At 44.0% G+C, this 110,229-nt stretch overlaps 3 protein-coding genes across 3 annotated transcripts; 1 reads left to right on the plus strand and 2 right to left on the minus strand.

Annotated features, from left to right (window-relative positions):
* Window positions 1-4,817: 4,817 nt before the first annotated feature.
* Window positions 4,818-18,058, plus strand: LOC112250663 (SUN domain-containing protein 2). The gene is made up of 14 exons (XM_024421004.2): window positions 4,818-5,101; window positions 7,093-7,195; window positions 7,318-7,442; window positions 7,721-8,002; window positions 8,190-8,258; window positions 8,587-8,702; window positions 8,842-8,895; window positions 8,984-9,037; window positions 13,149-13,216; window positions 15,176-15,308; window positions 15,545-15,877; window positions 16,031-16,201; window positions 16,356-16,445; window positions 16,591-18,058. Exons 2-14 carry the CDS (start codon window positions 7,095-7,097, stop codon window positions 16,726-16,728), a joined length of 1,734 nt encoding a protein of 577 aa, XP_024276772.1. The 5' UTR covers window positions 4,818-5,101; window positions 7,093-7,094; the 3' UTR covers window positions 16,729-18,058.
* A 9,900-nt stretch (window positions 18,059-27,958) lies between these two features.
* Window positions 27,959-47,778, minus strand: si:ch211-221n20.8 (latent-transforming growth factor beta-binding protein 4). The gene is made up of 22 exons (XM_024421005.2): window positions 47,537-47,778; window positions 42,070-42,210; window positions 41,607-41,673; window positions 41,236-41,427; window positions 40,897-41,022; window positions 40,671-40,811; window positions 40,255-40,380; window positions 36,305-36,427; window positions 36,006-36,128; window positions 35,594-35,716; window positions 34,376-34,498; window positions 33,959-34,081; window positions 33,506-33,631; window positions 33,186-33,314; window positions 32,560-32,652; window positions 31,751-31,846; window positions 30,921-31,016; window positions 29,287-29,382; window positions 29,085-29,186; window positions 28,828-28,933; window positions 28,568-28,684; window positions 27,959-28,390 (listed from the first exon to the last, which is right to left on the minus strand). Exons 2-22 carry the CDS (start codon window positions 42,196-42,198, stop codon window positions 28,312-28,314), a joined length of 2,436 nt encoding a protein of 811 aa, XP_024276773.2. The 5' UTR covers window positions 42,199-42,210; window positions 47,537-47,778; the 3' UTR covers window positions 27,959-28,311.
* A 2,894-nt stretch (window positions 47,779-50,672) lies between these two features.
* LOC112251539 (growth hormone-releasing hormone receptor) lies at window positions 50,673-92,824 on the minus strand. Its single transcript, XM_042322702.1, has 15 exons — window positions 92,593-92,824; window positions 92,381-92,504; window positions 88,764-88,894; window positions 84,172-84,186; window positions 81,443-81,550; window positions 81,072-81,169; window positions 78,126-78,223; window positions 67,715-67,847; window positions 66,726-66,879; window positions 65,685-65,745; window positions 65,306-65,375; window positions 64,620-64,711; window positions 58,217-58,346; window positions 55,751-55,792; window positions 50,673-50,938 (listed from the first exon to the last, which is right to left on the minus strand). Exons 1-15 carry the CDS (start codon window positions 92,822-92,824, stop codon window positions 50,837-50,839), a joined length of 1,590 nt encoding a protein of 529 aa, XP_042178636.1. The 3' UTR covers window positions 50,673-50,836.
* Between the last annotated feature and the right edge of the window lie 17,405 nt (window positions 92,825-110,229).

Consider the following 110,229-nt stretch of genomic DNA (forward strand, 5'->3'; position numbering starts at 1 on the left):
GGAATTGTGAAAAACTGAGTTTAAATGTATTTGGCTAAGGTGTATGTAAACTTCCGACATCAACTATATAAATACTCAGCAAAAAAAGAGACATCCCTTTTTCAGAACCCTGTCTTTCATATATAATTTGTAAAAATCCAAATAACTTCACAGATCTTCATTGAAAAGGGTTTTAACACTGTTTCCCATGCTTGTTCAATGAATCATAAACAATTAATGAACATGCACCTGTCGAATGGTCGTTAAGACACTAACAGGTTTCAGACGGTAGGCAATTAAGGTCACAGTTATGAAAACTTAGGACACTAAAGAGGCCTTTCTACTGACTCTGAAAAACACTAAAAGAAAGATGCCCAGGGTTCCTGATCATATGCGTGAATGTGCCTTTGGCATGCTGCAATCTCAACGCTGTGACTGTCCGCACAGGCTGAAGACATCCTCCTCCCTCATGTGGTACCCTTCCTGCAGGCTCATCCTGACATGACCCTCCAGCATGACAATGCCCCCAGCCATACTGCTCGTTCTGTGCATGATTTCCTGCAAGACAGGAATGTCAGTGTTAGTGCCATGGCCAGCGAAGAGCCCGGATCTCAATCCCATTGAGCACATGTTAATTTGCTGAAAATATACGCAGTTGACAGTGAGAAGATGTTTCTTTTTTTGCCGAGTTTAGTTAAGCAGTTAGATTAAACAACTCCTTTGTAAGATAGATGTTTTACAATGAAACATGTATGAAAACATCTGAATTAACACTCCTATGTTAGCAGGCTCAAGCAAGCTAAAACCAACATGGTAGCAAAAACTAACTAGCAGAAACTGTTAACAAGTTAGAAATGATTTAAATACACTTTGCTGTAGGCAACTATTTACTATTTACAAAATCATGTATGTCATATGAAATATATTCACTCCAGCCAGTATTGCAATCACAACTTACCAGAAAGCATGTAGTTATTGGCTCAGATAGAGCCCACACTACTACACTATAGCATCTCATTAGTGTGCAAGATCTTGAATATCAGATGTACATGTGATGGAAGAGTGCACCGCACACGTGATGGATGAATGTACTGCAGAGGGTTGCAATTCCATTGAAATGGGGATAGTTTAACCAAAATATGCTACAAGACCTAGAATTGCCTTATGTGTATCCCACAAAAAAAAACAGTTCACGTTATAAGCTAACTTTTTTGATGAATTTAAGCAAAATTCCCCAAATTCCATGGCTTAACTTCCCATGGAACATTTCCCGGAAAAATTCCTGAAATTTACCGGAACGTTTCAGACCCTTTGCAACCCTAGCTGTGACTTCCAATTTAAATACGTAAACAGGTTAAAGGTGGTTAATGGTTTGCGGAAAACATTGCAGGAGTACAATATGTCACCAATGCTTGCAGTGAAAACAAAACACACCACCTATAGAAATAATGCAGTCCACAAAATTCCACATTACAAAAAGCTGGAGTAACCTACAGTATATGTGATTGCTGGGGGTGTTGATTGAGTTGTGCATTACCTTTTCCACGTATGAGTGGAACACAGCTTCTGGAGTTAGTGTTCCGCCCTTCAGTTGTTTGTACAGCTCCGCCAGTGACAGTGAGAGGATGAGAGAGGTGTCCGTTTCAGGGTCCTGACATGGGAGTCAAAGAGGGAAGAGTATTTTGACCCCACCACCCCCCCTTGTTCAGGGACACATTATTCCATTTCTGTTAGTCACATGTCTGTGGAACTTGTTTAGTTTATGTCTCAGTTGTTGAATCTTGTTAAGTTCTTACAAATATTAACACGTTAAGTTTGCTGAAAATAAACGCAGTTGACAGTGAGAAGACGTTTCTTTTTTGCTGAGTTTATATATATATATATATATATATACTGCCATTCAAAAGTTTGGGGTCAATTAGAAATGTCCTTGTTTTTGAAAGAAATATAAAAAAAATTGTCCATAAAAACGTTAAAAAACATCAAATTGATCAGAAATACAGTGTAGACATTGTTAGTGTTGTAAATGACTTGTAGCTGGAAACGGCAGATTTTTTCTATTCTGGTTAGTGCCATTGGAACACAGGAGTGATGGTTGCTGATAATGGGCCTCTGTACACCTATGTAGATATTCCATAAAAAATCTGCCATTTCCAGCCACAATAGTCATTTACAACATTAACAACATCTCCACTCTTTCTGATCAATTTGATGTTATTTAAATGGAGAAAAAAGTAGCTTTTCTTTCAAAAACAAGGAAAGTTCTAAGTGACCCCAAACTTTTGAACGGTAGTATATATATATATATATATTAATCAGTTACCCAATCAAGGAAGGGCCCCCCAGTTACCCATATGAGCCCCCTACCTCCTCTCCTCCCAATCTGACGATTAGCAGAGCGGCAGCAGGCTGTCTACAATCATTGAGAGCGGGCTCCTGAATCCTCCTGTGGTTGGCGGTTGCAGAAATATATATATATATATATATAAAGTAACATAATGTGGAAAAAGGGAAGGGGTCTGAATATACTCCGAAATGCACTATATATATATATATATATATATACTGCATACATCCTAATATATACGGTGCATTTCAGAAAGTATTCAGACCCCTTCCCTTTTTCCACATTTTGTTACTTTACAGCCTTGTTCTAAAATGGATTACATGTTTTTTTTATATAATCCTCATCAATCAACACACAATACCCTATAATGACAAAGTGACAACTGGGAGAGAAAAAATAAGAAAAAGAAAAAACAGAAATACCTTATTTAGAGAAGTATTCAGACCCTTTGCAATGAGAATCGAAATTGAGCTCAGGTGCGTCCTGTTTCCATTAATCATCCTTGAGATGTTTCTACAACCTGATTTGGAAAGGCACACACCTGTCTACATAAGGTCCCACTGTTGACAGTGCATGTCAGAGCAAAAACCAAGACATGAGTTCGAAGGAATTGTCCGTAGAGCTCCGAAACAGGATTGTATCGACGCATAGATCTGGGGAAAGGTACCAAAAAATGTGTGCAGCATTGAAGGTCCTCAAGAACACAATGCCCTCCATCATTCTTAAATGGAAGAAGTTTAGAACCACCAAGACTCTTTCTAGAGCTGGCCGTACGGCCAAGCTGAGCAATCTGGGGAGAAGGGCCTTGGTCAGGGAGGTGACCAAGAACCTGATGTTCACTCTGACAGAGCTCTAGAGTTCCTCTGTGGAGATGGAACTCTTGGCCTAAATGCCAAACATCACTTCTGGAGGAAACCTAGCACCATCCTTACAGTGAAGCATGGTGGTGGCAGCATCATGCTGTGGGGATGTTTTTCAGTGGCAGGGACTGGGTGAATAGTCAGGATCAGGGGAAAGATGAATGGAGCAAAGTAAGAGAGGTCCTTGACGAAAACCAGCTCCAAAGTGCTCAGGACCCCGAAAAGCCTTTTTGAAATCTGACATGTTGGCTGGATTCACAACGAGTGTAGCTTTAATTTGTTATCTTGCAAGTGTGATTTAATGAAAGTTAGAATTTTATAGTATTTTATTTGAATCTGGCGCTCTGCATTTTCCCTGGCAATTGGCCAAGTGGGACATTTGTGTGTCCCCCTATCCCAGAGGTTTTAAGGTTTCCATTCCAACATGACAATGGCCGTAAGCCCACAGCCAAGACAAGACGTGAGTGGCTTTGGGAACACGTCTCTGAATGTCCTTGAGTGGCCCAGCCAGAGCCCGGACTTGAACATCTCTGGAGGGGCCAGGAAATAGCTTTGCAGAGATGCTCCCCATCCAACATGACAGAGCTTGAGAGGATCAGCAGGGAATAATGGGAGAAATACCCCAAATACAGGTGTGCCAAGCTTGTAGCGTCATGCCCAAGAAGACTCGAGGCTGTAACCGCTGCCAAATGTGATATTTCAGTTGTTTATTTTTAATACATTTGCTATGTCATTATGGAGTATTGTGTGTAGATTGATGGGGGGGTACAATGTAATCTTTTTTATACATTCCGAATGCACTGTGTGTGTGTTTATATATATATATATGTGTGTATGTGTGTAAATTTTTAACATAAAATCGTATTTTTATATATTTTAGTCCCTATATTTTAGTCCCTTTATATATTTTAGTCCCTGGGTTTATTGTCCCTGTAAACCCCTGCATTAATCCGGCCCCACACACACAGCAGAGTTTACATTTCAGAGTAGTTCCCGACTAGCACATGAACACTGCATACATCCTAACGAAGTAGCCTACTCCCTTCTGGATGTTACATCCTCAATAGGTCTACTGTAGGAATACTGGGTATTTTGAAAATGAGCTAGTCAAGGCTATGTCTGACAATCACTTTCTCCAAAAGGCCTATTCCCGTATAAAATAATTCGGTTTTCCTAAAAACGGATTTATAATTTAGAAATAAATTCACAAACTATTCATTGTGTGTATTTCTGCCTAGGCCTGTGGACAAACGCCTGACGTCATAATCAACTGATTATGACTTCAAGCCTCACACTGAATTGCGGGAATTTATTTTAAAAAACATAACATACATGTAACACAACACAATATCAAGTTAAGTATGGATATCGTTGGTGCAACAACCCAAGTCAGGTATCTGCTTGATTGAGGAGATTGTACAAGATTACGGTAATATTTTCTAAATGTGATGTCCCTGATTTTACATGGGCATGTCTCACACTTTTGATGAATTAATTTTAACTGTCAAGATTCAGTGGAAAATTGCCACGATGATTAATCTATCAAGAGAAATTTGGAAAACTGTTGCTGACACGATATTGCCACAGGGTGGCGCACATTGTCGTGTTTTCTGTTCGAAACGATGAGAAGCCGACAGGCAAGCGACTTCTGGCCCGCCGGCTCCTCCTCTTCCAAGCTGTCAAGTACAGCAACCTTCACGTAGCTGTCCATGTAGTAACTGTATCAGATTGTAAAAGTGTTACGAAGAGCAAAAACAAAGTGGTTGGCTCATTTATTACCCCGTTCTGCCGATAGGTTAGTGGTTGGAAATGTATTGGGCTGCATGGTTGCAACTGGCCAAGTTATCTTTCAAATTGGAAGTGGTTTGACAGCTCGCTGCCTATGCCTTGCCCACGAAGGCGCCCCAACAACGGAGTAAGTCAGGACAAATATCTCCGTTATTTTACACCAACTTTGTTTATGCACTTTTAATTGTACTACATTAGCTGTGAACTCGTAATGTGCTGTCAGCTTGCTAGTTAGCAAGCAGATGAATGACTTTTCCCCCCCTCTTTTGTTGATGATGCGTTTGTTTATGTCCGGACAGACAGCGTCCGATAAGGTCCAGCAGCAGTTTGTTGATCAAATGTAGCTAACTAACTTTAGCTGTTTTTTTAGCTGGGTATGTTGCTGGCTAGAACGAAGCTAGAATTTAAATATTTCCACTTGTCAAGAGGACTTGTGGGGGTAATGACCATCTTGCAAGCTGCTATAGCCGATCTAAGCATTGTTTTGTAAAATGAGCCATGCGATCTTATTAGATTTTGTACACAGAACCATATATCTAAAAAGTTTGCCAAAATATGTACACGCGATGCTTCATGGATGTTGTTTCTCAGTATGTGTGTCTTTATATGTGCATTGCTGTGCACACTGTCTGTCTAAGTGTGTGGTGGTCTCATTTACCTGGCTTTATGCCAGTAGTCATCCTATCTATTCCTTCAATGGCTTCCCCGTTCTACCCCACCCTGAACACAGAGCCCTCACTTTCCAACCCTCACTCTCTCCGCTGTAGTTCACATAGGAGGAACGTCATGCAATGTACTTATTAGGATCAGCTTCAAGTTGTTGTGGCAACACATTCACGTGTTTGCTCGTGTCTTTTTGTGTCTTTAGTATCAGTGTCCTTTTCAGTGGAATAGAGGAGGTTTGAGAGAATTACAGTATAATATGTTCCACTCTCGGTGAAGATAAAAGTTATTACATACCCAGAGGAAGGTAATAGGGCTGGGAATTACAAAGGGACCTCACAATAAGCTTTTTGTTATTTCAAATGGTCACCCATATTGATCAGGCCATACCTGGCCTGTCGGGCCAGGCCACACCCAACAAACTGGAGCAAAAAGGCTACCACAAGGATTGTTGAAGAACAGGGTGCACTGTTTTGGAGAAACGTGTCCTTCAGTACAAACTGTCACACAATGTAGGCTAGTAAAACGTTTTAACTTTAATGAACTGAATGCACACCCGGCTGGTTATTATTTTCCAGAGCGTGGTGTTGGCTCTATCCCACTTGGTCACTAGTCCGACCAGTGGCTGTTTGTCTGTCAGTAACCATGGAAACTAACATGCACTGTATCCGGCCTACTAGCGGCCTAAGCAACCTAAACTTGTTACTGTAGTTGTTAAACCTGGTGATTAGTGTGAGTCAACTTCCTTTTCGCTGTCAACTCTGTCCTCTAAATGTGCATATCAGTCACACAGATACACGCTCTAGCTTCCTGTCTCAGTGAACACACATCACATCATCTCACTCCGCACGTGCCTTTCCCCGTATTTGAGCTTCTCCGCAGTACTTGTCTGCTAATTCTAATCAGTGTTTGGAAGTTGAAGTTCATTCCCAAACAGCCTGGCTTTGTATGCTGTCTGAGTAAAATGGATTTGGTAGCTCTAGCCTTTTCATATGACTATACCAATTCTACCTGTGTTGTATTCAGTCCTTACACAAGATCTACTGAGAAACCTTTTTTATTGCACACTCAAACACACACTCACACCCATTGTACCATGCCCAGAGCGTGTGTGAGAGAGAGAAAGCAGTGTGAGGTGCTCGGGAGTAACTGGATTAGAGATTATACAGGAGAGCATCTGCCAGAGAGCTCTCCTACCACTAGCTCTAGGCTACCCTTACACTACCGAGGCTATTTATTGGAAACCTTTAAAAAAAAATGTAACTCTTGTGTTAACAACTTTTATTTGACCGTTACTGTAAATAAAGTCCTACGTGTGAAGACCTGTAAACCAAGTGAATGTTACAACGTGTGCTATTATTGATAGGTGTGTGAGTGATTCCTCCAATTTAAATTGGCTTGTCACGCAGTAGCCTATAAGTGCCATTGACACTTCTCTATTTCTCTCTCTGTCAGACATGTCGCGACGGAGTATGAGGCTGGTTTTAGGGGGATACTACAACCAATCCTCCGAGGATGACGAATCCTCCTCAGTTTCCTACAGGGAGAGCCCTGTGAGGTGTGTGTCTTCCATGTTGTACAGTATAACCGTATACAGTAGGCCTAATACTTTCTTTAACACCATGTCAAACTCTCCCTCTCTCTTCTCATCAACCTCCTCTCTCTTTCTCTCTCTATCAGGGTCTTTACCAAGAGGAAGAGAGGGGGTCATAAAGTGGCCTCCACTCGTACCTCCAGCCGGGCCAACAGCGTGGCTAGCACCACTAGCACGATGGAGCCACTCAGTAATGCTGAGGACAACATTGGTACGGTTCACCCCACTTTCTGCATCCACGGTCCCAATGACACTCCCTCAGTTACTTTCACCGTCTACTGTGCACTCAGTACTGTATGCGTTGTATTACAGTGAGCTAGGTAGGTTAGCTTTGAATTGTAGTTACATAGCTAGGGTAGCTGCTTTTTTGTTGTTGTTAGTTAGCTAGCTGGCAAGCCTTTTCTGTCTGTGGTTATAGTTATCTATTATGGCTATTCAAAACGGACCATCTGACCCTCTCTCTTTCTCCCTGCAACCCTTGCCCCTCAGGGGTCTCAAGTTTGGTTCAGAGGAGGAAGACCTTCCAAGAGCCTCCCAGTGTGGCTCCAGCACCAGCCCCCAGCCTGAATCTGGCTCCTAGCCCCAGGGGCTTTCCCTCCTGCCAGACCAGCCTTAACCAGGCCCAGAGCCAGAGCAGCACCATGGACAGCTCTGGTTACTCCTCTTCAGAGGCAAGACGTTTCAAAGGATACTCTGGATACACCTCTTTGTACGGACAAAGGGCTAGCGCCAGCCAGAGCTCTGGCGCCAGCAGGAAAAGCGCCAGCTGGAGTGAGTAATGTGTGGGTGTGTGCTTGTTTGTTAGCATTAGCATAGCGTTAGCTTGTCTAAATGCTTGAAGCTTGTTTGTTAGCATTAGCTTGTTTCTATGCTTGTAGTCTGTTTGTTAGCATTAGCTTGTCTCAATAATTGTAGCTTGTTTTTTTAGCATCGGCTTTAACTCTGTCTCCTCCTGTAGCCCCTCCGTTTGTCCCTGCCGGTGTGGGGAAGGCCATTCTAACTGCCTTCCTCCTCCTCTTGACTTTTGGTGAGTGGCATCACACCCCATAATCATACAGTCTATAGTTATATAGAACTGCCATGAAAAGAACCAACAGCAAGCTGTGTATACTTGCACTTTTACTTTATTGGTGCTAGATGTAAATTGTCCACAAATGACATCCCTAACCATAGTACTTACTGGCGATTTAATTCACTGAGGGAACGTATAAAATGGCACTAACAGAAGTACAACACATACTATACGAGCAATAATGTAGACACAATAATGTTCACACATCTAAATGTTGTCTGTGAAACCTGTACGATACGGTGCCCCTTGGCGTATTCAGGTCTATTCTGCCTCTCTCTGCTAGGCTGCTGGCACCTTGCCCCCTTAGTATGGTCCACCCCAACTCCGACTATGACCCTGAACCGACCAGTCATCACCCCGACTCCACCCCCTGTCTTCAGTCTGCCTCCCAAGGCTATGGTAGGATCTGATAGGACCACATACCCGCCAGTCATCTCTCTATCATCTTTCTCTTGATTTGAAAGGATGCTGCATTGACGCACTACATATGTAACCTACTCCTGGATTGTACAATAAGGTTTGTCAACTCCTTCTGCAGGATGAAGCGTCGGTATTCAATTCTGCTTTGGAAGCCAAGATGAACACCATCCTGGTAAGAGAGACAGAGAGAGAATACAAACTATAGTTCATTTGGGTGTATTCATTTTTGCTGAACTGAGTTGTGCGTTTTTCTCCCGCAGACAGAAATAGAAACACTTAAGAAGAAAGACCACCAGCAGAAATTTGTTACCGAGGTGAGTACTCTACAGCGGTGGTTCCCAAACTTTTTATAGTCCCGTACTCCTTCAGACATTCAACCTCCAGCTGCGCACCCCCTCCTCTAGCACCAGGGTCAGCGCACTCTCAAATGTTGTTTTTTTGCCATCATTGTAAGCCTGCCACACACTATACGATACATTTATTTAACATAAGAATGAGTGTGAGTTTTTGTCACAACCCGGCTTGTGGGAAAGAGCTAGGACCAGGGCACAAATAATAATATTATAATAATTAATCATTTTGCTCTTTATTTAGCCATCTTACATATAAAACTTTATTTGTTCATAAAAAATTGTGAATAACTCACTACAGGTTAATGAGAAGGGTGTGCTTGAAAGGATGCACATAGCTCTGCAATATTGGGTTGTATTGGAGAGAGTCTCAGTCTTTAATCATTTTCTACACACAGTCTGTGCCTGTATTTAGTTTTCATGCTAGTGAGGGCCGAGAATCCACTCTCACATAGGTATGTGGTTGCAAAGGGCATCAGTGTCTTAACAGCACGATTTGCCAAGGCAGGATACTCAGCACAGCCCAATCCAGAAATCTGGCAGTGGCTTCTGATTAAATTACATTTTCACAGAACCGCTTGTTGCAATTTTGATGATGCTCTCCTGTTCAGATATCGGTAAGTGGACTGGAGGCAGGGCATGAAAGGGTTAACGAATCCAGTTATTTGTGTCGTTCGTTTCGGGAAAGTTTCTGTGTAATTGCGCACCCAACTCACTCGGGTGCTTCGCTATATCACATTTGACATTGTCCGTAAGCTTGAGTTCATTTGCACACCAAAAAAATCATACAATGATGGAAAGACCTGTGTGTTCTCCTCTGTCTGCATTAACAAGAAGAGCGCCAACTTCTTAATCATAGCCTCAATTCTGTCCCACGCGTTGAATAAAGTTGCGGAGAGTCCCTGTAATCGGCAAGTAGCCTAGTGGTTAGAGCGTTGGTCCAGTAACCAAAAGGTTGCTGGATCGAATCCTCGAGCTGACAAGGTAAAAATCGGTCATTTTGCTAACCCACTGTTCCCCGGTAGGCCGTCATTGTAAATATGAATTTGTTCTTAACTGACTTGCCTAGTTAAATATTTTTTTTAAATCCTAGATTCAGATCATTCGTCATCATGCAAGCAGTCAGACAAGTGAAAATTATGGTCAGTAAAAGAACTTTAAACTAGTCTCTCAAAAAAAAAAAAAAAACGTGTCAATACTTTGCCCCTTGATAACCAGCGCACTTCTGTATGTTGTAAAAGTGTTACATGGTCACTGCCCATGACATTGCATAGTGAAGAAAATACACGAGAGTTCAGGGCCCTTGCATTAACATAGTTAACCATTTTCACTGTAGCGTCCAAAACGTCTTTCAAGCTGTCAGGCATTCCCTTGGCAACAAGAGCATCTCGGTGGATGCTGCAGTATACGCAAGTGGCGTCGGGAGCAACTGCTTGCACGCGCCTTACCACTCCACTATGTCTCCCTGTCATGGCTTTTGCACCATCAGTACAGATACCAACACATCTTGACCACCAAAGTCCATTTGATGTCACAAAGCTGTCCAGTACTTTAAAAATATTATCTCCTGTTGTCCTGGTTTCCAGTGGTTTGCAGAAGAGGACGTCTTCCTTAATTGATCCCCCAGAAACGTAACAGACATACCAGGAGCTGTGCCAGGCCCGCCATGTCTGTTGACCAATCCAGCTGTAACGCATAGAATTCACTGGCTTGTATGCGAAGCAGTAATTGTTTCAAAACCTCTCCTGCCATGTCACTGATGCGTCGTGAAACCGTGTTGTTTGATGGAGATATTGTCTGTATAGTTTTTTGGGCCTTTTCCCCCAGCATTGTACCAGCCATATCCGCAGCAGCAGGAACAATTAAGTCCTCCACAATAGTATGGGGCTTGCCTGTCATCGCCACTCGGTAGCTCACCATATAAGGTGCTTCTAGCCCCTTCTTATTAATGGTATCTGTCGCTTTTATACAGTTGAAGTCGGAAGTTTACATTAAAACTCAGTTTTTCACAATTCCTGACCTTTGATCCTAGTAAAAATTCCCTGTCTTAGGTCAGTTAGAATCACCACTTTGTTTTAAGAATGTGATATGTCAGAATAATAGTAGAGAGAGATTTATTTCAGCTTTTATTTCTTTCATCACATTGACAGTGGGTCAGATGTTTACATACACTCAATTAGTATTTGGTAGCATTGCCTTTAAATTGTTTCACTTGGGTCAAACGTTTCGGGTAGCCTTCCACAAGCTTCCCACAATAAGTTGGGTGAATTTTGGCCCATTCCTCCTGACAGAGCTGGTGTAACTGATTCAGGTTTGTAGGCCTCCTTGCTCGCACGCTTTTTCAGGTCTGCCCACAAATTTTCTATATGATTGAGGTCAGTCCTTTGTGATGGCACTCCAATACCTTGACTTTGTTGTCCTTAAGCCATTTTGCCACAACTTTGGAAGTATGCTTGGGGTCATTGTCCATTTGGAAGACCCATTTGCAACCAAGCTTTAATTTCCTGACTGATGTCTTGAGATGTTGCTTCAATATATCCACATAATTGTCCTGCCTCATGATGCCATCTATTTTGTGAAATGCACCAGTCCCTGCTGCAGCAAAGCCCCCCCCCACAACATGATGCTGCCTCCCCCGTGCTTCACGGTTGGGATGGTGTTCTTTGGCTTGCAAGCCTCCCCCTTTTTCCTCCAAACATAATGATGGTCATTATGACCAAACAGTTATATTTTTGTTTCATCAGACCAGAGGACATTTCTCCAAAAAGTACGATCTTTGTCCCCATGTGCAGTTGCAAACCGTAGTCTGGCTTTTTATGGTGGGTTTGGAGCAGTGGCTTCTTCCTTGCTGAGCGGCCTTTCAGGTCATGTCGATATAGGACTCGTTTTACTGTGCATATAGATACTTTTGTACCTGTTTCCTCCAGCATCTTCACAAGGTCCTTTGCTGTTGTCCTGGGATTGGTTTGCCAATCCAAATGACATCATTTTCTGGAATTTTCCAAGCTGTTTTAAGGCACAGTCAACTTAGTGTATGTAAACTTCTGACCCACTGGAATTGTGATACAGTGAATTAATCTGTCTGTAAACAATTGTTGGGAAAATTACTTTTGTCATGCACAAAGTAGATGTCCGAACTGACTTGCCAAAACTATAGTTTCTTAACAAGAAATTTGTGGAGTGTTTGAAAAATTAGTTTTAATGACTTCAACCTAAGTGTGTGTAAACTTCCGACTTCAACTGTACATGTTTTACTACTCTAACGTCGTCTTAATTCTCACTCAAACTCCCGTGGCTTATTTTTCAAATTGGCATGTTTCGTTTCTAAATGTCTACGCAAGAGTGAAGGTTTCGTTGAGTTGTGAGATAGTACTTTTGCATATATTTATTTTCATTTATTTGACCTTTTATTTAACTGGGCAAGTCAGTTAAGAACAAATTCTTATTTTCAATGACTGTGTGTATCTAACCTAACCTAAAAAAAGTGTATAATGTCCAGAGGTCTGTTTATAATAACGAGATGCTCATGTCTCTGCTCTGACATTGGGAGTCGTTGTCTCAAATGAGGGAAGGCAGGCGACAAGCTGAGGTCCAAAATAAGCCCATAGAAATGCATTGGGCTTATTTTGGACAGATTCTGTCGAGAGTGAAACCTTTCACTTCGCCTCTTCCTCTCTGATTTGTCTGAGGTGGAAAAAAACTGGTGCAGTGGGTTATGGACATTGAGGTTAATTACCACATTTCTGCGCTGAACTAGGTTGAATATTTGCTTAATGAAAATGACAACTCCCTTCAGCCCAGCGTCCCACATAGTTCTTGACTTGATTTCTTTCGTGAATGATTTGATTTCTGTCTACAGAAACGGGGCGTTGGGCTCAGAAAAAAAAAGAACTAAACGGAATTCAAGTACTTGAACCGATGTCGGTTAATTAGTTGTTTAATTAATAACCGAAAAAAAATGTCATGTTGGTTAATCGCTCAGCACCAGTTTCATTTCCAGGGTTTTATACTATAGCAGTGCTGTTATTTACATACAGGGTTGAGATGTGGTTTTTGTGCTTATCTATCCCAACAGATGGTAGAGAGACTACAGACAGACTTGACAGACGTGAGGACAGACATGAGGAATGTGAGAGTGGACAGGTGAGTGTTTATTTTATTTAGTTATTTAACGTATATTTAACTAGGCAAGTCAGTTAAGAACAAATTCTTATTTTACAATGACGCCGTGGGCCAATTGTGTGCCGCCCTATGGGACTCTCGATCACGGCCGGTTGTGATTGCAGCCTGGAATCGAACCAGGGTCTGTAGTGACGCCTCTAGCACTGAGATTGCTGCACCACTCGGGAGCCGGCCCCATTCAGAAACTACCCCTAGCTCCTTACCCATGCTCCCTATGCAAATTTGAAAGGATTTAAGACATTGGTGAATAGGAAAAGTATGAGACAATCTAACATCCCAAACTAGCCAGCAGCATACCACCCTCCATACCACCCTGCATCCCACTGCTGGCTTGCTTCTGGTTGGTTCCTAGATGGGAGACCAGATTCTGCTGGAAGTGGTGTTGGAGGGCCAGGAGGAAGCACTCTTTCCTCAGGTCAAAAAAAGATATATCCCAATGCCCCAGGGCAGTGATTGGGGATACTGCCCTGTGTAGGGTGCTGTCTTTTGGATGGGATGTTAAACGGGTGTCCTGACTCTCTGTGGTCACTAAAGATCCCATGGTACTTATTGTAAGAGTAGGGGTGTTAACCCTGGTGTCCTGGCTAAATTCCCAGCTGTCCCTCATACCATCAGTCACAGTCAAACATATTTTTCTCACTAAATAGACGTTACAATTAAAGTCACAGTTATGAAAACTTAGGACACTAAAGAGGCCTTTCTGCTGACTCTGAAAAACACCAAAAGAAAGATGCCCAGGGTCCCTGCTCATCTGCCCGAACATGCCTTTGGCATGCTGCAAGGAGGCATGAGGACTGCAGATGTGGCCAGGGCAATAAATTGCAATGTCCTTACTGTGGGACGCCTAAGACAGCACTGCAGGGAGACAGGACGGACAGCTGATCGTCCTCATAGTGGCAAGACACGTGTAACAACACCTGCACAGGATCGGTACATCTGAACAGCACACCTGCAGGACAGGTACAGGATGGCAACAACAACTGCCCGAGTTACACCAGGAATGCACAATCCCTCCATCAGTGCTCAGACTGTCCGCAATAGGCTGAGAGAGGCAGGACTGAGGGCTTGTAGGCCTGTTGTAAGGCAGGTCCTCACCAGACTTAACCGGCAACAACGTCGCCTATGAGCACAAACCCACCGTCGCTGGACCAGACAGGACTGGCAAAAAGTGTTCTTCACTGACGAGTCGTGTTTTTTTTCTCACCAGTGGTGATGGTCGGATTCACGTTTATCGTAGAAGGAATGAGCGTTACACCAAGGTCTGTACTCTGGAGCGGGATCGATTTGGAGGTGGAGGGTCCATTATGGTCTGGGGTGGTGTGTCACAACATCATCGGACTGAGCTTGTTGTCATTGCAGGCAATCTCAACGCTGTGCGTTACAGGGAAGACATCCTCCTCCCTCATGTGGTACCCTCCCTGCAGGCTCATCCTGACATGACCCTCCAGCATGACAATGCCACCAGCCATACTGCTCGTTCTGTGCGGGATTTCCTGCAAGACAGGAATGTCAGTGTTCTGCCATGGCCAGCGAAGAGCCTGGTTCTCAATCCCATTGAGCACGTCTGCGACCTGTTGGATCGGAGGGTGAGGGCTAGGGCCATTCCCCCCCCAGAAATGTCTGGGAACTTGCAGGTGCCTTGGTGGAAGAGTGGGGTAACATCTCACAGCAAGAACTGGCACATCTGGTGCAGTCCATGAGGTGGAGATGCACTGCAGTACTTAATGCAGCTGGTGGCCACACCAGATACTGACTGTTATATTTGATTTTTACCCCCCCTTTGTTCAGGGACACATTATTCCATTTCTGTTAGTCACATGTCTGTGTAACTTGTTCAGTTTATGTCTCGGTTGTTGAATCTTATTATATTCATACAAATAGTTACACATGTTTATTTTAATTGATTCTATTCTATTGTAGTGTGGATCCTTTGGATTGGGAACGTCGTTTGAGCCAGCAGACAGCCGGCTTCTCCAGTCAGGTAGACGACCTCAAGGAGCAACACACACACGTCAGGGGGAGAGTCGCTGCCCTGGAGGACCAGACTGCCACGGTAATGTACACACACACAAACAGGTACACAAACCCGGTCAAATTTGTAGCACCAGAGCCACGTATGTGTGCTGAATAACTGAAATATGAATGGCTGAGTCCAAAATGGCACCCTATTCCCTATGTAGTGCCCTGGTCAAAAGTACTGCACTTATAGGGAATGGGTGCCATTTTTGGACTCCGACAACATGAATGATGAGCCTTCCTAACCTAATGGATTTGGTGTCTATTGTGTAGCTGCAGCAACAGGTCTACTCTGTCCAGAACCAGCCTCCCCCAGAGCCCAGCCCCACCAAAGCCAACGCACACCTGACCACCGAGCTCAAAGAGGCCATGGCCAAATGGCTGCATGAGAATGTGCCCCAGAATGAGCCACGGATAGTGAAAGAGATTGTGAAGGACTGCAGTCCTCCATTGGCCGACAGGATGCCGGACTTTGCCTTAGAGTCCCAAGGTGCCAGCATTGTGAGCACTCGGTGTTCCGAGACGTACCGCACCCGCTCGGCATGTGTGACCTTCCTGGGCATACCTCTGTGGTACTCCTCTGAGAGCCCCCGCACAGTTATCCAGGTACCTCTTTCTAGCTGTTTTTATATCCTTTCTTTGTTGTTTGTTGCCACCATGTCAATAGGAATCTCCACTCTCCTTTTCTCTCTGTCTCCTTTTCTTTTTTGCATTTTCTAATCTAACTTAACGTGAACCTCACCTGTCCCCGCCCCTCAGGGCCAGCCTGCGCAGGCTGGGAAGTGTTGGGCGTTCCACGGTGCGCAGGGCACCTTAGTCATCGCCCTGTCTCATCCCGCGCGCATCACCCACGTCACCCTGGAACACCTGCCTGTATCCACCGCCCCCACCGGACGCATCGACAGCGCCCCCAAGGCCTTCTCTGTCTATGTGAGTCACCTCTGACACCTGAACTAACTGTGATACCCCCTATTCCATGTAGAATCTTCTGTCGGACATTTCCCACCGAGATGTCTGGAGCAGTACGCTAAGGACTGGTTTCTCCCTTAAAAGATCTCACTCGTCTATTTCTCTCTCTGTACAGGGTATGTCCACCGAGACAGAAGACGGCACCTGCCTGGGAACCTTCACTTATGACCAGCATGGAGAGCCAATCCAAACCTTCCAACTGCCCGTGAGTCGCGTCATTCAAACTTAGTCAGGGTTAGGCTAGCTAGGTTTAACTTTTGGAGCTTGCTACAGCTGAAATCTGCCACACTCGGTTGAGTTTCTCATGCTAACTCTTTATCCTTCCTGTTCTCTCCCTCTCTTTCTCTCAGAACCCTACCACTCAGAACCCTACCACAGCCATCCATCGCTATGTGGAGCTGCGCATTCTGAGTAACTGGGGTCACCTAAAGTACACGTGCGTGTACCGCTTCCGTGTTCACGGACACATGGCCCCATCCTCCACATGAGAAGGGCTCACCGTCCACCATCGACCCCATCCGCAGACCTCAGAGTGGCTACGCTTTCATGTTCCGTCAACATCATGACAGAACAGTCTAAATAAATCCCTCTATTTTGCAGAATCAGGGTGGTTTCATATACTGGCTTCTGTCTAGTGCGAGGTTAGAGGTCGTGAGGTTAAAGATCTATAGTGATTTTTTTTTTTTTGTGCTGACCTGGTGGGAGTAAGGGGATGGGTTTTTCTGAGATTGAAGTTTGTGTGCGTGTGCTTTTGAGCATAGATTGTTTGTTTGTTTGCATTTTGTCTGGCCACAGCAGGCAGACATTTCAGATTGTACCTTGAAGGTGTGTGTATAACAGTCCTGCCTGTGTTACTGGACTCTTACTCAGTTATTTTGTTTGCTTTTATTTGTATCTTATACAACAGTTGAATTATGTTGAGAAAGAACGTTGTTGTGGATGTATATTTTGCAAGTATCAAGATGTATTGTTAATATATTTTATTGCGATTAGGATGTAATGTGGTTGCAAATGATTATTTTCTGTTGCTCTGAATGACTATAAAAGTTTTTGAAGTACCTTGCCAATAGGCATCCTATTGAAGGATGTATGATATGATTTGAGATGCTTGATATACAGGCGTTTCCGTTTCCTTACACAATAATACCGAATAGAAAGAAATAGGCAGGCACACTCCATGAGTATTGTCTTTACTCAAAAACGCATCTTAGTTTTACATGGCTTGTCACATTTATTTATTTAAAGTTACTCTTTTAACATTTAGCCTTCCTTTTTTTTAAACAATTCAAATAATTTTGATAGTAGTGAAAGCACATCCAGGCAACTTCCCAGATGCAAGGTACAAATCATAGAAAATAAATACATATTTATTTTGTCTTGAATAACTCTTTCCTCTCAAAAGCAATGAGGCCATTTCAGTGTCAGTGAGTCCAAATGTCAGGGTTTCTACTTCCAAACGGTACAAAAGTAACCTACTCATTGCTATTGTATGATGTAAATCATCAGAATGTTTTTAGGAGTCATATATGTAACTTTTTTTTGTACATTTACAGTATTATTGATTTAAACATTTTGCAGTAGTGGTACAGACTAACAAAAGACTGATTGTAAGAAAATACTAATATGAGAAAATAATCATAAAGTGCTATTGAGAGCAAATCATGAGGTATTTGTTCTGATCTGAAGTTACAACAACAATTCCGGGTCAATTTCTGTTTACTTATTTTCTGTTGAATTGGACAAAGAATGCTTCTGTTAGGAATGCAATTTAAATTCCTGAAATGACTGGCAATATATAAATAATGAATGTGTATGACATCTTTTTCTACTCTTTTTAAAATACCCTTTGTTTTGTGTTACTTTCATGCAATAGTTATTTGAAAGCGAGGCATCTTCGAGGTATTTCAGATGTTTAGAATTGGGTTTTCAAAAAAAATACTTTTAGTTAGGTGTGTGTTCAATTGGCACAAAACAGAATCTTTATTTTTTTTTAAACAGTAGGATTAAAAAAATGTTGGTAGTAGCTGAACTTGTTCCATAAAAAAATGCTCAATTATTTTGTTGCAAAACATTTTTGCTACATTGTGCTCAACAGAACACGGCCCAGGTGAACTTAATAGTCATATTTATTTAATTAGGGTCATTGTATTTACAAAAAAAACTTTAATCAGTGGTCCAACTTATTTATTTGATTTGTTATTGATGATGCATCAATATTGTAGCATGTAATTAATGCAGGCTAATATAATGAGACAGCAGAAGTCTTCCCTTTGACTGTTATAGCCGGGGTGCTGGCCTGTGGTAGAATAAGGTTAAGAGTGACATTGAGGTGACTAATGAAACGTAACTTCTGCTTTTACCTCCTGATTATTTTCACTGCAATCGCTCAGCAATTCGATGCATTCATTGATTTTACATATAAAGATTTTGAAAAGATTCTATTTTATTTTGTTAAAGTATAGCTAAGTACTATGGTGCTTAGGTTTTATACACACCATAGCCTTAAATCACAGGGATTCACATGGATTTGTGTCACTATACTCTCTGAAATGTGCACTTGTTCACTTTCTATCAGGGTCATCTGGAATTGTTGCATCCATTTTTGGACTTGATGAACTAGATGGTCCAGCTAACCATAATGATAGATGTGTGTCACTGATGGTGTTGTCCATGTGCTTGTGTGTCGTTATTTTTAATAAATTTGCAAAATGTTCTAAACACCAGTTTTTGCTGTGTCATTATGAGGTATTGTGTGTAGGTTGATGAGGGGAAAAAACTATTTCATACATTTTAGAATAAGGCTGTAACAAAATGTGGAAAAAGTCAAGGGGTCTGAATAATTACCTAATGCACTGTATTCATAGTTAAGTTGAATAGGAAATACATCATATTTAATATTTTGTACCATATTTGTACTGTGTACTTGCTTGTGTCCTTGAAAGTGACTACACCTCAGCAATTTATAACTATAAAGTTAAGATTTTAACCAGCATTACTAGTTATTGTTTATGGCCTGCTCATGATAAATAATTAGTTTGGGGATTACTTTGATTACATTTAGTTACATTTAATATGAAGTGAAAGCCCTGTAAATTTATTGGACCCTGATTCAGTAATTGATAGGAGTGATGACCAATGAGGCTGAGTTTTCACCAATAACATTACCAGGGTGGCTATATGGATACAGTTTCTCTGTGAAGTTGCAGCCAATGAAAGAGTAGATATCAGACCTGGCCTCCACATTATAGATTGACCCTCCTCATGATCCACAAACACCCCCAATTTCTGAGGCTTCTCATCCAGAAAGAGGTGAGTAACGGGAGTGGTAAAGGCCTCATATTTATCCCTATTTCTCAGTCCCACATTCCAGTATCCATCCTTAGGTCACCTCAACACAACCCCCCCCCAGCTTACTGTAAACACTGATCTCATACCAGCCCTTGGTAAGTTACTTCCGGCGCCGACAGAGATGGCCGCCTCGCTTCGCGTTCTAGGAAACTATGCAGTTTTTTGTTTTTTTTACGTGTTATTTCTTACACTAGTACCCCAGGTCATCTTAGGTTTCATTACATACAGCCGAGAAGAACTACTGAATATAAGATCAGCGTCAACTCACCATCAGTACGACCAAGAATATGTTTTTCGCGATGCGGATCCTGTGTTCTGCCTTACAACCAGTGTAACGGAGTGGATTACATGCAGCGACCCGAAAAAACGACTCAGAAAAAGAGGGAAACGAGCGGTCTTCTGGTCAGACTCCGGAGACGGGCACATCGTGCACCTCTCCCTAGCATTCTTCTCGCCAATGTCCAGTCTCGTTGATGAAATCCGAGCAAGGGTAGCATTCAGAGGGACATCAGAGACTGCAACGTTCTCTGCTTCACGGAAACATGGCTAACTGGAGAGACGCAATCCGAAGCGGTGCAGCCAGCGGGTTTCTCCACGCATTGCGCCGACAGAAACAAACATCTTTCTGGTAAGAAGAGGGGCGGGGGCGTATGCCTTATGACTAACGTGACATGGTGTGATGAAAGAAACATACAGGAACTCAAATCCTTCTGTTCACCTGATTTAGAATTCCTCACAATCAAATGTAGACCGCATTATCTACCAAGAGAATTCTCTTCGATTATAATCACAGCCGTATATATCCCCCCCAAGCAGACACATCGATGGCTCTGAACGAACTTTATTTAACTCTCTGCAAACTGGAAACGATTTATCCGGAGGCTGCATTCATTGTAGCTGGGGATTTTAACAAGGCTAATCTGAAAACAAGACTCCCTAAATTTTATCAGCATATCGATTGCGCAACCAGGGGTGGAAAGACCTTGGATCATTGTTACTCTAACTTCCGCGACGCATATAAGGCCCTGCACCGCCCCCTTTCGGAAAAGCTGACCACGACTCCATTTTGTTGATCCCTGCCTACAGACAGAAACTAAAACAAGAAGCTCCCACGCTGAGGTCTGTCCAACGCTGGTCCGACCAAGCTGACTCCACACTCCAAGACTGCTTCCATCACGTGGACTGGGAGATGTTTCGTATTGCGTCAGACAACAACATTGACGAATACGCTGATTCGGTGTGCGAGTTCATTAGAACGTGCGTTGAAGATGTCGTTCCCATAGCAACGATTAAAACATTCCCTAACCAGAAACCTTGGATTGATGGCAGCATTCGTGTGAAACTGAAGGCACGAACCACTGCTTTTAATCAGGGCAAGGTGTCTGGTAACATGGCTGAATACAAACAGTGCAGCTATTCCCTCCGCAAGGCTATCAAACAAGCTAAGTGCCAGTACAGAGACAAAGTAGAATCTCAATTCAACGGCTCAGACACAAGAGGCATGTGGCAGGGTCTACAGTCAATCACAGACTACAGGAAGAAACCCAGCCCAGTCACGGACCAGGATGTCTTGCTCCCAGGCAGACTAAATAACTTTTTTGCCCGCTTTGAGGACAATACAGTGCCACTGACACGGCCTGCAACGAAAACATGCGGTCTCTCCTTCACTGCAGCCGAAGTGAGTAAGACATTTAAACGTGTTAACCCTCGCAAGGCTGCAGGCCCAGACGGCATCCTGCTGTTCCCACATGCTTCAAGAGGGCCACCATTGTTCCTGTTCCCAAGAAAGCTAAGGTAACTGAGCTAAACGACTACCGCCCCGTAGCACTCACATCCGTCATCATGAAGTGCTTTGAGAGACTAGTCAAGGACCATATCACCTCCACCCTACCTGACACCCTAGACCCACTCCAATTTGCCGGGCCGCCCCCAGGTGGTGAGGGTAGGCAACAACATCTCCTCCCCCCGCTGATCCTCAACACTGGGGCCCCACAAGGGTGCGTTCTGAGCCCTCTCCTGTACTCCCTGTTCACCCACGACTGCGTGGCCATGCACGCCTCCAACTCAATCATCAAGTTTGCGGACGACACAACAGTGGTAGGCTTGATTACCAACAACGACGAGACGGCCTACAGGGAGGAGGTGAGGGCCCTCGGAGTGTGGTGTCAGGAAAATAACCTCACACTCAACGTCAACAAAACTAAGGAGATGATTGTGGACTTCAGGAAACAGCAGAGGGAACACCCCCATCCACATCGATGGAACAGTAGTGGAGAGGGTAGCAAGTTTTAAGTTCCTCGGCATACACATCACAGACAAACTGAATTGGTCCACTCACACAGACAGCATCGTGAGGAAGGCGCAGCAGCGCCTCTTCAACCTCAGGAGGCTGAAGAAATTCGGCTTGTCACCAAAAGCACTCACAAACTTCTACAGATGCACAATCGAGAGCATCCTGGCGGGCTGTATCACCGCCTGGTATGGCAACTGCACCGCCCTCAACCGTAAGGCTCTCCAGAGGGTAGTGAGGTCTGCACAACGCATCACCGGGGGCAAACTACCTGCCCTCCAGGACACCTACACCACCTGATGCTACAGGAAGGCCATAAAGATCATCAAGGACATCAACCACCCGAGCCACTGCCTGTTCACCCCGCTGTCATCCAGAAGGCGAGGTCAGTACAGGTGCATCAAAGCTGGGACCGAGAGACTGAAAAACAGCTTCTATCTCAAGGCCATCAGACTGTTAAACAGCCACCACTAACATTGAGTGGCTACTGCCAACACACTGTCAATGACACTGACTCTACTCCAGCCACTTTAATAATGGGAATTGATGGGAAATGATGTAAATATATCACTAGCCACTTTAAACAATGCTACCTTATATAATGTTACTTACCCTACATTATTCATCTCATATGCATACGTAGATACTGTACTCTATATCATTGACTGCATCCTTATGTAATACATGTATCACTAGCCACTTTAACTATGCCATTTGGTTTACATACTCATCTCATATGTATATACTGTACTCGATATCATCTACCGTATCTTGCCTATGCTGCTCTGTACCATCACTCATTCATATATCCTTATGTACATATTCTTTATCCCCTTACACTGTGTATAAGACAGTAGTTTTTTTTTTGGAATTGTTAGTTAGATTACTTGTTCGTTATTACTGCATTGTCGGAACTAGAAGCACAAGCATTTCGCTACACTCGCATTAACATCTGCTAACCATGTGTATGTGACAAATAAAATTTGATTTGATTTGATTTAAGTGTAGGGAGGTACAGGGATAGGGAGATTTGGTGGAGGTGGTCATCAGTATGTGAGAGCTGCTTCAGGTCAGTGTGTCTCCTACATAGATCAGTGATTCCCTGCTCCAGCTCTTTAATCAGCCCTAAATCCAGTTTCTCGGCTGCTCCTGCTTCTCCTGAACAACGTCAATGAATTCAGCCCGGGTTCTCTCAGTGGAGAGGGCCAGAGCAGTGAAGACCTGCAAGCTGTCTGCTATCACTCGCTCTGCATCTTTCTTGCTGAGCTCTACTGAGTGTTTGGTCTCCTGAACCTTCTGTAGTCACTCCTGGATCATCTGCGGTTCTTGTCCCTCCTTCATCCCCAACGTAGCCTTCCTCTCTACTAACTATTTTTTAGAGTAGGATTCCCCGACAGGAGGCCAACAAGGAAAATTCTATTTTTTTTTTTTAGAATTTTCCTTGTTGAACATAAAAGACTGTAAAATTACCAGGAAATCCACTTCAAGTGATTTACATTTTGTAAATCTGTTCCCAAGTATTCCCACACATAATAGAGACACGTGATTAGGGGTGTTACGGTGACAGTATTACCGCCACACCTGCAGTCACCAGTCATGACAGCAGTCAAATTCCACACTGCCTAGTCACGGCAATTAGCTCTAATGCTGCTGATGTTCAGTAGTATCCTACCAAATTTGCCTGGTACTCAGCATTCTATTGTTCCTCTAATCACTCTGACATCAATGCAAATGTAATCAAAAATCTAATCAAACACTTCATGAGAGCCCATCACAACTAAAGTGGCCAAATAACTTCTTAAAATTAAGCACATTAAATCAGCTTTACAACTGGTGTAGAGCATAACTGGCATACATACACCAAGCAGCAACTGAGTTTCAAGTTTGGGGAAAACTATTTTCTCCATAAATATGCACCTTTATAATAAAAGCATTACATGCATATTCGCATTTGCGGTCACTTTTGAGAACGGCGTTCTCCCGCTAATTTATTGCATTTTGGAACATTTGCGTTTATAGCCTCCTGCGGTGTGCGCATTGCTGCGCTGATGATGTGAAGAAATAGCCTACTAGTTTATAAACATTTTAAGCTAAACGTTCTGATCTGTTGCGTCAGCCTCATTGCTTAAAAAAGTTTGTTTGATGCTAGAGGTTGTATTAATTCCACAACTGCCCAAATCAAATCAAATTGTATTGGTCACATACACATAGCAGATGTTAATACGAGTGTAGCGAAATGCTTGTGCTTCTAGTTCCGAAAATGCAGTAATATCTAACAAGTAATCGAACAATTTCACAACTGCCTAATACACACAAATGTAAAGGGATGGAATAAGAATATATACATATAAATATATGTACACACTGGCATGTGTCCTAGACTATGTTTGGAATATTTATTTCTCTCACAGAATAGGTCAGCTTTTGTACTATGGGAGCCTATGTCAATCCCCATAGCACAAAAATTGATAGGCAAATACTTCTGCTGTTTGTTAGGCCTACTCATCTTGTTGGCTGGCGAAAAATACATGTGGACCATTCAATCAATATCTTCAATATGCGCCTCAGAGAGGGGGGGGGGCTTCTGGATGGTCAACAGTTCACACCTTGTTGTAAATTACAGTAGAATGAGACTTTCTTTCCCCCTCCCGTATTTAACCCAAGGAATGTTCTTTGTTAACAGACATTTTCCTGACGAAACTCAAACACAGTCAAACGTGAATACTGGAACACTAATTCTAACATAGGAATGTGGGAATGGTCAGTTGGGAGCTATAGACAACTAATTTCATATTGATTTTTATTTTGTGATGTCATAAAAAATTGTATGGGTGAAATACTGAAACTTGGTAAGTATATCTCCTTTATCAGTCAAGCTTCCATCCAATACGTTGTGCTTATAATGTAAAAAAGTATGAAATTATTTTTGTTAGAAATGTGATTTTAGGAGTCATAGGAGATAACCTGCAATCATATCCTTCGTACAGTAAGTAGTCAGGTCCCGAATGAGGTCATAAGAGCGTGTCAGCCCAATGGAACTTTCCCTTTTGAACAGAGTGCTTAAAAAGACTAGTTAAGAATGAACATTTCAGACCAGAACATTGCCAGGTTGCAGCTGTGCATGTAATGTGGTCTGAATCCTGAACCTTGAATAATCAACACGATGTGTAGGCGAGAAGCTCACCTCCAAGACAATCACTGATACGGCTTATTAGCTGTCCTAAGTCAGATATCGAGAAAAGCAAATCTAAGCGGGACCATCATACTACTCTTCAAACCATCCCATCCTACTATGAGTCTCAAATCACCGGATTCTCCTACCATCATCACCAATGGGAAACGTCGACACAGCTGGCTATCTTCCAGAGTGAACAACAGTAGAAAAGACGGGGCCAGACCCTTTAGGACAATCAGAGCCTTACAAGCGTGCCACTGAAAGGCCAACCCACATCCTTCCTAAGAAGGACTGGTTCCGACAGAGATAAATGGCGAACAAAGGCACTCACACGTAAATACATGAATGATGTCTTTTTCCAAACGGTTGGCAGTTTGAGTGCAAAGTATATGATTAATGTGAGAATAGTTATAAAATGTATTCCACGATAAGTGTCGTCCCACCCCCCATTCTCTGTTGTAATAAGCCGTCATATTGTGTCAGTCCACTAGGGACCTTTGTCTCATGTGAAGGGTGTATGTTTATTCTGTGTTATTATTTAGTTAGCTAGTAAATAAATAATTAAACCAATTTGTGTAGTACTGAATCATGATTAAGGCTGGGTTTTTTGTGGATGCAAGGAGGTTACGACGGTTCAGAATGATAATATGGTATGAGGTAATGATTAATACGTTGACTGTTTTATGGATGTGATAGGTAAAGACATTTAGAGTTTAATTCGGGAGACGGTAACTCTTTAAACAACCTCTCTCGTGGTGCCCCAAAATCCTAATGAGTTAATTGTTACATGACTAATTTAATTGGGTAAAAATTAAACAGATTTAGTTGATTAAATAAATAACAGTCATCAATTTAATGAAAGTAAAGTTATGACAGCAGCCTTAGAATGTACTAAAAATCAAAACATATAGCCCAACATTTGTATCACAACTAAAGTTGCATAAATAGCTCTAAATTAAGCATATAAGAGGACCTGTTTCTTTGTTAGCTGCGAAACACAGAATAGCCTCATGTGCGCACTCCCTCATGTAGTTTGGAGAAAATATCCTTTCTATTTTAGTCAGCTATGTTCAATTGTATTCTTCCTACTATAAAATAATGCCACAAAATTCTACACAAATCTTGTCTGCTAAATGAACTAGTGTTAGCCCACAGCCATATTATGGCATAGCCAGATCAGAGCCTAACATAAGGACAACTCATTCTGTTATTCTGAAATAGCTTACATTTTCTTCATATCATGTTTCTTTAGACCTGCCTAAAATTAGATATTGGATTTATTGTAAAAGTGTAGGCTATATTACATGGATTTATTAAACTTTTTAAAATGTAGATGTTCCAAAAGTCTGCATCAGTGGCGTGTAGGCTATGTGTGGAAGCCAGGAGATGCTAAACATGTTTATGTTTATTAACGGTCAATTACCGTGAGACCAGCAGTTATTTGCTTGACAATCACCGCCTGACACACCTCCTGACAAAATAGAAACTCTCCAATTAGTTATATTCGACTTCAAATCAAATCAAATGTTATTTGTCACATGCTTTGTGAAATACAGGTGTAGACCAACAGTGAAATGCTTACTTACGCGCCCTTCCCAACAATGCAGAGAGAACGATATAGAACAAATAATGACACGAGGAATAAATAAATGCACAATGAGTACTGATAACTTGGCTATATACAGGGGGTACCGGTACTCCAGCACTTTTGATTTGACATTTTTGATCTGAAAAGTTGAGGTTGGATTTGATGGGGTTAAAGTGCAGACTGTCCGCTTTAATTTGAGGGTATTTTCATCCATATCGGGTGAACTGTTTAGAAATTACAGCACTTTTTCTGCATAGTGTGTGTGGACCATGTTCATTCCTTAGTGATGTGTTACACCCGTGGAACTTGAAGCTCTCGACCCGCTCCACTACAGCCTGGTCAATGTGGATGTGGGCGTGGCTCGGACCTCTGTTTCCTGTAGTCCATGATCAGCTCCCTTGTCTTGCTGACATTTAGGGAGATATTGTTGTCCTGGCACCACACTGCCAGGTCATTGACCTCTCTATAGGCGGTCTCGTCGTCGTCGGTGATCTGGCCTATCAACGTTGTGTCGTCTGAAAACTTAAAGATTGTGTTGGAGTTGAGGGTGAACAGGGAGTACAGGAGAGGACTAAGCACACACTCCTGAAAAGCCCCCGTGTTGAGGGTCCGCGTGGCGGAGGTGTTGTTGCATACCCTCAGCACCTGGGGGCACCCCATCAGGAAGTCCAAGGATCCAGTTGCAGAGGGAGGTGTTCAATCCCAGGTTCCTGAGTTTGGTTGAAGAGCTTGGAGGGCACTATGGTGTTGAACACTGAGCTGTATTCAATGAACAGCATTCTTACATACTGTCTGTGTTCCTCTTGCCCAGGTGGGAGAGGGCAGTGTGGAGTGCAATAGAGATTACGTCGTCTGTGGATCTGTTGGGGCGGTGTCCGAACTGGAGTGGGTCCAGCGTGTCTGGGATGATGGTGTTGTTGTGAGCCATGACCAGCCTTTCAAAGCTTTTCATGGCTACAGATGCGAGTGCTAGTCATTTAGACAGGTTACCTTGGGCGAGTTGTGTCTGTTATTCAGGCAAAAAAATGTTCCCGCCTGATCCCGCCTTTCCAGGAAAAACCCTTTGACCTGACCAGGAAATAATAAAACCTCTATTGATAATTGAGTCTGATTGTTTCTTCTGGATTGATCATGTATTAAAAGCCATGGCTGCAATGCCTTCGTTTCTCTTAGCATTTCAAAAAAGTTACTTCTTTGTATTTTCCTGTTACCGTGTCTTGTGCCAGAAACTTTTTTAAGCTTCGGGAGAATAAAGAAGAAGAAGCAGTATTGTATATCTCAATAAACCAAATAATAAGAGTAATCCACAGGCAATAATCCAACAAAATGTTTTACTGACGTCCAGCTGCCATACAGGAGCATTAAAAACAACATATAAAAATGAACATTTTCCCATTTCGAGGTCATAGCTCGTGGGGGAAAAAAAAGGTTTGGGATATTGCATAAACAATCAGTGCAGACACCGAGGAAATTTGAGACATGTCCGGTGTTGGCTCGTTTGGTCAATGTTTGGGGTCGGCTCATGAGTATGACCTCTATTGGTTGATTTTCCTACTGAGTTGTGAATCAAACAGCCTCTTATATCACAAGTGTCTTATTTTACCATTCACAGAGACCATGTGTGTGGAGCTTCCCAGGGGATGTGGGGTCTTGGTAACCAGGGCAACAGTTCATCTCCCATTCTTCTCAGGACATTGGACCCTATAGCCCACCCTGTAAGCTTGCAGATACACACGCGCCTGGTTGATCCTGCAACCACAGAGAACCGTCAGACTGAGGGATAGTGTGTGTAGTGCAGTGTGTTTGAGTGATGGTTTGGTTGTGTGTTCTATAAAGGAGTGTTTGTGTGTGTGTATCTGAGTGAGCAAGTGAGTGAGTGAATGAGTGAGTGAGCGTGCATGTGTCCATGTGTGTGAGATCTGTCACCTGTACTTGGTGCAGAGCTGAACTCCCAGGGGTCCACAGCGGTCAACGTAACTCTCCCTCACACCCTTCCTGACGGCACGGGCCATACTGACCACGGTAGTGACCACAGGACACGTCCTGATCAACACACACAAACAAACGGAGAGAAACTCAGGCCGGGATTCATTCAAAGGGGTGCTGCAAGCGCTGCGCACTACACTGCCGACAAATAAGGAATGCCGTGCAGCTTGTTGGTGCTGGGTTGGCTGGTTGGTACTCACAGCCTCTCACAGCGGATCCCGGCCGTGCCCTCTGGACAGGTGCACTTGTTGTGAGGACTACAGGTGGCACCGTGGTGACAAGGGGGCACACAGGGGGTGGTCACCGCTACAGACACAACACATCTAGATGTATTATTCTCACGCAAAGTCACCTGAGTCATACTGTACAAGCACATTAACATACACATCCCTGTCTGTCTTTCACATGCAGGCATGTGCACGCACGGGCACACACTTACACACACGCACACACTCACCTGTCTCACAGAGACTCCCAGTAAAGTCACTGGCACAGCGACATCTGTTGAGGCCCACACACACGCCACCATTTTTACAGGGCTTTTGGCACTGCACAGGCTCTGGGTGAAAAAAACACACACAATCAGTGATGCCTTCACATTGCGGTACTGAGATACAGTACTATCACCACTAGAGGGCAGCATATCATTATCTTATTACCTATCTGGCAGCGAGCGCCTTGCCACCCTACGACACACGTGCATTTGTTGACATCTACGCACCTCCCTCCGTTCTGACAGGCTGGTGTGCACAGAGCTAGAACACACACACGTCACACACAGACACATATTTTTGTAAAATGTGTGACCGTAAGTAGCTTTGGATAAAAGCGTCTGCTAAATGGCATATTATTATTATACTGTAAATTTGTGGCACGGAAATTCACATTTTTAACTAAATATAGCACGTTACATACAATGTTCCCTCTAAACTGCACAGAGAAGCACAAGACTGAACTTCACTCAACTTTCTAGAGTTTTCCCCCTTAGTTAACACTACCAACGTTTCAAACATAATAATATCCACTTTGAATGCAACATACCCGAAACAAAACTAACTATGCAAGTGCTTTTGTTGTAGACAGACGGCATCGGAGTAGGATGCTATTGCCTTGACACTAACAACTCAGACCCTTTTTTCGTTTTTCTACTTTTCACCCCTTTTTCTCCCCAATTGGTAGTTACAGTCTTGTCCCATTGCTGTAACTCCCGTACAGACTCGGGAGAGGCGAAGTTTGAGAGCCATGGGTCCTCTGAAACACGACCCTGCCAAGCCGCACTGCTTCTGGACACACCGCTCGCTTAACCCGGAAGCCAGCAGCACCAACGTGTCAGAGGAAACACCGTACAACTGGCGACCGAAGTCAGCGTGTATGCCCCCGGCCCGCCACAAGGAGCTGCTAGATTGCGATGGGACGAGGACATCCCGGCCAGCCAAACCCTTCCCTTATCCAGGACGACATACAGACAGGCTGGGCAAATTGTGCGCCACCTCATGGGTCTCCTCGGTCGCGGCCGGCTGTATAACACAGCCTAAGATCAAACCCGGGTCTGTAGTGACGCCTCAAGCACTGCGATGCAGTGCCTTAGACCGCTGTGCCCATCGGTAGGCCAAACTCAGCCCCTTACGCTACACAGACCGGTGCAGCATAACCAATCAGAGCTGAAGTAGGCATATATGCAAATAGACCGTTGCCATATATGGATCTGTGCCATTCAATTTGAAGAGGACTGTGTTGGAGGCAGTGTTGTATTTTGATACGGTTGGTTTTGAATAAGCTAAGTAGCCAATAGGCAGAGGGTATCATCATTTGTCTGATTCTCTGTAATAATGGTATTGGAATAACAATGCATTTTATTTTGTAGTGGTTTCTTGCATCCAACAACACAACATTTTCAGTCACCTCCTTGTCTGGGGGACAAGTGGATAAACAGGTTAATGTCAAGCCCTGCATGTTTTTTTCAAAATGCTCATACAATGTAGAGCTACATTTTCTGCTACTGTAGGCTGAATGATAGAACAGCTATTTCCATGTTAAAATGTTATGGAATGCATTCTTCTCCATTGTTTTTGATGGTAGGATCCTGGTTGACCTACATTATGATCAAATAGCCACAGTAGCCTACTTGACCACTGTCTGAAGCTGTAACTTAAAGCGGGTACAGCCTCAGTGTTCACAGTAAACGCACACTGGAAGTTGCACAGAATTTTCAATGTTCAAGTCTGCGCTCAGCGGACCTGAAATGTGCTATGTGCCGGAAACAAACAAGACGATAGTTTGTTAGTCTACTTACGTGAAAGGCACTGAGGGCCGGTGTAGTCCGAGGGGCAATGGCAGGTCTCCGGACGCACACAGCGACCACCGTTAGCACAGGGCAGCTCACACACAGCTAGGGAGAGTGAAAGAGAGAAAGCGAGAGTGAGAGAGAGAGGGATAGAGAAAGAGGGAGATAGAGAGGGGGTGGAGAGAGAGATAGAGAGAGAGGGGGGAAGAGAGAAAGGGGGGATAGAGAGAGAGAGAGAGAGAGAGGGGGGTAGAGAGAGAGAGAGAGGGGGGGGTAGAGAGAGAGAGAGAGAGAGAGAGAGGGTAGAGAGAGAGAGAGAGAAAGGGGGATAGAGAGAGAGAGAGAAAGAGAGAGAGAAAGGGGGATAGAGAGAGAGAGAAAGAGGGGGATAGAGAGAGAGAGAGAGATAGAGAGAGAGAGGGATAGAGAGAGAGAGAGGGGGATAGAGAGAGAGAGAGAGGGGGGGGGATAGAGAGAGGGGGGTAGAGAGAGAGAGAGGGATAGAGAGAGAGAGAGAGAGAGAGAGAGAGGGGGTATAGAGAGAGAGAGAGAGGGGGATAGAGAGAGAGAGAGGGAGGATAGAGAGAGAGAGAGAGAGGAGAGAGAGAGGGGATATAGCGGGACAAGAAAGTGGGATGAGAGAGAAGGGGAGGGAGGAAGAGAGAGAGAGAGAGAGGGAGATGAAAAGTGTCACGGTATGTGTCAGGGTGGGGGACTGACATTGGCTACGTCTGAAATGGCACCCTATTCCCTTATATAGTGCACGACTTTTGACCTGAGCCCTGTACAGGGAATAGGGCGCCATTCCAGATGCAGCCCGCGTGACGGGGACAGTGTACCTGTGTGACAGCCAGTCCCCGTCCAGCCAGGTGGGCAGAGACACATGTCCCAGCGCATACATGTTCCTCCATGGGCACAGGGCGGGGAGCACATGGCTGAAACACGCAACAAACACGTTATTCACGTCATGTCACAATGTTAAGGACACTTACTACACTGGACAAGAATATAAACGCACCATGTAAAGCGTTCGTCCCGTGTTTCACGAGGTGAAGTAAATCAATAAAAGTCTCAGACATTTTTCATACACACAAAAAAGCTTATTTTGCTCAAATTCTGTGCACAAGTTTGTTTGCATCCCTGTTAGTGAGCATTTCTCCTTTGCCAAGAGAATCCATTCACCTGACAGGTGTGGTATAACAAGAAACTGATTAAACAGCATGATCAGTACACAGGTGCACCTTGTGCTGGGGGCAATAAAAAGCCACTCTAAAATGTGCAGTTTTGTCAGACAACACAATGTCACAGATGTCTCAAGTTTTGAGGGAGCATGCAAGGGTGCTGAGGAGTATTTCTGTCTGTCTGTTGGGAAGAACTCATTCTGATTGGCTAGACCTGGCTACCCAGTGGGTGAACCTATGCCCTCCAAGGCCCCCCCCTTGGCACACCACTACCCAGTCATGTGAAATCCATAGATTAGGTCCTAATTTATTTATTTCAATTGACTGACTTCCTTATGTGAACTGTAACTCAGTAAAATCTTTGAAATAAATTGTTGCAATGTTGCGTTGATATTTTTGTTCAGTACATATACTACATGTGTCTATAGTATATGTGTGTGGATTTAGGCCCCAATACATACACGCACCTGAACAGCCAGGACCAGGGTAACCTGCAGGACAGTCACAAGAGTGAGGGGCCACACATGCTCCATAGTTCTGACATGGGGGGTCACACACCGCTGGGCAGGCGCAGAGAGAGAGAGGGAGAGAGAGAGAGAGAGAGAGAGAGAGAGAGAAGAGAGAAGAGAGACGAGAGAAGAGAGAGAGAGAAATATCGGTCGAGAGCAAGAGATTGAAACAAGATCACATGCAGCATAATCATTAGCCAAGGCAGCCGATAGTGGGCGCTAGATTGCACTCCCGGTAAAAAAACGACTTGGAAATAAAGCATCCTCCATTCAGGCTGCAAAGGCATCATTTCCCTCTTTAACCAGTTTTAATGGTGAGCCGTCAGGGGGGAAAAAAACAGAACAAATATACTGTATGTGCTGCATGCACATCAATACTAAACGATGCAGAACTAGCAACCACGAGCGACTGCCTGGGCTACATAACCGTGGTAGATGCCTCTACACAAATATAATAGTCTAATATAGAATGATAAGTAGAAACCAGTCCTTTTGTCCATTACATATGCTTTTTCAGTTACTGTTCATTTACTCGTTATAGTACTTCTCAAGAGTTCAGGCAGTGGGACACACAGCAGACTCACGTTGGCACCTGGTGGGGTCGTCGGTACGAGCTACGTAGCCCTCCCCGCAGCTGCAGTTAAAGCCACCAGGGTGGTTCTGGCACAGCTGCTCACAACCACCGTTAGTGAAGTCCCCGCACTCATTCACATCTGAGACAGAGAGAGACCGCCAAGTGTCAGACAAGCAGATAGACAGTAAGCCAGACGGAGAAGGAGAAGTCAGGGGTAGAGAAACAGACATGGAAGTTCATATTTGGAGGTGTTCTGTACACATAAGCCTGTTGTTTTAACCCCAAAGTAAAGGAAGAGAAATAGAGGGAAGGAAAAAGAGGCTTTCTCACCCAGGCAACTCCTCAGGTCCTTGCCCAGTTGCCATCCTGCACTGCAGCTACAGTAGAGAAGCCCCTCGGCGCGCACAGTACACACGTGGTCACAGCCGCCTCTCCTAAAGTCGCACGAGGTCACATCTACCCAGGAGAGAAAGCACACACGGCGCAACATAGCACACAGGAGACACGCAAGGGGCAGAAACACACACCTGGCCTGATCTACTCACTCACCACACACACTCTCGTGTGTGTTGAAACGCCGACTTTTGGAAACGTAGGTCTGAGTTTCTTTGTGGACCACTGCGAGAAATCACTTGACGGAAAGTTGACAGGAGTACAATACCACGTCAAACATAGTCAAAAATAAGGATGCAGTCATGGACACTGTCGGTCTGGGTTTCTTTGTGGGGCACCGTGACAAACAAACACACACACAGTGAGGTGAGGCGAAGGTGGGGGACGTACTGACACAGCTGGTATTGTCCGCGTGCAGCAGTAGAGGGGCGGGACAGGAACATGTGTGCCCCCCCGGTGTGTTAGTGCAGGTGTGGGAGCAGCCCCCGTTCTGGAGCTTACACTCGTCGATATCTAACACACACACACACACACACACACACACACACACAGAGAGAACACACACCAAATTACTAATTGTGTTCCAGTTAGCGGCATCAAACAGACACATGACAAGCAAAATAAAGTGCATTTCTCAAAAACTGAGCCTCTAGGGAGTGTAGGCTGACTACTTTACTGCTAACATACTGTCTAGTTGGATAGATTACCATCCTACTCTACACTATGCTTTTCCGAGGTGGTTTTACAGTAGCAGAACTGGGCCAGAACAAGGCTGAACTGGGTCTTAGTGGCCCACTGACTACTGACCTACACAGCTGTGGCGGTCGATGTGAAGCTGGTAGCCAGGTCGGCAGGAACACAGGAAGGAGCCCTGCGTGTTGGTGCACACCTGCTCACACGTCCCGTTCTGCACCACACACTCATCAACGTCTGGGGGACCAAGGACAGGGAGGAGATTCAGGTTAGTGCGTATTCATTAGCTCTGTAGTGTACTGTAGGTAGTTAACTAGCTACAGTATGTACTCTATATATGTTACTGGTAGTTTAGTCTTTATGAGTACACAAAGGAGAGCATTCTGTTTGTCTGTGTTAATAGCGATATGCTCTTTACCTGTACATGGAGTAGAATACTCTAGTAATTGTGCAGTGCTGTAGTTGACCTGTTCAGTACTGTTGTTCACCAGTGCAGTACAGTAGTTAGCCTGTGGTGAATTGTAGTTAAAGGCCCAGTGCAGTGAAAAACGTGATTTCCCTGTGTATTATAAATATTTCCACACTATGAGGTTGGAATAATACTGTCAAATTGTGAGAACTATGATATTGCCCTTTTACGTGTAAGAGCTGTTTGAAAAGACAGCCTGAAATTTCATCCTGTTTTGGTGGGAGGGAGTTTTGGCCTTACATGGTGACATCACTATGTGGTAAATTAGTTAACAGGCCAATAAGAAAGAGAGTTTCTCTGCCATTAACGGCTAGTTTTCAGTTTTTCCCTCCCCACTCAGACCCCTCCCAGACAGTCCTAGAAAAATTATTGCTTGAGAAATTGGTCTTCGTTGAGAAGCAATTTTTTATTTATTTTTTAATCGAAAACAATCATAGTAAGGTACTGAATTGTTACCCAGAAATGATTGGATATTGAGATAAAAACAGCTGCATTGGACCTTTAACCTGTGTAGTATTGTAGTTTACCAGTGTAGTACTGTAGTTTACAGTGTAGTACTGTAGTTTACTGTGCAGCACTGTATAGTACTGTAGTGTACTGCATAGTACTGTAGTTGACTATGCAGTACTGTAGTTTACCAGTGCAGTACTGTAGTTTACAAGTGCAGTACTGTAGTTTACTGTGTAGTACTGTAGTTTACTGCACAGTACTGCAGTTGACTGTGCAGTACTGTAGTTTACCAGTGCATTACTGTAGTTTACCAGTGCAGTACTGTACTTTACTGTGTAGTACTGTAGTGTACTGCATAGTACTGTAGTTTACTGTGCAGTACTGTAGTTTACCAGTGCAGTACTGTAGTTTACCTGAGCAGTTGTGCCCATCCTGGGCTAGCTGGTAGCCTATGCCACAGTGGCAGCTGTAGCCTCCTGGCTCGTTGGTGCAGTTGTGCTCACAGTGACCATTGCTCAGGGCACACTCATCAACATCTGTAACCATGGCAATAAACAGACATCCATAATCAAATCAAATGTCTTTATATAGCCCTTCGTACATCAGCTGATATCTCAAAGTGCTGTACAGAAACCCAGCCTACAACCCCAAACAGCAAGCAATGCAGGTGTAGAAGCCCTGGTAACACTGGCAGAAGTAGGAGCCAATAATACACTGTAGTAGAGCACAGTAAAACAATGGTATGTACAGCAACACCTTGAGCACACACGCACAGACATCCACACACGTCCACACATACAAGCCATCTGCTTCTGTCTCACCCACCGAAGCAAGAGAGGCCATCCCCATTGAAGCCCTGGTAACACTGGCAGAAGTAGGAGCCAATGATGTTCCCACAGCGAGCATTAGTATCACAACCGTGACGCCCTGATGCACACTCATTCTCATCTGGAGTAGAGAGACAGAAAGAGAGAGAGAGGAGGGAGGGAGAGAGGGGACACAAGTCATTGTCAACAAATCAACATCAAATTCCATCTGCAACCCTGTGACTATTAAACTCTCTAAATCTAAAATAATTTCCACAGAAATGTTCAGTTCTGTTATGCAATGACATTGCTTCTTACCTTCACAGTATGTGCCATTGCCCCGGTAACCTCTTTGGCAGACACACTTATAACTCCCAAAAGTGTTCTCACATACACCCTGACCAGCACACACATCTGGAGTTTCCTTACACTCATCCACATCTGTGAGAGAGAGAGAGAGAGAGAGAGAGAGAGAGAGAGAGAGAGAGAGAGACAGAGAGAGACAGAGAGAGACAGAGAGAGAGAGAGAGAGAAGAGAGAGAGAGAGAGAGAGAGACAGAGAGACAGAGAGAGAAGAGAGACAGAGAGAGAGAGAGAGAGAGAGACAGAGAGAGAGACAGAGAGACAGAGAGAGACAGAGAGAGAGAGAGAGAGAGAGAGAAGAGAGAGAGAGAGAGAGAGAGAGAGAGAGAGAGAGAGAGAGAGAGAGAGAGAGAGAGAGACAGAGAGAGACAGAGAGAGACAGAGAGAGAGAGAGAGAGAAAGAGAGAGAGAGAGACAGAGAGAGACAGAGAGAGAAAGAGAGAGAGAGAGAGAGAGACAGAGAGAGACAGAGAGAGACAGAAAGCAATGAAGAAATACTTACATCTCAGAAGATAAGTCAGTTTTAGGGTGGTCCTGCATGGACCCCAAAGGACCAGTAAATCAAGCAACCAGCGTGAATCGTGAGCCATAGGTCCACAAACCGGAAGCTTCTCAGGGCGGTCATGAAGGGTCTACTGGGTTACACACGTAAGAATCTGCTGTTGGCACCCATTCAAATTAGCCCCAATTTGCCTTTTTTAATCTCGCCCATTCACTTAATTACTCATTTCTAATTAGCTAGGAATGATGTTTTAAATGTTTCAACCCAACATATTTGGCTGATATCGTTATCAACCTACTGCACACCCATTATTCTTGTGCAGGGTCTGCTATTAACACGCTAATGTAACGGAGTTAAGAATGTACCGTAAACTCACTCCACAGCTAGCTTGAAATGTCGCCGATGGAGCTATCCAATTGCTACCTTCGGTATAGCTCAAACGGTTGGTAATGTTTTCGAGGAGGATGGTCACGTGTGTTTGCGAGCAGAGGATCACTGGTTCGAGCCCGGTATTTATGGACAGGGACAGTGGAGGACGATACAGTGAGCTCCAAAAGTATTAGGACAGTGACACAAATACAGTATCATACCCGCAACACATGCTAACCTAACTGGGATGCGAGCCTTCTAGGCAGAGTTCCTCTGTCCAGTGTCTGAGTTCTTTTGCCCATCTTAATCTTTTCTTTTTATTGGCCAGTCTGAGATATGGCTTTTTCTTTGTAACTCTGCCTAGAATGCCAGCATCCCGGAGTCGCCTCTTCACTGTTGACGATGAGACTGGTGTTTTGCGGGTACTATTTAATGAAGCTGCCATTTGAGGATTTGTGAAGCGTCTGTTTTTCAAACTAGACACTCTAATGTACTTGTCCTCTTGCTCAGTTGTGCACCGGGGCCTCCCACTCCTCTTTCTATTCTGGTTAGAGCCAGTTTGCGCTGTTCGGTGAAGGGAGTAGTACACAGCGTTGTTTCTTGGCAATTTCTGCCGTTTCCAGCTGATTCTGCCGTTTCCAGCTGAATCTGCCGTTTCCAGCTGAATCTGCCGTTTCCAGCTGCAATTGTCATTTACAACATTAACACGGTGTGCACTGTATTTCTGATCAATTTGACAAACAATGTGTTTCTCTTTCAAAAACAAGGACATTTCTAAGTGACCCCAAACTTTTGAATGGTAGTGTACGTAAACAATAATTACAGTAACACCCATGTTTGTGCATGGCCATTCGGTTCCTCTCGAAACATCTGAACAATCTAATGGTGCCCAGATTATATCTGTTTACAACTTATTTGGTACTCTACTGGACCTCAAGGCTATAACATTTGTATCTGCATCATTCATTTATAATTCTTACAATATTAAAGTTAAAATCATTTATTTTCATAATTTGGATTCATTTTAACACTGCGATACCATTGCCAACAAACCTAGCTGAGATGACAAAACCTCAAGTGCCAAGCAAGAGACAACAATAGTGACACATTATCATACGAGTATCATATGGTATTATAACAGTATTACCTAACTGATGGTATCATGTGGTATAAAAACAGTATTACCTAACTGATGGTATCATGTGGTATTATAACAGTATAATCTAACTGATGGTATCATGTGGTATTATAACAGTAACAGCTAGCTGATGGTATCATGTGGTATTATAACAGTATAACCTAACTGATGGTATCATGTGGTATTGTAACAGTAACAGCTAGCTGATGGTATCATGTGGTATTATAACAGTATTATCTAACTGATGGTATCATGTGGTATTATAACAGTATTACCTAACCGATGGTATCATGTGGTATTATAACAGTATTACCTAACTGATGGTATCATGTGGTATTATAACAGTAACAACTAGCTGATGGTATCATGTGCTATTATAACAGTATTACCTAACTGATGGTATCATGTGGTATTATAACAGTAACAGCTAGCTGATGGTATTATGTGGTATTATAACAGTATTACCTAACTGATGGTATCATGTGGTATTCTACCAGTATTACTTAACTGATGGTATCATGTGGTATTATAACAGTATTACCTAACTGATGGTATTATGTGGTATTATAACAGTATTACCTAACTGATGGTATCATGTGGTATTCTACCAGTATTACTTAACTGATGGTATCATGTGGTATTATACCAGTATTACCTAACTGATGGTATCATGTGGTATTATAGCAGTATTACCTAACTGATGGTATCATGTGGTATTATAACAGTAACAACTAGCTGATGGTATCATGTGGTATTATAACAGTAACAACTAGCTGATGGTATCATGTGGTATTATAACAGTATTACCTAACTGATGGTATCATGTGGTATTATAACAGTAACAACTAGCTGATGGTATCATGTGGTATTATAACAGTAACAACTAGCTGATGGTATCATGTGGTATTATAACAGTATTACCTAACTGATGGTACCATGTGGTATTCTAACAGTATTACCTAACTAGTATTACCTAACTAGTATTACCTAACTAGTATTACCTAACTCTTTCTCAAGCAGGAATTTGCTGAGACTCTCTGGGAGTGATCTGAGTGGGGAGGGGAAAACTGAAAAGTAGCCGCTTTGCTGCAGAGAGGTTTGGACACTAACAGCTCTTACACTAAAAGGCCATTATCATCATTTTTACAATTTCACAGTATTATTCCAACCTCATAGAGTGGGAATGTATATAATATATACTGTAAAATACACTCCACTGGGCCTTTAATATACTGTGAGAGTTCAATGACCAGCCGGAGGAAGACGACACGACAGCACCCTCCTCAGGGCATAGGTACTCAGTGTAAAGCCAATTAGTACACAGCTGGGCCCACTAATTGCTTTGAGCCTTCCTCCTATATCGGTGTGCCAGGAGAGGAGCTGGGGGAGGATTGAGAGTAGAGACGGGGACCTGTGAGGACGTCAGTTTTTTCAACCTCAGAGAAAGCTTCTGTGACTGGGCACCTTATCTCTCTGTTAACTGCGGCAAGGCTTTAGGTAGAGAGAAGCCTTCCCCCTGGAACTGTTACGTGTCGACCATAGTCTAAGACAGGAGTAGCCGTTTGTTGTTTTGCTTTCTTTTTCGGGCCCCGGCCTTTTGGTCAACGGCTTAGTTTCTGTTTCTGTTTTGTTACGCTGGTGTTTCAACACTGGACGTTCCTTGTACTGGAGTTATGTTGTCGGGCGAGAGAAGGCCCGTTTTAGTAAAACGATACAAAGGAAAAGGAACCACTGCCTCTGGTCTGTTCAGTTTATGCCAACCGCCTGTGTTCGACGCTTCGGACAATCTGATCCGTTCACAAAACTCAATTACAATTGAATTACATTGTCAGCCTCAGTCTGAATAAGATTGGCACATACTGAAGAAACAATGACAGCAACCACAAGAGAACTCACCGATGCAGGCTGGGACCTCTGCTCTGAAGCCAGGCTGACACTGACACACGAAGCTACCAGGGTTGTTCACACACACGTTCCCCAGCTCCCTGTGACACTGCTCCTCAAAGCTGCACTCATCAACGTCTGAGACAAATATACATATATCATTCTCTATCATTCACCCATCAATATCTAAAAAAAAGTGCACACACACACACACATACAGTCTTGCACAACTGACCTTGTGGACACACACAATTCAGACACTAATACTAACCTTAACCCTAAACCCCCTAGAAATAGCATTTGACTTTGTGGGGCCTAGAAGATGTCCCCAGTTGGTCAAATTTTTGTTTGGACTTCTGGTCTCCACAAGTATCCTTAAACACGTCCACACACACAGATAATGTTCCCTCGTGTAACAAAGACCTCACCCACACAACTGTGTCCGTCAAGAGCCATAACGTATCCAACTGGACAGAAACATGAGAAGGATCCAAGGGTGTTCCTGCAGTCTGCCCCAGACCCACACGCCTGCAGCCCGGTCACTTCAGCTAGAGCACACTCATCAATATCTGAAACACACTCATGAATAAGCACACACACACACACACACACACACAGAATATCACATAACTCTAAAACCAAACACACACTCACCTTGGCATCCTCCTGCACCCATCAGGTAACCACGAACACATTTGCACAGGTATGAGCCGGGTGTGTTTGTGCAGTCGGCATGGAGACTGCATGGCCCTGGCCCCTCCCCTTTACACTCATCTACATCTGATACAGAACGAGAGATGCAATATAAAAGAGCAGCACAGTAGATTCCATGTTAAAAGTGGCACAGACCATACCACTCGCGCACTGTAGGAGTCTGCTCTTTACTGAGTTAGACAGAGGGTGCACTTGGACCAAAGCATGTTGGCAGTGCCATTGAGGGCTTTCACCATTTGGAAGTAATAGGAGCTTTCTAGTACAAGTCTATGGACTCACCAAGGCACCCTGCTGCTTGCTGCAGAGTGTAACCCACAGGGCAGGTGCAGTTCTCTCCTGCAACATTCACCATGCCAACAGGGCATCCACAGCCCTCGCTGCCCACCAACACTACCTGATTACCTGGGCACTGAGGGGTGGGGGTAGGAGCTGGGGCTGGGGTAGATGTGGTGTTGAACGAGGCTGCCGGGGCTGAGGAAAAAAGAGATGGATCAGAGGAGAATACGGAGATGCAGTAAGTGGAGGGGAAAGGCGGGTGGCAGGGAGAGCGGTAGAGAGAGACAGAAGGAAAATAAGATCGACAAGAAGATTACAGATGCTCAGTATTCAACAACAACATAATAATAGGCTCAATATCTTGAGACACTCACTTGCGGCTGGTCCACCCCCCTGCTCGGTTCTGCTAAAGTTCCCAATGGCGTTCTCAATCTCTAGGTTCTGAGAAGAGAGGAACAAAGGAATAGGTCTACTCAAAATGACTTGCAACCACTTCAACTCAAAAAGCAGGAGAGTATCGGGTGATATGCTTTACTCAGCGAATGAAAAGCCGCAGAGAAAACGCTGACAGACCAAGTCACTGCGCAACATGTCGCATCACGTCACCTAAAATCTTAATTCAACAGTTTCCCACAGATCCATCAGCCTGGCGCCCAGGGTTTAGGATTTTAGCTTCAGCCGACTTCCAAATGTCTTGACAGACAATAATGTTCTAACATTGCTTTACTGAAGAAACTTTTCACCATGTTCAGCGCCATGTTCAGTCTGGTTTAACCAGCCTAGCAAACTCTGGCCCTGATGTGGAAGAGGGTCCCAGACACACAGACAGTCACTGACCTGGCTCTTGGTGAGTGACGCCTCTGTGTGTTTCAGGACCTCGTTGTCGCTGCCATTGGGGGTGGTAAAGGGCTCTGCCACACATATCGCTGCCAGCAGCACCAGAAGGTGAGTCCGAGGGCGTGGCATCCTCTCCTGACCCTATGGGGAAGATGGAGAGTTTAATACATCACAGGCAGGGCAACAACTTGACACACAAAAAGGAAAGAGGTGGACAGGTGATTGGGTTAATTAGACTGCAGAATACCAATCATAATGATAGTAATAAAGTCACTTTTCAAAACATAGTCAACTTCTTTTTTTTTTGGGGGGTGACATAGGCATACTAATACATATGATCAATGTTTATGAATAGCTCATGCTTTATATACACATTGATTCATTATCGTACCGATCATCATGTATAATAAATAGGCCTAAATACCACATTCTGTATTTATGTATATTTTTGTGGACTTTTTACCCCTTTTTCTCCCCAATTGGTAGTTAGAGTCTCTTGTCCCATCGCTGCAACTCCCGTACGGACTCGGGAGAGGCGAAGGTCGAGAGCCATGCGTCCTCTGAAACACGACCCCACCAAGCCGCACTGCTTCTTGACACACTGCTCGCTTAACCCAGAAGCCAGCAGCACCACCAATGTGTCCGAGGAAACACCGTACAGCTGGCGACCAAAGTCAGCGTGCACTGCGCCCGGCTGCCACAAGGAGTCAATAGAGCGCGATGGGACAAGGACATCCCAGCCGGCCAAACCCTCCCCTAACGCTGGGCCAGTTGTGTGCTGGCTGCGAAACAGCCCGGGATCGAAACCTGATCTGTAGTGATGCCACTAGCACTGCAATGCAGTGCCTTAGACCGCTGCGCCACTCGAGAGGCCATGGCATATTTTCTATTTGAGATTCCTCAAAGTAGCCTCCCTTTGCCTTGACGGCAGCTTTTGCACACACTTGGCATACTCTCAACCAGCTTCATGAGGTAGTCACCTGGAATCCATTTCAATTAACAGGTGTGCCTTGTTAAAAGTTAGTTTAAAGAATGTCTTACCTTCTTAATACGTTTGAGCCAATCAGTTGTGTTGTGATAACATAGGGGTGGTATGCAGAAGATAGCCCTATTTGGTAAAAGACCAAGTCCATATTATGGCAAGAACAGCTCAAATAAGCAAAGAGAAATGACAGTCCATCATTACTTTATGACATGAAAGTCAGTCAATTTGGAAAATGTCAAGTACTTTCAAAGTGTCTTCAAGTGCAGTCGCAAAAACCATCATGCACTATGATGAAACTGGCTCTCACGAGGACCGCCACAGGAAAGGAAGACCCAGAGTTACCTCTGCTGCAGACAATAAGTTCATTAGAGTTACGAGCCTCAGAAATTGCAGCCCAAATAAATGCTTCACAGAGTTCCAATAACAGACATCTTAACATCAAGTCTTCAGAGGAGACTGCGTGAATCAGGCCTTCATGATCGTATTGCTGCAAAGACACCACTACTAAAGAACCCCAATAAGAAGAAGAGACTTGCTTGGGCCTAGATACATGAGCAAAGGACATTAGACTGGTGGAAATCTGTCCTTTGGTCTGAGGAGGCCAAATTTGAGATTTTTGGTTCCAACCGCCGTGTCTTTGTGAGACGCAGAGTAGGTGAACGGATGATCTCCACATGTGTGGTTCCCATTGTGAAGCATGGCGGAGGAGGTGTGATGGTGTGGGGGTGCTTTGCTGGTGACACTGTCTGTGATTTATTTAGAATTCAAGACACACTTAACCTGCATGACTACCACAGCATTCTGCAGCAATACGCCTTCCCATCTGGTTTGCACTTAGTGGGACTATCATATGTTTTCAAAATGACTATGACCCAACACATCTCCAGGCTGTGTAAAGGGCTATTTAACCACAAAGGAGATTGATGGAGTGCTGCGTCAGATGACCTGGCCTCCACAATCACCCGACCTCAACCCAATTGAGATGGTTTGGGATGAGTTGGACTTCAGAGTGAAGGAAAAGCAGCCAACAAGTGTTCAGCATATGTGGGAACTCCTTCAAGACTGTTGGAGAAGCATTCCAGGTGAAGCTGGTTGAGAGCATGCCAAGAGTGTGCAAAGCTGTCATCAAGGCAAATTATGGCTACCTTGAAGAATCTCAAATATAAAATATATTTTGCTTTTTAGCTTTCTAGTTTTTTAGTTACTACATGATTCCATATGTGTTATTTCATAGTTGTGATGTCTTCACTATTATTCTACCATGTAGAACATAGTGAAAATAAAGAAAAACCCTTGAATGAGTTGGTGTGTCCAAACTTTTCAAATGGTACTGTACGTCCAGCAAAACATGGCGCAGCCAAGCTCCTGGATGTGTTTATGTTCACAATCGTGCATATGACTCATAGGAGGCAGAAAGAAAAGGCATGGACATTTTTTGTGCTTCGGTGTTAATAGGTGAAATGATGCCCACTCATCCCTGCGCTATAGCCAGGTGAACATACCCTACCAGGCACAGAAAGATGGTTTAAAGTGGCTCTGGCTCTTTGTTCATAACTAAAGCTATTTGTTGTGATGACAATATGTTCACTGGGAAATTAGCTAATTGCCAGGGTAGGTATCTAAAGAACCGTTACTAATGTTTGCCCTTTTGATTCAGAGGCATAGGAAAACACTGAAAATGGAAATAAGCTATTGAATGGTTAGTGATCATCACCATTTGAAGCATGTAATTACCTAAATACCCACTGGGAACAGGCGTCAATTTAACGTCTATTCCACATTGGTTCAAAGTAATTTCATTGAAATGACGTGTAAACAACGTTGATGCCCAGTGAGTAGAATTACATTAAGGCTGCAATATGTTAGTCTATCGGCCAATCCAGCACATTTGGTTCCTTGGAAGTTCTGTGGGAACTTACATTTTTGGTTTCCCATTGGTTCTGGGAAAGAAGCCATACGTTTTCTGACTGTTAGAACTGAATGTTTTTTTTTTTTTTTTTAAATGTTCTGAGTACTGAAGTGAACATTTAGCCTTTTCTGGGAATGTACATTTTTAGGTTGCAGCAAGGTTCTGAGAATGTTTTTCTATGGTTCACTGAACCTGGGAGGTGTTATTGACGTTCTGAGAGCGGAAATTCTAGGTTATTTGAAGGTAATTAAATAACGTTATAGAGAGCATGTTTCATTAAGATTTTTAATTACCCTACTAGATTAAGTTAACTGTTTTCTCCAAGCACAGATAGGACACTTTGAAATGGATTTGCTTAGGCATTAATCATGCAAACACATGTATTATTTATTGTGGCACGGCATCAGTGAGATTCAAAACTATGATCGTCTGCTCTCTATCCATTGAAATAGTCCATTGCACCACCAGAATGGTGCTTACATACCATGTTTTTTTAAAACTCAAACAAAGCTGTTAATTTGAGTATTTTCAAACATACCTTATTGCAAAGGAAACAAGCACTCATTAAGATTACAAGACAGAGGACAGAGAGTTTTGTTGATCCTGAGAACAGAAGGTATATATTTTTTCAATTACATTCTTAGAACGTTCTTTGAACGTTACTAATGATTTCTTGTGGTTTTTATGGAAAGTTTTCTTAATGTTCTGAGAACATGACTTTAAATAGAACCATGAGGAAACATTATGCTTAAGTACTTCCCACGGAACAGCGCTGTTTCTTAACGTTCTGAGAACATGACTTTAAATAGAACCATAACAAAAACCTGTAGGGAATGCTATGGGAAGGTTGTATGCAAACTGGCCATAGGACAACCACCCACTAAACAAGCTCTAAGAGACATATGGTTCTCAGAATGTTATGTGCTGGCTGGGAAGTGGGAATTGGACCGTCATTGCACACAGTGATGTAAAGTACTTAAGTAAAAAATACTTGAAAATACTACTTAAGTCATTTTTTGCGGGTATCTGTACTTTACGATATATATTTTCTTTATATTTGTCTTTCAGCATAAACTTGTACTTTTACTTCATTACATTCCTAAAGAAATGTATGTACTTTTTACTCCATACATTTTCCCTGACACACAAAAACACTCATTACATTTTGAATGCTTAGCAGGACAGAACATTTTTGTAATTCACACACTTATAAAGAGAGTATCCCTGGTCATCCCTACTGCCTCTGATCTGGTGGACTCACCAAAGACATACTTTGTTTGTAAATTATGATGTCTGAGTGTTAAGAGTGCCGCTGGCTATTCATACATTTTAAAAAAGGATTTTGAAATGATTTGCACTTTTACTTACTTAAGTATATTTGAGCAATTACATTTACTTGTGACACTTAAGTACATTTAAAACCAAACACTTTGACTTTTACTCAAGTAGGAATTGTACTGTGTGACTTTCACTTTTACTCGAGTCATTTTCTATTAAGGTAAATTTACTTTTACTCAAGTATGACAATTAGGTACTTTTCCCACCACTGATTGTACATAATGAGAATGCTTTTCTTATAGAGACAGGCTACACAAATCCACAAGGAATCAAGAGTAGCTTGTCATTTGAACTATCATTCATCAAGTCAGCCATATCAATCATGGTTCTGAAAAGGGAGTAAAAAGTATGTAAATGAACGAGATTAGCTCAATAATACATTCAAACAATTAAGAAGATATTTGTATTTCACGTCCAGATTGAAGTAGAATTCAATTAACTCTGATCAATGCATGACATGGCAATGCACTCGAATTCTGCAGCTGAGGTCAGAGGGAACAAATTAATAAATTGAGGGAACACATTATTATGTTGAGGGAATTATTGAGGGAACTATTTTGTTTTAGATATTGAGGGAACGAATAAAAAATGACCATGACCCCTAAGGGGCTCCCTCCATACTATGGAATACAACAACCAACAGCTGAGCTGAGCAGACAAGAGATTCTACCCAGTTAAACTGCTGGGGGTAGGTTTACAGACATCATGTCTAGACATGTAACACTGGCTACAAAGCTAGATGGAGAGACAGCAGAGTAGACCCTGTTATTAACCATCTTCTGTTCTTGTTCTTTCTCCATGACACGCCCGCGTCACTATCCAGAAGAAAATAAACGTGTTTCCACTTAAGGTGCGTCTGGCGCGATGCAATGGAATGGAAAAGTATTTTGAACTGTGTGCATAATAATAACTTTGCCTTTTCTATTCTGAATGCCCATGCCAAGAAATAAATGATCCCTCCCGCTGTTTCTAGTTTGGAACGCGTTTGGGCAATATCTTCACGCATCTCTTCAGCGTATAGCAGTCCAAATACGATGTCCTGCCCGACACCCATAGACTATAGCCTAATAACAAGAAGTGTCCGACAAAACTTCCAATAACTGCGGATCAGACGTGAATTCATAACCTACAGTTACAGTCGTATTCAGTTATTATCCCAGATCGCACCATGTAAATGCGTTTGAAATTGACATGTATAGAGAAAGCAAAACATGCAATCAAATAAAGTTGCTTACCAGTAACAGATAAAGTCGATTTGGGTCCACTGGATGAGCGAGGTTTCAACTTACGCGTTTCTTCCACGGTCTCCTCCAGATGCGGGACAAATAGTGTGGAGTTGTCTTTCCTCAAAAACCAATCCAGCAACGCGATGTAAGGGGCTGTGCTGTACTCCTCCACATCCTGTCCAGGAATTCTATACTTCCCATTCCTTAAATCCCAAACCGCAGTGGAGGAACAACAAGCTAAATCGCTCTCCTTCTGAGTGCTGCCTGAGGGCGCGGCGTCCCCTGTCTGAACTTTTGATTGAGGTCATAAACTATAGTGTGGAAAGGGAGTTATGCCGCGAGCGCGGCAGAAAACATTGGTGGGATAAAATAGCATTTCAATTTATTAGAAGATAATAGATATGTATTAATCTAACTGTTGGGTTGCTTGCACAATACACCCTACATCAGAAGTGGGCCTACAGCGAGGGTAAGCCTCAGGGCAGCAGCCCAAAGCAAAGACCCATGGGCAGTTAGGGCGTAGGTCCCTTGCTCAAGGGCACAACGGCAGTATGCAGCCCCTGATATGTTGATGCCAACAACTCTCCGGTTGCCAGCTGGGTCATTCCAACAATTCGGTGCCTTTTAAGAAGTATAACTTGGTCATAACAAACTTTTGATTTCACCTAATTTTAACAATAATGAGGCTATATACAGGGGGCATCGGTACCGAGTCAGTGTGCAGGGGTTGAGGTAATCTGTACATGTAGGTGGGGGCAATGTCAATGTAAATTGTCTGGTGGCGAATTTTATGAATTGTTCAGCAGTCTAATGGCTTGGGGGTAGAAGCTGTTGAGGAGCCTTTTGGTCCTAGACTTGGCGCTCCGGTACCGCTCGCCATGCGGTAGCAGAGAAAACAGTCTATAATTTGGGTGACTGGAGTCTCTGACAGTTTTATGGGCGTTCTTCTGACACCGCCTATTATATAGGTCCTGGATGGCAGGAAGCTTGGCCCCAGTGATGTACTGGGCCATTCGCACTACCCTCTGTAGCGCCTTACGGTCAGATACCGAGCAGATGCCATACCAGGTGGTGATGCAACCGGTCAGGATGCTCTCGATGGTGCAGCTGTAGAACCTTTTGAGGCTCTGGGGACCTATGCCAAATCTTTTCAGTCTCCTGAGGGGGAAAAGATTTTGTCGTACCCTCGTCACCATTGTCTTGGTATGTTTGGACCATGATAGTTCGTTGGTGATGTGGACACCAAGAAACTTGAAACTCTTGACCCGCTCCACTACAGCCCCGTCGATGTTAAATGGGGGCATGTTTGGCCCGCCTTTTTCTGTAGTCCACGATCAGCTTCTTTGTCTTGCTTACATTGAGGGAGAGGTTGTTGTCCTGGCACCAAACTGCCTCCTCCCTATAGGCCGTCTCATCGTTGTCGGTGATCAGGCCTACCACTGTTGTGTCAGCAGAAAACTCAATGGTGGTGTTGGAGTCGTGTTTGGCCACACAGTTGTTAATAAAATAAGCAATACTATTAAGTGCCAAATAAAGTAACAGGGTTCACTGTTGACTGATTGACGATTTCATCTTAAAGGCATAGTTCACCCAAATTACAAAGTTCACATTAGTTTCCTTACCCTGTAAACAGTCTATGGACAAGGTTTGACAGAAATCCATGCTGTGGTTTAGTTTCCCTGGCACTGTGTCCAAATGCTAACTTTTTAGCATTTGTGCACAAATCCAATTAAAGTCATGGTACTGATATTATACACGTCTTTGCACATCATGTTCAAATCTCTCTATAAGTGACTTTGTGGAGCTTCACTATCAATTTTAGATACTTTTGGATGATTTGGATATGATGCGCAAAAAATGCTAATGTCGGTACCAGGACTTGGATGGGATTTGTGCCACAAATGCTAAAACGTTAGCATTTAGAATAAGTGCAAGTGAAACTAAACTAAAGTCTGAATTTAATGCAAGCTTCAGAAAACTGTGGTTTATAGTAAAGGGCACTTCAATCAATGTAACAGGCTTTTAAAATTCAATATTGGTACACATTTTTTACTTAACATAAAGGGATGCTAAAAGGCACTCATTTCCTGGAAAGACCCAGCTCACTTCAGATAGGTTGTAGAATTGTCGTAAATTGTCTTGCAATACGCATCCCCACTTGACGGCAGTGAGATTGATACTCTTAGCAGACACCATCGATACTTGCAAATACAGTAGCCTGTTCAAGTATAAATGTAGCTTTATTTCAAGACACCACATTCTTCTGTTTAAAATTATGTTTCATTATGCATCACATTCAGCCTACGTTAAAGCACACAGCTTTATTCAAACATAATTTGACCCTAAGTAGAAAAAAAATGTAACATCAGCACACAATGCAGTTGGCATGGTATCTGCATTGCACGTGTAGCCATATTTATTTTCATAGTAGAAATGGCCCCATTTCACTGCTAGAGGCTAATGAATTTCTATCCTGCAGTGTGTTTCTCCTGCTTATGGTCAATAGCCACAAAAAGCCATATCAAAGGACCTCAAGGGGACCTAATACTACATACAGAATCTATGGCATTGGAGCAATGGCCATGCACACACACACACACACACACACACACACACACACACACACACACACACAGAGAGAGAGAGAAACACACAAACAAAAATGCACTAAAACACAGAGAATGCAACACACACATCATAAGATAATATTCTAATAAAACCTGAAAAACAGGGGGCACGTTTAATACATAAAACCATCTATTTTCCAGTAGAAGGTCAATCATATTGACTTGCTAAAAACACATCAAAACGTGGTGTAGTACCACAGAGAACGTAAGGTAAGCCCCTGGACCAGAGCTACACAGAGATAGACTTCCATTGTCCTTCAATGTAACAAAACCGTAGATGATGCTGAGTAGGAGGAGAAGAGGAGAAGAAGGAGGAGGAGAATTTCACAATGCGCCAGAATTTCACAATGCGCCAAACAGTTAAACTCGAGCTGGACACAATGGATGAGCTAAATGGTGGTCCCTTTAGAAATGAGATTGTGATGAGAGAGGAGAGGACATTGTAGGTTTCAAGGACACAATGTACAGCAGTCGCTCCTAAAAGTACATTATCAATGAGTGGAGGTCACAGGAAGGAGAAGAAGAACATTACTTTATTGTCCAATGTAAACAGATATCCAATGGAATCTTGTCTTCCGCTTTATTCCAACCCCTCGACGAAAGACACTCATTAATTTCGACGAAAGTCACTCATTAAAAACACAGGAGGTTGGAGAGGAAGAGGAGAGGTGGATGAAGAGCACTAGAACGGTGTGTCCATCTGACTACCCTTGGCACCGGGCAGTACCACGCCATAGCTGTTATCCTGCCACCTCAGCCACCTCATATGGATCTCCTTCTGGACCTGATAGAAACAGACACACGCCCAAAGACCTTAGATTGTAGAACCAGAGTACACATTGTATGATCTCCAAAAGCAGCCAATTTCAGTGTTGTTGACGGATGGCTGGATGGAGGTGTTTCTGATGTGCTGTTTCCTTTTATAAAACCTTCTATAAACCCCCTATAGACCCCTCACCCCCTCTCCTATGTACAACTTTTTAAAATTGGTTTTATATTAAAGACATGGTTGCATTACCTTTAAAATGTGTCATGAGCACAACCAGTCATGATGTTTTCATCTGATTGTCAAACAAATCACTTCAAAAAGTAGGTTGCCTTCGCAAGTTCATCAAAAAATAATTCCAGTAACCGAACCGTGAACTGTGCACCCACCAAGTGGCTGAAACTGTCTCACAGGAGAAAGAATCTGAGTGACCGAAACAGCGCCCCTCTGTCTTACTATATGTAGCCCATGTATCAGATGCTGTCTGGTCAAAAAGAGTATGACATGCCATACTCGTTTTGGCCAGACAACATCAGATACAGTGCCTAAAGAAATTCTACACCGCCTTAAAAAAAAATCACATTTTTCTAGCTTAAAATTTAATTGAATTTGTTTCCTACAGATCTACACAACCTTCTCCACATTTTCAAAACAAAAGAAAGTTATAGAAAAAATTTTCAATTAAGATAAATGTCAAATTAATATATCATGGGCTCCACACCACTAAGTTACTACTAGGTGGACGCACCATTGGCAGCCATTGCAACTGTGAATCATTTTAATTAAGATTAAACTTTGCACAACTCTCAGGGCATAATAGATCCACCGTTTCTTTCTCCTCAAAATTGCTCAGGCTCAGCAAGTTTGGTTGGGGATCATTGATGGACAGCGATATTTAAACCTTGTCTCTGATTTTATTTTAAGCAGATTTAAGTCAGGACTGAGACTAGACCACTCACGAACACTCAACACCTAATCGGAAAGCCATTCTGGAGTGTCTTTTGCATAAAACTATGTGTAATTGTCCCGCAGAAAACTCCCCAGTCCCTGCCGGTGAGCAGCATATCCATAACATGATGCTGCCACCACAATACTTGAAAAAACAAAGGGATCAACAACGTTGCATTCAGTCCATATTACTGGCCTTGCATGACAAAGTGAAAAGAAAGAAGCCTGTGTTAAAAGATCAACTCCCTCTCCGGCATCTAGGTCATCAGGCTGCTGATTATCCCGCACACCTGTCACCATCGTCAAGCGCACCAGCGCCTCATGACACTCACCTGGACTCCCATCACCTCCTTGATTATCTGTCCTATATCCATCACTCCCCGTGGCTCTATCCTCAGGTGTTATTGACTCTGTTTTCATGTTGGTGCGTTGTTTGTGTTTTGTTTATTTATTAAAAGACATACTACCTATACTTGCTTCACGACTCTCAGCGCACTCGCAACACCAAATAATTCAAATAATCCAATGACCCAACTATTTTTTGGTTACTACATGATTCCATATGTGCTATTTTATAGTTTAGAAGTCTTCACTATTATTCTACAATGTAGAAAATAGTCCAAATAAATAAAAACCCTGGAATGAGTAGGTGTGTCAAAACCTTTGACTGGTACTGTATATTTAATCCATTTTAGAATAAGGCTGTAAGGTAACAAAAGGTGGAAAAAGTCAAGGAGTCTGAATACTTTCAGAATGCACTGTATATATACACTATATTACCAAAAGTAATGCTGCTTGTCAAATATCTTTTTCCAAAATTTGTGTTCCAATTTATCCCAAAGGTGTTCGATGGGGTTGAGGTCAGGTTTCTGTGCAGGACAGTCAAGTTCTTCCACACCGTTCTCGACAAACCATATGTGTATGGACCTCGTTTTGTGCATGGGGGCATTGTCATAGTGAAACAGGAAAGAGCCTTCCCCAAACTGTTGAAACAAAAGATGGAAGCACAGAATAGTCTAGAATGTCAATGTATGCTGTAGCGTTAAGATTTTCCTTCACTGAAAGGGGCCTAACCCGAACCATGAAAAACAGCTCCAGACCACTATTCCTCCTCCACCAAACTTTACAGTGGCACAATGCAAAGGTGCATAGGAGGTAGCGTTATCTTGGCATCCGCCAAACCCAGATTAATTCGTTGGACTGCCAGATGGTGAAGCGTGATTCATCACTCCAGAGAAAGCGTTTCCACTGCTCCAGAGTCCAATGGATGCGAGCTTTACGCCACAGCCGACACTTGGCATTGCACATGGGGATCTTAGGCTTGTGTGCGGCTGCTCTGCCATGGAAACCCATTTCATGAAGCTCCTGACGAACAGTTATTGTGCTAACGTTGCTTCCAGAGGCAGTTTGGAACTCAAGCTTAATGATGAGCTTGGAGGGTACTATGGTGTTGAAGGCTGAGCTATAGTCAATGAACAGCATTCTTACGTAGGTATTCCTCTTGTCCAGATGGGATAGGGCAGTGTGCAATCCAATGGTGAGTGCATCATCTGTGGATCTATTGGGGTGGTAAGCAAATTGAAGTGGGTCTAGGGTGCCAGGTAAGGTAGAGGTTATATGATCCTTAACTAGCCTCTCAAAGCACTAGTCATAGTCATTTTGTTCAGTTACCTTTGCTTTCTTGGGTACAGGAACAATGGTAGACATCTTGAAGCAAGTGAGGACAGCACACTGGGATAGGGATAGATTGAATATGTCCGTAAACACCCCAGCCAGCTGGTTTGCGCATGCTCTGAGGACGCGGCTAGGGATGCCGTCTGGGCTGACAGCCCTGCGAGGGTTAACATGCTTAAATGTCTTACTCACGGTGGCCACGGAGAACGAGAGCCCACAGTCCTTGGGAGCGGGCCGCATCGGTGGCACTGTGTAATTTTCAAAGCGGGCAAAGAAGGTGTTTAGCTTGTCCGGGAGCAATACGTTGGTGTTCGCGACGTGGCTGGTTTTCCCTTTGTGATTGTCTGTAGACCCTGCCACATACGTCTCGTGTCTGAGCCGTTGAATCGCGACGCCACTTTGTCTCTGTACTGACGTTTTGCCTGTTTGATTGCCTTACGGAGGGAATAACTACACTGTTTGTATTCAACCATATTCCTAGTCACCTTGCCATTGTTAAATGCGGTGGATCTCGCTATACTGTGTTGTATGTTGCCTTAAAAGTTGGTAGAATCTTATTCCAAATGATCCACAGCTGTACTGGCTGTTAAAGGTGCTTCCACCAAGTATTAAACTGACGGGGGGTCAGTTAATACTTGGTGGAAGCACCTTTAACAGCCAGTACAGCTGTGGATCATTTGGAATAAGACTCTACCAACTTTTAAGGCAACATACAACACAGTATAGGAAAATGTTCTAGAACTTATTTTCCACTTTGAAAATGTGGAGTAGGTTCTGTAGATCTGTAGGAAACAAATCACATTAAAGGCAGCCAAATGTTCAAAAGGCACTGAGCAATTGAGAGCTTTGATGAAGGCTGTGAGGCCGATACGTAAGCTTATTAAATATCAGTGATACAACCAAGAGCAGTGTGCGGTTTCCTTTTTCCTTCATCAAGGCAGCCAAATGTGAAGTGTTCAAGGATGTGTAGATTTTCTATAGGCACTTCAGCAGGTTTCCCTTCCAGTCCTCTGCCTCCACGGCGATGGCGGTATTATCAGCAGCACTGTCTTTTTACTAAAGAAATGTGTTAACTTAAGGTCACTTTTTCTGTTCAAATTAAATCTTCCTTCTTTCTTTTCCTTTTCTCTGCCCACTCTGACAGCGACTCATTGCTGCAGCTTAATGTCAATGAAAGTCACATTTGCAATCAAATCGAGTGAAACAATGCACGTGAACTCTGTCAGGGTGGAATAGTCCATTATTATAAACCAGTCTGTGGGTGATTAACTACACTTTCTACAGAAAAACTTGGATTATAAAAACATGGATTATATTAATATGGATATAAAATGTGTATATGGAAAGAAATGATTGATTCTGAATTAATATTTCGTCTGTATGTATTTATTTACTTTTTTGGAGGCTTTCTTACATCAACATTTTGGCCTCATTAACCTGGGCACAGTGCCCAGACAAAACCCCCCTCCCTCCCCATTTCATTTGAAGCTTTGGCTCCTGCTGAAACAACCCGCTGAAGAAAGACACATTTATGGTGGTGAAGAGACATTTGAGTGTGTTTGTATGGTGAGAAACAGATGTGAACATGTAGCACTGTGTGACAACGCGCACAGCAATGCAAGGGTCGTGGGTTTCACTCCTGCTGGGATCACATAAACTGAAATGTAAGCACTCACTGTATCGTAAATTGCTTTGGATACACACCTGCGAAATCGATTATATTGTATTATTCTAATGCTTTATATCAAAGCAACATCTACAGAGCAGTATGGTTGGTGTGTATTTAAAGGCCCAGTACACTCAAAATGTTTTTTTCTATGTTTTATAAAACTAACTCTGTAAAAGTATGAAAACATTTGATCAGTGTTATTTTCCTGATAGTTGCTGGTTGAAAATACAATCTACACAGGACCTTCTAAATCAGCAGGTTTTGCAAGTGTGGGACTTTCTGCTTTCCATGGTGACATCATCGTGAGATCAATAGGTTAATAGACCAATAACGAAGAGTTCCAATCTTCTCTGCCAATAACAGCTAGTTTCAGTTTTCCCCTTCCCAATAAGACCACTCCCATGAAAATCCAAGCTAAATTCTAAAAAACAATGGACAATCCATTACAGTAAGGTACTTCATTGTTACCCAGGAATTGTTTGACATTGATATAAATACGGCTGCATTGGGCCTTTAAAGTAGAATGTTAGACAACTCACCTCTTGGTTGAGGAAGCAGTAGAGAATTGCGACAATCAACCCCTACAAGAGAGAGGATATTTAATCAACTATCAATATTCAAAACAATTAAGCACACAGATGTTCTCAACAGTTAGAGAAGAACGGTGGGCAGTTTAATTGTAAATAAAGCCATAAAACGGTATATGATACAGTGCATTCGGAAAGTATTCAGATCCCTCGACTTTTTCCACTTTGTTAGGTTACAGCCTTATTCTAAAATTGATACAATCGTTTTTTTCTCCTCATCAATCTACACCCATAATGACAAAGCAAAAACTGGTTTGAAGAAAAACAGAAATATCACATTTACATAAGTATTCAGACCTTTTACTTAGTATTTTGTTGAAGCACCTTTGGCAGTGATTACAAGCCTTGAGTCTTCTTGGGTATGATGCTTGGCACACCTGTATTTGGGGAGTTTCTTCCATTATTCCCTGCTGATCCTCTCAAGCTCTGTCATGTTGGATGGGGAGTGTTGCGGCACATCTATTTTCAGGTCTCTCCAGAGATGTTCGATCGGGTTCAAGTCTGGGCTCTGGCTGTGCCACTCAAAGACATTCAGAAACTCCTGCATCGTCTTGGCTGAGTGCTTAGGGTCGTCGGCCTGTTGTAAGGTGTCCTTCGCCCCCAGTCGGAGGTTTTGAATGCTCTGGAGCAGGTTTTCATCAAGGATCTCTCTGTAATTAGCTCCGTTCATCTTTGCCTCAATCCGGACTAATCTCCCAGTCCCTGCTGCTGAAAAACACCCCCACAGCATAATGCTGCCACAACCATGCATCCCCATAGGGATGATGCCAGGTTTCCTCCAGACGTGACACTTGGCATTCAGGCCAAAGAGTTCAATCTTGGTTTCATCAGACCAGAGAATCTTGTTTCTCATGGTCAGAGTCATTTAGGTGCCTTTTGGCAAACTCCAAGCGGGCTGTGATGTGGCTTCCGCCTGGCCACTCTTCCATAAAGGCCTGATTGGTAGAGTGCTGCAGAGATGGTTGTCCTTCTGGAAGGTTCTCCCATCTCCACAGAGGAACTCTAGAGCTCTGTCAGAGTAACCATCGGGTTCTTGGTCACCTCCCTGACCAAGTCCCTTCTCCCCCGATTGCCCTGACCAAGTCCCTTCTCCCCCGATTCTATTTAAGAATGATTGAGGCCACTGTGTTCAAAGCTGCAGAAATGTTTTGGTACCCATCCCCAGATCTGTGCGTCGACACAATCCTGTCTCAGAGCTCTAAGGACAATTCCTTCGACCTCATGGCTTGGTTTTTTCTCTGACATGAACTGTCAACTGTGGGACCTTACAGTATATAGACAGGCTTGTGCCTTTCCAAATCATGTCCAATCAATTTAATTTACCACAGGTGGACTCCAATCAAGTTGTAGAAACATCTCAAGGATGATCAATGGAAACAGGACGCACCTGAGCTCATTTTTGAGTCTCATAGCAAAGGGTCTGAATACTTATGTAAATAAGGTATTTCTGTTTTTAATACATTTGAAAAAATGTCTAAAAACCTGATTTTGTTTCGTCATTATGAGGTATTGTGTGTAGATTGATGAGGAAAGTGTTTTATTTAATCCATTTCAGAATAAGGATGTAACGTAACAAAATGTGGGAAAAGTCAAGGAGGATGAATACCGAAGGTGCTGCAAACCACATTCATTTTGCTTTCTCTAAAATGTTTCATGTTAACCGTTCTATTTTTCAATTACTTTGTTTTACTGGCTGTAAAAGTGCTATCCATGCCAGGAGTCGTTTACATAAATTAGATGTATATACATATTCATGACATAGTGTATAAATACCACATACAGTGAGCTCCAAAAGTATTGGGACAGTGAACATGTTTTATTTTGACTCTGTACTCCGGCACTTTGGATTTGAAATTATACATTGACTATGAGGTTGAAGTGCAGAGTGTCAGTTTTAATTTGAGGGTATTTTCATTAATATCAGGCGAGCCGTTTAGTAATTATAGCACTTCTTATACATTTTAGGGGGACAAAAGTATTGGGACAAATTCACTTACGGTATATGTGTATTAAAGTTGTAAAAATGTAAGTGTTTGGTTCCATATTTATAGCACGCAATGACCACATCAAACTTGTGACTCTACAAATTTTTTGGATGAATTTGCGGTTCGTTTGGGTTGTGTTTCAGATTATTTTGCACCTAATAGAAATAAATGGTAAATAAAATAGTGTCATTTTGGAGTCACTTTTTTTGTAAATATGAATAGAATACGTTTCAAAAGACTACATGAATGTGGACGCTACCATGATTACAAATAATCCTGAATAATGATGAGTGAGAAAGTTACAAAAAGGCACAAATATCATATCCCCAAGACATGCTATCCTCTCGCCAGTAAGTACAGTATCTGAGAGAGCGTGAATCTGTTTGTGTGTGCAGGCCAAGCGAGTGAGTGTGCGGAAAAAGGATTAGAATACCTGAAAGGACCCCATGCAGAGCTCGATGCAGAGGCGCACGCTAACATGGAAGTAATCAGGCAGGAAGTTAAACACCATGTAGTGGCTCCCAAAGAGAGGGATGAGGAGGAGAGTGGACTTAGTCAGCCGTCTGGCAGAGAGGAGGAAAGAGAGAGGGAGGAAAAGAGAGAGAGAATAAGCTTGAGTAGCAAGCTCTTGGGTTGTTCATGTTAACATGTTTATGAGTACGCATGTGATTGTGTGCAAGAATGCATTTCAAAGCCAATTTTACATTTACGTATGGGAGCATACCGGTACACGAACATGTAATCATTTTTCCCCCAGTCTACTTGACTGACCTTATTTAAGAATATAACAGGATCTACATATGCATGAGTGCTCAAGTCAATTATTCTGCACTGCCCTCTAATGAGGATTTCATCTGCAAAGCCTTTCGAGGGGTGAAGTGGTGTAGGTGATCCGTTGACAGACAGACCGCATTGACTCAGCGGTGGGTGAATCAGACCTTGCACACATGAAAACTTGCTCCCTTCCCTCAAACCTTGACGACTTGTCCTTCCCGGATACAAAGGTACTGGATATGTATAAGTGATAGGTAGATATTCTCGCCATTGTTTTCACCTGTTAAACCAGTTCTCTCAGATCTGTGGGGGGAAGAGTTATCAAGGTGGCGCAATGCGAGTGGTAGGGAGTGAATTTTACAGAAGTGGAATGCAGCCCTACGGTTACAGAACGTAGACCATCAGCAGACAAATAATCTATAGGAACCAAAATGAACTGTAGGAAATTAAAATGAACTGAAATGAACTTTCGGAACTGAAATGAACTAAGAATGAACTTTAACTCCAGTTCTAAGTTTAATACTGTTTTACCAATGAAAAATCTATTAATGTACTGTTGAAGTGGTATATTTACATACACCTTAGCCAAATACATTTAAACTCAGTTTTTCACAATTCCTGACATTTATTCCTAGTAGAAATTCCCTGTCTTAGGTCAGTTAGGATCACCACTTTATTTTAAGAATGTGAAATGTCAGAATAATAGTAGAGGGAATTATTTCTTTCAGCTTTTATTTCTTTCATCACATTCCCAGTGGGTCAGAAGTTTACATACACTCAATTAGTATTTGGTAGCATTGCCTTTAAATTGTAAAGCTGGTGTAACCGAGTCAGGTATGTAGGCTTCCTTGCTCGCACACACTTTTTCAGTTCTGCCCACACATTTTCTATAGGTTTGAGGTCAGGGCTTGTGATGGCCACTCCAATACATTGACATTGTTGTCCTTAAGCCATTTTGCCACAACTTTGGAAGTACGCTTGGGGTCATTGTCCATTCAGAAGACCCTTTTGTGACCAAGCTTTAGCTTTAACTTCCAATATAACCACATCATTTTCCTACCTCATGATGCCATCTATTTTGTGAAGTGCACCAGTCCCTCCTGCAGCAAAGCACCCCCACAACATGATATTGCCACCCCCATGCTTCACGGTTGGGATCGTGTTCTTCGGCTTGCAAGCCTCCCACTTTTTCCTCCAAACATAACGATGGTGATTATGGCCAAACAGTTCTATTTGTGTTTCATCAGACCTGAAGACATTTCTCCAAAAAGTACGATCAGTTGAAAACCGTAGTCTGGCTTTTTAAAGCGGATTTGGAGCAGTGGCTTCTTCCTTGCTGAGCGGCCTTTCAGGTTATGTCGATATAGGACTCGTTTTAAACTCAGCAAAAAAAAGAAACGTCCTCTCACTGTCAACTGTGTGTATTTTCAGCAAACTTAACATGTGTAAATATTTGTATGAACATAACAAGTTTCAACAACTGAGACATAAACTGAACAAGCTCCACAGACATGTGACTAACAGAAAAGGAATAATGTGTCCCTGAACAAAGGGGGGGTCAAAATCAAAAGTAACAGTCAGTATCTGGTGTGGCCACCAGCTGCATTAATTACTGCAGTGCATCTCCTCCACATGGACTGCACCAGATTTGCCAGTTCTTGCTGTGAGATGTTTCCTCTTCCACCAAGGCACAATGGTCATGCTGGAGGGTTGTGCGTTCCTGGTGTAACTTGGGCAGTTGTTGTTGCCATCCTGTTCCTGTCCCGCAGGTGCGATGTTCGGATGTACCGATCCTGTGCAGGTGTTGTTACATGTGGTCTGCCACTGCGAGGACGATCAGCTGTCCGTCCTGCCTTCCTGTAGCGCTGCCTTATGCGTGTCACAGTAAGGACATTGCAATGTATTGCCCTGGCCACATCTGCAGTCCTCATGCTTCCTTGCAGCATGCTAAGGCACGTTCACGCAGATGATCAGGGACCATGCGCATCTTTCTTTCTGTGTTTTTCAGAGTCAGTAGAAAGGCCTTTTTAGTGTCCTAAGTTGTCATAACTGTGACCTTAATTGCCTACAATCTGTAAGCTTTAGTGTCTTAAACTGTTCTGCCTGCGGCTATGGAACCCTGACCTGTTCACCAGACGTGCTACCTGTCCCAGACCTGCTGTTTTCAACTCTCTAGAGACAGCAGGAGCGGTAGAGATAATCTTAATGATCGGCTATGAAAAGCCAACTGACATTTACTCCTGAGGTGCTGACTTGTTGCACCCTCAACAACTACTGTGATTATTATTATTTGACCATGCTGGTAATTTATGAACATTTGAACATCTTGGCCATGTTTTGTTATAATCTCCACCAGGCACAGCCAGAAGAGGCCTTGCCACCCCTCATAGCCTGGTTCCACTCTAGGTTTCTTCCTAGGTTTTGGCCTTCCTAGGGAGTTTTTCCTAGCCACCGTGCTTCTACACCTGCATTGCTTGCTGTTTGGGGTTTTATGCTGGGTTTCTGTACAGCACCTTGTAACATCAGTTGATGTAAGAAGGGCTATATAAATACATTTGATTTGATCTTAACGACCGTTCCACAGGTGCATGTTCATTAATTGTTTATGGTTCATTGAACAAGCATGGGAAACAGTGTTTAAACCCTTTACAATGAAGATCTGTGAAGTTATTTGGATTTTTACGAATTATCTTTGAAAGACAGGGTCCTGAAAAAGGGAAGTTTCTTTTTTTGCTGAGTTTAGATACTCTTGTACCTGTTTCCTCCAGCATCTTCACAAGGTCCTTTGCTGTTGTTCTGGGATTGATTTGCACTTTTCGCACCAATGTCCTTTAATCTCTAGGAGACAGAACGCGTCTCCTTCCTGCAATCTCAACCACACTGCACACTGACCTAACCCATCTGGACAAGAGGAATACCTATGTGAGAATGCTGTTCATCGACTACAGCTCGGCATTTAACACCATAGTGCCCTCCAAGCTCGCCATCAAGCTTGAGACCCTGGGTCTCGACCCCGCCCTGTGCAACTGGGTACTGGACTTCCTGACGGGCCACCCCCAGGTGGTGAGGGTAGGCAACAACATCTCCACCCCGCTGATCCTCAACACTGGGGCCCCACAAGGGTGCGTTCTGAGCCCTCTCCTGTACTCCCTGTTCACCCACGACTGCGTGGCCACGCACGCCTCCAACTCAATCATCAAGTTTGCGGACGACACAACAGTGGTAGGCTTGATTACCAACAACGACGAGACGGCCTACAGGGAGGAGGTGAGGGCCCTCGGAGTGTGGTGTCAGGAAAATAACCTCACACTCAACGTCAACAAAACTAAGGAGATGATTGTGGACTTCAGGAAACAGCAGAGGGAACACCCCCCCATCCACATCGATGGAACAGTAGTGGAGAGGGTAGTAAGTTTTAAGTTCCTCGGCGTACACATCACAGACAAACTGAATTGGTCCACCCACACAGACAGCATCGTGAAGAAGGCGCAGCAGCGCCTCTTCAACCTCAGGAGGCTGAAGAAATTCGGCTTTTCACCAAAAGCACTCACAAACTTCTACAGATGCACAATCGAGAGCATCCTGTCGGGCTGTATCACCGCCTGGTACGGCAACTGCTCCGCCCACAACCGTAAGGCTCTCCAGAGGGTAGTGAGGTCTGCACAACGCATCACCGGGGGCAAACTACCTGCCCTCCAGGACACCTACACCACCCGATGTCACAGGAAGGCCATAAAGATCATCAACAACCACCCGAGCCACTGTCTGTTCACCCCGCTATCATCCAGAAGGCGAGGTCAGTACAGGTGCATCAAAGCTGGGACCGAGAGACTGAAAAACAGCTTCTATCTCAAGGCCATCAGACTGTTAAACAGCTGCCACTAACATTGAGTGGTTGCTGCCAACACACTGACTCAACTCCAGCCAATTTAATAATGGGAATTGATGGGAAATGATGTAAAATATATCACTAGCCACTTTAAACAATGCTACCTAATATAATGTTTACATACCCTACATTATTCATCTCATATGTATACGTATATACTGTACTCTATATCATCTACTGCATCCTTCTGTAATACATGTATCACTAGCCACTTTAACTATGCCACTTTGTTTACATACTCATCTCATATGTATATACTGCACTCAATACCATCTACTGTATCTTTCCTATGCCGCTCTGTACCATCACTCATTCATATATCTTTATGTACATTTATGTACATTTATGTACATATTCTTTATCCCCTACACTTGTGTCTATAAGGTAGTAGTTTTGGAATTGTTAGCTAGATTACTTGTTGGTTATTACTGCATTGCCGGAACTAGAAGCACAAGCATTTCGCTACACTCGCACTAACATCTGCTAACCATGTGTATGTGACAAATAAAATTTGATTTGATTTGATTTTGGTATGACGGCTGTGTGGTCTCATGGTGTTTATACATGCGTACTATTGTATACATCCACAGGTACACCTCCAATTGACTCATATGATGTCAATTAGCCTATCAGAAACTTCTAAAGCCATGACATCATTTTCTGGAATTTTCCAAGCTGTTTAAAGGCACAGTCAACTTAGTGTATGTAAACTTCTGACCCACTGGAATTGTGATACAGTGAATTATAAGTGAAATAATCTGTCTGTCAACAATTGTCGGAAAAATTAATGCACAAAGTAGATGTCCTAACCAACATGCCAAAACGATAGTTCGTTAACAAGAAATTTGCGGAGTGGTTGAAAAACGAGTTTTAATGACTCCAACCTAAGTACGTAAACTTCCGACTTCAACTGTCGCTCATTCATGTGCAACAGAGCTCTCTTCAATAGACATCTGTGTTTGAACTCCCTAAAAGCAGCCCTAGAGAAGGCCTAACAGTGTAAAAGAAAAGTGCTTTCGCATTACGATTCAGACTCTCTAATGTACTGCTGAAATGCAGTACACTTAACCAGCGTCTTGCAGCAGCCACACAACTGAAAATACCGTTCTCTTCAGTAATGGTCTTAATGGACTGGACTTCAGTGACCCCAGAATGTGCTTGAGCAACAAACTGTATTACCTACTACTGCATTGCATAAGGTACTCAGAATTAGGGAAGCAAAGTTTCCAATTATACCGGTAAACTACCAGTATGTTTGTACCTTTCAAGGTTGTTATGTCGTCTATCGCAAGATATCTAGTGGCGCTTTTGGGTACTTCAGTTTATCACAGGTGTCTGTAATTGTCTCTGGCCCTGTGTTGGACCTTAATCACATGTAAAATAAAGATGAAGATGATTTTCATATAAAAATGGAATGACAAAGCCTTAAAATATTATCCGAAATATAAACCATCAACTTAGTGAATACAATTGGTGTTTAGTATGAGGGTTTCAGTATGAAATATCCTTTATATTTTTAATTTACACACTTTTACTTATTTTACGATGTCAATATGTATTTGTTGTCAGTTTTTTGGCATCAAACTGTTGGCAGTTGTGAAAGAGTCAATAGTTGGATGAGTTGCAGAGGTATTGAAAATAATGCCATTGTTGATTAGATGCTTTTTTTTCATTAATTTGGCTATTTTCACTTGAACCATATGGTTTATCAACTAAAAACTCATGGACAATATGGACACAAATATATAAAGAAAATATACTATATATGAATTCATTTTTTCTAAGTTATTCAAGGATAAATTACCAACGTTACGATAGAGAGACAAATGTTTTCTTAATTACCAAAATAACTGAAGATTCCGGCTTTGCAAACCCACTCAGAATACTCAATCACCCATAATGGTTATGATGACTTTGTCTGTGTCCTAAAAATGGAGACTAAGAAAGTTGGCTTGACTCAGATCTCCCATTTCTATGTAGCAGACAGACATTATGATACATTGTCTACAGCAGATATCATCTATAGATAAATCACCTCCCCTGTCTTTTCTTGTCCGACAACTTCATATTAGAAGGGCCCGATAAAACAATCTCTCCACTGACCTAGGATAACAAACTTTTTGTCCAATTACATTGCTCCTCATTTGTATCATCCAATGAAAAGACTCCTCACCTGTACTGATCTGAGTTGTTGAACTGGATTAGGCGAGGGTTCAGTTTCTGTATCAGGATTCTGATGATGTTCATGAAGAGGATGAAATTGACCTGTCGATGAAAAACAATTTAACACAACTAAAAAAGCTCTGTGTTTTTAATCTATCATTTCATAAATCAACAGTTGTCATAGAGTACTTTACAGTAACACAACACCAGTACAAATCTGGAAAATAGGGGAGACCGAATACAAATATTCCCAGGAGGATTCAATAAAGTAAATCTAAACAAACAATATTCATCCATTTCTGGGTTGCATTGACATTATGGCAACAGTGAAGCATAGGACACAGGCCTCAATAGGATGGGACCACCTGCTGTGTTGACTATTGGTTGTTCAAGCCCAACAACAGATTTAATCTTTATACAACACTAAAACACCTGAATGAATTAAACACAACCAAACAGTTAAGAGCCCTAATGGTATCCCTCCCAGAATCAACGGAGATCAATGGAGACATATTAGAATAGGGCATCAAAGCTTAAAACCGTTCCCTTTAAAAAAAGAAAAAGTAGGCACATTTAAAGTAGGCACATACAGTAACAACTACAAGTGCGCTGTGACATTAGTAACAGATAATCGGTATGTCCCTTTAAGACAATCACACATTGTGTATGACTGATATCCCCATAGAGCCTAGTCACCCCAATAGAAAACACGATTGGCCCTTTGATGATCCACCAATAGGGAGAGTCCTCGTTGATGTCCCAGCATCTGTAGGAGGAAAGGGTAACGATCGGTCAGACCAAATTCAATAACAGAGATACAGACAGTACAGTACCGTAAAGTAAATAAAAGCCCTTCTGCTATTTCAGTCTCTGGTGGGAGTAAGAGCAACAAGAGCCTTTCTCAGTGCATAATATACTTGCATGTAAAAACTGTACAACCCTTTTGAGAATAGTGAGTTTCAAATCACAAACCATTTCCTATAGAAAAGGAAATGGCCTCAATTAAAGATAATACCCGATAAGGCTTATCAAATATAGAGGACTGGGAGAGTACATTTACAGAGTAATTACTCACTCAGTATCCTCAAAATACACCCTGGACCCAATCCATATGACGATGAAGACAATGGGTACACCTGAAAATGACAAAAAAAAGTCAAGAAATAAACTTCAAAAGGAAAAGTGAGTGTAGATGGAAAGAGGAACATTTGTTATACCAGTCAGTTTAAAGCCTTATGCTGCTCGGCTGAACATGAGAGACTTAAACAGCAATTATATAATAAGATGCACATTTTGGCGTAGTAGGCAGGATGCAACAATTATATGCGGAGATGTCGCACTTACTGAGTAATTATGAAGAATTCAGAACTAAGTACTAATTTCAGTAGCTGCACATGTTTTACCAGAACTCCTTGATAGCCTACTCCCTGTGCATTCTCAATATACCCGAATGTCTAAGGAGCAAGAATTGAAATACCAAAAGTAATGTGTTTAATGAAATGCTTAACTGCGTGGAAGAACACCTGATGTTAATATCTCAATAAAATGTGCATCATGATCAGATTGGGGGATATGGAGGCAAGACAAATCATTTGTAAGTCACAATTTCTTGATTCATATGACACCCCTCAGCTAAATCGAAAAACTAAAAAAGGATGATGTTTGCACCTTCCCAATTCATCTCAGACAATTAGTACTAATAACTAACATGCATTCAAAACTAGACCGCATGAAATCCTTAAAGTCACATAAGGGATAAAATAATGATTAAAAAAACTGAATACAAGTGGGAATTGCAGTGGGCTACTAAGTTTAACTTAATTTGTTGCATTATTCAAGTTTACTCCTCTCTATCTACAGAGAGTTATTTGTGCCATTTATGAACAGGCAATGTTTTGCACACAGTTGTTTGACCTTGTGTTCATTTGAATTCATTTTAAAACGTGGAGTGGAATCAATACCAAACAGGATTTGAATAGTGACACACATGAACCAGAGGAGCAAAAACAAATGGCTCTGTACTCCCCACCAAAGGACTTACTACAGACACAGACAGACACAGACAGACAAATACAGACAAATACAGACAGACAAGGATAATGTATGAGGTGCTCACCCCAGCCCAACAGGCCAAAGCCCCAGAGGCAGCGGCGGCTGTGGTGGAAGGAGGAGAGGAGCAGGGTGTTGAGGTAGAGGGCCTCCACCAGGAGCCAGAAGAAGTTAGCCATGACACAGTAGTGACAGAACACCACTGAGGCTTTACAAGCTGCCTGGGAGGGACAATATGAGAGAGAGAGAGAGAGAGAGAGAGAGAGAGAGAGAGAGAGAGAAGAGAGAGAGAGACAGAGAAAGTGAAGGGTGGGAGGGGTGATGGGAAGAGAGAGAGAGAGTGAAGGGTGGGAAGGAAGAGGGGAAGAGAGAGAGAGAGAGAGAGAAGGGTGGGAAGGAAGAGGGGAAGAGTGAGAAAGAGATGTGAGAGTAGTGCGAAGACAGACAAACAGGGGGAAATAAAGAGTGCCAGAACGAGAGCATAGCGTGTTGAATAGCTAGCAAACGGGACCTCTTCCATTTCCCTCTCAATGCATGCTCTGTGTTCTGAACAGTGGAGAGGGTGCAGTGGTTGACTTACGGTGGAGAAGGTGCAGTGGTTGACTTACGGTGGAGAAGGTGCAGTGGTTGACTTACGGTGGAGAGGGTGCAGTGGTTGACTTACGGTGGAGAAGGTGCAGTGGTTGACTTATGGTGGAGAGGGTGCAGTGGTTGACTTACGGTGGAGAAGGTGCAGTGGTTGACTTACGGTGGAGAGGGTGCAGTGGTTGACTTACGGTAGAGAGGGTGCAGTGGTTGACTTACGGTGGAGAAGGTGCAGTGGTTGACTTACGGTGGAGAAGGTGCAGTGGTTGACTTACGGTGGAGAGGGTGCAGTGGTTGACTTACGGTGGAGAAGGTGCAGTGGTTGACTTACGGTGGAGAAGGTGCTGTGGTTGACTTACGGTGGAGAAGGTGCAGTGGTTGACTTACGGCGGAGAAGGTGCAGTGGTTGACTTACGGTGGAGAAGGTGCTGTGGTTGACTTACGGTGGAGAGGGTGCAGTGGTTGACTTACGGTGGAGAGGGTGCAGTGGTCCGTGTCCTCGCTGGCGAACAGCTTGGCGTCCTTGTTGAACACAGCCATCGCCTTCAGCATGAAGGTGACAAACAGCTGGATGTGAATATAGTTCCTAGCACAGCGAAGCCTCCTGGAAAGGACCACAAAACACAGTCAGGAATGGGGACCGCAGGGCAACCAAAAAAAACACGGTCAGGAGTACTGGACAAGGGACCACATACACAAATCATGGTCATGACCAAGGACCAAACATACAAAACACAGTCAAGGTCAAGGACCAGACACACAAAACACGGTGAGGACAAAGGACCACACACATGAAATACGATCAAGATCAAACAATTGCCAACAGGAAGTGAGATTGAAGCTGCACAACCAATCAACATAAAATAAAACCACGTCTCAACTGACACTTGAAAGACATTATTAAAATGAGGCCCACTAAAAAAGTTGCACAACAACAGGGAGTATTCAGATACAGAAACAAGAGTTGGGGATGAGAGAGAGCGAGATGCATTCATTACACAGCTATAAGAACTTCATGATGGTGTTATCACAGGTCCCACCTGCATTGTTAAAGGTTATTTAAATATAGCCATAGCATATCTATAGCACATTCTTGTCATGCTCGGCAAGAGCTCATATTTAGGTTTCTTAATAGATGCATAACTACAATGGTAGCATAGCGTCATCATTTATTGCTGTTCTCAAAAGTGTGCTTCTGTCATACCAGTGTTAGTGAATATGCCAAAAGGCCAAACCAAGTTTAGCAAATTATGCTGATATATAGCCTGTACTAGCCCCATTTCCTCCACAGACCAGTAAAAAGCCCACACTTACCGTCTTCTCACTGAGGTCAATGGTGCATGGGGGAAATGGGGCTAGTTAAGATGGTACGATAAATATGAGTTATTGCATAGCGTGACCCGAACGTGCCATAGATATGCTATGGATATGTCATTAACGTTTAATAATGCCGTTGGGACCTGAATTAATGAATTATTGTTATTGTTGTGTCATGAATTCGCTATGGATATGTAGACAAAGTAAATCAGTTAAAAGGTTCAATAAAATAAAAAAAGTATTACCGGCGGGCGGGAGCGAGAGAGCAAACAAGACTGTGCTTGGCAGTAGCAGGTGTGCATTGTTGAGACTGTACAGTTATACCACTTAGCATTAGCAAAGGCTTAGAGCATCTGCCCCTCTGATTATTACATTTCCAGCTCATACAATCCAAATGTCATGGGCTCTATATATCGCCATCCCCATTGTGTGAGCCCAGTCAGTTCCCTATCACTCCGTCCAACACAACTATGGGGAGTTCGCGAGCTAGCGCCCTTTACTGAAGAACGTTAGAATCACGTCTGACAAGGCCAATGAACTGTGTCTCACCGGAAGCCCCGCCTTCAACAGGTGATAAACCATCATTCCTTCGATTGATCCGCTCTGCACCTCGAGCTGAGCAGAACCATTCACGCATTTCTTTAAAAAAACAACAACATTGGAACACAGGATGTATCAGGCTTTACTCCAACTTAACGGACGTAGCAGGGGAATGTCTGGTTTGTAGCGCGCTGCTCATTGATCTATGTCGCAGAGCAGCTTCGCAATTGTCAGTGGAGTGGTCATCCTCCCCCACCGCGGCAGAAGCTGTCAGGTTTGGTGGGAAATACCTGGCAGGGGCGTTAGCTGCAGTCAAGCACCGCTTGCCTCTTTTTCCAGACTTCGTCCATGAGCTTAGCGGGTTGGAGGCGCGGTCCCTGAACGAGGTCATAATGCTGCAGGTTTACCAGACTGAGTAGTTGGCTGACCTGAGAGCCTACGGTGTTGTTCGGCTCAGCCCTGGAGTATACTGTATGCAGTCTCGTTTTGAGGAGAAAAAGAAGCAGGGGATCGGAGGACCTTTGCTGCTGCGGTGGCATTGTCTTCTGGAGGGTCTGCAGACAAAGTACAGGCGGTTAAGCGGGCTGTTCCACAAGAGCAGCGGCAGTCTTCTAGGCACAGGCACCGTTTTGCTCCCAAGGATGACGTGAAAGCTGGTCCCTCTACGGAGCGGGGAAGGCAGCAGCCCCCCATGCACATAGCGCAATGAGAATGGAGGTGGCATGGTCCGCTCTCCAGATGTTTGCTTGACAAAAGTACCCCCAAGTGGCACGGCCAACCGGGGTATGTAACTGGTAGCCGAAGTCCCCAAACCCAGAGTGAACCTGGCTTCAGGCAAATGTCAGTACTTAAACACACTGTTTCTACCCCATGTTCCACGGTGTTCACGGGTGTCAAGAGTGTCGTCTCCTCCACATGTGAGCTTAATAAAAAAAAAAGTCCCGTCAGACACTTGGTTGTTGAGTGTGGTGGAAATTAAAAAAGGCATGGAAAAATGACCACATTCTCCCAGTCCGCCTCTTCAGATGGAGACTTACAGGAGACTTGCTGTCTGTGTCGACCAATGGCGTGCATGAGCAGTGTCACCCTGGATGATGCGAACCGTGACGGGGTATAGGCTACAGTTTGTTGTGCGTCCCTCACGATTTTACGACGTCATTACTTCGACTGTTCGAGGCCTCAGCGCCCCGTTTTGAGAGAGGAGATTTCTTCCCTTCTCCAGAAGCAGGTAATCCAAGTGGTTTCTATGTCAGATGCCCAAGACCGCTGGTACAACCGGTATTCTCTGGTTCCCAAAAGGGGTAGGACTTTGCATCCCATTTTGGACCTGCATGCCCTAAACAAGCACCACAGGGTCTACAGGGTCTGCTCACGAACATTCGGATGTTACAGTCAGTGCGCCCGGGCGATTGGTTCACCACCCATCAACCTGAAGGACACGTACTTTCATGTGGCACTATATTTCCATCACAGAAAGTTCCCGAGGTTCTGATTCAAGGCTGCAGCCTATGGTTTCTGGTCCTCACTTTCAGGCTTTCTGTCTCGCCACGCAAGTTGTGGAGGCGGGTTTGCAGTTTCTGGGGCTCAGGATATTGGACTACCTGGACAATTGGCTGGTGGAAGCAGAGTCGATGGAGATGGTTTCCCATGTTCAGTCTGTCTGGTACAAGCATTATGTATGTACATTGAGTGGACCAGGAGTGACCAACTTCTTGTCTGTTTTGCTAATCTGGCTCTGGCATATGAGAGCAAAAGTCAGGAATTATCAAACCTCACTTCCCGGCACACCATAATTTTCTGTAAACAAATCTGTGTACCCAGATGCAATTCAATGCATAGTAAATTTACTGTTGAATAAAAATCCTATTTATAATTTGCGATGTGGTATAGGCAACACTTAAGCAGAGGTGTTTTTAGGATTTCCACACACGGGGAACATTTGTTAGCGGGATCAGATTTTTTTTTCTTTTTAAAAACACATTTCATGCAATTCTACGTCAGTGACATGATAGAAGACATACGATGAATCTTTTTTAGTAATACACAAATGACCAAAATGAGTGGCTACTCTGACACTGACAAACTGAGATCAATCTGGTCTCGAATTCAAACAAAGTTGTCATCAACGCAAAAGTTGGCTACTTGGAAATACTTCATTCTTTGGTTACTTCATGATTCCATATGTGTTATTTCATAGTTTTAATGTCTATTCACTATTATTCTACAATATATAAAACAGTAAAAATAATGAAAAACCCTGGAATGAGTAGGTGTGTCTAAACTTTTGACTGGTACTGTAGTTAGCTAGCTAGATAATGAACTAAGTGTAAAACGCAGCTAGCTAGCTAACCAACTAGGCAGTTATCAAAGACACTCACTCGGTAACTTACCATACTTTAATGACCAACTAGACATTACTTTAGCCACCATCGGCCGACTCCTTCTTGCCTACTTCCGTCTATAGGTCTTCTCGGTTCCAAACTATATGGCTGTAGTAGGGTGCTTCATTGTCAAAAGAAACCCACTCGCACACTACCACCTTGTGCAGCCAGTGGCTCAGCATTCCAAATGTATTCACCTGAATCTACGTCAAGCCTGGACAATGTTATATTTCATATTTATATGGTGCGCATGCAGCCCAGAAGTATATAAATCGATTATATCACCAATTTACTGTCAGATTGAAGAACAAAAAAGTGACATAACAGATTCATACATATACAGTGCCTTGCAAAAGTATTTATCCCTCTAGGTGTTTTTCCTATTTTGTTGCATTACAACCTGTAATTTAACATTTTTTTTGGGGGGGATTTCATGTAATGGACATATACAAAATAGTCCAAATTGGTGAAGTGAAGTCTGCAACACCACTAAGCAAGGGGCACCACCAAGCAAGCGGCACCATGAAGACCAATTAGCTCTCCAAACAGGTCAGGGACAAAGTTGTGGAGAAGTACTGATCAGCGTTGAGTTATAAAAAAATATCATCCCACGGAGCACCATTAAATCCAGTATTAAAAAAATGGAAAGAATATGGCACTACAATAAACCTGCCAAGAGAGGGCCGCCCACCAAAACTCACAAACATATCAAGACCATTTCAAGGACAGCTTTTTTCCATCTACGTAACATTGCAAAAATCAGAAACTTTCTGTCCAAAAATGATGCAGAAAAATGTATCCATGCTTTTGTCACTTCTAGGTTAGACTACTGCAATGCTCTACTTTCTGGCTACCCGGATAAAGCACTAAATAAACTTCAGTTGGTGCTAAATACGGCTGCTAGAATCCTGACTAGAAACAAAAAATTTGATCATATTACTCCAGTGCTAGCCTCTCTACACTGGCTTCCTGTCAAAGCAAGGGCTGATTTCAAGGTTTTACTGCTAACCTACAAAGCATTACATGGGCTTGCTCCTACCTATCTCTCTGATTTGGTCCTGCCGTACATACCTACACGTATGCTACGGTCACAAGACGCAGGCCTCCTAATTGTCCCTAGAATTTCTAAGCAAACAGCTGGAGGCAGGGCTTTCTCCTATAGCGCTCCATTTTTATGGAATGGTCTGCCTACCCATGTCAGAGACGCAAACCCGGTCTCAACCTTTAAGTCTTTACTGAAGACTCATCTCTTCAGTGGGTCATATGATTGAGTGTAGTCTGGCCCAGGAGTGGGAAGGTGAACGGAAAGGCTCTGGAGCAACGAACCGCCCTTGCTGTCTCTGCCTGACCGGTTCCCCTCTTTCCACTGGGATTCTCTGCCTCTAACCCTATTACAGGGGCTGGGTCACTGGCTTACTGGGGCTCTCTCATGCCGTCCCTGGAAGGGGTGTGTCACCTGAGTGGGTTGATTCACTGATGTGGTCATCCTGTCTGGGTTGGTGCCCCCCCTTGGGTTGTGCCATGGCAGAGATCTTTGTGGGCTATACTCAGCCTTGTCTCAGGATGGTAAGTTGGTGGTTGAAGATATCCCTCTAGTGGTGTGGGGGCTGTGCTTTGGCAAAGTGGGTGGGGTTATATCCTTCCTGTTTGGCCCTGTCCGGGGTGTCCTCGGATGGGGCCACAGTGTCTCCTGACCCCTCCTGTCTCAGCCTCCAGTATTTATGCTGCAGTAGTTTATATGTCGGGGGGCTAGGGTCAGTTTGTTATATCTGGAGTACTTCTCCTGTCCTATTCGGTGTCCTGTGTGAATTCTCTAATTCTCTCTTTCTTTCTCTCTCTCGGAGGACCTGAGCCCTAGGACCATGCCCCAGGACTACCTGACATGATGACTCCTTGCTGTCCCCAGTCCACCTGGCCGTGCTGCTGCTCCAGTTTCAACTGTTCTGCCTTATTATTATTCGACCATGCTGGTAATTTATGAACATTTGAACATCTTGGCCATGTTCTGTTAAAATCTCCACCCGGCACAGCCAGAAGAGGACTGGCCACACCACATAGCCTGGTTCCTCTCTAGGTTGCTTCCTAGGTTCTGGCCTTTATAGGGAGTTTTTCCTAGCCACCATGCTTCTACACCTGCATTGCTTGCTGTTTGGGGTTTTAGGCTGGGTTTCTGTACAGCACTTTGAGATATCAGCTGATGTACGAAGGGCTATATAAATAAATGTTATTTGATTTGATTATTCAACATTGCGATAAAAACATTTTTTTTTGGGGGGGGGGTTACGCAGATTACATTCTATGAAGGTATCTTTACTTTTACTAAAGTATGAAAATTGGGTACTTTTCCCACCACATGACATATAAAATACATACAATGGGCTTCAGCCCCGGTAAGCCTCTGCATTGCCCCGGTAAGCCCCTGCATTACTCCGGACCTGCTTTAGAGAATGCTAATGCTCAGTTAGACACATCTCAGCAACATAAAAGCTGTTAGTATTTCAACCCCACAAAATATGCATCAAAGCCGAACTGAAATCTTATCAGAAACATGTTGGGTCGTTTTCACAGAAAAATATTTCACAAGTGTTTGGGGGGAGAGATCTTCCCGGTCCCCAAATGTCTTTGCGCCATGAAAGAAGCAGAGATGACAGAGAAAACTTTACCAATGTCAACTAGATTAAAGCAGCAATTTATGGCATTCTGGTGAGCAAGGGTTAATTTAGTCTTCTAGGACAACATATGACAGATGTGAAGCTGCATGTATCTAATTATAGACAAGTTGACTAACAAATACCCTACCAAAATGTCTGAATTTATAAGCAGAAACATATCTAAATCCCACAAAATATATCCTGCACCCCCTGTCAAAAAATCATTTATTAGCCTGCATGGTCAATCCATACAGCATTTAATGTGTTGCGGCCTCTGCAGAAGGAAGAACATTCATACTTCTTGCGCTTCTCTGAACAGAGCAGAACTGTTGTGAAGGAAGAAGTCAAGTAAGTAGGTTTCAGGACCTCCTGCCCCCAACTTACCGTCAACCAATCATGTCAATGCGGAGCTACACAGAGCCCTCCGCATTGTTACAAAATGGGGGTGGTTTAAGGCGATGCGGTACAGAGCTCGATTTGGCCTGCCACAAGTCTCAGGAGGCTTCGAAAGTGAGTTACACCTTCCATACTGAGCCTCCGGACCACATTGCCAGATCAAGCATAAATTGCCTCAGATTTTCATTTTATCACATATCGTCAGACGGTCGTGGATTGCTTATTAGCAATTGCGGGCAGAACAAACAGCTGACCCGCTCACCACTAGTAGGCGCCCACTCCACCAGGGGTCTGGTGGCATCTTGGGCAGAGATATTTGTGGCGAGTTGGGCATCACCACACATTTTTACGAGGTTTTATCGCTTGGATGTCACTACCCCCAGTGTAGCCTGCTGCCCACAGTGTGTTTATGGCTGGGACAGCAGATTAAACAATACTGCAGGTTTTCCTGTCCAGTTGCAACTCTGGGTGGTCTGCCATGGGCCATTTTGGTTGGTGTCTGCTGGGGTCGTCTTGCGGCGTGATGTCATGTACCCATTGCGGTGTTGTACAGAGCTGAAAAGGAACAAAGTTATGACTAACTACTGTTCCCTGCAGGGCCGAAACAAGGTACAACACCTGTTCGGCCTGTGCCGCCAGTTATGGTCTCGGTGAAGAGGTACTGAATTGAAGGAATTAATCCGTATCTCGGGTTAATCACCTGTGTAAAACAGGGCTTCCGGTGAGGCACAGTGTTCATTGGCTTTGTCAGGCGTGATTAGTTTGTTCTTCAAAATAGGGCGATATTTAAAATAAATACAATATAGAATGACACAGCTGTAAAACATTATCCTAAATATAAACCATACATTTAGTGAATACCATTGGTGTTTAATATGATGGTTTCAGTATGAAATATCCTCTTTAATATTATTTAAACAATATGGACAATATGGACCCAGAAATAAAAAAGACATTCTATATATGAATACATTTTTAAAGTTATTCAAGTATAAATTACCAACAAGTTACTATAGATTGCCATCGATTTTTTTGTTAATTACCAAAATGACTGCAGATTCCGGTAACTTTGCAACCCTTGTCATAACTGTACGATACAAAACACCAGTCTCTCTTTTACCTTCATTTATTGAAAGAGACTCCCTTTCATTTGGTACGAGGCAGAGAGAGAGAGAGCCAGAGCGAGAGAGACAGCAAATCACAATCTATGGATTTGTCCTTTCAGAGTGCCCAGGTTTGATTAGATTAGACTGCAAAAAAATGTCTGGAGGGAGGAGAGGAGGAGAGATGAGAGGAGGGAGAGAAGATGAGGGAGGAAAGTGTGCTAGACATTCTCTCAACAGGATCGTCTGAAACCAACATAGGTGTAGCGGGGAGAAATGGAGTGCCATTGTCCCTCATTAGTGACAGGGGTCCTAGGCTTCACCCCTATGGTAAAATGGACAGAATACAGCACAGAGCTGCAGAACGGCAAACTATAGGTTTTCTTAGTCTGAGAAGAAGTGTTGGTTACCTCTAGTTCTCATTGGTCTTTAATCCCCCTTTATAAGGATCTGATCACATCTCTACTTCTGTAAGTCCAAGTTATATTGAGAAATCTTTCATTTGACTAATATACAGTTGAAGTCGGAAGTTTACACACACTTAGGTTGGAGTCATTAAAACTCGTTGTTCAACCACTCCACACATTTCTTGTTAACAAACTATAGTTTTGGCAAGTCAGTTAGGACATCTACTTTGTGCATGACAAGTCATTTTTCCAACAATTGCTTACAGACAGATGATTTCCATTATAATTCACTGTATCACAATTCCAGTAGGTCAGAAGTTTACATACACTAAGTTGACTGTGCCTTTAAACAGCTTGGAAAATTCCAGAAAATCATGTCATGGCTTTAGAAGCTTCTGATAGGCTAATTGACATAATTTGAGTCAATTGGAGGTGTACCTGTGGATGTATTTCAAGGCCTACCTTCAAACTCAGTGCCTCTGCTGGACATCATGGGAAAATCAAAAGAAATCAGCCAAGACCTCAGGAAACAATTGTAGACCTCCACAAGTCTCGTTCATCCTTGGGAGCAATTTTCAAACGCCTGAAGGTACGACATTCATCTGTACAAACAACAGTGCGCAAGTATAAACACCATGGGACCACGCAGCCGTCATACCGCTCAGGAAGGAGACACGTTCTGTCTCCTAGCAGCCCTCCTACAGATGAATGTACTTTGGTGCAAAAAGTGCAAATCAATCACAGAACAACAGCACAGGACCTTGCGAAAATGCTGAAGTAAACAGGTACAAAAGTATCTATATCCACAGTAAAACGAGTCCTAGATCGACATAACCTGAAACGCCGCTCAGCAAGGAAGAAGCTACTGCTCCAAAACCACCATAAAAAAGCCAGACTACGGTTCACAACTGCACATGGGGATCGTCATCGTACATCGTACTTTTTGGAGAAATGTCCTCTGGTCTGATTAAATAAAAATATAACTTTTTTGCCATAATGACCATCGTTCTGTTTGGAGGAAAAAGGGGGAGGCTTACAAGCCGAAGAACACCATCCCAACCGTGAAGCACGGGGGTGGAAGCATCATGTTGTGGTGGTACTTTGCTGCAGGAGGGACTGGTGCTCTTCACAAAATAGATGGCATCATGAGGCAGGAAAGTTACGTGGATATATTGAAGCAACATCTCAAGACATCAGTCAGGAAGTTATAGCTTGGTCACAAATGGGTCTTCCAAATGGACAATGACCCCAAGCATACTTCCAAAATTGTGCCAAAATGGCTTAAGGACAACAAAGTCAAGGTATTAGAGGGGTCATCACAAAGCCCTGACCTCAATCCTATAGAAAATAGGTGGGCAGAACTGAAAAAGCGTGTGCGAGCAAGGAGGCCTACAAACCTGACTCAGTTACACCAGCTCTGTCAGGAGGAATGGGCCAAAATTCACCCAACTTATTGTGGGGAAGCTTGTGGAAGGCTACCCAAAACGTTTGACCCAAGTTAAACAATTTAAAGGAAATGTTACCAAATACTGATTGAGTGTATGTAAACTTCTGACCCACTGGGAATGTGATGAAAGAAATAAAAGCTGAAATAAATCATTCTCTCTACTATTATTCTGACATTTCACATTCTTAAAATGAAGTGGTTGTAACGGTTTTCTTCGGGTGAAGTAGAGGCGGACCAAAATGCGGCGTGTAGATTGCGATCCATGTTTATTAAACTGAAGCAACACGAATCGAAATACAAACACTACAAAACTCATGCCACACCCTGGCCTGACCAAATAAATGAAGATAAACACAAAATACTTCGACCAGGGCGTGACAGTGGTGATCCTACCTGATTTAAGACAGGGATTTTTTTACTAGGATTAAATGTCAGGAATTGTAAAAAAAAAATAGTTTAAATGTATTTGGCTAAACTGTATGTAAACTTCCGACTTCAACTGTAATTTCTGTGGTTGGACCATGGAAAATCATGTGGAATCTGGAACTGTTCCAGCCATTCTTCATCCCAATCAATCAATGAATTAATCAACAAATCAATCACCTGGTACACCAGGTTACAACCTTTGACCTCCACCTACCTGAAGAGTAGCAGAATCACCACGGCGATGGACAGGAAGAACAGGGAGGTGCCGTAGCCAATGGAGTAGATCAGCTTCACCGTGGCAAAGTATGACTCCTGCATGGTTTTCACATACAGAGAAGTAGACATCACAGTTTCAGAGTAGCAGTGCTGATCTAGGATCAGGTCTGACCGTGTGCCCTATCCATATAAATGTTATTCATTATGAACTAAAAGGCCAAACTGATCCTATACCAGCATTACAACTTTGACTGTAAATATGGGCCCAGTTTCCTGCAAAAGTTGGCATTTATAAAACACTTAACTTGTCCTTACCTCCACGCAAACTGTAGAGCTTGTGTACGTACATTTTCTTGTGGTCTAGGTATTATATGGCAAGCAGACAAGTAAATATTTTGTGCAAATGGGGGATATGATGACAGGCTTATCGAGAAAGAAAGATAAAAAATGTAAAAAATGCAGGTGTTTACCGTTAGTAAGAAATGCAAAAATGCATTTTATTTTTGGAATTAAAAGAATTAGACTTGGAAATCTATTTCCTTTTTCTTTTGTTTTCATATCCACTGCAGAATACTTTTCTCACCTTTTCTGGCTGGGATGGGTTCATATTCCCGAAGTATCCATAAAACAAATTACCATGCGCATCTCTCATTTAATATTCCATAACAATTGTCCATAGTTTTTTCTTTCAGAAACTGTCACAGTCCTTTGCCAAATACAGTATAAGTTGTTGCACGAGATTAAAACATTCTGCCAACATCTCCAAAACCATTTGATCAAATGTGCCATTGCTCTTTCGTTTAAATATTACTATGGCCTAAATCCAATAGTTTCAAATTAAACCGCAAATAAAGAGAGTTATTGTCACCATAAAAGGTGAATGGAGGAAGTTATAATGCTTGTTCAAGAACACACAGTATTATGAGGGATCTTACTGGTAACGGGCATGCAAATGTGATGCACCATGTTTAAAAATCTCAATCTTTTGAGACGTTCGTATCCTTTTCAGAAATTGTGCACTCAGATATGTAGTGTGACATGAACAAAACATTTGTAAATGAGGCCTCAGGACTTGTATTCATGGAGCCTCTCATAGTATGAGTGCTGATCTAGGATCAATTCTGCCTTTTAGATCATAATGAACATGATTGTATGGACAGGCGGACTTGATTCTAGATCAGTAGTCCTTCTCTGAGACATGTAAACCCTGCTAACTGTCTCTTAATCATATCATTTTTCATGACTCATACAAGTGATCCGTCTTAACATACTCCGCTCATGTCTACCGAACCAAAACTAGGCTATTCATGGTTGCCAATCACATCGTGTCTTCATGGAACATGGTTGAGCTTTCAACCGTGGTACTGATCATGTGAAGATACAAAAATCCAAGCCAAATCCTCTAATCTGGTTTACAGGAATGATCCACTAGACAAACAAAATACAACTAAATATCCATCCTCACTCTTTAAAAAAGGATAGAAATGTATTAAGCTATAAAATTCTACACAATTGAGTGACATTTAGATATGGATAGACTCTCCAAATCGTAATTGTTCCAAATAACTATATCCTTCCAAAATTGAAATTACATGGTCATTACATTCCGTTGAAATCAAATTCCAATAAATATATACAAACGAGAGACAATTACATATGAATAGACTCTCCAAATCGTTATCAGTCGGTCGCTGAAATGACACGGGTATATTTCACTTAAATTGACAACTCAATCAGTAGTGAGAAAGCTAATATATAAATTTAACAATGGATACTCAACCATCCGCCAACAACCCCTTCATTCGTTTTTATGTGTGCCATAATTGCACTTGATTCCAACATAGATTTACAGTACAGGCGAATGTAAGTCTGCCCTTCAACAGACTTCCCAACAGCAGGAAGCAATTTCATAAGGTAAAATGCAGACAGTTGAATTGAAAAATGCTACAACAGATGATTGTTGATTGCTTTTCTGGTGTCCAAACTTTCAATCCTGTCCACTAATATCATTTATGAAACACTCAAATGTCTATCCATCTCCTCCAAGGACCAAATGAAGTCAGGACTAAGGTTGCAAAGGGAGTGTATATTACTGGAAACTTTTTAAGTTTACCAGTAAACTACCAGAATTTTGGTAACTTTCAAGGATTTTATGTAATCTATCACAAGATATCTAGTAGCCCTGTTGGGTGCTTCAGATTATCACCGCTGTGGTGTCATTATCTCTGGCCCTCTGTCTGTCCATAATCACATGTCAAATATAAAACAGAAATAATTATCCTACATATAAACCATCAACTTAGTGAATACCATTGGTGTTTTAGTATAAGAGTTTCAGTATGAAATATCCTTTCTATTTTTATTTACACACTTTTACTTATTTTACTATGTCAATATGTATTTGTTGTGACTGTTTTGGCATCATGAGTTGCAGAGGTTAAAATAAACCATTGTTGATTCAATGCTTTTTTTTCATTAATTAGGCTATTTTCTCTTAAACCATATGGTCTATCTACAAAAACATGAATTCTATATATGAATACATTTTTTAAGTTATTCAAGTATAAATTACCAAAGTTACAATAGACTGCTATAGATTTTCTGTTCATTGCCTAAATTACTGAAGATTCCAGTAACTTTGCTAAATTACCGGTAGCTTTGCAACCCAGGTCAGGGCTCACTACCCTCAGTAAACAGTAGGAATCAAGCTAGGTAGATTGTAGTCCATGACTATGGGTAAAATGTTCCTGCATGAATGATTTCAGATCAAGATGCATTTGGCACTGTTCCAAACCAAAACACTGTCAAAACACATTGATACAGCCGCAGTTCAGTCGATTGCATTGACAGACCACAGCTGTAAAGCTATTGTTAGTAAAAACAGTACACTGCAGGTGCTCATGATGACCCCCTGACCTTATCACATGACCCTTCTCTCTCTCACCTCTGGAATGTGAATGTTGTCATCCACACTACAGGCTATGTGGTACGGGGGGAAGGGTTGAGACCATCCGTTGCTAGTGCAGTTTCGGCTGACTAACCCTGCTGAGGTAGAGGTCAAAGGTTAGGAGTCACCTGTGATGAGAAACAGAAGAACTATGAGGGGCTGGACTATGGGCTGTCAGTCACTGCGACTGACAGGGATTGGAAGTTAGCGGGAAACAGACAGAGAGAGAATTACTGTAAAAGAGTAAAGCATAACATAGTACCTGTATGTCATTGTATATTATATGTATACTTTATACAGTACATCATGCTATCTCCACCCACACACACGTTCACCCTGCCCTTTACTGTGACAAATGTCAACTGCACCTGTGTTATTCCCAAAAAGAGAGAAGACAGCAGGGCAGGCCATGTGGAATGTCTCCCCAACCGCAGCATATGGCCAACACACCACAGAGTCCCAGAACGCTAGACAACCTTCAGGAGAGAGAGTGAGAATAAGAGAGGGAGAGAGACAGAGCCAGAGAGGGAAGGATAGAGCGCGAAAGAGACACAGATGAGAGAGACAGAGATAAAGGTGATGTATGGTCTACTCAGTTACCTGTACATTTCTGTAAGAAAAGGTACAGTATATTACCATGAATTCCAAAGCAACTTTGGTTTAGCAGTATATTACTGTAAATGTACAGTGATCAGTGGTGGCTGCTGAGTGGAGGAATGGCATCAACACACATGGAAACCATGTGTTCAATGTATTTGATACAATTCCACTGATTCCGCTCCAGCCATTCCCACGAGCCCATCCTCCCCAATTAAGGTGCCCCCAACATCTTCCGACAGCGACGTAATGTAAAACCAAAGTTTCTTCGGGAATTTACTGTATCATACTGTATCTTTGTACTGGCTGCCAGTAAAGTTACCGTAAAAACAACAGGATTTTTTTCAGTGTACTTAATCGAAACCTAAACACAATACCAAGAATTGAATCTTGCTATAAATTACATACATACAGTTGAAGAAGTCGGAAGTTTACATACACCTTAGTCAAATACATTTAAACTCAGTTTTTCACAATTCCTAACATTTAATTCTAATAAAAAATCCCTGTTTTAGGTCAGTTAGAATCACCACTTTATTTTAAGAATGTGAAATGTCAGAATAATAGTACAGAGAATGATTTATTTCAGCTTTTATTTCTTTATCACATTCCAAGTGGGCCAGAAGTTTATATACACTCAATTAGTATTTGGTAGCATTGCCTTTAAATTGTTTAACTTGGGTCAAACATTTCGGCAAGCCTTTCACAAGCTTCCCACTGTAATGCTCCGGGTGTCGTGGGTGTGGAGTCAAATGCAGGAGACAGAGAGTGCAATGCTGTGCGTCTTTAATAGCACCAACGCACCACAGGGTGCTCACAATAGTTACGTTCCCAAACACAGGGAATCAAAATGTACAACGGAAAAAATCACGACCAGGCACTAACACGTACCTCTACAACAGAGCCGAAGGTTACACTGAAATAATCCCGCACAACAACCAGACGGGCCGGCTGTCTAATAAAGACAAACTAATTATACATAAACAGGTGCTACCAATAAACATACAAGGAGGGGGAGGAAAGACAATCAGTGGCAGCTAATAGGCCGGTGACGACGACCGCCGAGCGCCACCCGCCCGGGAAGAGGAACCACCCTCGGTCGGACTCGTGACAGTACCCCCCTGACGCGTGGCTCCCGCAGCGCGCCGACACCGGCCTCGAGGTCGCCCCGGAGGACGAGTTGCAGGGCGATCCGGATGGAGGCGATGGAAATCCCTCAACATGGATGGATCCAAGATGTCCCCCACCAGTACCCAGCACCTCTCCTCCGGACCGTACCCCTCCCAGTCCACGAGGTACTGCAGGCCCCTCACCCGGCGTCTTGAGTCCAGAATGGCCCGGATCGTGTATGCCGGGGACCCCTCGATGTCCAGAGGGGGGGGAGGGACCTCCGGCACCTCACTGTCCTGCAGGGGACCAGCTACCACCGGCCTGAGGAGAGACACATGAAACGAGGGGTTAATACGATAATAGGAAGGGAGTTGTAATCGATAACACACCTCGTTTATTCTCCTCAGGACTTTAAAGGGCCCTACACACTGCAGACCCAGCTTCCGGCAGGGCAAGCGGAGAGGTAGGTTTCGGGTCGAGAGCCAGACCCTGTCCCCCGGTACAAACACGGGGGCCTCACTGCGGTGGCGGTCAGCACTCCTCTTCTGCCGTCCACTCGCTTGTTGTAGAGATTCCTGGACGGCCCTCTAGGACTCCTTGGAGCGCTGTACCCATTCCTCCACCGCAGGAGCCTCGGTCTGGCTCGGATGCCATGGTGCCAGGACCGGCTGATACCCCAACACACACTGAAAAGGGGACACGTTAGTAGAGGAGTGGCGTAGTGAGTTCTGAGCCATTTCAGCCCAGGGAATGTATCGTGCCCACTCCCCTGGCCGATCCTGGCAATACGACCGCAGAAACCTACCCACCTCCTGGTTCACTCTCTCCACCTGCCCATTACTCTCAGGGTGATAACCGGAGGTCAGGCTGACAGAGACCCCCAAGCGTTCCATGAACGCTCTCCATACCCGAGACGTGAATTGGGGGCCCCGATCAGAAACGATGTCCTCCGGCACCCCGTAGTGCCGAAAGACATGGGTGAATAACGCCTCCGCAGTCTGTAGGGCTGTAGGGATACCGGGCAACGGGAGGAGACGGCAGGACTTAGAGAACCGATCCACAATCACTAGAACCCTGGTGTTCCCCTGAGACGGCGGAAGATCGGTCAGGAAATCTATGGACAGATGTGACCATGGCCGCTGTGGAACGGGGAGGGGTTGTAACTTCCCTCTAGGAAGGTGCCTAGGAGCCCTGTAGGCCACCAATACCTCCCCTGAAGGCTCCCCACTGTCCTCGTCACCCCAGGGTGACCCGAGGAGGGTAGGACTTGAGCCCACCGAATCAGTTTATCCCGAACACCAAGCGGCACGTACCTTCGCCCCGCTGGACACTGAGGAGGCGCGGGTTCAGCCCGTAACGCCCGCTCGATGTCCGAGTCCAACTCCCATACCACTGGTGCTACCAGCTTTGAGGCGGGAAGGATGGGAGTAGGTTCGGTGGACCCATCCTCCGTGTCGTAAAGGCGGGACAGTGCGTCAGCCTTTACGTTCTGGGAGCCCGGTCTATAAGACAAAGTAAACCGGAACCGGGTGAAGAATATGGCCCACTTTGCCTGACGTGGGTCTCCTAGCTGCCCGAATATACTCCAGATTCTGGTGGTCGGTCCAGATGAGAAAAGGGTGCTTAGCCCCCTCAAGCCAGTGTCTCCACACCTTCAGAGCTCTAATCACCGCTAGCAACTCCCGGTCCCCCACATCATAGTTACACTCCGCTAGGCTGAGCTTCCTTAAGAAGAAAGCGCAGGGGCGGAGTTTTGGTGGCGTACCCGAGCGCTGTGATAGCACGGCACCCACCCCAGCCTCGGACGCGTCCACCTCCACTATGAATGCTAGAGAGGGGTCCGGATGCGCCAACACGGGCGCATCAGTGAACAGCGCCTTCAACTTGTTGAATGCTCCGTCCGCCTCTGCTGACCACTGCAACCGCACCGGGCCCCCCTTCAGCAGTGAGGTGATGGGAGCCGCTATCTGGCCAAAACCCCGGATAAACCTCCGGTAGTAGTTGGCAAAACCCAAAACCGCTGCACCTCCTTTACCGTGGTCGGAGTCGGCCAATTACGCACGGCCCTAATGCGGTCGCCCTCCATCACTACCCCCCGAGGTGGAAATGCGATATCCCAGAAAAGAGACGGCTCGTTTAGAGAACACGCATTTCTCAGCCTTGACGTATAGGTCATGCTCCAGCAGTCTACCAAGCACCTTGCGCACCAGAGACACATGCGCGGTGTGAGTGGCCGAGTAGATCAGAATGTCATCGATATAAACAACCACTCCCTGCCCGCACAGGTCCCTGGGAATCTCGTCTACAAAGGATTGAAAAATGGCTGGAGCATTTTTTAACCCATACGGCATGACGAGGTACTCATAGTGGCCTGATGTGGTACTAAATGCGGTTTTCCACTCGTCTCCCTTCCGAATACGCACCAGACTATACGCGCTCCTGAGATCCAGTTTTGTGAAGAACTGCGCTCCGTGGAACGATTCCACCGCCGTAGCGATGAGAGGTAGAGGGTAACTATACCCCACTGTGATGGCGTTTAGACCTCTATAATCAATACACGGACGCAAACCTCCCTCCTTTTTCCTCACAAAAAAGAAACTCGAGGAGATGGGTGAAATGGAGGGCCGAATGTACCCCTGTCCCAGCAACCGTGACATATGTCTCCATTGCCAACGTCTCCTCCTGGGACAGCGGGTACATGTGACTCTTGGGAAGCGCAGCGTCTACCTGGAGATCTATCGTACAATCCCTTCCCGGTCGATAAGGTGGTCATTTAGTCGCTTTCACTTTACTGAAAGCGATTGCCAAATCGGCATACTCGGGGGGAATGCACACCGTGGAACCCTGGTCTGGACTCTCCACCGACGTGGCACCGATGGAAACTCCCAAACACCTTCCAGGACACTCTCTGACCACCGCTGGAGAACCCCCTGTCTCCACGTATTTTTAGGATTGTGCCGGGCCAGCCAGGGAGTCCCCAGCACCACTGGAAATGCAGGCGAATCAATAATAAAAAAACTGATACGCTCCCTATGATTCCCCTGCGTCACCATGTCCAGTGGGACCGTGGTCTCCCTGACCATCCCTGACCCTAATGGCCGGCTATCTAGGGAGTGCACGGGAAAAGGAGAATATCGGCACCAGCGGAACCCCTAACTTCAGGGCGAGTCCGCGATCCATAAAGTTCCCAGCTGCGCCTGAATCGACTAGCGCCCTATGCTGGGAAGAGGGAAAAAGGTGAAGAAAAAAGGTTAAGACAAACATGTGGCCAACAGGGGGTTCTGGGTGAGTTTGATGCTGACTCACCTGGGGTGACCGAGAAGCGTTCCGCCTGCCATCTCTACTCCCAGACGGACCCCCCCAGCACCGATCAGACGTGTGTCCTCTCCGACCACAGTTGGTGCAGGGAAGGCCTCCTCCTCCGGTACCCCTCGGCGCAGCCCCTCCCAACTCCATCGGAATGGGAGCGGATGGTTGGTGGAACGCACAGGACCCTCTCTGAACGCCCGCGGGCAGCCAGTAGATTATCCAGTCGAATGGACATGTCAATCAGCTGATCCAGTGACAGAGTGGTGTCCCGACACGCTAACTCCCGGCGGACGTCCTCTCGGAGACTACACCTGTAGTGGTCCATAAGGGCCCTGTCGTTCCACCCAGATCCGGCTGCCAAGGTCCGGAACTCCAGCGCGTAATTCTGGGCACTCCTCTCCTGCCTGAGATGAAATAATCGTTCTAGGTAGTACTCCCACGCTGAGTCAGGGCTATTCCAGACTGCGTTCGCCCACTCCAGAGCACGACCCGTGAGGCAGGAGATGAGGACACTCACCCTCTCCGCTCCTGAGGGAGTGAGTCTGATGGTGGCCAGGTATAGCTCCAGCTGAAGCAGAAACCCCTGGCAACCCACCGCCGCTCCATCATAAGCCCTCGGTAGCGTCAAACGGAGGGTGCTGGAGTCGGGAGATGGGAGTCCGGAACCGTGTGTGCCGAAGGTGGAGAGAGGAGACCACTCCTCTCCCATTGGTCCATTCTCTCCATCACTTGATCCATCGCGGATCCGATCCGATGGAGGACGTGCAATGCTGTGCGTCTCTAATAGCACCAACGCACCACAGGGTGCTCACAATAGTTACATTCCCAAACACAGGGAATCAAAATGTACAACGGAAAAAATCACGACCAGGCACTAACACGTACCTCTACAACAGAGTCGAAGGTTACACTGAAATAATCCCGCACAACAACCAGGCGGGCCGGCTGTCTAATAAAGACAAACTAATTATACATAAACAGGTGCTACCAATAAACATACAAGGAGGGGGAGGAAAGACAATCAGTGGCAGCTAATAGGCCGGTGACGACGACCTCGGTCGGACTCGTGACACCCACAATAAGTCGGGTGAATTTTGGCCCATTCCTCCTAACAGTGCTGGTGTAACTGAGTCAGGTTTGTAGGCCTCCTTGCTCAGACATGCTTTTTCAGTTCATCCCAACAAATGTTCTATAGGTTTGAGGTCAGGGCTTTGTGATGGCCACTCCAATACCTTGACTTTGTTGTCCTTAAGCCATTTTGCCACAACTTTGGAAGTATGCTTTGGGTCATTGTCCATTTGGAAGACCCATTTGAGACCAAGCTTTAACTTCCTGACTGATGTCTTGAGATGTGGCTTCAATATATCCACATCATTTTCTGGCCTCAAGATACCATCTATTTTGTGAAGTGCACCAGTCCCTCCTGCAGCAAAGCACCCCCACAACATGATGCTGCCACCCCTGTGCTTCACTGTTGGGATGGTGTTCTTCGGCTTGCAAGTCTCCCCCTTTTCCTCCAAACATAACGATGGTCATTATGGCCAAACAATTCTATTTTATTTCTTCAGACCAGAGGACATTTCTCCATGTGCAAACCGTAGTCTGGCTTTTTTATGGCGGTTTTGGAGCAGTGACTTCTTCCTTGCTGAGCGGCCTTTCAAGTTATGTCGATATAGGACTCGTTTTACTGTGGATATAGATACTTTTGTATACGTTTCCTCCAGCATCTTCACAAGGTCCTTTGCTGTTGTTCTGGGATTGATTTGCACTTTTTGTACCAAAGTACGTTCATCTCTAGGAGACAGAACACATCTCCTTCCTGAGCTGTATGACGGCTGCGTGGTCCCATGATGTTTGTACAGGTGAACGTGTTACCTTCAGGCATTTGGAAATTGCTCCCAAGGATGAACCAGACTTGTGGAGGTCTACAATTGTTTTTCTGAGGTCTTGGCTGATTTCTTTTAGTTTTCCCATGATGTCAAGCAAAGAGGCACTGAGTTTGAAGGTAGGCCTTGAAATACATCCACAGGTATACCTCCAATTGACTCAAATTATGTCAATAGTCTATCAGAAGCTTCTAAAGCCATGACATTTTCTGGAATTTTCCAAGCTGTTTAAAGGCAGAGTCAGTGTATATAGTGTATATAAACTTCTGACCCACTGGAATTGTGATATAGTGAATTATAAGTGAAATAATCTGTCTGTAAACAATTGTTGGAAAAATGACTTGTGTCATGCACAAAGTAGATGTCCTAACCGACTTGCCAAAACTATAGTTTGTTTGAAGAAATGCATGGAGTGGTAGAAAAACGAGTTTTAATGACTCCAACCTGAGTGTATGTAAACTTCCGACTACAACTGTATCTTATGTCCTCTCTTTTGATAAATCATAATGCATGTATTACTTTTCCACTACGATAGTTTTCCCCTCTGAATCTGTCCTTTCCGCAAATGATTCTCTGCAAACCATTTATTCAATAGCGGACTCTCACGTTTAGATGTGAACATATATCATATTATGACAATCTATACTCAAGATCTAATCTATGAGCCGTAAACTGGAGTGAGAAAGCGTAATGGGTGATTCTAGGAGGATAATGTCACGGATACCTAGCATACTGTGGTTCTGCAATGCATCGAAGTTGAAAAGTACTGTACTGTTTTCAACTGTACTGTAGTTCTGCTCTGCAATGTATCGAAGACAACGCTGTTCCTCCCTCTCCAGCTGAAAGATGTACTCGCAGTCTGGGTGCAGACTCGACAGAACCTGGCGAGAAAGGGGGCGGGGGGTCAGAGACAGGCAGACAAACAGAGAGCAAGAGAGAAACAGTGAAAGAGAGAGAGGGGGGGGTCAGAGACAGGCAGACAAACAGAGAGCAAGAGAGAAACAGTGAAAGAGAGAGAGGGGGGGGAGAGACTACTATTGGAACAAAAATGTAAACCATGGAGAAAAAAACGAATAATTCTCACCATAAGTGTATGGAAGAACACTCAAGTCGCCCTCCAGCAACCCACCTACCCAGGCTAGGCCTGATTGGCTAAATGGGTGTTACGTGACTATAGTCAGGCGAGAGTTCCATCAGGCCCCCTAGCAACATGCCTAGCAACAGAGGTATGAACTGCCCTCTACTGAAAGACAAGAGTCAGGATCTGGGGGATGGTAATCTACTTGATGCAACCTGGGGTCACACAGTTTCTGTCTCCAAGACAGGCTGAGGGAGTAGGGTTTTCTACAGCCGCCCCAACATATAAATAGTACATTTGTAACTCTGTAAAACCAGCTTACCTGTCTTGTCACAAAGGAATTTGTGGAAGGTACAGTACTACAGCGCACAGACCACCACGCGCAATCAACTTAGTCGAGATACATTGAGTTTCCTTGTAGGCCTATTTGCCAGCGAAAATGTATAAATACCGTTTACAGGGATATTTCGGAGAAGCAACAGGATGGTTTTTCAATGCCATCATTGCTTTGAAGTTTTTCAATACATTTGAATATTTGCAGCTACTTTTTAAGAGGTGACCTGCAGTCAACCTGTGCAATACATTAGGGAAAAAAAGTGGATTGCGTTATTCAAGTCATATGTCACATTATTTTACATTATGAAACTTACCGTAGTTCCCCAGAACAGTTGAGCCAGTCACGTTTGTTTGTAAATAGCACAACGGGAGAAACACAACAGGAGCTGGCGAGTCCATAGCCTTCAATATCTATCAGTGAGTTTCTGTTGTGCAGAGCACATGAGGTGATGAAGATACACTTGTATGCAATTCACTACTAAATGTTTAGCCTCAGATATCTTATAATGGCTTTCTGCCAGAAGTCAAAGAGCTCTGGATTTAACTGTCTTTGCAATGAGTTATTTTTGTTTTTTGCTCGTCAGCATTTAGCTAACAGTGTCTATGTGATTTCGCTATTAGTTTGTGCTAATTTATTTAGCATTCTGGTAATAAGGTGCCCAATGGGCTTTCTTGCATTTTTAGCGCCCCCTTGTGTGCAATGCCGGTAATATTGTAAATCCCGGGATGAGAGAAGGATGGTATGAAAATCTGGATACCACCAAAGCGTACTGTATAGCCTAATGCTTGTTTCTGTTTGAGTCTTTTTTTAAATGTGAAACAATGTCAAATAAAATAGTTATTGTAACATGCTTCATAAACAACAGGTGTAGACTAGCAGATTACAATAAAAAATAATAACACGAGGACTAAATAAATACACAATGAGCAATGATACAGTAGCTTGGCTATATACGAGCCGATGCGCAGAGGTACGATAGACAATAGACAGGATAGATAGACACTAAATAGACACTAGCAGCAGCGTATGTAATGTATGGAAGTGTGTGTGTGGCGAATGTGTGCCTGTGTATACGTGTTGTGTGAGTGACTGTGTGTGTATGATTTGGAGTGTAAGTATGTGTGGGTAGAGTCCCGTGTGTGTGCATCCGTTTCCTGTAGTCCACGATCAGCTCATTTGTCTTGCCAACGTTGAGGGAGAGGTTGTTGTCCCGGCACCGCACTGCCAGGTGTCTGACCTCCTTCCTATAGCATGTCTCGTCATCATTGGTGATCAGGCCTACTACCACTGTCGTGTCATCAGCAAACTTTATGATGGTGTTGGAGGTGTGCACGGCCACGCAGTCGTGGGTGAACAGGGAGTACAGGAGGGGAATAAGCACCCTTGAGAGGCCTCTGTGTTGAGGGTCAGCGTGGCAGATGTGTTTGGACTACCCTCACCAACTAGGGGCAGCCCATCAAGAAGTGAGGATCCAGGTGCAGAGGGAGGCGTTCAGTCCCAGGGTCCTTAGCTTAGTGATGGGCTTGGAGGACACTATGGTGTTGAATGCTGAGCTGTAGTCAATGAACAGCATTCTCATGTAGGTGTTCCTTTTGTCCAGGTGTGAAAGGTCAGTGTGGAGTGCAATAGAGATTGCGTCATCTGTGGATCAGTTTGTGCCATATGCAAATTGTAGTGGTTCCAGGATTTCTGGGATGATGGTGTTGATGTGAGCCATGACCAGCCTTTCAAAGCATTTCATGGATACAGATGTGAGTGCTATGGGTGGTAGTCATTCAGACAGATTACCTTGGCGTCCTAGGCACAGGGACTATGGTGGTCTGCTTGAAACATGTAGATATTACAGACTGGGCCTGGGAGAGGTTGAAAATGTCAGTGAAGTCCTTGCCAGCTAGTCAGCGCATGCTCCGAGTATGCGTCCTGGTAATCTGTCTGGCCCTGCGGCCTTATGAATATTAACCTGCTTATAAAGGTCTTACTCACATCGGCTACGGAGAGCGTGATTACACAGTCGTCTGGAACAGCTGGTGCTCTCAGACATGGTTCAGTGTTGCTTGCCTCGAAGCGAGCATAGAAGGCATTTAGCTTGTCTGGTAGGCTTGCGTCACTGGGTAGCTCTCAGCTGGGTTTCCCTTTGTAATCCATGATAGTTTGCAAGCCCTGCCAAATCCAACAAGAGTCAGAGCATGTGTAGTAGATTTCGATATTTGTTCTGTATTGACTCTTTGCCTGTTTGATGATTCATCGGAGGGCATAGCGGGATTTCTTGTAAGTGGATTAGTGTCCCACTCCTTGAAAGCGGCAGCTCTAGCTTCTAGCTCAGTGCGGATGTTGACTGTAATCCATGGCTTCTGGTTGGGATATGTACATACCATTAATGTGGGGACGACGTCATCAATGCACTTATTAATGAAGACGGTGACTGATGTGGTAAACTCTGGCTAGCGAAACAGTCCTGTAGCTTAGCATCTGCTTCATCGGACCACTTCCATCTTGAACACGTCACTGGCACTTCCTGTTTGAGTTGTTGCTTCTAATCAGTAACCAGGAGGGTAGATTTATGGTCAGAGGGCGAGAGTGGAGTAAATGTGATCTCAAGTTATTTTTCCTCTGGTTGCACAGGTGACATGCTGGTAGAAATGAGGTGAAATGGATTTAATTTTTCTTGCATTAAAATCCCAGGACACTAGGAGCTGCGCTTCTGGATGAGCATTTTCTTGTTTGTTTATAGCTCGTTGAGTGTGGTCTTAGTGCTAGCATCAGTTTGTGGTGGTAAATAGACAGCTTCCAGTCCTGGTCCAGTCCTGTTGTGTCTGTTTGCTGTTTTTCATTAAAACCTTCCCGTGCATGCATGGCTGTGTCCCCCCAGTTGCCGCCCTGTGAAAGTCAATGGCTGTAGGGCACTGGCGGAGATGGAAGTCCCGCCGCCCCATGTCGCCACCCCTTCAGTGGCATGAATGGAGTGGGCAGTAAAGGGCTAGGTGCTCACAGTATCTGCGAGGCAGGGCTGGGCTGGGCTGTCCAGCAGGAGTCAGGGCGGTCCATGCCCGTGCTGCGGGAGATGTCCAGGCTGGGGGAGGAGGCCATCCCACGGCATCCCACGGCCAGGTATCCTTGGAATGAACAGGGAAAGAGAGCTGGTCAGATGGTGGCTCTCCCATGGGGGCTGATGTTCATCCAGGTCTGTAACTGGAGGCAGGCCCAGATCTGGTCTGGCCTGTGGATCCAGGGCTGGATCAGGCAGTGTGGCAGGGACAGGCCTGGCCCCCAGACCCAGTGCTGGTTGTGGGTCTAGCAGTGATATGTCCTCTGCCTGCTGCTGGGACAGCTCAGCCCTCTGTGGCAGTCGCGGGTCAGGCTTGAGCACTGGCAGTCGCTGGTCTGGCAGCACCACTGGTATCGGGTTAGCTGGCTGAAGCGTGTTGGACAACATGATTTGGTGCAGCGCTGGCGACTGCTCGGCTGATTCAAGGACTGGCAACTGGAGCCATGGAGGCCAGGTTGGTTCCGATGCAGGCCTTGGCATTTGAATAGATGCCAGCTGAAGCATTGGTATTGGGGGCAGCACTGGCTCCACCTCTGGAGGCCGCTGGGCTGACTGGTGAGCTGGGAGCTCTGTAGCTGGCTGGAGCTAATGGGTGCTGCATTGTTGGCTGGACATACAGTAGTCCTGGGCACTGGCTGGAGAAACTCCTGGGGCGCTGGAGTCCGGGTGGCCTCTAAACTGGCCGGCGGGCCGGTTGCCTCCCACACGTGTGAATGGCACCTGGACCAGTGGCCGAAAAGGTGGCTCTCATATGAGATAAAAAGCACAGAAATCTACTTAACATTAACCAGGTTTCCATCCTTTTTATGCGAGTAAAGTAAGTTGGATAAAAAATGTCACAACGGGCCAGATGGAAACTGCAAATTTGTCTGTAAACTTTCCAAATGTTGGCAAAACAAAATACGCTAGACAAGGTGGGATCCTTTTGTGTCCGTAAAATTCATTATGCGAGAAATAGCATTGGAAACGCCTTTATGCTCAAAGGTGAGGGGAAGGGAGAGCGGCGAGTCAAATTCATTCATTCAGTTTGCTCTAAATGCCCCATTCGTTTCAGTCAGGGCGTAGGTCATTGTCTCGCCACAATTCAATATGTACACAGGCAAAAACGTCAGAGTCCAAGAACTTTGAGCTCGACTGCTCTGAACTACCTGCTTTGAGCTCGACTGCTCTGAAGTGCCTGTACCTTACAATTAGATGCTGATTATGGATGTCTGCTATAGTCTGTCTATCCGTCAATCTGCTACAGACTGTCCCTATACCTACACTCCTGTGTCAGATAGAAGTAGGATAATTAGATCAGTATTTGACATCAGTGGCCTTTCCCTCAGTCTAGTGTAGTCTAACAACACAGATAAGGACGTCTGGTTCCCAGAAAGGAGATTGGGGGAGAAGGGTAAACAAAAATTGCATTTGATTAAGGTTTCTGAGGCTTGATTACACCTGCAGGGATGATTATGTGTTAATGACTAGGGTTGCAACATTTTGGGAACTTTCGATTTTAAATTCCCTAGGTTTTCTAGAAATCCTGGTCGGAGGATTCCAGATTCCCTGCTTCTTCCTTCCTGAATTTATTGAAAGTTCCTGGAGTCTTGCAACCCTAGTAATGCCACACGCAGTTGTACCTGGATGATCAGAGATGTGGACCAGGAAGATTATTAGAACTATTATCTTCCATGTTGGCTGTACAAGATAAAACATGCTCTTTACAAGACTGAGGAGGTAAAGGGAAGAGTGTGTGTGTGTGTGTGTGTGTGTGTGTGTGTGTGAGTGCACACGGTACGGAAGACAAGAGGTGCAACACATACAGTGCCTTCACAAAGTATTCAGACCCCTTGACTTCTACATTTTGTTACGTTACAGGCTTATTCTAAAATGGATTACATTTTTGAATAATCTACACACAATACCCCATAACGACGGAGCTAAAAATGTTTCGTTTTTTTTCCGAAATGTTTGCTAATTTATTTTTTACATTTAAATAATGAAATATCACATTTCCATAAGTATTAAAGCACCGTTGGCAGCGATTACAGCATCAAGTGTTCTTGGGTATAACGCTACAAGCTTGGGCGTTTCTTCCATCTCCACTGAGGAACTCTGGAGCTCTGTCAGAGTGACCACCTCCCTGACCAAGAGTCTTCACCCCCGATTGCTCAGTTTGGCCGGGCAGCCAGCTCTAGGAAGAGTCTTGGTGGTTCCAAACTTCTTCCATTTAAGAATGATGGAGGCCACTGTGTTCTTGGCAACCTTCAATGCTGCAGACATTTTTTAGTACCCTTCCCCAGATCTGTGTCTCGGAGCTCAACAGACAATTTCTACAACCTCAAGGCTTGGTTTTTGCTCTGACATGCACTGTCAACTGTGGGACCTTATACTGTTTTCGCTTTGTCATTATGGGGTATTGTATGTAGATTGCTGAGGAACATTTTTTATTTAATCCATTTTAGAATAAAGTCGTAACGTAACAAAATGTGGAAAAAGGGAAGGGGTCTGAATACTTTCCGAAGGCACTGTACATACAGTACATGCATTCTCTTCCATTTTCAATTCACTTCCATTTTTATTATGTTAGAGTATGTTTGTGGATTTGTTAGTCTAATATGTTGTACTTGTGTGGCTGGACATACTTATACTTCACTTTTAATCAAAGAAGGAATAGAGCACAACAGACCATGCCAGAAAGGAAGTTGTTAGTAAGGCCAAGCAATAATTTTCTCACGTTAATGACTATTCTGAACACAGTCACCCTTGATTCAGTGCCACTCTCCTTGTGATGCATAGAATGAAAAGAAAAGAAAGCCCCCAAATGATTCCCATTGGTCCACCAACCCCACTCCGCCTCCCCCTGAGAACCCGGTTTTCCTCATCCACGAATATTGTCAGTCTCTTCCAATCAGAAGACGCGACTTAGTATCATTAGCATTATCAATAACAAGCGCTATGAAATAAAAGACAGACAAATCTTTCCGAGGGAAAACAGACAACATCTGGACTTCACACAACGATGTGTGTCCATTTCCTCAAATGGCACCTCTACAGCACTTTAAATCGATATGATAATCACAAAATGATTATACCTATACGGCCTAGGAGCCAAAATAATTCAAGGGCTTAAATCAAGCACAACTGTGGTTCATAGAATGTCCCAAATGGCACCGCATACATAGTGAACTATGGGCCCTGGTCAACAAAAGTGCACTATATATGGAATATGGTCCCATTTGGGGTGCGAACATTGTATATGGGTGCATGTTTGATGTGATCAAAATTATGTTCATCCAGATCAATTGTTTTCAATGCTGGCGCACATCCCAACCTTAATGGAAACTGTCATATTGATGTGGAAACGATTTGGGTTAGGTTCAGCCCATGTAGTGAGAGATGTGTGTCTCTTCGTTAATGAGCAAATAAGGCTAGATAGAGGAGGGCTGAAGAGGCATAATGGTTCTTGATTACTGCAGCATTAGTATGGAGGGGCTCACCTTAGCGCAGGGCCTGATCTGAATCTTGCCACCTCTCTGCAAAATTGTGTTTTAAAAACACTCACTGTACTCAGTCTCACATCTGCTGACAACACACAGTGGTAGGGTCCCAATGGCGCCATATTCCCTATATAGTGCACTACCTTTGACCAAAAGCTGTGCAGTATAAAGGGAATAGGGTGACATTTGGGACGAGCCGAGGACAATGTCTCGTCACTTTTACCAACACACGCGCCTTCTCACCACTACACTCAAACACTGAATTCAATATCGAACTCTAGCCTCCTCACAGTAGATCTAAGAGGATTGGCTAAATACAGTGCTTTGCGAAAGTATTCGGCCCCCTTGAACTTTGCGACCTTTTGCCACATTTCAGGCTTCAAACATAAAGATATAAAACTGTATTTTTTTGTGAAGAATCAACAAGTGGGACACAATCATGAAGTGGAACGACATTTATTGGATATTTCAAACTTTTTTAACAAATCAAAAACTGAAAAATTGGGCGTGCAAAATTATTCAGCCCCCTTAAAACCTCTTGAGCCTACTTGAGACGCAGACGTCCCACCTAGAGCTCTGGAAATGCAAATGCGCTACGCTACACGCTAATAGTATTAGTTAAAACGCAAACGTTCATTAAAATACACATGCTTGGTATTGAAATAAAGCTACAGTCATTGTGAATCTAGCCACCGAGTCAGATTTTTAAAATGCTTTTCGGCGAAAGCATGAGAAGCTATTATCTGATAGCATGCAACACCCCAAAAGACCCGTAGGGGATGTAAACAAAAGAATTAGCATAGTCGGCGCTACACAAACCGCACAATAAAATATAAAACATTAATTACCTTTGACCATCTTCTTTCTTGGCAACCTTGATGTCCCATAATCAATACTTTTTTTTGGATTAAATCGGTCCATATATAGCCTAGATATCGATCTATGAAGACTGTGTGAGGAAAAAAATAGCGTTCAAACGTAACGTCATTTTTTAAAAGTAAAAAATTCGACGATAAACTTTCACAAAACACTTCAAATACCTTTTGCAACTTTAGGTATAACTACACGTTAATAAGCTATAAAAATCATCAGGAGGCGATGTAAATTCAAGTTGGTCGAAAAATGTCCGGAAAAACACAGAGACAATGCCTCAGGTTGGTGGTCGGAGGGAATCGGTTCCCTTGGTCGGATCTACCAAGAATCAAATCAGAATCAAATGAGGAGACTTTACATCCTGTGGAACAGGTACTGCAAGCTCATTTAATACGGTTCACCTTTAACAATGGGTTGAAGTGGCGCATGGATATTTTTTCCCATCTCCAGTGATCAGATTTTCCTGCGCTTTTCGATGAAACAGACGTTCTGTTATAGTCACAGCCGTGATTTAAACAGTTTTGGAAACGTCTGAGTGTTTTCTATCCACACATACTAATCATATGCATATACTATATTCCTGGCCTGAGTAGCAGGACGCCAAAATGTTGCGCGATTTTTAACAGAATTTCCGAAAAAGTAGGGGGGAGGCAAAGTTAATACTTTGTAGCGCCACCTTTTGCTGCGATTACAGCTGTAAGTCGCTTGGGGTATGTCTATCAGTTTTGCACATCGAGAGACTGAAATTTTTCCCCATTCCTCCTTGCAAAACAGCTCGAGCTCAGTGAGGTTGGATGGAGAGCATTTGTGAACAGCAGTTTTCAGTTCTTTCCACAGATTCTCGATTGGATTCAGGTCTGGACTTTGACTTGGCTATTCTAACACCTGGATATGTTTATTTTTGAACCATTCCATTGTAGATTTTGCTTTATGTTTTGGATCATTGTCTTGTTGGAAGACAAATCTCCGTCCCAGTCTCAGGTCTTTTGCAGACTCCATCAGGTTTTCTTCCAGAATGGTCCTGTATTTGGCTCCATCCATCTTCCCATCAATTTTAACCATCTTCCCTGTCCCTGCTGAAGAAAAGCAGGCCCAAACCATGATGCTGCCACCACCATGTTTGACAGTGGGGATGGTGTGTTCAGGGTGATGAGCTGTGTTGCTTTTACGCCAAACATAACGTTTTGCATTGTTGCCAAAAAGTTCAATTTTGGTTTCATCTGACCAGAGCACCTTCTTCCACATGTTTGGTGTGTCTCCCAGGTGGCTTGTGGCAAACTTTAAACAAAACTTTTTATGGATATCTTTAAGAAATGGCTTTCTTCTTGCCACTCTTCCATAAAGGCCAGATTTGTGCAATATACGACTGATTGTTGTCCTATGGACAGAGTCTCCCCCCTCAGCTGTAGATCTCTGCAGTTCATCCAGAGTGATCATGGGCCTCTTGGCTGCATCTCTGATCAGTCTTCTCCTTGTATGAGCTGAAAGTTTAGAGGGACGGCCAGGTCTTGGTAGATTTGCAGTGGTCTGATACTCCTTCCATTTCAATATTATCGCTTGCACAGTGCTCCTTGGGATGTTTAAAGCTTGGGAATTTTTTTTGTATCCAAATCCGGCTTTAAACTTCTTCACAACAGTATCTCGGACCTGCCTGGTGTGTTCCTTGTTCTTCATGATGCTCTCTGCGCTTTTAACGGACCTCTGAGACTATCACAGTGCAGGTGCATTTATACGGAGACTTGATTACACACAGGTGGATTGTATTTATCATCATTAGTCATTTAGGTCAACATTGGATCATTCAGAGATCCTCACTGAACTTCTGGAGAGAGTTTGCTGCACTGAAAGTAAAGGGGCTGAATAATTTTGCACGCCCAATTTTTCAGTTTTTGATTTATTAAAAAAGTTTGAAATATCCAATAAATGTCGTTCCACTTCATGATTGTGTCCCACTTGTTGATTCTTCACAAAAAAATACAGTTTTATATCTTTATGTTTGAAGCCTGAAATGTGGCAAAAGGTCGCAAAGTTCAAGGGGGCCAAATACTTTCGCAAGGCACTGTATAAGCTTTACGGTAATTGCTTCTGATGGGTTGCCATTTTGCTTCCATCTATCCAATCCTCTGAGATCTAGAGTGTAGGGGCTAAGGGTCCATATGTTTCACTAGCGAAACAGAAGGTAAGCTAAACAGAATGTAAGCTTGTGAGATCAGGAGGGTTCGTATGAGGCCACCACATGACTTTAGTTTGGCATTTCAACTTGCATTGTAAAGCGCCTCCTCCTGTTGCGGCCTTCCTTATTGGCTCATTGGCTTCATTACAACAACAAATCGACCGCATGTGTGTCAACAACACACGTGTCGAATTCTCCATATGTGTACACACCAGATGTTATTTTCTTCTCGTTCGGTTGCTGAGGGGAGAGAAAGAAATGGTTGATTTTTAGTTGATAGTTGATTCTGATAAAGGACTTTATTTCTTTGGATAAACTGAGGCACAACGACGACTTCATCTCCCTGGAGTAGAAAAGTGTAGATAAGTCAAAGGTTGCATCCCAAATGGTATCCTATTCCCTACATAGTGCACCTCTTTTGACCTGTTGAACAGTAGTGCACGATATAGGGAATGAGGTGCTATTTGGGACGTAACCACAATCATTCAGAAGGGTTTGTGAATTAAATGGAGACAATTAGGGATATTATCTGTCTGGAGATTCAGATCAAAACGCAGTAATTGGTGTTGTTGGTGTTGATCCGCGAGCGTGAATTACGACAGTTCAGGCTCAGGGCATCTGGGAGCTTGGCTTCACAGCGTTTTAATTCAGCATCACAAATAATGACAACAGGTGCAAACAGACACAGGCACACAGCTCTCTACACACACACACACACACACACTCCATCCCTCTCAAAAACACAGGATGTGGATGTGTACGAGCATGCACAGACAAACAGAAGCAAACCACTGTGGACATGGTGGAGCCTGAGTGAATGTCAACTGATCTACTATCACCAATAGATGAATTTGTCACCGTAGGTTCTAAATGTCAGTCTTGTCACTGAAAATGTCACATTTTGTTGGTGATGGGGGACAGAATGGGGAAAAATAATTATTCACAGTCAATTCTCCACTTCTCAAATTAGTCCACCCAATGGAACAGGAACCACAACTTATTAAGGCTTCATATAGCATACATAAACAGTTCACAAGCACTTTAAAGATCCTTCACAAATCCTCTATAAGCTTATGTCATACTCTACAAGGGGTGTTTAAAGGGTGACATAACAGCTCCCTATGTAGGTCGGTACATGGCCAAATATGACCAAACATTCTGAGGTGGAGAGCGAAGGGCTACCATTGGATAAAATAAGTCAGACATCACAAAAGAGCTCAATGCTCAGCTTCCAGCTTCGATTTCCATCGCCGGTAACAACACTTTTTTGTATTTTCTTTTATACTTGATCCAGTTTGCTGGAGCTTTTGTTTGCAGTGCCTCTCTGCCTCAGAATACCGAACTGTTTCCGAGGATGAGGGGTAAAGAGCCTGGTTAATGCCTTCTTTTGTTCCTAATGCATCGCTAATAGACTAATAAGGGATCTCATTAAGCAATTTACTCCACAATTATTCTCTCCTTTTGGGTGGAAAAGGAAGATGGAGGAACATGAAAGTGGGAGAGAATGCACAGTACATCATGAGAGAGTGGATTTTAGCTTAGAGATAATTAGGCTTGGGCCACACACGCGGACAACTTCACACAGACACACACTTCAAATACAATATGTTCCTTCCTTACAAGGCTGCTTCATATTCATATTTGTTGCCACCCCTATTACTAGCCTGTTCAACCTTTCTTTCGTGTCGTCTGAGATTCCCAAAGATTGGAAAGCAGCTGCGGTCATCCCCCTCTTCAAAGGGGGGGACACTCTTGACCCAAACTGCTACAGACCTATATCTATCCTACCGTGCCTTTCTAAGGTCTTCGAAAGCCAAGTCAACAAACAGATGACCATTTCGAATCTCACCATACCTTCTCTGCTATGCAATCTGGTTTCAGAGCTGGTCATGGGTGCACCTCAGCCACGCTCAAGGTCCTAAACGATATCTTAACCGCCATCGATAAGAAACATTACTGTGCAGCCGTATTCATTGATCTGGCCAAGGCTTTCGACTCTGTCAATCACCACATCCTCATCGGCAGACTCGACAGCCTTGGTTTCTCAAATGATTGCCTCGCCTGGTTCACCAATTACTTCTCTGATAGAGTTCAGTGTGTCAAATCGGAGGGTCTGCTGTCCGGACCTCTGGCAGTCTCTATGGGGGTGCCACAGGGTTCAATTCTTGGACCGACTCTCTTCTCTGTATACATCAATGAGGTCGCTCTTGCTGCTGGTGAGTCTCTGATCCACCTCTACGCAGACGACACCATTCTGTATACTTCCGGCCCTTCTTTGGACACTGTGTTAACAACCCTCCAGGCAAGCTTCAATGCCATACAACTCTCCTTCCGTGGCCTCCAATTGCTCTTAAATACAAGTAAAACTAAATGCATGCTCTTCAACCGATCGCTACCTGCACCTACCCGCCTGTCCAACATCACTACTCTGGACGGCTCTGACTTAGAATACGTGGACAACTACAAATACTTAGGTGTCTGGTTAGACTGTAAACTCTCCTTCCAGACCCATATCAAACATCTCCAATCCAAAGTTAAATCTAGAATTGGCTTCCTATTTCGCAACAAAGCATCCTTCACTCATGCTGCCAAACATACCCTTGTAAAACTGACCATCCTACCAATCCTCGACTTTGGCGATGTCATTTACAAAATAGCCTCCAATACCCTACTCAACAAATTGGATGCAGTCTATCACAGTGCAATCCGTTTTGTCACCAAAGCCCCATATACTACCCACCATTGCGACCTGTACGCTCTCGTTGGCTGGCCCTCGCTTCATACTCGTCGCCAAACCCACTGGCTCCATGTCATCTACAAGACCCTGCTAGGTAAAGTCCCCCTTATCTCAGCTCGCTGGTCACCATAGCATCTCCCACCTGTAGCACACGCTCCAGCAGGTATATCTCTCTAGTCACCCCCAAAACCAATTCTTTCTTTGGCCGCCTCTCCTTCCAGTTCTCTGCTGCCAATGACTGGAACGAACTACAAAAATCTCTGAAACTGGAAACACTTATCTCCCTCACTAGCTTTAAGCACCAACTGTCAGAGCAGCTCACAGATTACTGCACCTGTACATAGCCCACCTATAATTTAGCCCAAACAACTACCTCTTTCCCAACTGTATTTAATTTTTAAAATTTATTTATTTTGCTCCTTTGCACCCCATTATTTTTATTTCTACTTTGCACATTCTTCCATTGCAAAACTACCATTCCAGTGTTTTACTTGCTATATTGTATTTACTTTGCCACCATGGCCTTTTTTGCCTTTACCTCCCTTCTCACCTCATTTGCTCACATTGTATATAGACTTGTTTATACTGTATTATTGACTGTATGTTTGTTTTACTCCATGTGTAACTCTGTGTCGTTGTATCTGTCGAACTGTTTGCTTTATCTTGGCCAGGTCGCAATTGTAAATGAGAACTTGTTCTCAACTTGCCTACCTGGTTAAATAAAAGGTAAAATAAAATTAAAATAAAATAAAAAATAAATATGGTTGTGCAACAGTACAGTACGGTCTACATACAGACTGCTCTTCCGATGAGGTAAAAGTGGGTTTTCAAAAGCTTATTCAATCTAATATGGGCAGCACTCAACTGAGCGGGAAGTAGCTCAAGAGAAAGATAGACATTTGAAAGGTCAGAGTGGGGAATATATATAGATACAATTGGAGGGGGAGATCAAAAGAGGGTAAGATAGAGAGATTGTTCTTTTTAATTGCACTTTTCAATGCCAAAGAACAAAGAATTAGGAAGAATGATTGTGTGTGTGTGTGTGTGTGTGTGTGTGTGTGTGTGTGTGTGTGAGAGAGTGAGCGAGCGTAAAAGAGTGAGAGAGAAAGTAAGAGAAAACGAGCAAGCAAGCGAGAGAAAGGAAGGAAGAATAACCAATGCCTTTTGAGAGCACCAAAGCACAACCTGCCTATAAGGCCAGACCAGAACGCTTGGTTCTCAGCAGGCTGTGAAATGGCCTTTGAAATAGAGGTAAACCCATTAAGTGCCGACGATCCAGGGTCCATCAGATCAGCTTCACTTTGGTTTCTCTTCTATACAGCTTTTGTCCAGTTGCTAAGGTAATGAGACAGATACACATACTGGTACACACACATTTTAAAACATACACTCTTTCTCTCTAAAAAAAATACACACAAACCCCCCACCACCACACCACACATAATATGCGGTACATCCCGATTAATTTAATTCAAGTAAATTCGCTCTCGTTAGCAATTTATTTTTTAAACATGAATTTAAGTTAGACTCATGTTTATTTTGTGAAAACAGACATAATGGTATGGCTTCCAGACATAGGTTGCGCCCCCAGATGTCAACCTACTCCCCGTTTAGTGCACTACGTTTGACCAGGGCATACAAGGCTCAGGTCAAATGTAGTGCACTACCGTATATAGGGAACAGGGCACCATTTGGAACGTAACCATAGAGATGGACAAGTGAGAGCTCTCTGTTGACAAAGAGCAGCTGTTGTTTATCAACAGCAGACGGAAATTGCCACTTTCCACTCCCGCGTCTTTTGAGGGAGATAGACGAAATGATGATGATGGTGTCTTTGAAATCTGTGATTGCATTAGCGAGAGAAAGAGAGAGGGGATGAGAGAAAGTGAGAGAACGAAGGAACGAAAGAGGAGGGGGAGAGAGAATGTGTGTGACAGAGACAGACAAATCGAGAGAAAGAGGATGAGAGAGAGAAAACAGAAACACAGAGAGACCCATGGCATTATCATCAGCCGTAAAGGAGAGGGATGGGTTTTGTAATGGAAGCCAACTGGCTCGTTAGAATTACCTCTCTTGTGATGCTGCAGTTAGTGGTCAAGGGTCATAGGAATGGAATGAGGATGATGAGCTGACATATCTCCACATCACATCACGAAACTTATTTAGGTAATAAGATTGTCCATTATGATTCTGGACACACATATGTAGCGTTTTTTAAATCTAAATCCAGAAAAACTGTCAGACACTCTCGGCAGTGAGTTGTGACATGAATACAAAACAGATCGTAACTCCCAGCCAGTGGTTTAACTGGGCAGATGTCACTTACTTTATTATCTCCAGGGGGTGCTTTATGTATGTTAATTCAGAACCAGACCCTGGTTTGTGGACTCAGTCATGACCAGCCCAGCTGACCATTATAGGCCTACTATAACACTGACAAGGCATTGCACAATTGATCAGTAGGCTACACACTGAGTTGACTATTTGTAGCTCTGGTCCAGGTTGCTGGTACGTGTTTGTCCACAACTGTGTACTAATGACCTGGACCAGAGCTAGGCTATTTGGTGTTGCAGCAAAAGTGAGTGGGCAAAGAATAACATTTCATTTTGACAGAGTCAACATCACCCTTGGCTCCGGGGGAAATCAGAGCACTGTATGCCTAGCCTGGTCCCAGATCTGTTAGTGCTCTTGCCAACTCCATTGCTGCCATTGTCAAGCCAAACATGACTTGAGTGACAAGGAGTTGGCATGAGAGCACAAACAGACTGGCACTCAGGCTACAGTATGCCAACGTGATCATACATGGAGAATATTCCAACAATTTAATACAAAATCTAGCCCTCTGGTCTCAGATCTAATTGGGCTGTCTTGCCAACTCCTAGGCTAAATGGCCATTGTCATCATCACACAATGGCTATAGAAGGTTGCTAAAAGACAGCACAAACAAGTCTTTAGCGTGGAAAGGGGACACATGGGCTACTTTTAATTTCATAAATGAAACAGTTCATTTATTAGCCTGGCCACACTTCAAAATGTGGATATGAGGTGACTACCTTTGGACATTGTGGCACAAACAACAATAATTAATCGCATCCTTAATCCGGAATTACCACGTACTCCAATTTGATTAACATTAACCTTGCAGAGGAACTTTATAAGTGCCTTGCAGAGGAGCAGAGTTTATTAGAATACAATCACAGAGGGGCAGCACAACCTCATTGATTAGGGGGCTTTCGTGCCATAGATTTAATTACACCAATGAAAGAAAAGGACCACTCCACACCGTTCGATGTATGCACACATGCACGCCAACACACACGTGTTTGCACTTAAAAATGTATATAGCTATCCCCTTGCAGTCTTCACAGATTGTTTTTTAATGGAGCCTCTTCATTAAAGTTTCAAACGGGAAATTAAGAGACACGTTTCGAAGTGTAATTCGTCATCATACACGTGTGTGCCCGTTTTTTGTTATCAATTAACATGTAAAACATAGCCTATTCTGTGTAAACTACATCGAGCGCGTAACCTAATTGGTAACGCTCGTCGTTGTTTATACTTTTGTAGCCTAATGCATGATCAATTCCGTTCCTTAGCATCCGTGTAAGTGCTTCTGCATGCTACTCCGAGCAGAACTTGGCTAGGCGAAGTGAACGTATGTGCCTCGCATATTAGTGATGGGTCGTTCGCGAACGAGTCGGCTCTAGGTGAACGTTGGGAGCCGGCTTGCATATCAGAAGAGACAAATCTATTTAAAAAATTAAGACATGAATAACCAAAATATTTAAATGACTAGAATTAACTAATTCAAGGAACCAAAAAATAATATAGATGTCACGACTCCGACCGAAGGACACTCCCCTTCCTGTTCGGGTGGCGCTCGGCGGTCGTCTGGTGATGGAGAGAATGGACCGATGGGAGAGAAGCGGTCTCCTCTCTCCACCTTCGCCCCCCCTCCTCAGGACTCCCCATCTCCCGACTCCAGCACCCTCCGTCTTACGCTCCCGAGGGTCTATGATGGAGCGGCAGCAGGGTGCCAGGGGTTCTTACTCCAGCTAGAACTGTACCTGGCCACCGTCAGACCTACTCCCTCGGGAGCGGAGAGGGTGAATGTCCTCATCTCCTGCCTCACGGGTCGTGCTCTGGAGTGGGCAAATGCAGTTTGGAATGGCCCAGACTCAGCTAAGGAGCACTACCCCGAGTTTTCTCGCCGCTTCCGCGCCGTGTTTGACCATCCTCCAGATGGCCGAGCGGCGGGAGAACGACTATTCCATCTCCGGCAGGAGAAAAGGAGCGCCCAGGATTACGCGTTGGAGTTCCGTACCTTGGCAGCAGGATCCGGGTGGAACGACAGGGCCCTTATCGACCACTACAGGTGTAGTCTCCGGGAGGACGTCCGCAGGGAGCTAGCGTGTCGGGACACGGCTCTTTCCTTGGATGAGCTAATTGACATGTCCATCCGACTGGACAATCTGCTGGCTGCCCGCGGGCGTTCGGAGAGGGTCCTGTGTGTTCCACCACCCAGCCCCTCCACTCCTGTTCCGATGGAGTTGGGAGGGGCTTTGCCGAGGGGTACCGGAGGAGGAGGCTCCCTCTGCACGAACTGTGGTCGGAAAGGACACACGGCCGATCGGTGCTGGGGGGGTCCGTCTGGGAGTCGAGATGGCAGGCGGAACATTTCTCGATCACCCCAGGTGAGTCAGCACCAAACTCACCCAGAACCCCCTGTTGGTCACATGTTTGTCTTGATTTTTTTTCTTAATTTCTTTCCCCTCTTCCCAGCATAGGGTGCTAGTCGATTCAGGCGCAGCTGGGAACTTTATGGATCGCGGACTTGCTATTAAATTAGGTGTTCCGCTTGTGCCGATAGATTCTCCCTTTCCCGTGCACTCCCTAGATAGCCGGCCATTAGGGTCAGGGGTGGTCAGGGAGACCACGATCCCACTGGACATGGTAACGCAGGGGAATCATAGGGAGCGTATCAGTCTCTATATTATTGATTCACCTCAAATCAAATCAAATCAAATTTTATTTGTCACATACACATGGTTAGCAGATGTTAATGCGAGTGTAGCGAAATGCTTGTGCTTCTAGTTCCTGCGATTCACCTGCGTTTCCAGTGGTGTTAGGGATTCCCTGGCTGGCCTGGCACAATCCTAAAATTTTGTGGAGACAGGGGGTTCTCCAGGGGTGGTCAGAGGAGTGTTCTGGAAGGTGTCTGGGAGTTTCTGTCGGTGCCACCTCGGTGGAAAGTCCAGACCAGGGTCCCACAGTGTGCATTCCCCCGAGTATGCCGATTTGGCAATCGCTTTTAGTAAAAAGAAGGTGACTAAATTACCACCACATCGACCGGGATGGGATTGTGCGATAGATCTCCAGGTAAACGCTGCGCTTCCCAAGAGTCACGTACCAGCCGGTCCTGGCACCGTGGCATCCGAGCCAGACCGAGGCTCCTGCGGTGGAGGAATGGGTGCAGCGCTCCAAAGAAACCTGGAGGGCCGTCCAGGAATCCCTTCAACAGGCTAGTGGACGGCAGAAAAGGAGTGCTGACCGCCACCGCAGTGAGGCCCCCGTGTTTGTACCAGGGGACAGGGTCTGGCTCTCGACCCGAAACCTGCCCCTCCGCGTGCCCTGCCGGAAGCTTGGGCCGCAGTGTGTAGGGCCGTTCAAAGTCCTGAGGAGAATAAACGAGGTGTGTTATCGATTACAACTCCCTTCCTATTATCGTATTAACCCCTCGTTTCATGTGTCTCTCCTCAGGCCGGTGGTAGCTGGTCCCCTACAGGACGGTGAGGTGCTGGAGGTCCCTCCTCCCCCTCTGGACATCGAGGGGTCCCCGGCGTATACGATACGGGCCATTCTGGACTCGAGACGCCGGGTGAGGGGCCTGCAGTAACTTGTGGACTGGGAGGGGTACGGTCCGGAGGAGAGGTGCTGGGTACCCACCAGGGACATTTTGGAGCCATCAATGTTGAGGGATTTCCATCGCCTCCATCCGGATCGCCCTGCGCCTCGACCTCGAGGCCGGTGTCGGCGCGCTGCGGGAGCCACGCGTCAAGGGGGGCTACTGTCACGACTCCGACCGAAGGACACTCCCCTTCCCGTTCGGGTGGCGCTCGGCGGTCGTCGTCGCTGGCCTACTAGCTGCTACTGATTATTTCCTCCCCCTCCTTATGTGTTGATTGTGTGCACCTGTTTTGAGTTAGGTAGTAAGGCTTTATTAGTCAGCTGGCCCGCAGGGTTCCTTGTGCGGGATTAATTATTGTGATCGTCTGTTTGGTGTACTTGTGTGCACGTCTATGGGTTTTGTGTTTTCCTATTTTGTGGGTTTTCCCTGGACAGTTTAAGTTGTTCAGTACGCCCTGTGTTTTTGTGAGGGTTGGCTTATGTTCAGCGTCTCTCAGTGCATTAAAATAGCACTCCCCTGAACTCTCTGCTTCCTGCGCCTGACTCCTCACCCACTACACTCAGGACCGTTACAATAGACCTACATGCTCAAGCGCACATATTCGTTCTGACTGTCTGCTCAGACTAACAGCCTCACCTGTTGTTCCTGTCAATCAGACACGCAGTGTCAACCAATGATGCATGAGGGAGGGCCGAGCCAACTCACTCACAGTCACACACTTAGCAGCTAAGGAGAGAGAGGAAGGACAGCTGTGAAAACAACAGCTGGAAAATGAGTCGGAAGCACAGTAGCAATTGGATGCATTTTAGTAATGTAGACAAATGTTAGAGCACAGTGTAGAATTTGCCAAAACAAAATCTCATATAAAGCCGGTTCTACGCACAACCTACACCGACATATGCGAACTGTGCACCCAACAGTGAAGCTAGCTGTAGCCGAGCTTCGATAAACTAGCGGGCCTGCTAGTGATAGTGGTGGAGCCAGCACCTCCACACGTGGAGATGTATCCACTCAGTCAAGTAGGCCTACTCCGCGACCCACAGCAATGCAGTATTCTATGGACCAGTTTATGTCAAAGTCTATGTCTGTATCAAAACAAGCCCAAATTGATATTGCATTGGCTAAAATGATTGCCACCGATTTCCAGCCATTTTTGATAATGGAGGACAGAGGTTTTAGAAATTATAGCAATAGTCTAAATCAATGTACACAATTCCAAGAAGGAAAACCCTTTCAAAATACTTATTCCAAGAGTTCAAAGAGTCCGCAAAGCTACTGCAGTTTGCCTTACCACTGACTGCTGGACATCAAAGGTAACCACATCATTGAAGATTTTTCGATGTCTAGCTGTCTTCTGGACTGCTTTGAGTTCAGCGACAGACACACCTCAGAGAACTTGGCAGAGGAGCTGTTGAGAGTGGCCAGAGAATGGCAAGTAGATGGAAAAGTGGTTTGTTGTGTCAGCGACAATGCAGCTAACATAACCAAAGCCATGAAAATGTTTAAATCGACCCATCATCCATATCTTGCCCACACAATCAACCTGATTGTAAGAGATGCTCTGAAGGTGATGAAGCCCACTGTGGACAAAGTGAAAGCAGCTGTGGAATACTTCCACAGGAGCACAGTAGGTGCTGAAAAACTAAAATCTACACAACGCCAGATGGGGATGCCTGAGCTGAGGCCTAAACAAGACTGCACTACAAGGTAGAATTCAACATTTTACATGTTGAAGCGGTTTCTTGAGTCAAAGGATGCCATCATGTCTACCCTGGCCATTGTCAATGCACCTGTTGATGCTCTGACCCAAGAGGAATGGGAGGTGGTGGAAGAGGTATGCAGAGTCCTGGAACCCTTTGAGCAGGTCACTGTGGAGATCAGTGGAGAGAGGTAGAGCAAGCAGTTATTACTACATCATTATTTAATCCAGTATTTTATAACTATATGAGCAGTAGATGAGAATGTAGTATCAGTAGACAAAACATGAACCTGAAGTAATAAGTTACTGTTCTCTCTTTTCAGCTATGTGACAGCCTCAAAAACGATACTCCTGTGTAAAGGTCTGCAGCGAATTACAGCCAGCCGCCAGAGAGAAGCAAATGTAACCACAGTACATGTGACAGAGTTGACGGACAATGGACAGAAAGTTCCACAGAATGGAATATATTCACGTGCTATCAGAAACTGCTTCACTTGACCACAGATTTAAGAAGTTAGCCTTCAGTGATGCCAGAGTGATTGATGAGGATTTTCACAGAATAACCTCAGCAGCAGGGAGGGACAACCCCAGCAGTCAGCTGGCTCAGGCACCAGGTAGTGCCACAAACATCTGCTGTTTAACGAGAGAGCAACTGGGGATGTAGTATGAAGGAATCCCTCAGCAGATGCCATAATGGAGGTCCGATCCTATTTGAAGGAGCCCCTCCTCCAAAGATCTGCAGATCCTCTGAGCTGGTGGAAGAACAAGGCCTCTGTCTACCCACGGCTTACTAAAGTCATGACAGGGAGACACTGCATAGTGGCCACATCCGTTCCCTTTGAGAGGATCTTCTCAAAAACGGGACAAATAATTACTGAGAGAAGAAAACGCATCAGCCGCTCGAAAGTGAGGCAGCTTGC

Source organism: Oncorhynchus tshawytscha, linkage group LG05 (assembly GCF_018296145.1).
Source record: "Oncorhynchus tshawytscha isolate Ot180627B linkage group LG05, Otsh_v2.0, whole genome shotgun sequence".
NCBI lineage: Eukaryota > Metazoa > Chordata > Actinopteri > Salmoniformes > Salmonidae > Oncorhynchus > Oncorhynchus tshawytscha.

Excerpts from the sequence above, each read along its gene's own strand:
- si:ch211-221n20.8 (XM_024421005.2), bottom strand. The coding sequence starts at position 42,198 with ATGCCACGCCCTCGGACTCACCTTCTGGTGCTGCTGGCAGCGATATGT. Across the intron at positions 36,129-36,304 it reads CAATGGCACATACTGTGAAG|ATGAGAATGAGTGTGCATCA; the intron begins GTAAGAAGCAAT and ends TCTCTACTCCAG. Across the intron at positions 28,934-29,084 it reads TGGGAGTCTCTGTGAGACAG|CGGTGACCACCCCCTGTGTG; the intron begins GTGAGTGTGTGC and ends TTGTGTCTGTAG.
- LOC112251539 (XM_042322702.1), bottom strand. The coding sequence starts at position 92,824 with ATGTTGTCCAACACGCTTCAGCCAGCTAACCCGATACCAGTGGTGCTG. Across the intron at positions 92,505-92,592 it reads ACAGGCCAGACCAGATCTGG|GATACCTGGCCGTGGGATGC; the intron begins GCCTGCCTCCAG and ends GTTCATTCCAAG. Across the intron at positions 55,793-58,216 it reads TCTGCATGGGGTCCTTTCAG|GGGTTGATTGTCGCAATTCT; the intron begins GTATTCTAATCC and ends TCTCTCTTGTAG.
- LOC112250663 (XM_024421004.2), top strand. The coding sequence starts at position 7,095 with ATGTCGCGACGGAGTATGAGGCTGGTTTTAGGGGGATACTACAACCAA. Across the intron at positions 8,896-8,983 it reads CCAAGATGAACACCATCCTG|ACAGAAATAGAAACACTTAA; the intron begins GTAAGAGAGACA and ends TTTCTCCCGCAG. Across the intron at positions 16,446-16,590 it reads TCCAAACCTTCCAACTGCCC|AACCCTACCACTCAGAACCC; the intron begins GTGAGTCGCGTC and ends TCTTTCTCTCAG.